General features: G+C 42.2%; 7 protein-coding genes across 8 annotated transcripts; 3 read left to right on the top strand and 4 right to left on the bottom strand.

Moving 5' to 3' along the window:
* Positions 1-4278: 4278 nt before the first annotated feature.
* kiaa2013 (KIAA2013 ortholog) lies at positions 4279-7514 on the bottom strand. Its single transcript, XM_085344686.1, has 2 exons — positions 6212-7514; positions 4279-5706 (listed from the first exon to the last, which is right to left on the bottom strand). The coding sequence occupies exons 1-2, from the start codon at positions 7167-7169 to the stop codon at positions 4847-4849; spliced, it is 1818 nt and encodes a 605-aa protein (XP_085200812.1). The 5' UTR covers positions 7170-7514; the 3' UTR covers positions 4279-4846.
* A 3609-nt stretch (positions 7515-11123) lies between these two features.
* Positions 11124-40550, top strand: plod1a (procollagen-lysine, 2-oxoglutarate 5-dioxygenase 1a). The gene is made up of 19 exons (XM_085345691.1): positions 11124-11475; positions 12472-12563; positions 12837-12970; positions 15084-15247; positions 16737-16849; positions 17749-17812; positions 25305-25402; positions 26557-26658; positions 26796-26927; positions 28957-29078; positions 29251-29355; positions 29511-29636; positions 31228-31363; positions 31457-31570; positions 33076-33141; positions 33410-33514; positions 35214-35360; positions 39353-39478; positions 39815-40550. Exons 1-19 carry the CDS (start codon positions 11385-11387, stop codon positions 39968-39970), a joined length of 2193 nt encoding a protein of 730 aa, XP_085201817.1. The 5' UTR covers positions 11124-11384; the 3' UTR covers positions 39971-40550.
* A 2143-nt stretch (positions 40551-42693) lies between these two features.
* On the bottom strand, positions 42694-56162 carry tpx2 (TPX2 microtubule nucleation factor). The gene is made up of 16 exons (XM_085344834.1): positions 56051-56162; positions 53036-53158; positions 52819-52942; positions 52126-52188; positions 51846-51950; positions 49869-49978; positions 48870-49015; positions 48544-48715; positions 48307-48445; positions 45965-46187; positions 45769-45864; positions 45521-45694; positions 45294-45440; positions 45111-45222; positions 44280-44464; positions 42694-42804 (listed from the first exon to the last, which is right to left on the bottom strand). Exons 1-16 carry the CDS (start codon positions 56160-56162, stop codon positions 42694-42696), a joined length of 2142 nt encoding a protein of 713 aa, XP_085200960.1.
* A 1553-nt stretch (positions 56163-57715) lies between these two features.
* Positions 57716-71057, top strand: LOC146611172 (rho-related GTP-binding protein RhoA-C). Of its 2 annotated transcripts, none has more exons than XM_085344836.1 (5): positions 57716-57775; positions 61733-61888; positions 65383-65503; positions 65597-65727; positions 68182-71057. In XM_085344836.1, the coding sequence occupies exons 2-5, from the start codon at positions 61733-61735 to the stop codon at positions 68353-68355; spliced, it is 582 nt and encodes a 193-aa protein (XP_085200962.1). In that variant the 5' UTR covers positions 57716-57775; the 3' UTR covers positions 68356-71057. The 2 variants fall into 2 exon arrangements, with proteins under 2 accessions (XP_085200962.1, XP_085200961.1); XM_085344835.1 differs by having other exon boundaries at positions 57745-57797.
* Positions 71058-72727: 1670 nt separating this feature from the next.
* On the bottom strand, positions 72728-89322 carry tpk2 (thiamin pyrophosphokinase 2). The gene is made up of 8 exons (XM_085344916.1): positions 89207-89322; positions 88884-89125; positions 80210-80273; positions 79997-80127; positions 79762-79880; positions 73321-73453; positions 73114-73210; positions 72728-73038 (listed from the first exon to the last, which is right to left on the bottom strand). The coding sequence occupies exons 1-8, from the start codon at positions 89274-89276 to the stop codon at positions 72992-72994; spliced, it is 903 nt and encodes a 300-aa protein (XP_085201042.1). The 5' UTR covers positions 89277-89322; the 3' UTR covers positions 72728-72991.
* A 4541-nt stretch (positions 89323-93863) lies between these two features.
* Positions 93864-100967, top strand: gmeb2 (glucocorticoid modulatory element binding protein 2). Its single transcript, XM_085344241.1, has 10 exons — positions 93864-94091; positions 94530-94692; positions 95178-95257; positions 95473-95597; positions 95672-95775; positions 98314-98471; positions 99562-99630; positions 99727-99864; positions 99967-100089; positions 100213-100967. The coding sequence occupies exons 2-10, from the start codon at positions 94550-94552 to the stop codon at positions 100836-100838; spliced, it is 1566 nt and encodes a 521-aa protein (XP_085200367.1). The 5' UTR covers positions 93864-94091; positions 94530-94549; the 3' UTR covers positions 100839-100967.
* Positions 100968-104439: 3472 nt separating this feature from the next.
* pdyn (prodynorphin) lies at positions 104440-105456 on the bottom strand. The gene is made up of 2 exons (XM_085344242.1): positions 105334-105456; positions 104440-105006 (listed from the first exon to the last, which is right to left on the bottom strand). The coding sequence occupies exons 1-2, from the start codon at positions 105454-105456 to the stop codon at positions 104440-104442; spliced, it is 690 nt and encodes a 229-aa protein (XP_085200368.1).
* Positions 105457-110786: the final 5330 nt, after the last annotated feature.

The following is a 110786-nucleotide window of genomic DNA, read 5'->3' as shown; positions in this document are numbered from 1 at the left end:
TTTCTGTGTCCCTACTGTCATTGTCCCGTTGGGAGATGAACCTTTGCACCAGTTGGAGGTCCAGATTGCTCTGGAGCAGGTTATCAACAAGCATGCACTGTACACGTTCATCTTTCCTTTGACCATTACTAGTCTCTCAGTTTCCAGTCTCCCCCCAAAGCCATCCCCACAACATGATGCTGCCACCGCATCACTGTGGGGATGGTACTGACCAGGTGATGAGCCGTGCCTGGTTCATCCAGACATCATGATTGGCATTCAAGCCAAACAGGTGAACCTTTGTTTCATCAGACTAAAGAATTTTATTTCTCATGTAATGCATCATTTACTGAGGAGTGGCTTCGTCTGGCAGCTCTACCATACAGGGCTAATTGTTGCAGTGCTTCAGAAATGGATGTCTTGGAAGATGCTCCTCACTCCACAAAGCAGCACTGAAGCTCTGTTGAAGTGACCATCGGGTTCTTGGTCACCTCACTAACTACAGCCTCTCTACCCTGATTGCTCAGATTTGCCAGGCAGGAAGAGAACTGGAGGCCACTGTGCTCACTGGGACAGACAATTCCTTGTAACTGGACACAAAGGAATATATTCTAGCATCCACAGAACCTTCTTTTGTGGTCTTCCAGATCTTTTGGTGTTAGACCTGTTATGGGCTCCTGACCTGTCTCTTGCCCAGGGACAGTTGGAATAGGCTCCAGATTAAGTTTCACACTTTTTTTTTTCTCGATAAAACTTGACCCTGAAGCTGATATAGGCTGCTTGGAAACCAGCCAAACCAGTTTATTCCTAATGTTGGTCCCGAGCCCAGGTAAATCAGGAGGGTTGCATTGGGAAGTGTAAAACCTTTGCCAAATTAGACATGTAGATAATCCTGGGTTAACAACGCTGCCAAATCGTTGTTCAGTAAATTATGTGCAGTTTGTTCACCTATTAGTTCTGTTTCATTCAGCCGACACTGGGTCCGATGGGTCCCAGATGAAAGAAGAGAGAAAAAATGAACACATTTCAATATTTTCTCACAATAATTCGTGATTTATTCTCCCCAGTGTAAGACAAAAAATCATTTGCTTTAAATTTACACGATCAGAAATCACCCTAGCTTCTTTCTTCATTATAAGGCACACACAACAGAAACTAAAAGCTTCACATCCTCTCGGCTACAACGTGTTCATGAACATACACTCACGTAAGAACCTCAGTTGAAAAATACAAAACATTTTTTGCAACTTGTTAAAAGTAGTAGAAATGTGTACACACATAAACTGAGTTTGCTTTGTTTTTAAAACCCTTTATTTGATACAAGTATTTTTGCAAATTCTGAAATCAATTCTAACCTTCGATTTATTTATTTTATTAAAGTTGTTATAAATAGTCAGTTGCAAATTGTTTTTGAAGTGCTTCAGTAAAGATAGAAAACAGCAGAGCTACAAGTTACTAATGATGTTGTCATGGCCTCTGACACTGAGCTCTGTGCAGACACTAGAATAAACTGTTGGCATTAAAATAGTTGTGCTGGTCTAATCTCATCTGTCTGATACATCATTTATCTGAATGATGATTTTTCCTCATGCACGAGTTCTGCAGGATTGTGTGTTGGGACCAGTACTTTCCATATTCTACATGCTTCCCTTAGAAATTATTATAATGAAAGTTATTATTAAATTATTAGAAACACGTACATTGCACATGATACCTAACAGCTTTTCTGATGAATAAAATGTCTACCATCATCCCCATTTGAACTTAAAAATGTCTGTTCAACACCTTTTCAATAGAATGTCTTCTGTCTCATTACTGACAAACAAAACCTAAAGTGCCAGAATTATTTGAAAAATGCAAGAATCATGTAAACTCAGGTAAACTGACTCAGCTGTAGCTTAAATCTTATCATTTACTTTTAAGAAGCTGGTACCAGAGGTTTGGTCAAACAGCCACAATCTCTGGTCATAAAAACTGAAATATAATATAACTGAAATATATATATATATATATATATATATATATATATATATATATATATATATATATATATATATATATATAATCTTCATTTGAGTTTCCTTGTTGTTAGTCACAGTCACTTTAACCAACACTGACGATTAGTACTAAACTTTTGCTTTCACTTAGTTTTTGGATCACTGGATCATGCTTTGGGTTTATGAGCTCTATTTTCTGGGTTAATAAACTAAATTCCATTTTAACCAGTTAGTTTTACAGGAGCGCTCTGCAGCAGATGACGACTGTGACTTACAGGTCAGCACATCCATGTTAATACCCCCCCCCCCCAAGCTCAAGCAGGACCACATGTGTGTGCATCACACAGCTGCAGCATTCACTCAGTGTCCAAGGAGTCATGGCAGTTATCCTCATGTTTGCTGGTCACCTGGTGAAGTCAGAGGGAAAGGTTAAAACAGCTGGCTACCCCAACCCAACAACTCCACCCAGGAGAAAAACAGACATGCTGAGAGTGACAGGACCCCGACCAAAGCATAGGAACATATCACAGAGCAGCAGGGGAAAAAAAAGAGACAGAGACAAATCCACATATTTCTCATCATTTAATTAAGTGATTTGATATAAAACATCATTAAAACGCAGGGGGAAAGGAACAGCAGAAAGAGACCTGGCAAAGAAAGCACACGGTTCATGCTGATCTGAGAAACGTTTAACCTGCCTCTCTTGCAAATGTCCAATTTTGGTATTTTATGCTTCCAAATTGATGTGTGTTTGTTTGTTGTGCTGAAAACGTGAAGAAACGAGGAAGAAAGAAATGAGCAGACACCATCAGACAGCAAAGAAAGCTCTCCTGAAATACCGATAACACCTGACTGCAGAGCTAACACGTTAGCCTTTCATTTGTCTCCACTTAGGTTTGTCTACAAACCAATAAATAAAATGAGAGAATCTACATATTCCAGATCGATATGATACCGATTTGCAGATTTCACAGTTTAACATTTCCTTTCATTATCGGAGCGGTGCTAACGCTGGCTCGTGTTTTCTGTGACTGCCTGTTATTTGTTGTGTATTGTTAATGAACAGAGCGTTTCTGGGCCGATGGTTTACTCCAAAATGAACTGATGAACTTGTTTCAGTCAAACATTATACTGGGAGCATAAAACTGCTTTTCAAAATGAAAGCACTAACCTGTGGAGTACCTGTCACTGGTTTAAAAATCCTCAATGTTTGACACATATACCCTATAATTACTTTACATGAGCAATGCACTCTGGGTAAATGATGTAAACTGATGGCACTTCAGAGCAGTCTTTATCAACTGCCACTTAACAGGTTACACAAAGTATAAAACATGGCACAGTGTGCTACTTTTGGCTTTGATTTCAAGCTGAAAGGAATCAGGGGAAGTGACACTGGTCTCTTTCTTATTAGAAAGGATTGTGGAAGAAGACAATACCCACAACACTTACTGTGGTGTTCTTGGTACGAATCACCTAAAAGAGCAGACAAATGGCAGATAGAGTCCAAACACCCTTGAATAGTCTGAGAAACATGAAAAATAAGAAATGCTTTCCTGCTGGGTGGTAAACCAATCACAGCCGCAGTTCCTGTTCCTGAAAGCAAACTGGTACTCATCACGACCCTGATCACAGAGGCAGCAATAACTGCAGAGGTTTAGCCAAGTTCAATCAGCTGGTGTATAAAGTATAAGGTGATCATAAAATGATGACCACTCTTCCTCTCAGCAGGGCAGCAGTGGCTGCACTGACATTCTCGCCTTGCTTTAATGTCAGATATGTCTTCCAGCTCAGTTTGAACCATCTGTTGAATTACCCAGACTGCAATGCAACTTAAACAACAATGGCGGCTTGTTATTATTATATCAGGTCTTAATGTTAGTATAACAGGCTGTGCACACATTCAGTCAAGGTGCCTTTTAAATGTGAATTCATGTGGGAGGCTGTTTGATTATTGCTGCTCCACATTTAAAACACATGATGTCCTGTCTAATGGACAACTCTCCAAGAGGACTGTTCAGTGTCATAGAACAATGAAACCATCATTTTCATTTCATTCAGAGATCGTTCATCACTACAGGAATGTGGGTAATAAACATGGCATGTTAAGCCAATTTTTAAAAGAAGGGATTATTTGGAAAAGGAGCTCCGAATTTTTGACATTGAAAAGTTGAGAAAGAATTGAGAAAACTGAGATCACATGGTTTCAATTTCAAACATTAAACCAATTTTACTAAATCCAGGTTTGATCAGCAAAATCACAGCACAGATATCTGTTTGTACATTTATTCATTTTTCCTATTCTTTTTAATTTCCCGACTTTTTGTTACTGTTTAACCTGACAGCAACCATAAAACTCATTATTGTAGGCGATTAAGACACCAGCCTGGATTGATGGGTAAGCTAGCAGGAGAAAAATAATGAAACAGTAGCCCCTTGTGCTCAAAATTTCACCATTGTAATCAACAATGTTTTACATTCCACAACGAACATGAAGTGCAAACAGATGTGCTAAGAGGACTGCAGACTAAATGATTTACTGCAACTCTGTAAGGACGCTACTCTTTGTTGCTACTCTGCTTTTAACTGAGATCTGACTTTGCCTTCAGCCTCTTAGAGTAAACATGTGCAGTGAAAATCTTTATCAAGTCATTCAACATGAAACAAAAACTGTAGAAAGAGCTGGAAAGGAGAGGTGTGTAATGTCATTATGCCAAAACGATCCATGTGAGTTTAGAAAACAGTTCATTGACAGAAAAGGTTAAAGTCAAAACTGAGAACCCATCCCACAGAGAGAGCACTGAGCCAGCAACACACACACACACTCGAGCAGAGAACATCAGGGTTCAGTTCTGCTTCATCTCTGCTGTTTATACCTTGCTCCTGAAGAGAGGCTTAGCTCCGGGTCCACAGTACTCGTTGTATATGAGCTTGAACAGGAAAAGGTGGAAGAGAGTTATGAGCGAGGCCACGCTGAACCAGAAGAGGAAGGGCAGGCCTGGGTACCTGTTGGCCATGTGTTCCTCGTGAGCGAGGATGGCCTTGAGGTGCAGAGTGTGGCGGAGGTCCTGCAGATGCCGCAAGTCTGTGGAGATGTAGAGCAGCGGCGTGATGGGCTGCGTCACCATGACGGGGAAGGTGTGGCCTTTGATCTCTGAGGTTAACTCCACGGGCTCGTTGAGGCAGCCGGCCTCACAGGCATACAGCTTCACCGGCTTTTCCTGCGGCTTTACCGACACGTGGAGAAAAGGCTTTCCGTCCACATCCAACAGCACCGCCAAGTTGATGAGGTCCTGGTTGTAGTGAATGCCTCTCAATGCGTAGCTGTTGTGCAGCACGTCTGGGTCGGTCTGGAACTGAAGATGGTTCTCTGTGAACTGAAGGCCACCAAAGCTGAGCACCATGCCCTGCATGACTCCATGGGCCCCAGCAGCTACCAACACCTTGCAGCCTCTTTTGTGCAAAGTCAGAGTCCACAGCGTGACCAGCTGCAGGATCTGAGCAGTGCTGCTTACTCTCTCAGGCCACAGGTTTTCTGCATGCATGGTAGCGTGGCCGCTGAAGCAGTGGTCAGCGTAGTTGAGACTGGATTCGAGACTGGCGCGCTCCTCGCCATTTAGCCTTTGGTCCAGAAGCGGAGCCGCGGAGGAGGACAAGATGTAGTAGAGGGTGGTGTTCACAGTGCGGCTCGATGGCGTGTGGGAGTCGATGATCTTCCTCATTTCAATACCTGAATGGAAACAAAAAGCAGAGTTATAGCTTCACATGACTCCCTGGGCCCCTTCTGAATAACACAGCAGGTGAAAGTAGCTATTGAAAATACATTTAACTGTACACAGAGAGACACTATTGGCTGACAGGAAGCTTTAATAAATTAAAGACAGGGTCACTCACATCCTATTCCAGTGGTAGCTGCTGATTCAGTTCATTTGTTAGTCTTGCTACTTCTGTGTTATTTTTGGTATTTTTGTAGATTCAACTAAAGAAATGGGAACAAATGTTGTGTTTTTGTGACTGCCAATAAAAAACTACAGACACTAAACTGGGTCTTTATAGGCAGACACAATAGTTACTAACTTAAAAAAAAAAGCTTCACCTTTGGACGACTTGCAAATCACTGCACTGTTTTTATTTAGCTTTAAAGGAGGTTTGCTTACTCTCACGCTTGCATTATGGCTGTACAGTGACACCATCTGTGATCGCTTTTGGTGCAGCCAGCTACTGCTACTCCTCACCTGAAATGAAGAGCTCCCTCCAGGCTTCCTGGTGGTGTTTGACCAGGTCATCCTCACTGGTCCTCAGCAACTCTTCCAGCTCCTTTTTGGCTCCATCTTTGAGGGCGCTGAAGGTCTCCTCCAGCATTGAGGACTCGATGGACTCTGAGGTCCACACCACACTCACAATGTTGTCTACGTGCTCTGACTTAGCCAAAACATGGATCCTGCTGCTTAGCTTTTTGGTGACCACCACGACCAGAACCATCCTATTTTTTTCCACCGGCACCCTGCCAGAGGAGAGGACTACCTCTCTGTCCTCCAGTTTCTCCACACTGGTGGAGAACTTGCTACCGAAAGAGGGATTTCCAGACGATAAGTCCAGGTTAAGCGCCCTATCGGAGGGATTGTTGATATGGATTCGCTGCAGAAATACGTTAGGTCTGCTTCTATGAGCAATAAACTCCTCTCTAATAGTGACACAGTCTCGGGTTGACTGCAGGGTGGCTGGTGAGGCGCAGCGGACTGACAGGACCGATCCCTTCCGGAACCACAGCATGTTAGCCTCAGCCTCGGCCAGCGCCCCATCCAGGCTGACGGTGACTCTGGGAGAGTACTCAGTCTGGTGTACCGGAGCCGAGCCAGGCTGTGAGGATGAGGCTACCCAAAGTTTGTTAGACTCAATATCAATCAGAATATGGCCGTTTCCAGTTACAAAAGGCGTGTCTAGCCGTTCCTGAGGTGTGCTGTATATGCCTTCTCCTCGGTCTACCAGAGACCTCCACCTGTAGATCTCAGTCAAGAGACACTGGCCGGCCGCCCCTCCGGGCATGGCCGAGCCACCGAATAACCTCCATCTTCGCTCGGCTCCCAGGTACCAATAGAAAATGAGGAAGAGCAACAGTCCTATAAGGAGTCTTCTCGCCCAACTGCTTGATAACAAGCCTGGTAGCCCCTTCAGTCGTTGCTGTAGCCACATTTTACGATCAAAACCCGGCTGTGAGTCTGCTAAGGACAGCACCCAGAGGGCTCGGGGTGAACACGCGAGGATGTCTTACATGGAATTTCGCTCGTACTTTCTCCAGGAACGAAAGCTGACAAACAGGATTCAGGCTAAATGAGCTCGTTAGCTAGCACTGTGGACAAAAGCTGCACAAAATGTGCGGACGCTTCTCGCATTGTAAGCTTCTCTCGTATCCTCAGAAGTGAGACTTCAAGATCTCCGTTTGACTTCAACTAGAAAAAAAGCGAATAAATAATTAAAACAATTCTCTCCAGAAACAACTTTGCCATAGGCTGACACTTCTGGTTTGTCAAAAATGTCGTAAAGCAAATCGGCAAAAAAAAAAAAAAAAGATCGGCAAACATAACAACCGGAACTGTCGCAAAAACCAGTAACTTTACGACAAACAGCGCTGGACAGGAAAACCCTGCGGAACTGATCATTCAACATCTCTGGCCAGAGCAAAGTGGAGTTACTGGTGCTTTATGCATGCTGATGTTTGGGTACAACATGAATAACGACAGCTGCAGTCAGGGGAGAGGAGATCAGCGTTTACTTTCCATAACAGCGACTGTCTGTCTGAACTGACAGAGAGAACATGTCAGGTGGTCTCGACTAAGGAACACGAGTCTTCATTTTTATAAATATCATAAAATTATGATATTTCATACCTCAGCAATAATCATTTACCCAAAAAATAAAATGAAAATAGGGGAGATGGACTAGGTTGATGAACAGAATGTTTGAGATAGAAATTAAACTGATGGAATAATTCATATTGGTCTGTTGTCATTTTTAGAAAAAAAAGTTGAATTTTTGGACAAAAATGTCATCTTTTTAGAAACTGTTTTGGTGACCTGTGTGTGTGTGTGTGTGTGTGTGTGTGTGTGTGAGAGAGAGAGAGAGAGAGAGAGAGAGAGAGAGAGACTAAATGTGTTGAACCATAAAAAGAAGGTTATTTTTGATTAAATCGGTGCTTTTGTAACAACAGAGGGCAGTGAAGATGGGGGGAGTTGGAGGCTGTGTGCTTCGTTGGCTTTGATTCGTTTCATTTGTGTTTGTTTAATCCAAACAAAGAAAATCAAAGTCAGACTTACACACACTCTACCTTAGCGTGAGACGGTCGTACCTGAGCAAGGATCCCCAAGTCACACAGCAGCCAGTGTGGGTAAAATGAGGATGTCTCTGACTCACAGTGCGACCCCAAAGCAATTTCAGAAAAGCAGGCTCTCACTTTGCTCTCCTCCAGAGAGTGGAGGAGGCCTGGGTTTAACCTGATCCATGTGAAACAGCTGTTTGTGGGGGGATATCCCACCCCCGCTCAACTCCAGCGACCCCGAGTGACTGGAAGTTATTGCTTGCCTGACTTTCACCAACTGGAAATATCCCCCCGACTGTAACCCCACGGCCACAACCGCGAACTCCTCCCAGACCGTCAATAAAGTCATTACAGTGAGTGTTACTTCAGCCACTGAAACACCAGGGGATAGCTTTGATCTGACCAATGAGCCTAATTTACTGATGAGTGAAGCGCGCAGAGTTTTTGAAATCAACCAAGACAGCTTTGCAGATTCTGACTTTTTAATTAACATTTTATTACTATGCTTTGAAACAATGTCAGATTTCCATATAACATTTATTTGTATGTTGTAATGTTTTTCTTACACCGCGTGTAATTTTTATAGAAACCTTATTCATTGTATGAATGTGTAATCATGTATCTTTGATAAATAAAATATTTCATCTTTTATTTGTTTACTTTGTGGTTATTAAATAAAGATTAGTCACATATCGCATTGATAAACACAGATGGCAGATGGAAAAAGCAAACACAGTGTTGTGCTGCTAAACTTTGAGGTTCTAAGACACCAACGTTCAAATAAGAAAAGATCAAGAGGAGATGAGCAGCCCTGAGTCTGCATGTAAAACATGAAAACTCCAAAGCAGCCAACCCAGGTGGCCTTGCATGGAATGGGAAGGAACAGACTCAACACAGTCGTTATCAGGGAGTTTTTGTTCGGCTCCAGCCTTGAGCCCACAGCTGGCGCCGAAAGGGTAGCCGGATTATGATGGTAACATCTTAGATCTATTTCCAGGGGCGAGAATGTTGTATGTTAGATTTTGTTTTAAATCAGATGATTATGGGGTAAATTGCAGTACTGAAGGCAGAACATACATATAATACTGAGTGCAGAAAGAGATGGTTTCACTTCACAGGTGTGCCTGTCAGGGTTCATTTGTAGCCTTCTTAATGAGGTTGGGACCATCAGTTGTGTTGTGCAGCAGTCAGGTTGGTACACAGCTGACAGCCCTATTTGACAACTGTTAGAATTCATATTATGGCAAGAACCAATCAGCTAAGTAAAGAGAAACAACAGCCCATCGTTACTTTAAGAACTGAAGGTCAGTCAGTCTGGAAAACTTTGATTGTGTCCCCGAGTGCAGTCGCAAGAACCAAACGCTATGATGAAACTGTCTCACATGAGGACCGCCCCAGGAAAGGAAGACCCAGAGTCCCCTCTGCTGCTGAGGACACATTCATCCGAGTCACCAGCCTCAGAAATCACAAGTTAACAGCAGCTCAGATTAGAGCCCAGATACATGCCACACAGAGCTCCAGTAGCAGACACATCTCTACATGTTCAGAGGAGACTGTGTGAATCAGGCCTTTATGGTCAAATAGCTGCTAAGAAACCACGACTAAGGAAAAGCAACAAGCAGCAGAGATTTGTTTGGGCCAAGAAACACGAGGAGTGGACATTAGAGCAGTGGGAATCTGTGCTTTGGTCTGAGGGGTCCAAATCTGAGATGTTTGGTTCCACCCATGACACAGAAAAGATTAACTGATAGTGTCTACATGCATGGAGGAGGAAGTGTGATGGTGTGGGGGTTGCTTTGCGGGGACACTGTTGGAGATTTATTCAAAATTGAAGCCACACTGAACCATCATGGCTACCAGCATCCTGCAGCAACATCCCATCATTGATTTTTCAACAGCACAATGACCCCAAACACACCTCCAGGCTGTGTCACGGCTGTTTGACCAACAAGGAGAGTGATGGAGTGCTGTTGGAAAACCATTTCAGGTGATGACCTCACGAAGCTCATCGAGAGAATGCCAAGAATGTAAAGCAGTAATTAAAACAAAGGGCAGCTATTTCGAACCATCTGAGATCTAAAACATGAAGGAAGGATTAATGAGGGATTAATCTCCATCTCATATGTTTCCTCCGTCAGGTTAGGGATAGGAATTAATAAGGATTTGGCGATTCCGATTCCATTACCAACATCACTTATCAATTCAATTTCCTGTTGATTATCTTAGCACTTCTCACTGGGTTCTCGTTGGCTGCACTTTGAGAGTGGCCACCATTGTTAAACAGCATACCAAAGACATTACATTCATGCAGATGAATTGCATGTTCTGGGTCAAATGTTTGTACATGTTGGAGGTTACTTAAAAACGTCATTAGTACCGATTTTTCTACCTCTAATAACCTCTAGCTGGACTTTAATGAATGCAATAACACGTTTTAACGTCAATTAAATTAACCACTAACTAACAAAGAACTCGTATACCAGTATTCGCAAATATATCGGATGTCAACACCACATTAGATATACCTCTGTCTAAACTCTTCATTTGGGTTCTAATGTTAGGTTTATGATTACTTTGGATAATGTGATTGGCACTGATGTTTAACATTTCCTTTCTTTCTTTTCATGGTCAAGTTATAGTGAGAGCTTTAATTTAACAAACTGAGTTTACCCATAGTCTATGTAAGAAACTTATATACAACCACCGTTTCAGGCTACGTGCAGATACTCATGTCTGCGGAACAGCAGGATCCCCATGTGCACAGTTCTCTCCTGCCCACTGTGGAAGTAGGCGTTTGCTTGCGATTTTAACAAGTGGGCTACTGTGTTATAAAAGAGCCTGGATGGCAAATCTTTACACAGATGCCAAACTGCTGTTTTACTACTGTTATTCTTCTACTGTAACTGCTGTATAGACAAATACACGGTTTGTGTGCACACACTGAGAAACTGCGAGGAGGAGAGAGAAAAGGCAAAGTAGGGAAAAACAAGGCGAGTTAGAGAAGGCTGAGCTGGCAGATCCAACACAGCCGTAGTTGACGTTCGCTAACGGGACCAGTCCGGTTCAAAAACAGGGACGTTAACCTGGCAAAAATGAGATTTTCATCTTTGCTGTTATTTTCAGCTATTGTTGTCTGCGCGCTTTCCGCTCTGGTAAACTCCGAAGTAGAGGGAATTCCTGAAGGTAAGTCTGGAATGCTGGCAGAGATAACGCTGTGTCCGCACCCCACGGTGTTGGTGGTGCAGTTTGTAGCAAATGTGTACCGAGACGAGTTGGGCCAGTTAAGCTCGACACAGGGAGACTTAGTTCATTTGATAACTGGCTGAAAAAAGCTGTGTTGCAACCACGCGTGTCACAGAAATGTGTGAGAAAGAGTTGAAGCCGAACTACAGACAAAACAAGACGATGGCGACAAATTATCTGACTGCATCTTTATGAAAAGCCCGGATCCTTGGATCAGTGTTAGTCTGTTAGAAAAACCGAAATTTCCCCACTTTGTCTCGTAGTGCTTGATGCATGTCGAAAAGTTGTTTTTCAGTTTTCCAAAATAAAAATCACTGTTAATAAAACATGAACGGAGTTTATTAACGTTTCGTCAGCGCTTTCCAATTCAAAGCAAACTGTAGTCGCTCCGGGCTGAGGAGGGCTGCCATGCCGCTGACGTGGACGATGCTCCTCTGAACTGCTGTAATCATTGCCTCTAACACATTCACGTTAGCCTGTGGGAAGCCTATATTATTAATAGTTGCAGGGGATGCGGACTTGATTCTGTGATACACCCACAAAGAATAAAAATCTAAGTTTAGAGACTTTTTTTCAGGCTTAATTCATAGCGACATTAACCCTGAGCAGTTCACTGTTACATCGTAACCATAACCATCTTAAAGCCTTTATCACAGCCTGTGCAAGAAACGTATTTGCTCCTCTGTAGAAATGTAACTACATGTCGACATAATCGCACAAGTATAGCTCTGCATTAAAGCTCTGTGTTTAAGTGCAAATATGCGAGCATCAAAATGCCATCATATTACTAATACAGCGCCTCTTCTTTCTGCTAGGTTATTGTACACTATAGTTCACAGTCATACACGCGTTACATAAATACTCTTTATGGTGGTACTGTAAAGTTTTGTCACGCTTAAGTCATTCTGAATTCCTCTGTCATGCTCTGGTTTCCAGACAAACTTCTAGTTGTGACTGTTGCGACCAAAGAGACTGATGGCTACAGGCGTTTTCTGAGGACAGCGAAACACTTTAACTATACTGTCAAGGTAAGAACTTCTGGGGCAAAGTTTTCGAAAAAGTTTATTTCATGCTCTGTAGACGTGAGGGCTCACAGTCTCTTTAAAACAAGTCCCTGCTGTGTGCTTTAAGGAGTTTTATCCAAACACAAAAATTGGTCCTTTTCAGTGGATTTCAGTCATACTAATATGTGTTGATAATATAAAGCAGAAAATAAGGAAAGACATAACCTTAATGGCTGTATTTTTAAAGGATGATACATTAAAAGCTTTAAACTAAAAGATGAGGTGTATGTTTTTAAGGTTCTGGGCCGAGATCAGAAATGGAAGGAAGGTGACTACATGTCAGCCCCAGGAGGAGGCCAGAAAGTACGACTTCTTAAAGAAGGTCTGAAGGAGATGAAGGATGATGGCCAAATAATCCTTTTTATTGACAGGTAGAGTGTCTATCTGGGTACCTATGCCACTATAATACTGTGTTAGTTATTCAGCCACTGGTTCAATTTCATTTCATGTTACATGAATCTGCCTTGTTCTGCCTTTTGTCAGCACACGAAATATAGTAATGTGTAGTATGTAATTTTACAGCTTGACGACAAATTAAGGAAGAACTGTATTAGTAGGTGAGAAACATACTCTGTTTGGATGCTTTTCAGCACTGTGGTGCTCTGCAGGCTGCAGTTAACATCCAGTCATTCTGTGTGGCATTGTGTGTGTAAACTCTAAGCAGGTTGATTCTGATGTATCAAAACGATAAGAAGAAAAGAGCTCAGTGGCTGTGACATGACGGTTCACTTTGTGTTTCGGTAGGAACAGTGACTAGAAACACATCTGCATTTAGACATATTGGAAGAACATCAGTCCACATGGTTAGAACAACAGCAAACATTTGATGAGCGTGATATTCGGCATTGATACGTAAGGAAAACATAGAAGCACTAAATATTAGTGCATGATGTAATCAGGCTGTAAGTATGAATAGTCAACAGTTAAAGTGATTGATATTGAACAGCTGCACTGCATTTGACTCTCTTTGTAAAGATGAATGCACATTTGTGACTTCATCATTTGAATAGTTGTGTACAACATGAGTATAGAAGTAAAATTAACAGTAACAGTATTTTGTCTAAGTCCGCCATTGTAGAAATCCATTTCACCGAAACAATAACGTGGCGCACGGTGTGATGTCAAAAAAGGCGCACACCTTTGACGCTGCGTTTTCTCCGTTTTCCTCGTTCACACATAAACGCAAAAATGGAGTTTTCGAAAATTTCCACCCTGGCAGTAGTTTTTAAAAATCTCAGTTTTCAGTGATCGAAAACGCCGTTTACATGTGGACGAAAGGTGCACCTTTCGTCCACACGTAAACGGCGTAAACACGTAAAAAAATCACACTTACAATTATTTCTATTGTGCGCTGCAGTAGATGTGTTTTAGCAGACCTGCAGCTCTTTGTGGTTTTACAGAACTGAATTCAGCCAGATGTAAGCAGATGTTTCACGAGATATCTTGGCTGATTGTCTCCCTCTACACTGACAGCACAATGTTTATGCTGGACAGTCTGAAGCTGCTGTGAAGGTGGACTTCAGTGAATGAATCTAAGCATCATCACATAAAGTTCATATTATGTAACTCGACACTGACCATGAACACCACAGCTGCTGTGCACCCGTCCAGTGCAGTGCTTTACCTAGAATCCATTGTATGACTCTAAGCTAACCTGTTTATCCTGCACTAAGGAGCAGATTCAGTAACACAAAGGTCAAAGGCTACACCTCAGTTTGTCTTGCAGGAAGCCTAAAAAATAAGAAAAAAAACAAAAGGTCACGTATACAGAAGCCAGTATCTGATGTAAAAATGAGGACTTACATGTAAACCTAAAATTTCCAGTATATTAAATACCACTGAGCAGTCTTTACCTTTAAATATAACCTCTCTTCTCTTCCACATTTTATACCAAACTAGGCCAACTGACTCAACATGTCCAGGTCAAAATAATGCAAATATCGAGTACAGGTGTATAAGAATTGCCTCGGTATAAATTTAATAGCTACTTATTTAAAATATATTAGCAGTTCTTAACTGTTTCTGCTGTTTCTCTAGTCTTTTAAGGTAGCGTGCTTTGAATTGAGTAACAAGCTCCACTTATAGCAGTTTATTTGCTGTGTTACGATGTTATGAGTCAGTATACTAAATTCATAAGATATTACTGTTTCAGTGTTTATGCATATTTAATTTAAATGACATGTTTTTGAAGCACATTTGATGCACTTTAGCTGTACATGGCAGCTAAAGGAAAAGTCCTGACATTTTGTAAAGTTGTAAAATTCTTTATGGTGAAGCATGTAATTATAGTGAAATCAAGAAAGTGTGTGTTGTTTTTGTTGCAGTTCCTTTTCTGGTAGTAAACATAGTCACAGGCAAATTAACTCTGGCTGGTATCATATAATAACAACGCCTTCATTTGTTTTAACTGTGTCACTGGCTTCACACAGTGCTGAGCTGCACTGTGTACTAACGTTTTCTGTTTTCACTCCCTTAATGACTTAGCTACGATGTGGTTTTTGCCTCGGGTCCCAAAGAGCTGCTCAAGAAGTTCCAGCAGACCAAGCACAGGGTTGTGTTCTCCTCTGAGACCCTCATCTGGCCAGACAGACATCTGGAGGACAAATATCCCCATGTCAGGGAGGGCAACAGGTTCCTGGGCTCAGGGGGTATGTTTATCAGTCTTGTTGTTTCTTGTACTGCTGAGAAAAGTAATATTGCTGTGTAATTTCTGTCTGTTTGTTTTTACATAACATGAAGTATTTATTCTGAGAAAAAACAATATTTTTATGTCATATTTTTTTATTAGAGACACCTGCGTCACAGTGTAGCCATGTGTGGAGGGTCACATAATTTTAGGATGCAGGACACACACACAAAGGATTTTTCAAAAAGGGAGCTCTTTAATAGCTAATCCAAAGTGAATCATTGTTCAAGGGAAAAATCCAAAACACAAGAAATTAGAAAACAACAAAACACAGCAAAGTTACAAAGAACAGTGCATACAATGCCAGAGTGGACAAAGCAACTACAGTTCACACTGTACAGTACTGCTGTATGTAGCCACACTGAGGGCTGATGAAATACTGGAGGCCAGCTCGGCAATGAGATAAATCGAAACATAATAAACACAGGTGAAAACAATCAGGGCAGTCACATAGCAGGGACAGGAGACATCACAGAACAGCCTTCACAGTAAAACAGGCACATTTATAGCATCCTGAATACCAACTCCCACTACCTCTCACTACAGAACAAGGAAACACAAAAAGACCAACGCACAGACACAGAATTGAGACAGTTTCAACAGATTTTCTAATATGTGTTCATATGGGATGGGAATCTATTGGAATTTAGCAATTCCAATTCCATTGTTGATGTCACTTGTCCATTCAGTTCCTAACCAATTATCTTATTGATTCTCTACATAATAGCTCTCTAACCTCGAGTACTAGAAGTTAAACTCAGCAGAAAGCATTTATTAATGAAAATCAACCCAGAGACTGAAGTAGCTCACTAAGATACGTAAACAGATCCAAATCCAAATGCAGTGCAGCACTGCACTTAATGTTGTTTTAGTACTTTATTAATCAGTACTTTCTTAATGTTGTTTCAGCATTTGCATACTTAGTCAACTGGTGCCATGTAAGCAATTATAAAAATGTAAATTATAAAAAATAAAAAATTTTCAGATGGTATTAAATGTTAAGCTGTTGCTGTATCTCTCACATCCAGCAGGAAAACCTGGAAGGTAAATGAACTGGTTCCTATGTAGTGCTTTACTACTCAACCTCAGCACTCAAAGCTCTTTATACAACATGCGTCATTCACCCAATCATAGAAACACTACTCCCCACCTGTGTAAATAAGCAGGTTAAAAGGGTCACTCACCTTCTGGGCTTAAGAAGTACCAGAAAAAAAAATCGTTAAAATGTGAGGCTCACAGGTTGCTGATAGATGAGATAGGGCAGATGGTTTTATAGCAGGTCGTTAGTCAGCACTGCACTGGTGACATAAACCTGGTAGAGCTCATTAGACATGCTCCTCGAAACACACGCCTTAACTTTCCCTCACTGTGTCTACATGAAGGTCATGAACAAATGTATACTTCTAATATATGTGATCATTTCCTGTCTCATTTCTCTTGTCTCCTCACAGGTTTCATTGGCTATCTTCCCAACATCAAAGAGCTCGTTGCTAATTGGACAGGAGACGACGGTGACAGTGATCAGCTGTTTTTCACCAAGGTTTACACTGATCAATCAAAAAGAGTAAGACTTGTTCCACTGCTGTAACTTTATGAAATTCCACTATTTTTTCATGAATGCCTCTACAGCACTGTAATTACATGAAGTGATGTTTATAACATCTCCTGCTAACTGAAATTCAGCACTTTCTGTCCACATGGTTCAAATTACAGGTCTTTTAGCTCATTGGACATTTTCCTGGTTCGTGTTAGGCTTTTAATTTGAAACATGTACCAGAGGCTTTTGATGGTAATGATGAACAATACACAAAACAATAGTGCTGAAAATACATCGTTTTCATATTGAATGCAGCATAATTCAGGGCAGTACAATTCTGATGTTAGCTATCATGTGAAAGCAGGTAAATATACGCTGCTCGGTGTTAAATGTCAACACTTCACCGAGTTCTTTTGATTCCTCAGAGGCATCCGATGGAAGACAACACACTGCTCAGTAGACAATTTAGCACTTTATTTCTCTTTCACATTACTTCTAGAAGGGAGATGCGTCCTGCATGACACATTGCCGTGGATCTCCAAATGGTGGTGTGCCCCTAACGGTTTTATTACAGAAGCTCTCTATCTCTACTCTAAACAACAGTGTCTCAGTAACTTTCCACTAGAGATGGTCCCCTCTTATCTACATTTTCCCAAGCAAGCGTGAGTGAGTCTGCAGCTTTCTACTCCCCAAGGACACATGGTCTCATGCCTTTATTTTCAGGGCTGTGTCCACTTAATACTACACTACATAACTTTATAACACTTATTAATAAAAAAGCATAGCATTATTGAGGCACTGAAAAATTATTTATTCCCAACATCGGCCTGAAGAAGCAGCCACAGTTTGTTTGTTCCTGTAGAAGTTTTCATCTTATTGGATACATGTAACATAATAGATCAAAAGAATATATTTCTATTTTTCAGAAATCTATAAATATCACCCTGGACAACAAATGCAGACTCTTTCAGAACCTTCATGGAGCACTTGGTGAGTGCATTGAATTTTGTTTTCTTTGACCAGCAGGCCAAGGTTGTTGATAACACATGTAACACTGCCCAGCATCTTCTCCTGCTCTTGTTTACCATGCACATTATAACGAAAAATGATAAACAACAGACAATAAATCAGAAAAATCAGAAATCAGAGACACTTTACTTATCCCAAAGGGGCATTTAAGATACAACAGAGCAGCATGACATTGAAGATAAGGACGGGGCATAAACAGGCAATAAAAATGAGAGCATTGGGTTCACGTCGAAGTGATGGAAACAAGTCTGAAAATCACAAAAATGAGGAAAAAGAAAAGAATACAAAATATACTGAGTAGATGGCGAAAAGCAACAACGAAAAGAGCATTGAAGTTAGAAAACAGTAACAGAGTAACAACTTTAACAACCTTTTAAGGAACTTATTGAATTTTAGCATTTTCACTTTGACCTACGGATACATAGATGAGGTGATATTTTTGGATAATAACTTAAAATTCATACACTGATGATGAAGTGGTGATTGTTTTAATACCCCAAAGGTGAAGGGTATAATTATGGTTTGCCAAAGTAATTTTTGTGGCATTACTTCCTTTGCTGAAATGAACAATCATTGGCTACCTTAGCAAGGTGCATAAAAAACAAAACGATGTCAGCAGATGGTGACTAAACTATACACTTCATTTAGATGCTCCATTTATTTCCTCTGTTGACAGGTCTGTAGTCACATTGTAAAGTCTCAAGGGGAGTGCTCCATTTACTTTTATTGCATCACCAAAATGTACAAAGATCATTGTAAGAATGAGAGAGTTAAAGTGTCTTTACAGGAATAACAATCATACTGTTTACAGAACAGTTGTCTAGTTGGTGGCAGGTAGTTTTTTGTGTGTAACTGAACAAGTCTAGTAGGGAACACATGTCACAAGGTTTGGCAGGCAAGGCAATATAAGGAAGTCCCTCTCTGGTATTGTGTGGGATCAATTCAAGTTTATTTATACAGCACCAAATAACAACAACAGTCGCTCTCAAGGCGCTTTATAGTGTAAGGTAGAGGCTACAATAATACATACAGAGAAAAAACCCAATAATAATATGACCCACTATGAGCAAGCACTGGTCCAGCCCTAACTATATGCTTTAGCAAAAAGGAAAGTTTTAAGCCTAATCTTGAAAGTAGAGATAGTGTCTGTCTCCTGAATCCAAACTGGAAGCTGGTTCCACAGAAGAGGGGCCTGAAAACTGAAGGCTCTGCCTCCCATTCTACTTTTGGGGCGATCGTGGCTCAAGAGTTGGGAGTTCGCCTTGTAATCGGAAGGTTGCCGGTTCGAGCCCCGGCTTGGACAGTCTTGGTCGTTGTGTCCTTGGGCAAGACACTTCACCCGTTGCCTACTGGTGGTGGTCAGAGGGCCCGGTGGCGCCAGTGTCCGGCAGCCTCGCCTCTGTCAGTGCTCCCCAGGGTGGCTGTGGCTACAATGTAGCTTGCCATCACCAGTGTGTGAATGTGTGCGTGAATGGGTGGATGACTGGATATGTAAAGCGCTTTGGGGTCCTTAGGGACTAGTAAAGCACTATATAAATACAGGCCATTTACCATTTTAAATACTCTAGGAACAACAAATAAGCCTGGAGTGTGAGAACGAAGTGCTCTAATAGGGTGATATGGCACTACAAGGTCATTAAGATAAGATGGGGCCTGATTATTTAAGACCTTGTATGTGAGGAGCAGGATTTTGAATTCTGGATTTAACAGGAAGCCAATACAGGAGAAATATGCTCTCTCTTTCTAGTCCCTGTCAGGACTCTTGCTGCAGCATTTTGGATTAACTGAAGGCTTTTCAGCAAGTTTTTAGGACTTCCTGATAATAATGAATTACAGTAGTCCAGCCTGGAAGTAATAAATGCATGAACTAGTTTTTCAGCGTCACTCTGAGACAGGATATTTCTAATTTTAGAGATGTTGCGCAAATGGAAGAAAGCAGTCCTACATATTTATTTAATATGTGCATTGAAGGACATGTCCTGGTCAAAAATGACTCCAAGGTTCCTCACAGCGTTACTGGAGGCCAAGGTAATGCCATCCAGAGTAAGAATCTGGTTAGATACCATATTTCTAAGATTTTCCCCAGAGGTATAGTCGTTTTGGGGGGTTGGGCTATTATCAGCAACCATTTTTGCTAATAGCTAAGTGTTAAGGTATGGAGTCCGTTTCTTTCACTGTTTGCAGAAAGCTCAGGTATATGATGTCTATAGCTGGATATCTATATTTTACTTGGTTCAAGCAGATTGTAATGTTGGTCTGGTGAGGAAGGTCCCGCGGGCATTTGGCATGGAGGTTAGCCGGACAAGTCGGAGCCTAGGCACCAGCCCATTACAATGGGAAGGTCTCTCTAAAACACATGAGCGGAGAGCAGCATGCTCGACTGTAATGGCTGCACTCACACTAGGAGACTCTCCAACTACTACAATAATGGGAAGACACCCCATAACGGTGTTATGCCATAATAATGGTTGTTACAAGATGTAGGCCTTGAAAAGCTCTCACTGGAGCTCCAGTGCTCCTATATTGGTCCCCACGTCTACTTCTGTGACTCCAGTTCTTGCATATTTTCATTGTCGAGGAGTGGTTCTTATTGCTTTTTTGCTCAACTGTAGAGGACAATCGGCAGTACCTTCATCGTTTCTTTGTAGATGAGGGTGCATCCCACCATTCTAGGATAAGTATGGTGCCATGGTGAGGACACCTTCTGTTGGTCTTTTGAGGAGTTATCTTGATGAGGTGTCACTATGAGAAGGCTACATAACCTTTATCCAGGTGTGGATAAGTTGAGTAGCACAGGTTAGAGCAGAACAAAAAATGTTATCCATGACACGCAGGTCATCTTTTCTGTATGAAGTATAAAATGACTTGGTTACATTGGTCTGACAGTAACAACGTGTGAGTGTGTTTTTTGATAAAAGTTGACGTCACTGACATCAACATTGCAGTCCATTTTAGGGCTATTTCTGGGCAGTATTTAGCCAGTTTTTATCCTAACTAGTTCTATATTGCAGATGATATGGACACATTGGACAGTGGGGTTTCTGGTCAATTCACAGTTTGGTCATTACCTGCCAGTGAAATTGTACAGGCCATCCTCTCTCTGGCATTTCACAGAGCATCAGAACTGATGCTCTGTGAAATGCCATCTCTGTTGCATCTTTCTGGAACAGCGATAAAGTCGACTTTTCTACAAGGCCACACTTCTGCTAGCTTCAGAAGATATCTACACATATGTGTCACACTTTGACATGTGAATGAATAGACCCCACAGTTACCAGCTGATATTGAGTGTGGGTAAAAATGTTGCCAGTTGATTTGGTAGATTTTTACACCAGGTATCCTCCCTGACACAATCTTTTAGGGATTTATGTTTCCTCATGCACCCAAGCCAGGGATCTTCTGCTTGATACTCAAATACCTTAATCACTACACTATGGAGCCACTTGCCCTGAAAGACAAAAATAGTCCACAGTAATCATATTTCCCTGTATGGCATTTGCTTATTATAAATAACATGACATCCAGACAACAGGGGGTAAGTGTGGGTGAACTGTGGGGCAAACCCATACTTATCCCAGTCTTTTGGTTGCCCACAGTCAACTGTGATAGGGGCCCCGTGAAGTAAAACTACTCCTAAACTATTAAAGGGCAAAACTGCTATGGGCCCTTTTTCTTTGCCACACAGCCAGAGCTGCCCACTGTGGGCTCACCGGGCATGTTTGCTGGGATTATATCTCGGTCTAGTCTAGATTTAAATTGAATTACTGATATAACACCTTTTCTATTTTCATGAGACACAGGATATTGAGGGATCATTGGAAAGTCTGTATTTTTCTTTAATAGTATCTGTACAGGCTCAGCAGATCTGATCAGATGTAGGAAGAGTGGAAACTATTGTGTCATAAAGCTCCTCTGTGAACTGACTCTGATCTAACAGTGTGACAAGTGTGTTGTCCTGGCTGGTTTCAGTAAGTTTGCCGTTCTAAGTATATCATATAACAATGTCTCTGTCACCCTCGGAGGATGGTATGTGTGTGTTCCTCAAGCTAAGGTACTCTCAGGTACTGAGCAGTATCTTAGCTGTTCCTAACACTGTGCTCTCCCATGGCTAGAGACCTTGGATGTTGTAACTGGAATCTGCTGGAGCCACTCTTCCAGTTTCGTGTTTAGAAGCTAAGGGGGGAATTCCAGTGTGGTACTGTGTGGATGAGTTCTTGAAAACACGTTGAAATCTTTAAGGTGTTTATATCATACCTAGAAAATTAAATATCTATGAGGCTTTTAATCATTTCCTCTCATTCATAGTCAGCTGTACCATAAATGCTGTCTCTGTATATATTCTCCACCAAATATTATAAATTCTTATTTATATTGATGAGCCAAAGAGAGGTTTAGAGTAAGTGGGGTTGGTTTACACCCAACTAATATATAGGACAATATATAGATCTCTCCAAAACTAAGACTTTTACAAATTTGTTATAAAAATGCTATTAATATTATATTTGTCAAAGGATACTGATATGAACTTGTCACGGTTTGCGGGGCAAGCCGTGTGGATTTGTAGTAAGGACCCAAAAGGCGGCAGCTCTGGTGCAGGTGAGTGTTTATTTACAGCAGTGGGTACAAACAGCAACGGGGTGTGAACATGAAACCGAAACCTAAACTGGGTAAACTAACAACACAAACCAGGAATGACGGTGCAGGGAGATCCGGGGAAATACACATGAAGAGAGGCAGGGAGACCGAGGGGAAACAACACAGACGAACCAGCGATTACTAAGACAGAAAATACAACTTAAATACACTCAGAACACAGGGAGATTACACACAGGTGAGAGACACAGCTGGGAGAGATTAACATGACGAGACCAGGGAGGCAAACTGAAAACACTCACATAAGACGCAGACCTTCACAATAAAACAGGAACACACGGGGGGGAACAGGGTAAATACCAATTAGAGCACAGAACCAAAATCGCGAAGAGAAAACACAAAACGCTGGGTCAAAAGGACCCAGGATCATGACAGAACTCAAAGCGTTTGCAGCTTCATAGTCCAGCTATATATTTGATTAATTCCATGCTGCTGTAACTTCAGCTCTGAAGACAAACAGCAGACGACCTGACAGGAATGAAAGAAAACACACAGACTAAATGCACACAGGAGGCGATCAGGGCAAGTGGAAACACCCGGGGAAACAGCTGACTAGAATGAACATAATGACGCCACGTAGGAAGTGAAACTAAACACAATGAACATGGGACACCAGACCTCTTCAAAATAAAACAGGGAGCATAATGAGACGCAGACATGACACAAGCTTGGCAACATAGGACATGCAGACATGAAAGACATGACAGACTAAGACACGGATTTACCATGGTGGACTGACGAGGAACGCGAACACCATAAAAACTTACAGAGGATGAAAAAGGGACTGGAGATGAGACATGGATATAACTAAACACGATGACCGGGGGAAAGCACACGTGACAGAAGGAATGGGTCACAGGGGGAAAAACACGTAAACAAGAAGAGGAAACGGGAGACAACACATGAAGGGCGAGGGAGACAGGGGGTGATAAACAAAGAACTAACATGGCGACCTCGTCAAAATACAGGGAGTGCAGAATTATTAGGCAAGTTTTATTATTGAACAACAACCATGTTCTCAATGAACCCAAAAAACTCATTAATATCAAAGCTGAATGTTTTTGGAAGTAGTTTTTAGTTTGTTTTTAGTTTTAGCTATTTTAGGGGGATATCTGTGTGTGCAGGTGACTATTACTGTGCATAATTATTAGGCAACTTAACAAAAAACAAATATATACCCATTTCAATTATTTATTTTTACCAGTGAAACCAATATAACATCTCCACATTCACAAATATACATTTCTGACATTCAAAAACAAAACAAAAACAAATCAGCGACCAATATAGCCACCTTTCTTTGCAAGGACACTCAAAAGCCTGCCATCCATGGATTCTGTCAGTGTTTTGATCTGTTCACCATCAACATTGCGTGCAGCAGCAACCACAGCCTCCCAGACACTGTTCAGAGAGGTGTACTGTTTTCCCTCCTTGTAAATCTCACATTTGATGATGGACCACAGGTTCTCAATGGGGTTCAGATCAGGTGAACAAGGAGGCCATGTCATTAGTTTTTCTTCTTTTATACCCTTTCTTGCCAGCCACGCTGTGGAGTACTTGGACGTGTGTGATGGAGCATTGTCCTGCATGAAAATCATGTTTTTCTTGAAGGATGCAGACTTCTTCCTGTACCACTGCTTGAAGAAGGTGTCTTCCAGAAACTGGCAGTAGGACTGGGAGTTGAGCTTGACTCCATCCTCAACCCGAAAAGGCCCCACAAGCTCATCTTTGATGATACCAGCCCAAACCAGTACTCCACCTCCACCTTGCTGGCGTCTGACTGGAGCTCTCTGCCCTTTACCAATCCAGCCACGGGCCCATCCATCTGGCCCATCAAGACTCACTCTCATTTCATCAGTCCATAAAACCTTAGAAAAATCAGTCTTGAGATATTTCTTGGCCCAGTCTTGGTGTTTCAGCTTGTGTGTCTTGTTCAGTGGTGGTCGTCTTTCAGCCTTTCTTACCTTGGCCATGTCTCTGAGTATTGCACACCTTGTGCTTTTGGGCACTCCAGTGATGTTGCAGCTCTGAAATATGGCCAAACTGGTGGCAAGTGGCATCTTGGCAGCTGCATGCTTGACTTTTCTCAGTTCATGGGCAGTTATTTTGCGCCTTGGTTTTTCCACATGCTTCTTGCGACCCTGTTGACTATTTTGAATGAAACGCTTGATTGTTCGATGATCACGCTTCAGAAGCTTTGCAATTTTGAGACTGCTGCATCCCTCTGCAAGATATCTCACTATTTTTGACTTTTCTGAGCCTGTCAAGTCCTTCTTTTGACCCATTTTGCCAAAGGAAAGGACGTTGCCTAATAATTATGCACACCTGATATAGGGTGTTGATGTCATTAGACCACACCCCTTCTCATTACAGAGATGCACATCACCTAAAATGCTTAATTGGTAGTAGGCTTTCGAGCCTATACAGCTTGGAGTAAGACAACATGCATGAAGAGGATGATGTGGACAAAATACTCATTTACCTAATAATTCTGCACTCCCTGTAGAAGGATCTTTAGATAACTAAATGAGACTAAAACATAAACAATGAATATCAACATACAAGGAAACACAAAACACTGGGTCACATGACCTAGGACCATGACATACTGTCAGCAGTAACAGTATTGTGTATGCTTTGTGGTAGCTAGGTCTTACAGTAGTTAACTTGTTCTTCTGTCTATCTGATCTATTTATCTTCAGTGTTCTCTTGAAACATTTAAAATGTAAATGTGTAGTTTTGATATTTCAAATCTTAAAAACAAGTCTGATAGTTGTTTTACATCTGTTTATGTTTCCAGATGATGTGGTGCTGAAGTTTGAAAATAGTCAAGTACGACTCAGAAATGTGTTGTATGATACTCTGCCTGTCATCGTCCACGGAAACGGACCAACAAAGGTACCAACTTATCTGTTCCATGTTATTAAGCTGTAGTCACATCGCACAGTTTTTAATGGAAACAATAAAACCTGCTCGAAAAGTTTGAGTTTGTATTCTCTCAGCAGTTTTCTCAGCTGAAAACTGAAGGCTCTGCCTCCCATTCTACTTTTAAATACTCTAGGAACAACAAGTAAGCCTGCAGTGTGAGAGCGAAGTACTCTAATATGGTGATATAGCAACAAACTATTTCTCCGGGCTAAATGATGATCTTCTAAATTTGTGACACGCCATTTCCTCTCCAGCTTACGAGTCATCTGCTTTAGGCTACGTGTTTGAGAATTATACCACAGAGTCAGGTACTTCTGATTTGAGACCTTAGTTTTCACCGGAGCTCCAGTATCCAGAGTCGTACGTAGTGAGGAGGTAAAATTATTAACAAGATAATCAACCTCTGTTGGAGTAGCGTTCAGGTAGCTGCTCTGCTCTGTGTTGGTACAGGGCATTGAAGATGATAACAGTGGGTGGATTATATTCTTAAACTTAGTTACAGCACTTTCAGAAAGACATCTACTGTGATAAAGTCTACTCCCCACTGCTGTGTAATCAATTATTGTAAATGTTATCAGGAAATGATCAGACAGGAGAGGGTTTTCAGGAAACACTGTTAAATGTTCAGTTTCTATGCCATATGTTAACACAAGATCTAAAGTGTGATTAATGTGGTGGGTGGGTTCTTTTACATTTTGACAGAAGCCAACTGAGTCTAATAACAGATTAAATGCCATGTTGAGTCTGACATGTTTAGTACCTGCCTATAAGGCCCGGGTGGACGATGAATAACAACAAATAAAACCGTTTTTTTAGTTTGCCTTCTTGGGTGGACTGGGTTAAGTATCAGGCTTTCAAATGAACTGAAACTGTTGGTGTGTTGGTTGATTAATAAGTTGGGTTGGACGATTGTTGCCATCCCCACCTCAGCCTGTGCTTCACTGATTCTGATACATAATATGTATGTAGGGGTCGTTCCAGTAATCTAATGATAATCTACCTATATGTCTGAGATTCTGAAAATCTGTTTCATCTTTTAGTACGACTAAGAGATTACCAGTGTTAGACTATTAGATATGAGATTGATATAAAATGAACTACAAGAGCACACGACTGTTTTCCAGCTCCAGATCAACTACCTGGGAAACTACATCCCCAACACATGGACATTTGAGTCTGGGTGCACAGTGTGTCATGAGGATCTACGGTCACTCACAGCTCTTCAGGTCTGTTTACATTTCCTGACAAACTGTATCCATATTATTTCCCAAAGCTACCTTTGATGCCTGATAAAAATGGCATAAAGCCTCATCCTGGTAGAACATGACACTTATTTTTTGTTTAATGTGTGTGTTTCTAACAGGAAAATGAATACCCTCTGGTAGTGATTGGCATCTTCATTCAGCAGCCCACTCCATTTGTTACAGTGTTCTTCGAACGGCTGCTGAAGCTCCAGCATCCCAAGAACAAGATCAAACTCTTCATTTTTAACAAGGTAACTACATTTTCCTGACACTCAGCAAAAATATGTCTGATGTAGTCTGACACAAATTAGCATCACACCAGAATACCTCACTAAGATGTAAATACACTGGCTAAATGAAATACTGTGGAGTTTATTTCATAAAGCTGCTACTTCTATATATATATGTACACACACACACACACACACACACACACACACACACACACACACACACACACACACACACCAGGTGCTAGTATAAAGTAAAGAAGGATCATTATGTGCTTCACAGCTACTCCAGCAGTCTGTGAATAGAAACTTGCTCTGTGGGACTGTAGTTTTATTATCAGACAAAGCCTTTCAGGTTATTTTACAGAGAAACCCAAAAGTAATGTAACGCGTAGTGTAACAAATTACCTTCTCCTTGGAGTTATTAAGTAATGTACTGTAATGCAGCGGTCCCCAACCTTTTTTGCGCCACGGACCGGTTTATGCCCGACAATATTTTCATAGACCGGCCTTTAAGGTGTCGTGGATAAATACAACAAAATAAAACTAGTACCGGTACCGAAAAAAAAGAACATTTATTCATAACACACGTGACGAAGAAAGGAAAAACCTCAACAAACACCCACAAACATTTGACCGCATAGCGTGCAAGTATGTGCATGAATGTAATGCTGTTGATGTGTTGCTTAGGGACGGTGGTGACTCTCAAAGCAGAGCCAGTGACAGTCGATAAGTGATATCGATAATGGAATCAGAATGGTTACAGTATCTACTCTTATCACAGCTGCATGACCTTCTTACTTTGACGTTTTTGAGGACTTCTCTTCACATGAAGGTTTATAAGGACATTTTCAGTCCTTCTAAAAATTATTAACCTGCTGGATTTAACGTAACTTAGTAGGTAATGAACAGATTGATTTAGGCAATTTTAACAGAAGATGGGTTCATGATTTTCTCTTTGACAAAGTCCATGAAACTAGGAGAATAGTTTGTTAGACTGCTGTGTGTGGAACCCAGCAGTGCGTTTAGCCACAGAGAGTTGGAGGGAATCAAGTACTTGTGATTTGTACACAGTGTCCTCAATGTCCAGGCAGCAGTTATCCTTTGGCGCCTCCCCACCTTTGTCATATGGGTTAACCTTTATGCCCTCCTCAGACATTTCTGTACATTCTTTTCAACTTTTTTTTTGATTTGGCAAACATTTAGGTGGTGTTATAGCCTGTGACATTTTTGCAGGAAATCTTTTGTCACATCTTTGAAATCGAGTGTCTTTTACTCTTACATGTAATGAATACGCTGTTGATGCATTTTCACACTCTTTAGACACCTCAAGCAGTTCTGCAGAGCCTCGCTGGCTTCCTGCTTCCACCTCCTTGCAGACTTGGTGGCAACAGGAAGCAGCAGGAACATACTGAGGTGCTAACTGGACAAGAGTGTGGTCTGATCCACTGAGTGGGAGGAGGTTTATTGTCCCGTGTTTTGCAGTCCACATATTACTGCAAAGTGGGCAGACTGGAGTCCAGAGTGGTGTGATTAAACCAGTGATGGTGATTAAAGCCTCTGCGTGTTTATGCAGTAGGTCAGCAACAGTCGTGTGTATGATGTCAAATGCTGCTGTACCATTGGCTAATGAAGATCATTTGGTCTTCTGCTTTCTGATTGGCTGACCTGCTCCCTCCACCCCCAACCACCATGCTCCTCACCACCGCCTACAAGCTCGAGTTTTACCACACATCACAGTCAAAGTGCAGATTGTGGATTTGTGACTTGAGAGGATGCAGTCAAGCACTTTTATTCAGATTTGTGATTATAAGAAGTAAACAAATAAATAAATATGACAAAAATTAGAATTACAAGTTTGCAGTTCTAGTATATTTGTGAAAACATCAATCTATGCATTTTTTCTGTAACCGTAAATTTAAAACACAAGCGTGTAAAAAACGTACAGGTTTCTACACATTCTCACTTTTTATTCTACATTTTGCAACATATTTATCTTCACAGCAGTCTTCCTGCTCTGCATTTCTTTGTGTTTTCCTTTTCCCTCCAGGAAGCTCATCATCAGCGTCAGGTCCGATCTTTCCTAAAGGATTATGGAAGCCTGTATGAGAATGTCACAGTCATCGAACCTGAAGAAGAGATGGATGGAGCTGCCTCTAGGAACCTAGGCCTGTGAGTACTGTCCAACCAGAATGTGACACATCTTCATTTTAAAATGTTTATCAACTGAGTTGTAGAAGATGATGTGTACTCTTCATTATACAGTATTAAGGTCAATAACAGATTGCTCTTTAAATTCTATTATAATATATGTGCTAATCTATCAGTGTGTTTTCTTCTTCAGCGATCTGTGCCGGAGGGACCAGGACTGTGACTATTTCTTCAGTTTGGACATTGAAGTGGTCTTAAAGAACAAGGATACACTCAAAATTCTGATTGAACAAAACCTGTAAGGAAATGTTTTTATACTGAGTCATTCACTGATGTGCTGGCAGTAGTCACAGTCACATTTAACTTCTTTAGCTCTAGTGTATTTATGTGAGTTGAGTATATGTCTAGATGAAGAAATGTAACACATAGCACTTCTTGAATGGCCTCCTGCAGTCCTATTGTAGCACCGATGATAACTCGAGCTGGTCGGCTGTGGAGCAACTTTTGGGGAGCCCTCAGTGGAGACGGCTACTACGCCAGGTCTGAGGACTATGTGGACATTGTACAAGGACGGAGAGTGTAAGTTGCTTATTTGCTCCCTAAAACCTTTGTCAGCATTTAGAATTTTTTTTGCATTCCTCATTTTTGACCATAAAAGGCTGAGGGGGTGTTGTCGTCACCTGTGGGTGGTACAGATACCCAAATCTGTGCCTGCAATAACTAGTGTGTCTAGGTGTATCTAGGAAAACTCTCAGACAAGTTTGAATCCTGGTGACCTAAAGGTCAAGGTCAGAGGTCAAGTTTCCAGAAAATCCTGTGAATACAATAACTCAAGAAGGAATTGGGATTTTCAAACTGGTGCTATATGTTCATCTTTTAAAAATCGAATGAGTTTGATTCTCAGCAACCTTAGCCCCAATGTTCACAAGTGTGTGTGAGCACAGGAGCTGGATGAGAATTTAAAATAGATCGAGAGTTTAGGAGAGGTGAGAGGCAGACCTGTCTTGATAAAGATAAAGCGATGGTAGAAGTTGTCAAATGGCAGGAACTGCTGTGGCTGTTTGTAAGTACAACCCACCTGGACCTTGGCTAGATCCACCTTCACTTGATCCTTCAGAATAATAAAGCTCTGGGATGAAAGTGTGTCATCATGGAGTTCACGCTCTGTGATAGCGCAGTTCAGCAGGAACCGGAGAACAGCAACAAAAACCTCAAAACATCAATGTCTTTGAGAATAAAGCAGAAATTTCAAGATTGATGTCTAAATGCAATTTTGAGAAAAAAGGTGAAATGTGGAAATATGGAGATGTTGTATCTATAAAATGCTTTGACTGACAGCATCTGACAGCGATTGTGCTCCCTCTGCTCGACCGTAAATTCAGCTTTCTTTGGCTCTCGTCACCTGTCTGGAGATAGGAGGGATGTCTGATCTGCTGATAATTAATAACGGCAACAACATCAAGAATAAATGAGTATGTTCCTGTAGGATTTCTTATGCTAGAACCATTACTTCAGTTCAAGAGTGAGGCTTCAGGTGAGAAGGGAGAGGATGAGATGGGGATGAGGATGGGAGAAGTGGTGGAGAAGGCAGATGAGAAAGATTAGAAAGAAAAAACTAGAAAGACATAATAAAAATATAACTGTAAGATTTTTAAATGGTCAAATATTATTTGAAACAGATACTGGTGAGTTTAAAAATTGAAATAACTTATAACAAATTCTATGTATACGATGAAGGAGAGGTATAAAAAGATTCTCCTTCTGTCCTTGATGATTGACAGCTGAGTGTAAGCAAGGTGGGCAGTGATCATGTTTATGTAAGAAATGTAGGCGTGATTGGACGTGATCGCCACAGGTTATCACGTCCAACATGGTGGACAGCTCTACAGTGATGTGTGCATTAGTGTATCGTGTTCTTTGCCTCATTCCCCTGAGACGCTACGTTCTCTTTTTTTGTTCGTTTCACGTGTCACGTTCAACATACATCACCAACTAACAGTCAGCTTGCATCAGTGATGACATTTTGTTCAACTCGCCACAAAAAAAAGCACAGCAGGCCTGAAAAAAGTGCCTGTAGGGTGGGCTTGTTAAATAATGACCAACAGAAATTTGTAGCAGCTAAGACTTCGTTGGAACATTTGTTGGTCCATCAATTATCTGTTGTTTTTAGGGGCGTCTGGAATGTGCCATATGTGTCCAATGTGTACCTGGTGAAAGGCAGCCTCCTCCGTAGAGAGCTGAAAGACTACGAGCTGTTCAGCTCCTCGGACCCTGACATGGCTTTCTGCCACAACATACGCAACAAGGTCAGTAAGAGAAACAGGAAACTGTTTTTTTTAACCTAAAGAAAAGTTCAAAACTGTCCACAGTAGTGACTGACCTGTTGTTTTTGCTCTCAGGGAATCTTCATGTATGTAACCAACATGCACACATTTGGCCGCATCCTGTCTACAGAAAATTACCAGACCGGTCATCTACACAATGATCTGTGGCAGATCTTTGAAAATCCAGTGGTGAGATGGAAACATTACTAGCTGCTGTAGTGTTTGTGGCAGGCAGAATGGTTATTGCAGTGGCAGAAATGAAGTTGGTGGAATTAAGCTGCTACTGTATGTACGATATAAAAGCTGTTTTAATTTTATAGTGATGTATAAATGTTAGCTACAAAATCAAAACATTCATATAAGTACACAGTATCTCACCACTCAGACACTATGTGTTATATAGGCTCAGTAAAGGATCCCTGTGTTTATATAAAATCAGAATCACAAATATAAAATGAGACAAAATGGAAAAACAAAGCAAAGGAATAAAACAGTGTAACATATGAAGAGTGTTTAAATAATTAATGTAGTTTGTGTGAATGTATAGACAGTGGGTTTTTAGGTTGGGTTTAAAGAAACACCGCTTGCTATTTTTTACTAGGACACCAAATGATGATATATATCTGCGAGAGAACGTCCACAGTTCCTCCTCGAGGAACACTTCATTGATCCCAAAGGGAAACTGCTGTGTTACAGTTACAGTAAATAATAAATAAACAACAAAAATAGTAAAGGTGCCACAGATGCCTGGTAAGGGCCTCTTATACTATGAGATACAAAAATGTAAAAGTAAAAATGAAGTTAGCTACAAACAGTAGACGTAAGACAGACATTGTGCAGGAAACAAGTGCAAACTGGATTCATAAATCATGTGTTCATGAAGGTATAATACAAAATATGTTTGGGATCTTAAGTCTGACAGGTGTGTTGTCTCACTCTGGTTTGTCTCACTCCCATTTCTTCCTGTTCCGTGTTGAAGCTCCACTTGGAACCTTGTTAAGATCCAACCATGCAAAATATGAGTTTTCAAGTGGTCTTAAACTTTTGATCAGGACTGTATCATCTACAGTACACATCCACTTAAATTGTTAAGTATTAAAATGCTTTGCCATGTATACTGTAAAATAAGAGCTATGCTTATTTCCTCCCTCTGTGCGCTTCTTCAGACACAGTGTCTTCAATCATCTTAGCTCCACACACATATTTGGAATATTTCTCAGAAAAATCCTGAAAAGAAAAATGAAATTTAAAAGTAATTATCTACAGAAAACTGTCTGAGAAAGTCTTTTGTAATGTTCACAGTGAAATTCAGTTTGTATTTTTTGTGATGTGATGGTAGATAAGATATATTCACAGATGTGCTGAACCAATCTTCTTTTCTTTTTTTTTACAACATTATACGACTTCAGCACAAATGATCCATGAGAACATTGTAGATGTCGTTATAGGGGATTTCCGTGTTACGAGTGCTGACATCAGCATAAAGTATCAAAGTTTTAGTATACATGTCAACATCAACATTACTGAAACAGTCAGTTTAAACGTTTTTTAACGTTACTGTCTAAGCTAAGCCACCGTCTGATCTTCATATGTAAAAGAAGGCAGTCTAGAAGAATTTCTGCGTCTACGCGAAGGTTTGATGAGGACACGGTGTGATTTGCAATGAGCAAATCTGTATGTTATATTTATTTCAGGACTGGGAGGAGCGCTACATCCATGAGAACTATACCCGCATCATGAAGGACAAGCTGATTGAAAATGTAAGTTTAAACTCGAGCTGAGCTGGAGTCAGATTAACCTACTGAATGAGCTGTTGTGTTTAGAAGAGGCAAAAGCAAATACATTGAACTCCTATCAACTTCCATGTTTCTTATAAATATTGTGGCACAGATAAGAAGTTAGTTCAGTTACATCTGCCATAACCAGAGGAACTAACACCGTCCTCAGTTTGTAGACCTTCCTTTAAGAGGCAGTTCTGTTACAAGCTGTTACTCGGTGCTTAATGCTGTTGTATCTTCTGCCTTCCAGCCTTGCCCAGATGTGTACTGGTTCCCAGTCTTCTCCACTGTTGCTTGTAACCACATGATTGAAGAAATGGAGCACTATGGAAAGTGGTCAGGAGGGGGCAATGCGGTAAGGCATCTTGTTATTAACATTAATCATGTAGTCATGATTATTGATAATAACATGTCAGTCATGTAATAAGACGACATCACTGAGCTCCAGTGTTCCTTATATTCAGTCTTTGTTTGCATTATTTGTCACAAGTTCATGTCATTTGCATCTTCCAGCTACATACCCAACTCTGAAAACGTCGTGTAAAAAAATAAAAAGTGAATGTTGTGATTTTCAAATTTCAGAAACTCATATTTGTATTCAAATAGAACAAAGAAAACATATCAAACGCTTATAAAATGTGCCATTTTAAGAAACATACTAGCTCATATTTAATTTGATGACAGCAACATCTCTCTAAAGGTAAAGACAGCCACTGTGAAGATTCCCTCTTCTTTAACAACAGTGTGTATTTCACTCGCTGAACTCACGTCCTCATTTTAGGTTTTTTAGTAGATAAAGGCTTAATCAAGAATTGAGCTGCTGTTTGGTGAAGGCCTCGATGGGGCCTGGCGGCGGCGCCCGGGCCTGGCAGATCCCCGTGTACTAATGAGAAGTGAAAGAATTAAAAAGGGGAGGGACGGCTTGTAGACCTGGGGGGTAAGACCTGGAAGGGGCGTGTTTGGAGGTGTGGCCCTGCTGCTGAAATTGAGATCATTTATCTCCAATTAAAACTGAGAGTAGTTTTCATTTATGCTGAACAACATCCTGGGAGAGGAGTGTTGTTCCATTCTCGTCTGATATAGGATTCTAGCTCCTCCACAGCTCTGGGTCTTCATCATCATATTGCTTCAAATGTTTTCATTTGAGGAAAAGTTAGGCCTGAAGTTCAGCACGTGAACTCTACCAAGCTGAGGTATTCTAACAGATGCAGTATGCAGTTTAGAATAGTCTCGTTTTGATCCGAGCATATGTCATTGTAAAGCAATAACAGCAAGCAAGCTGCAGCTTCCATCGACACCGATGCACCTCAGTACCATCAGAGACGCAGGCTTTTGAAACGAGTGCGGATAAAAAGCCAAACGGTCTCTTTTCACTTCAGACCAGAGCAGCATCCATGTTTTCTTCTGCAGTCTATTTTAAAGCTGCTTGGCCCAGAGAGAGACCTGAACCTGCATCTGTGGACAGCACAGCAAACTGTGTTTGCACTGATTTTCACACAGATTTATCCAGATTCTCTGAATCCTTTGATGATATTCTGTACTGATAACAAATCACAATAACAGTCGCCTTATATTGTACTCGCACTTTATATTGTACAGTAGATCGTACAATAATAACGAGATCAGTTTTGTTGAAGGACATTATTCTGAAGTTGTTTCACAATTTATAGATGCAATTTTTTGCAGACAGGTAAACCTCTCTCTGCTCGTCTTTATTTGATGTCACTGACCTGTTACTTATTAACCAAGTTCATTCAAATTGTTCCAACAGCTCCAGTTTCTTTTTAGTACTACTTACTTTTTCAGCCTGTTGCTGTCATCAAATCCGAAAAAGGCCATAAGTGTCTTTTTTATAAAGTCAGTTTCCCAGTTCATACATTTAATGTTTTCTATATTCTGTTGTGAATAAAATGTGGTTTTAAAATATGGAGATTTACAAATAACTGTATTTGTTTTTATTCACACCGTACAGGCTCCCAACCTTTCTGGAATCTGGTCCTGAATACCTCCTGTACTTTAACTATATACCTGATAGAAGTTTCTTGTTTTTCCAGGATAACCGAATCACTGGTGGCTATGAGAATGTCCCCACCATCGACATCCATATGATTCAAATCAACTTTGAAAAAGAATGGCAGAAATTCTTAGTGGAGTATGTGGTACCAATCACAGAAAAAATGTTCCCTGGATACTACACCAAGGTAAGACCATCACTACACACACTTGTGAAATGTTTCAGAGAAAATTCAAGAATCTCCTTCCATGTGAGATCTGTGAAGGATGTTCTCAGCTTTACTGAAGAAGCACACTGTGAACACATTCTCAGCTCATTTACGTCACCTGCTCTTGACATTTTGGTGTCACATGCACTGATTCATTTTTTTAAATCTTTAGTACACACATATACCTGAGTGTTTGTAGAAACAGGAAGAAATTTCAAGCAATGGCACATGAATACTTCTTTAAGACACTCCAGCTAGGCCGGCCACATCCCACAGCTTACATATAAAACAGCTGACAGACATGAAACCTGTGATCATTTGGTGTGCATGTGTGTACTTTGTGTGGTACCGTGAGTGTGCAGTTCAGTGTGTGGTGACAGTGTGTGTCCGTTTACCTTTGTGGTGAGAACCTTTCTCAGTAGCCTGGCAGGATTTCTGTTACGACCTTTCTGTGTCTCACGTGTCAGCCGGCGTGTGAGAGTTCCCCAGCCTATATATATATATATATATATATATATATATATATATATATATATATATATATATATATATATATATATATATATATATATATATATATATATATATATATATATATATATATATATATATATGAAGGCAACATTGCAGACATAGAGGACAGTTACAAGTACCTGGGGATCCCGCAGGCAAATGGGAACCATGAAGAGGCCGCTAGAAAGGCTGCAACCACCAAGTACCTGCAGAGGGTCAGGCAAGTCCTGAGGAGTCAGCTGAATGGTAAGAACAAGATCCGGGCCATCAACACGTACGCCCTGCCCGTGATCAGGTACCCTGCTGGGGTAATAGGCTGGCCAAAGGAGGAGATAGAAGCCACTGACATAAAGACAAGAAAGCTCCTGACCATGCATGGAGGGTTTCACCCCAAGTCCAGCACCCTGAGGCTGTACGCTAAGCGGAACGAAGGGGGCCGGGGACTGGTGAGTGTCAGCACCACAGTCCAGGATGAGACAAGGAACATCCAAGAATACATTGGGAAGATGGCCCCAACTGACCGAGTGCTCAGTGAATACCTCAGGCAGCAGAAACCCAAGAAAGAGGAGGGAGACGAGGAACCATCATGGAAGGACAGGCCCCTGCACGGTATGTACCACCGGCAGATAGAGGAGGTGGCTGATATCCAGAAATCCTACCAGTGGCTGGACAAAGCTGGACTGAAAGACAGCACAGAGGCACTAATCATGGCAGCACAAGAACAAGCTCTGAGTACAAGATCCATAGAGGCTGGGGTCTATCACACCAGGCAAGACCCCAGGTGCAGGCTGTGTAAAGATGCCCCAGAGACAATCCAGCACATAACAGCAGGGTGCAAGATGCTAGCAGGCAAGGCATACATGGAACGCCATAACCAAGTGGCCGGCATAGTGTACAGGAACATCTGTGCCGAGTATAACCTAGAAGTCCCGAGGTCAAAATGGGAGATGCCCCCAAGGGTGGTGGAGAATGACCGAGCTAAGATCCTGTGGGACTTCCAGATACAGACGGACAAAATGGTGGTGGCTAACCAACCGGACATAGTGGTGGTAGACAAACAGAAGAAGACGGCCGTAGTGATCGATGTAGCGGTTCCGAATGACAGCAATATCAGGAAGAAGGAACACGAGAAGCTGGAGAAATACCAAGGGCTCAGAGAAGAGCTCGAGAGGATGTGGAGGGTGAAGGTAACGGTGGTCCCCGTGGTAATCGGAGCACTAGGTGCGGTGACTCCCAAGCTAGGCGAGTGGCTCCAGCAGATCCCGGGAACAACATCGGAGATCTCTGTCCAGAAGAGCGCAGTCCTGGGAACAGCTAAGATACTGCGCAGGACCCTCAAGCTCCCAGGCCTCTGGTAGAGGACCCGAGCTTGAAGGATAAACCGCCCGCAGGGGCGTGCTGGGTGTTTATATATATATATATGTATATATATATATGTATATATATATATATATATATATATATATATATATATATATATATATATATATATATATATATATAAATAAAGCATTTGTAAAAATATAAAACCATAATATACATAATGCACAATTACTTAAAAGAAATCAGTAAATTTTGTTTTGAACTTCAAAGATTTTAAGTTCAATTTTATTTAATCATTTACCATATAGATTAAATAAAATTGGAGACAAAATCCCACCCTGTCTAACACCATTGCTGACACCAAAGGGGGCAGAAATACTGCTTCCCCATTTAACCTGCATGTTCTGATGAGCGTACCAGTAAGAGAGAATCCTCACGATGTATTGAGGAACTCCCCGTCTCTTCAATTTATCAAAAAGTTTTCTGTGGTTCACTCGATCAAAAGCCTTAGAGGCATCAATGAAACACATGAAGACAGATGAATTTTTAGCCCTGTACAAACTGACTACTTCCTTGAGTGCATATATGCACATGTCAGTGCCGTGCTTTGAAGCCAAACTGATTATCCAGAGAAGAGATGAACACACTAACTCTGTCAAACAAGATTCTTTCTAACACCTTAGATAAAATACTGGCTAGTGCAATCGGCCTGTAATTATCCAAGCAGCTCACTTTTGCAGCTTTGTCTTTCATAACTGGTACCAGTAAAATACACAGCATTGAGTCTGGTAATATGCCATGAATCATAAACCCAGTGAAACAGAGTGCTAGAAGAGGAGCTAGCCTTACACTAGCATGTTTTAAATGTTCTGCAGTGATGTGATCCAAACCAGAAGCTTTATTATTAGATAACCTATGAATGGCTTCATATACTTCATATGTCCTTACACTTATTGTGTCATTACTCATGTCAAAATTGTCCTCATATGGTTCACTTTTTATACAGTTAAACAACGCACTGTAATGCTGTCTCCATAATGCTGCAATGTTATCTGCCCCAGAAACACCTTCAACAGTTGATGGTAGAGATGGTTTAGTTATTAAGAGCTTTCACCTCTTTCCAAAAATCTGCCGTATTATTACACAGCATTTTCCTGGCCAAAGAATCTGCTCTTAGCATTTGCTCATTTTTAGTTATAAAGCGAACAGCGTACTTATATCTGGCATTCGCACATTTTTTCTGTTCCAATTCTGGGCCTTGTTTAGGTCTTCCAGCCATGGCCCAACATTTATAAGCTATGCGAGCTTCATCATGGTACATCATGGTACGGCCTAGCCGGAGTGTCTTAAAAAAGGGCCACGACAGATGTAACTGCATCTCTTCTGAGATGTTTGAAAGTACTGTGTAATGATCAGGTGATGACCAATGATTTTGATATCTGGTTATTTAACTGGTAGAACAACTGGAGGACAAAATCAGCCGTTAAATGTTATGAACTTGTTGAGTAAAACAGGATAACAGTCGACCTCTCATTGTTTCTGTGCTGCTATCTGTGCTGGGGCGATTGTGGCTCAAGAGTTGGGAGTTCGCCTTGTAATTGGAAGGTTGCCGGTTCGAGCCCCGGCTTGGACAGTCTCAGTCGTTGTGTCCTTGGGCAAGACACTTCACCCGTTGCCTACTGGTGGTGGTCAGAGGGCCCGGTGGTGCCAGTGTTCGGCAGCCTCGCCTCTGTCAGTGCGCCCCAGGGTGGCTGTGGCTACAATGTAGCTGCCATCACCAGTGTGTGAATGTGTGTGTGAATGGGTGGATGACTGGATATGTAAAGCGCTTTGGGGTCCTTAGGGACTAGTAAAGCGCTATATAAATACAGGCCATTTACCATCCTGTGTGTGTATTACTGACCAGCATGTCTTATCATCAGCGTGTTACACTCCAGTCAATTTAGTGTAGTGGGACAGAAACCTGACCCCTCTCATGCCACATCATGACAGCTACACATTCTGTTCCATCTCTGGAGGTGAATGCTGGACCAAGAACCAGGATTCTGCTTTTATTCAATAAACTGGAGTGTATCTGTGTACAGGGGGCTACAGGCAAACGTTTGCATGATTCTTTTCCCTCTGTGTGTTTGCAGGCTCACTTCGAATTAGCCTTTGTAGTTAGATATAAGCCAGATGAGCAACCCTCCTTAAGGCCGCACCATGATGCCTCCACATTCACTGTAAACATTGCACTCAACCAAGTAGACCTTGATTACCAGGTGAGTGTCAAGCGCTCCATTTCCACCTACGTTTCAGTTAACATGTATTTTGGTTTTATTCGCACAGAGACCAAATCATTACAAATTCATTCTTTTGATCACAGAATGAAATAAACCCATTCTTCATGCAAACATTAAAAGACAAACAGCTGGTTTACCAGCAGCCCAAATCTGAATGTTGATTGTCCTCTTCAGTTTGTGGCAGTGAGGCATAGAAAAAAAGGCTTTTGTATCATTTCTGTTAATGAAGAGCTCAGGAAATTGTTGAAGGGTTGTTAATGATCATAAAACTGCCACAGCCATCAGCTGTTGATATGTACTGTTTCTTGGCTGCAGGGTGGTGGATGCAGGTTCCTCCGCTATGACTGCTCCATTCAGGCTCCTCGTAAAGGCTGGGCCCTTCTGCACCCGGGCCGTCTCACCCACTACCACGAAGGTCTGCCCACCACCGCCGGTGTCCGCTACATCGCAGTGTCCTTTGTGGATCCCTGAGCTCACAAAGATGGCTGAACTTGACCAAGCGGGACACATTGACCACATGGTCCAGCATCATTCTCTGCATTATCCGATTTAAAGCAGAATTGTTTTTGTTTTCATCAACTCATTTCCTTTATTCTGATATGGCTTCTGTCACACTCACACGGTGATTAACTATTAGCTGCATTAGACAAACTTTTCTGTAGTGAAACATGAAAAACACAATTTTATCACCACTTAAGATGAGAACTTTTATTTAAAGTGATCTTTTGCCCATGAGTATTTTTCAGCAGCAGTCTGCAGGTGTTACCCATCATATGCTCATTTGTATTCAGGCCAGTAACCATCAAAGGTGTAATTTGAATAATTGTTGACTGGCTCACTGAGGTTTGAAAGGCCTAAGTTATCTATTTGTTCATAGGTTTTGTCATAATTAAGCATTTCTGTAAGGTGCACCACTTCTTGTCAGGTTTTTGAACAGCTTCAAAGGGATATTTAAGAAACCAATAGGTGATGTCATAGCTCACACACTTCTTATGTGAAAGGAGGAAGTGAGGTTGTGGATAAGCGTGCACATAAAGACGTCACAAACACACAGGAGATGACTTTTTTTTTTTTTTTTTTTAAATACATTTTATAATACCGTATGTTCATTTTGACTTTAGAATACTTGCAGTGCTGAAATCACCAAGAGCTCACAGAATGGCAGCATCTGTTGCTGGAGAAGCTGTGTCATTCAGCATTCATGGTGCTGGATCGATGGACAGCTGGATGTTTAATTGGTTTATTTTGCATTTCTTTGATCTCAGTTCTGTTTTTTTAAAGAGGTAACGCTGCAAAAACCAACGTGGGTCAGGCATAGGAAGCCTGTAAATGCTTGGACCCATTAGTTTTATTGGGCCATCCAGATGGCAGCTTGTGTAGTAACACAAGTCATGTTTTCAGCTGAACTTCATTGCAGGCAGCTTACCTTTGATTTGTAAAAATAAGTTTTGCTTGATTTTACGTCAGCAAATATATCTTTACTGTAGCTAAAGCAGCTTTATTCAGACACTCCAAAGCCTGTTTTGTACTGTATTAGATAAAAGCCACACTGAGAAGTTTCATATTGGAATTAGGGCTGCCACGATTAGTCGACTAGTCACGATTATGTCGACTATTAAAATCGTCGACGACTAATTTAATAGTCGACGCATCGTTTGAAGCTTTGTAAGATCACAAAGGACGCAGGAATGAGTAGTAGGATTTAAGGGTGTAATAACGGACTGAAACAGAAGATGGCAGCACTGCATGTACAAGGATGCCAGCTGCCGTTAAACCCCGAAGAAGAAGAAGCTGTGTCCCAGAATTCATAGCGCAGCTGTCAACAATGGCGGCAGCTAGTTAGTTTTAACTTTACTCTTATTATTCTTTCTGGGTCACAAAATAAACGTTTAACATATTTTCAGGCGAGAATGTAGCTGTGTAAACCTCAAATATCTGCTCAGTTTATCAAGACACCACATATTTTCAAAGGCTCTCCGACGTTTTCGGAGGCGTCTGTTACCCACTAGCTCGTTAGCTAGGCGGGGGCAAGGCTAACTAGAGCCGTGAGAACACCGGACTCCCGGCAAATCGTTTTCAAACCCACCGCCGTCTTTCGCTACTCAGGTTAAACATGATATATAAGTCACTTAGATAACTTAAAATGTTATTGTTTGGCTTTCTTTAGTATTTTATTTGTTCCTGAGTAAATCGGTTTGGCTAAGATTAAAGTTATAGTTTTTGCACAGCTAAATAAACTTCAAGCAGACAGCTGATCATCAGAAGTTTGAGACGCTGGATAATATACTCCGGTGTCCTGTTATATTTTAGAAAGCAAGGAGTTTATTAAACTTCACCGAAACAATCTGCAAATTTCATTAAAAATTAATAAACTACCATCTTGTCTTTATTTTTAGTTAGCACAAACACTTCAAGCTGTAAGCTAATGATAGTTATATAAGACCAGATGCTGCTGGTGCAATAAGCTGTATGCTGTATGTCCAATGGATGATGATCTGATTAGTCGACTAATCGCAAAAATAATCGGTGACTAGTCGACTATCAAAATAATCGTTTGTGGCAGCCCTAATTGGAATCACAGCTCACTTTTATTCTTGAAACGGATGTTCATGAGCTTAAATTTATAGGACAGTGAGGTTCAGTCTCACTGAACGGTCTGACTCAAAACCATCAAGTTGTGTGTATAAACATATTTAAGAATAATGATGATTAAAAGTCTCAGCAGTGCTCAGTGAGAGGGCTCGTCTTATGAAACAGCGCCTCTGGTTTGGTGGTTCAGCTGAGAGCACCATCAGGAAACCAGCCAACCAGGAGAAGTCTGATGCCAAGTGTTAAAATTTAGATATTAAACTTTGTAATAATTCTTCCCCATGGACGCACAAGTTATTTTATTTGTATAGCACTCCAGTTCCTGGCCAATCACAAAAAGAGCTCTTTAGCAAATAAACTGGCAACTTTGTGCTGATGTCAAACAATCTGACAGAACAAACTCAGCAGTTAACAGGCCAATAACTATTGGTGGGTGTAGATGAAGTTTTATTCTGTAATTTAAAACAGTCACATTAATAAGTGTACATCAAGCAGTTAAAATACAAAGCTAAAAATGGAAAAAAAGAAAAATGTAAAAGCAATGTAAAAACAAAATTTCAGGTCAGAGATTTCTGTGGTAATGTTACATTTCACAACAAAAGTGGTCACAAGCGGAAGCGATCAGAGAAGTTTGGAGACTCCGGGACTGTAAGAGGAACTTCGCTCTTCTTCACAGCTACAGGTTTGTAGTGTCTGATGGGCTGAGCTTTGTGCACCTGCAAAGTGTGACATACACTGTGTCAGACCACAGACAGGCTGTAAAGTACTGATAGCACAATAACATACAAGTATACAGTATCATTACACGGAGCCCTGTAATGACTGTGCAGCGTTTCACACGACCAGCTCAAACTGTCTGTCACACAGGTCATCCTACTGGGACGTGGCACGGCCTTATGGTTGATATTTGATATGAAGCACCTTGTGGCAACTGTTGTGATTTGGTGCTGTGTTAATAAAATGACATTGAGTATGTATGTACACATACATACACACACACGTGTGTGTGTGTGTGTGTGTGTGTGTATATATATATATACACATACATATACACACACATATACATATATATCTATCTATCTATCTATCTATATATATATATATAAACACCCAGCACGCCCCTGCGGGCGGTTTATCCTTCAAGCTCGGGTCCTCTACCAGAGGCCTGGGAGCTTGAGGGTCCTGCGCAGTATCTTAGCTGTTCCCAGGACTGCGCTCTTCTGGACAGAGATCTCCGATGTTATTCCCGGGATCTGCTGGAGCCACTCGCCTAGCTTGGGAGTCACCGCACCTAGTGCTCCGATTACCACGGGGACCACCGTTACCTTCACCCTCCACATCCTCTCGAGCTCTTCTCTGAGCCCTTGGTATTTCTCCAGCTTCTCGTGTTCCTTCTTCCTGATATTGCTGTCATTCGGAACCGCTACATCGATCACTACGGCCGTCTTCTTCTGTTTGTCTACCACCACTATGTCCGGTTGGTTAGCCACCACCATTTTGTCCGTCTGTCAATATATATCTCTCATATATATATCTCTTATATTTATTTTTATTTTTATTTTTTTATATATATATATATATATATATATATATATATATATATATATATATATATATATATATATATATATATATATATATATATATATATATATTTATTTATTTATTTATTTATTTATTTATTTATATATATATATATATATATATATATATATATATATATATATATATCTCTATCTATCTATCTATCTATCTATCTATATATATACACACACATATACACACACACACACACATATATATATCTCAGTGCTCTGTCCAAGTCAGAGGGTTAGCTGAAGAACACTGGAATGTGCAAATGTTACCAAAGACTTCCTCTGATAGTTTCCCAGTAAAGGTTTTAATGGTGACCACAGGAGCAGCGCTGCTGTTTTGGACGGTCGTTTTCTTTCACTTAACCTGAGCTCAGCGTCTCAGTAGCAGCTCCGCCTCTTTGCAGTGTATAAACAGACTGTAGCTGCACCTTAAACTGTGCCAGCGTCGTCATCATCATCACTGCTGCTGTTGTGTTAACAGTCTTTGTTCAAAACTGGGGGCTGTGTGAGCTGCCAAACGTGCATTTTTCTATCCATCTGTAGCTCTAGATCTACACACACCAGCACCAGGCGCTGCTGATACTTTCTGCAGTTACCTGCTCTTGTCGCAGCCGGGCAACCTCCTCCTTCTGTCTCTGCTCTTCTTCTCGTCTCTGCTCTGCCTCCATGTGCGCCCGCAGAACCTCCTTCTCACTGGTCACTCGCTCGTACTCCTGCCACTCTCGGGCACGCCGCTCTGTTGCCAGTTCAAAGGCCTCTACAACTATGGAAGAATTATTGCCTTCAGAGTGCAGTGACAGATGACAGTGAAGACAGAGGACACAGTGAGTGACACAACCTTGAAGAGTGGTTCAGCCTCAGCAAAGCTGAAGCACTCTTCAAGACACATGCAATTTTCAGACAGTATTCAACACCAGCGCTGCACCTGCCCATTACTTTTATCATCCATTAGTCATTCTCAGATCAATCAGACAATAGTGAGATATTTATCAAGAGCCAGTAAATGTGGCTCCAGTGTTTGATAATCAAACTCAAAACTGCTTTTCTGATAATTGCACTGAATACTCGCAGCAACAACAAAGCGCAGACATGTGGCTGCAGCTGTATCGCAGCGTTCTACATGTCAGCTGAAGCAAACACCTCTGTGCCTAGGTGGAGTCTCCAGGTAATCTGATTTGCTAAGAGCAATATAACGCTCATATTTGTCATTGACATTCCTCAGAGAGAGAAATTATAAAGCATAAACTGCTTTATAGTTTGTCAGACTGTCATTTGAACATTTTGGCAAATGTGGCATTCAGCTGAGGAAAGGAGATGTGACAACAGAACAACAGACAATCTCTATACAGCTGCAACCTCCCATCATGCATCACAGCAATGATAATAAACACAAAGGATCTGTTTTAGTCTAAACTGAGCGTCCTTACCCACTGCAGGCCGGGCCTCTTTCTTGGGCCTGAAAGGCTCCTTGTGAATGACGGTGTTGGGCCGAGCTTTAAATACTGCTGCTTCCTCTTGATGTTTCTGTTCTTCTTTCACCTGTGAGGTACAGATGTTGTGAGTGTTATTCAAATAAAAAAATGAAAATAAAGTGAAAAATCCCATCATACCATCTGCTCCCAGCGACTGTTCTTCACAGTTCCCCGTTCATCCAGAAGCAGCCTAAAAGGCTCAGGCTTGGTAGGCTCCAGCTTCTTCTTCTCTGGCAGGACCACACTGTCAAAGTCAGGCAGCGGCTGGGCCTTAAACTGTGGTATCTGGAAAATATTCAGGCGACAGAGTCACTCAGTAACTCTGTACTGTGAAACTCTCGACGACAGACTGAAAGTCAGACTACCTCTTCGTTTCGCTTTTCCTCCAACTTTTTCTCTCTCAAGGCTTTTCTTTCACGCTCCCTCTGCTCAAAGGAGAAAGGACAGACCTCCACATGGTGGTTCTCAGGTAGCCGGGGCTGAAAGGGCAGGCCGAAGTGAGGCACTGGGGGGGCCTTAACTGGTGACGGCTGCTTGACCTGACAAAGACAGTTTTATGGGTATAGCTGCAGTAGATGGTGCACAGAGCCATAGCAAAGACACACGTCCTTACCTCCTCGACCTTGCGATCTAGTCGAACTCTCTTCTTGAGGGCAAAGGCAGGAGACTCGGGAACAGTCGGATTTGCAACTTTCTTTTCTGGCAGTCCCTGTTGATGAGAGGATTCTTAAAACAGTATTCCCACACAGTAAAATCTGCCTTTCTGCAATGAAAAAACAACTTTGAAACTCATCAGTGTTTAAACTCACCACAACTCCTTCCAGAACCTTTTTGGGCAGAGGCTTGGCTTTAAAGTTCTGGGGCTTTTCGTCATCCTCCTGGGGCTTCTTTGTGGCCTGCCTCTCCTGGAGCCTTTTTTCAATCTCCAGCTCGAAGCCTTCGGGTACGGTGGGCTCCTTCACTGCTGGCTTTTTTAGGTCCTCTGCACTCTCCAGTATCTTCCTGTTCAGCTCCAGCGCCTTGATTTTAAAGCTGCGTTTAAAAGCCAACATTAGTCAATGGTCACTAGATCAAAATGTAACGCTGTCACAGTGAAGTGACCCAAACGTAGTGTAACCCTGGTTAACATAGCTAACAAATAAAAGCCTGTTAGTAAAAACAGTCATAAGAAATATATTACAGGTGATAAATAGTCAATAAATAGATCATAATGGTTAGAAAATTCATTAAAAACATCAGCAATGATATAATTCATGGTATAGGATTTCATTTGTGTTTAAAAACATGTTAAAATGGTACAGAACTTGCTAATTCATGGTGTTTTATGTTAATTCAGGTAAAATGGCTAAAATATGTGTTGAGACTCTTATTGTGAAAGGGCACGCTGCAGCGTGACTCCTGTGATTAGCCACACCCAATCGGGTTGTTCCTTCTTTTTGATGCTCGAGAGGGAGAAATGCAGACAGTCCTTGCAGAGCTGCTGCTTAAATGAGTGAAAAAATAGTAAAAATAAGCCAAAAATCTACTTAAAGCCATTTTTGTACTCTGGAGAATGTATTTTTGTTTTTCCGACCTGTCCTTGCCTTGGTGACGTTGTGAACATAACCGAACGGGACTTGGCCATTAAGGTTTGGATCGGGAAATGCTGAGCTAGAATCGGAGTTTGATCCGCTGAGCGAGAAACAAGATGGCGAGCCACCCACGGACCCATTGAACTGTACCGAGCAGGAAAAAGGAAAACGCCCCCTGCTGGACGTTGAGCTCTTTCGCTGATAAAACTGGTAGGATTAATCCATACACCTCTGCAAAAGAACAGCGGACTTTTCAAAGCACTGGATAATCATTCGGAGCAATTCCAGGATTAATAGTTAAAGGACACAAAGAAAACTTTCTTTTGTTTGTTTAAGGGATTTATTCAGCCTTTTGCTGAATTGTTTTCAGTTTTACATTTATTTATTTATTTTTGTAATTTATTTTGGTCAACCTTACATTTTAATGCTGTAATGGTGTTAATGGAAGTGTAAATAATTTTGTTGGGTTAAAACAAAATAAGAACTGGTTGAGAATTTAAAGGTGAACCTAGACCAAGATTAAATTAAATCTTGGGCCTAAAGAACTGAACTTGATTTAAAATAACACAGTGTTAATGCAAATAGATCAAAGGATAAACTTGAACTTAGAACTTGAAATAAATAAAACAATAACCTAGGTTGAGAATAACATCCTTCTAAAGCCAAATAAAAGGTTTTGAGATAAATAGGATGAACTAACAGAACATACTGAACTAAGAAGGGGAAAGAAAACATCTTGTTTTCCTTAAATGTGTGATGTTGAATGTTTTATGTAATGTGTCTATAACTGTCTATTCTCTGTCTTCACAAAATAATAAGCCGGCAATTTAAACGTATTTACTGGTCTGTGGTCTTTATTACATGCTACGCTCATTACTGCTCTAGTAGTCGAACCTAACTGGTCCTAGTATACTGTAACGACTCCAGAAGTGTTACAGTAGCTTCTGCCACAAACTACAACTGTAGCGGCAAAAACACGTCACATCAATCAAGACATTTCAGCATTTTGGCCTCTGTAACTGTTGAAGCTGCAGCCATGCACATACTGATCCATGATTCCTAAATAATCAGCTGTATTTTGTATAATAACAGTCCTTAAAGAAACCCTGCAATGCCACATTTTCCATGTGTTAGCAAAAGGAGGAGGTTTACAATGGCTCATCTGAAACATCTTAGTGCATTTATTATTTCTATGCTATTGTAAGTCATTATTGTCAGGCTGTCCTAAACACTGCATGAAAAACCTTCAGTTGATGCCAAATATACTGCACCAAAAGTACTGACAGGGACTAGAAAGTAAGAGAGCACACACTGGCTTCTCTTTAGTGGCTCCAGATTCTGATTTAAAATCCTTCCCCTCAAACACAAGTTTGGATTCAGGAGGCAGACGCTCTCTACTTTTAAGATTAGGCTTCAAACTTTCCTTTTTGCTTATAGTTAGCACTGGATCAGGTCACCCGAACACTTTAAATACAACGTTTTTTGCAAAACACCAGAAATCTGTTGTGAAACCACGTTTCCCAACACAAAGTGACGGCACATTACAAGAACCTCCAACCAGAAAAGGCCAAGCTTCTCACTTTGCAAGTTTTTCCGCCTCCTCAGCCTCCAGCTCAGCAGAGCACTTAACAGTAGGCGGCCGGCTCCTCTGACGAGTCATCAGGTATGGGGAGTGGGGCTGAGTGAGCTTCAGGTGGTTCCCCTTTGCTGTGGCGGGTCCTGTTGAAACAGGATGCAGATACAATGAAAACCTGCAATAATGTTTTTTTTTTAACCCTTATCTGAAGAGTGTCACAGAGAGTCAGCATGCACCACACCTCTCTCTTGACTTCTACGACTGTGCATATGGTAGCGGGTGGGGGTTCGCTTCTGGAACTGCTCGATCTGCTGGGCCATGGGCACATAAGCGCTCGCCTCTTCCGCCTTTCTCTTGTTGCCTGTTGACAGGTTGAAAGGTTTGGGCACTGTGGCACCTTTCCGAGCCTTTGCCTGAAAACAAGTATAATCAGTTTTTTTTTTCCCCCATCTCACCTTAGCTTAAATATGCAGATGTTTCATCAAGTTTCTTTTAGCTGCTGTTAACAAAGATGAACTTTATAGTGGGCTGCAATGAACTGGCAATAAAGCAAGTTGTGTCACTTACTGGGGAGGACGGTTTGCGAAGCTGACTGACAAAGTCCACTTCCTTCTCTGTGTTGCATGAAGTGGAGGACTTAACACGGGTATCTGTACTGAAGTGGAAGTCTTTGGGCACAGTTGTAGACAGGAACGTCTTCTTTGGTGGTGGATCTGAAATGACAGTGGTTTGGTTTGGTTTTTTTAAACCAAACAAGTAAAGTGAACACTTTTAACCCCCAGAACTCTAAACTCATCAGAACTGCTAACAGGAGTCATTTTGACCTGCAACAACAGTAATGGCAAAGACAGCGCTTCTGGGTCATCTCAGATCCTTTAAAAATGCACATGAGAATAAACCAATAAACAAAGGGTACAACACATAAAACTGACACCTAAACAATTTACTTGAATAAGAACATTATGAAAAGTGAAAAATGTGGTAGTACATGTGCTGAAATAGAGGTGTGAAAACACTTAAACAGACCGATCAACTCATTGCCTGCATTGTAAACTTAACCACAGAGCAGGTTACAAAAATGTAAGAAACATTTAATTTCTATAAAAAGTAAAACAGTCAAGTTTCATCCGTTTCCTTCACATCGTCTTTGCTGATTGGACCTGAAGCACCACCCACACTGCAGCTCAGTTCTGACACATCTGCTTCACCATCTGATTGACTGCTCTCTCCACACACTTGACTGCTCAGTTCACCCAGCATGCCTAGCAACACTTTCATTTTACTTTAGTCTCTATAGGTCACAATGACATCTTTGACAGTTCAGAGTATGAGTGGTCGTACTATTTCTCCCCTCTTAAAAAACAAATTCACCAAAAAAAACAAACAAACAAATTTTAGGAATATTTCTGGAAACACAGGCTGATGAAAAAAAAAAGAAGGGGGTTTTATTTTTCACAGCTCGTTTTGTTTACGGTAAATGCCAAAGGGTCAAACGTACCCGTTGGCAGTTCTAGAGTTAGAGTGTTACTACTGGCTGTAGCACCACAGTCTGAAACATGTACTCACTCCCAGCTAGAGCAGCCTTGTAGCTGGCCTCATTCTTCTTCCGGTGAAGAGCAACTTCCTTCTGAAGGTTCCTGATGCGCTCCAGCTCCAGCTCCTCAGAGGTGCTCGGCCTGCGGGTCACAGATTTTTGTAGACTTTAATCTTTAGTAAAGGTACATCTGTACCCCCGTCTCTCATTTAGAGGCTCAACATGTCAACGTTCTCTTCATGACCCTACTACTTAAAAAAAAAAAAAAGAAAAGAAAAAAAAAAAAGGCGACTGGCTCAAGCTCAAGGACTCATTTACACCAAATCCCAGACACTACACCTGCTACCATCATCCACCTTCCCACATGTTTGGGTGGGGTACTGTCTTAAAGAAGGATTCCTACAATGTGAGTACTGGAGGTCAGCCCAGTACTCAGAACAAACCTGAACAAGAGAAATTCAAGCACTTCATACACTGCAACCATTGATCATCGTAATTATTAAGCATCCTATCCTGTCAATTAATCACATAATCAGACAAATTATTTTTACTTATGAGCAATAATCAAAAGAGAAAAAAGGGTTTAAAATGAACTGCTCATTGGTTTCCATTTTACAAATGTCAGTCAAAGAACAGTCAAAGGTCAAAATCAAATAAGGTATACATAAAATCTCTACTCTGACACAAAATAAATGTCTGTGGCATTTGGCTGTTTCGGAAGAGGGAATGTTTTAGAAGTGACTTGGCAGCAGCAGACGGATGCAGAGCGACACAGGGCGAGCTTTCTGATGTGAGGGGTTTGTGACATTTAGTGTAGTCATCTGTTTTTTGTTGTTGTTTTTTTTTTTCAAAACAATGAGGCGACTCCTGAATGTCACAGATTGCTAAGAACCAACCAAAGGCAGGAAGAACTATATAAACACCTGTTTTTGTGAGGCCTGATGTGGCTGTATCGCCTGATACCTGTCCATGAGGAGGAGAACTCTGCAGCGGTTACCTGTGCCTCAACAACAGCCGCACACAGGAGTGACTGATACTGCAGCAGTAAGCAAAACGACCGGGCTGGAGAGTTCAAACAGCTGGAGACCAACCAACTCTCTAACCCCACTCCACACGCCAAATCACACAAATCCCCGTTTCTCCACAATAACTCAGGCTGTCAGTAGCAGCTCATTTACACTGTGGGAATGATTTACCTGACAATGGAAAAATACTTATGACACGACACTAATGTGACAAATGCAAATTTTCTGGCCATACACTGTAACAAAACACAAGATTAATGTATGGTGGGTCTTTTAGCCATTATGTAGCGCTTACCTTTGCTTTAACAATGAACAATTTGTTGTTCCCCTCCGACACGGCGCCATTATTTACCCAGCCAGATCCAAAATGCATGTATCTGTCCCTGCTTTCAAAGCTTTAATCCTGGCAGCAGTGTAAGGTGAGGGGTGCTCTACAAGCTACATGGTGGTGACCAAACTGGTGAGACTCTCACAGAGACATCACTACTTTCAGGGATTCAAATAAAGCTGCACAGTATGATCACAGGCCCCCGAAAAAGTTTCCCTCCATGGACAGATGATCCAAGCAGTCCGTCTAATATTTACAGTCATGAATAATGTTTTACCCACGAGGGTAGTGAGTCGGGTCATGTGACTGAAAACTGAACACACTTCTCACAAGTCCAGATTCTCTGTTTATAACCACTTTAAGACTAACAAATATCTGATTTTCATCCTTTTCTCTAGTTTTATACTCTCCAGCCTTCCTTCTGTTACCAGTATCAGCTCACCCTCCGTCCTGCTTACAAACTTGGAACCTGCCGTTTATTTTTAGCCGTCTTAAAACCGCTCGCTCTACCATGAAGTAAATACATATGAGCCAGTTTTACTTTATCATTCTACACAAATGCTGAACATTTCCAGCCGAGAGCATTTTAACATTAATTTCAAGTTCTTTCTCATTGTACATTCAAGGATAGATAAAGGTGTAAGGCACAGTCTTACTCTGTGAGTGTGGAGGTGGAAGCTGCTGCGTGGGTCTGATGTTCTCTCTTTGAATTTAGCCGCTCACTCCTGCGGGGACCAAACCCAGAAAGCAGCTGCTCACTCCTGGATTTTTGGGCAACAGGACATCTACATTAAACTGCTGTAACTGAAAACTCTAAGAAAAAAGCTGAAGGTGAAGAGATGGTTTCTTAGCTTTCTAACTGGTAGAAAGTGTGCATGTGCTGGACTCTCAGCTTTTTCAGGTTTAGAATGATGACAGGATACTTCTAATACTCACTCTTTGCATTTCTTTGATGGTGGTGCAGCTGGACCGCTGGTCATGTCTTTACGCTTTGAAACTCTAAAATAAATTAGAACAGAAGCAGTTCTCAAACTTGAACCGATTACACACAGATGCTGTTCTATAACCATCGTGTTTTTACGCAGGGGCTGGATCAGACAGCGAAGCTGCAGTGTTTAAGGTTTGGACTCTGCATGGTACAAAGAGTACTGCACACCCACTTAGAGGAGTTGCCAATACATACATGCAATGCCACACATTTATTAAGTATTTATTAATGTATTTACACTTGTCTCTTCCACAATGTCAGTCTTACTTTTACTGTTTTGAACCAGCTTCATTTTCACCTTCTTTCCTTCCTGCACTCGGCACCAGTGGCACTTTTATTGTGACGACTATTTTTACTTTTTATCGTTCTGCTGTAACAAAACACTTTTCTTTGTGGGATCAATAAATTATCTGTCCATATTTATCATGTAGGGTTTGTGTAGAACCTATTTAATACAAATGATATACAACAGGAAACTGTCAATGAATGACTGGATGCCAGAATTTCATGAGTGCCGTCTCGTGTACAGCCCCTTTGGCAAAACCCAACAAGTCTTCTACTGAGTGCATCATGTGGGAAAGAAACCTTTTGTGTGAAAGTTTCACATGGTTACACAAAAGTAACAACTACATCAACTGTACCTGCGTGGCTGTGCAGGGACTTTAATAACAGGCCTTTGCTTTGAACGGACATCGTTCTGTGTGCGACGTTCAGCACCCCAGGACGTCACAATGTTTGCAGGTGGAGATGCCGATATGCTGGGACCTGGAACATAAAAACAATTACAGATAGTCACACATTAACCAAGTTACAAGGACAGAAAATAATGACTAAAGATGCACGGGGGTGTTGACTAACCAGAGTCACCGTCAGTGTTTGTTTGAGACAACATCACATGCTCAGGCTCATCACTTGTCAGATGCAGCTGGTCCGGTCTCGAAGGTGTGATAAGATGATCACTTTCTCCCACAGCGTGCATTTCTGCCCACGAGAGATTCGATGGTCAAAACTTTTCAATTCTGGTCACTAGTACACTACAGATTCGATTGTAAAACCCCACTTTTTTAGTTAGAAATCCCACCTGAGGGGCCATTCCAGTTTAGGAGAAAAAGAAAACATTAACCTAATAAAGTCTGACTTTAAATGGAACGCTCAGTCAAATCCTCAGGACTGACGATCAAATAGAGCAAGCCTATTCAAATGGTGGCAAACAGGCTACATGCAGCCCAGAAGCAACCTCTGAGTGTCCCTGCCTGTGGTCCTGGCAGAATTTTTTTTTTTTTTCTTACAGCATAGTGTAGACTGTGAATGCAACACTCCTAGTAGGCTAGCAACATTCAACCCACAATGCAGCGTGATGTTGTAAACATTAAGCTATCATGGCACCAGTTCCCCAATGTTAAGAAAGTAGCAGTCGTCATCCTCATCCTCTGTTTGGGTCAACGTACACATGTGAATCAAGCTTTTCACACATGAACTCAATAAAAAGCAGCTCTCGTTGTTCACTGACTGACACTTCACCACTGCCTTTGGATTACACTGACATCTTACGAGCCAAAAGTTGCCGCTCTTGTTCAGAAAAAAGTCACGTCTCCCATTAATAATGTAAGAGGTAACTGTAGCCTACATATCAACATAATGTGGGATGTCTAACAAGCCATGCCTAATTACAGGTGTTGATTTAAAACAAACCTGTATTCCCTCAGTGTGCAGCAGTAAATGTTGTATTCATATGTGTTACTGCTATGGTTTGTGCATTTGATAGGATTGATTGTTCTTTTTTTAAATTCTGTTAAATGCTCTTTAAGATGTGTCTGAGTCACCAAAATATTTATTTTATTTTGAAAGGGAATTATCAAAACGTCTGTTGTTTTTTTTTATAAATTCAAATGTGAAGAAAAAGTATTGCTACTACTGCAGACGCTATTCAGTTATAGCTCATTTAATGTTTTTTTTATGGACCTTTAGGTGTGCATTTGTGAGCGGTCACCAGATTTAAAAGGAACAAAGTGAATAAACATTACTTGTTTTTCCAATACATTTGTGTTGGTTTGAAATTTATCATGATCTGCTGCTACTGGCTGCAAAAATATCTCTACAAAAAAATAAATAATAATAATAATCTAGCCCAAATAACTTTTTAGTTGAATAGCCGTGAAATAGAGGATCAAACTCCATTAAACAAAAAGACACTATAGTAGTTTGTTGACTTCGAGTGCTGCTGATCTGACCCAAGCTAAAAACGACTCTTCCTCCCTCATATTTTAAATATCACAGTCAGGACGTGCTGGTTAGCTCAGTGAGAGACCAGCAAACCATTGGCCACATGGCCAGAGTGCAGCGACGCATGCTTGAGCTGCAGCCCTTTGCTGCATGTCTTCACCCCTACTCTCTACTTTCTTGCTCATCTATCCAATAGAGGCATAAATGCACAAAAAAAGTTTTTAGAAAACAATTAAAAAACACCGCAGTCAGGACTAACACGTGGTAATATTCCCTAGTCCTCTGGATTACAATGGAGACCCTACTCTGCAGAAGAATGCCAGAGTTACCAATCTCACAGTTAGTTGTGACAGTTTGTTGAACATGCTTCCTGGAATAGGGCCCTGTTGATGTCTTTGTTTTGGTTTTGCAACCATTATGAGGCAACAAACCACAATGCATTGCCATTCCAAGAACAATCACTGGTGTGTGTTTATATACATCATCGGGAATTCAATGGGGATGTGGCAAACAGCACCTAGAGGCCAACTTCAAGCCTGTAGCACAAATTACCATCAACTGTGGGATTTACCAATGAGATGCCCTGTCCCCACTGCTGTTCTTCACAGGCCTGAACCCCCTCAGCCCGACCATTAACAAGACTCGCTAGGGATACAGACTACAGAATGGAGCCACCTTCGCTTCATGGAGGACACGAAGCTGTATTCAAGGAGTGAACGTGGCATTGATTCACTGATCTATACAACAAGGATCTACAGTAGTGACACAGCTATATAATCCAGATTGCAGATGTGTCGTTGGACGGTAATAAAGAGAGGGGGGGTAGTCAGAATCGAGTGGGTTGCACTACCAGAAGGCAACATTGCAGATATCAAGGAAAGTTAAAAGTACTTGGGAATCCCACAGGTAAATGAACGCCACAGTCACCAAATACCCAACATGACAAATCTGAATTTTAAAAAAACTGGACTAAATTTCAATAAAACTCATTTTCAATGTAAAAGATACACACAGGCTACAAAACAGATCTTTTTTATATATATATAATACAACACTCTTAAAATAAATATGCAGGGACACTGAAGCTCTTGTAAATATGAAATTAAATAGTAAAATGGTAAAATGAGGAACTGACTGGTTAATATACAGCGCTTTTCTGCTCTGAGCATTCTATAAAACCGCCTCATTCAACCATTCACACAAGCAACAAATATCAAACATTAGTACCCCAATGGATGCATCAGAGAGCAACCCGGGGTTTGCATCTTGCCCAAGGATATTAGGCAAACAGACTGGAACAGCCCAGCATCAGAGCACCAACTTTCTAACTAAAGATGACCTGCTCTACCTCCTCAGCTTAAACTCTCTCTCTACATTCAAAACACTTGGAGATGACAATATGACCTGCGAGTGGACACTTTGGTTAAAACTGTTAGCCAACATCCTAAGATAAAGGATACTGGAAAATGGTAGGAATGACGTACGCAAGTTTTTGTGAAACAAGTCACCAAAAAGCCTTCTTCAAAAAGTGATCGCTGCCTGTTAGATCCGCTTTTGTAGCCCTCCATAACAACACCCACTTGCTGTATGCCCAGCAGGGTATCCTTTAAAATGCATATTGTTGGATAAAGATGTGCAGAGGACACTTACCAAACCACTTGTCGTCGGTTTCAGCATTCACTAGTTCTTTGAAGTCAACGACGTGGGACGGGGCATCAAACTCGTAGCGCTCCAAAGTATCCCCGGACTCGTTCTCGGCCATGTTTTCAGGTTATTTCTTCGACAACTCACTAAACAGGGAACTACGAAGATTGCAAACTTCAAATTATCAATCTTTCAGCCAAAAAACAGTTTTATTTGCAACAACCAAACTGAGGTGACTTGCACCCACATAAACCACGGCTAGGTTGCATTCTATCGTTATGGCTTCATGGGAGACTATTGGCCGTGTTAGCCAAGACAACAGACCAAACTGGCTGGAAAAGGTCAAAAGCATTTACTTCTCGTCTCCTACGAGAATTTATCCCACAGTAATGTCACGTTAGCTTTGCAATTGCGGTTCCGAGTCGCTTTTTCTTCATAGAAACAGAATATAAACGGTAACATTGCTGATAAGGAAACAACTGCCGAGCTAGCGTTACATACGTCTTCACGAGAAGGTACTATTAACATAAACCCAACTATAAACTCACTCCATTATACACATAACAATATGCAACACTATATATTTTTAGTGAGCTAAAAAACTACATCTGAAAATATGGCAGCAATAAATAATGTAAATGACTGCAAAAACTCACCGTCTTTGCTCACTGCGACTAAAAGGGAAAACAAACAAGCCGCGCAGCGCTCAACGGAAGCGTTTAAATTTGCCACTGTTTTGAACCAGCCAATGACAAACGTTGTATTCACCAACTTGTCACTTATTGGCTTATGCAATGTAAAAACGTATTACGTAACCACGTAATCACAAAACTTAAAATCTGCGTGATTTTGTACAGTGATGTGTGTAATTTTGAATACGCCGGCTCCAGTCCACATAATACTGAATACACGTTGTTATTTTTTAGAAATACACACCCACAAGTTGTTAAATTCAGTGTCACAAACTGAATCATCCAAAAGTAGAAATGTTTAATGTGTGACTTTCTTTTCGTTCTCTTAAAGATCGTTAAATAGGCAGCCACTTTTTCTTCCTCCAAACTTTTATGTCTTATAAACAGTGTAAATGGGTACATTCATCAGCTAAGGAAAAAAAAAATGCAAAAAAATGATGGAACAAAAAATAAATAAATAAAAAATCAGCAAACGTTGCAGTTACACATCATGATGTCAGTGTATGATAGCACATACAGATAAACGCACACAACTAAATTATAAAGTAATGAAATGCACGACTGATTTTGTTCCTGCCTATGTGTTAACCCTGCGACAGACTGGCGACCTGTCCAGTGTGTACCCTGCCTCTTTAACTTGTGTGGGTATTATACAGGGTAATACATCTGCAACACGAGCTATCAGCGGTGACCCTTCGGTATATTGAATCAATAACATAGAACTTCAGAAATGATGAAGGGGATACTGTGGGTGTCAGCTAACCTTGTTTCATATAATTTAATAGATAAATGCTTTATATACCAACTGCGCTCTAAACACGAACATCCCTGGGAGGCTGTACTCAGGGGCACAACCTTCAGCCTCTCGGTTAGGGCTAAACAATGACTTTTCATAATATATTATTTTGGTTGGCTAAGTTGCCGTTCACTCATGACTTCAACGTATCCTATTGGCTGAAAGTATGTGGTTTGGCCGGGACAATCCTCGTAGCGCTTTCGGGGGCGGGACTGTTAGTTCTGACAGGAAAACTAAAGAAAGGCGAGTATCTCGCAGGAAAAAGGTAAAACTCTGATTGCTCAGAATCTCCCTTTGCTTTTTAAAATTCTTAGCGTTGAAACTGGTATCAAGTAATATGCTTCCTTCTCTAAAGTGTGTGTGTTTAGGTCGACAAGAGGCCAGCTATCATGAAGAAGTAAGCAAAGTTAGCAAGCTAATGATTAGCTTCCGTAGACGAAAGGGAAACTGCAGCTAGGTAGAAGTTAGCCGACACTCTGGTGACCTAAAGAGGTCAACGGGCTACTTCAGAACTGAGGAAACATTAGCGTGCCAAGTTTTATGTAACTTCATTTCACCAGCGTTGAGCTGAGTTACAAGTGCCCCTCCATCGGAGGCACGTATCATTAAGGAAGTGAAGTTCTAAATCAGCATAATATTACAAAATCCCCAGATAACCGAGGCTTAAACTCTCAGCAGTGTATAACGGTAAACTATCTTGTTGTGAAGTAGTTAATGGTTCTTATAGGTATTTACAGAAAAGACTAGTCGTTTATAGTATAACTGTAAAGTTAGTTAGGAGATCGATGTACTCAAAATATGTCTGCCTTTACTGAACTGCGTTTGAGCGGACGTCTGAACCTTCAGGAAATAGTGATGTCACAGAAATACATCCTGAAATTACTGCTTTGGATAAAGAAGAGTCACAGCGCTTGAATGGGTTTATCGACACAATTTAAAAGCCAAATTGTGGCATTTGTGAGCCAACATATTTATATTGGGTGCCATATTTAGTCAAAAGGACAGAAATTTGGTCTTAACTATCATAACTGTACTTTATTGTGTAGTGATGTGTTCAGTGTTATTGCCACACACACACACACACACACACACACACACACACACACACCAAAAATACTATAAGAAGTTTCATTTTTGACATGGTTGTCATATGTAATAAAAAGATGTCCACTAATGCTTTTAGCAAAATTCATAATTATTTATGTAAGAGATTAGTTCAGTAGATTCATTTTTCTAAAAAGGCAGCTTGGTCCAAAATAACTTGGAAAGTTGAAAAATAAAATTTAGTTTTTAATAATTTCAATTATCAAGGAAAAAAAAAAAACCCAAACTCCCTGGCCCTGTGGGGGGAAAGTTATTGGCCCCCTTGAGTTGAATTCAGTTTCACTCACCACAGGGCCTGATTACTGTCAGGCCAGTTTAATCAAGAAATTGCTTAAATACAACCTGTGTCACAACGTGAAGTAGGCTAAAAGATCTCAAAAAGTAACAAACCATGCCAAAGTCTAAAGAAACTCAAAAAGAGTTGAGAAACAAAGTAACTGACATCTGTCTGGAAATGTTTACAAAGCCATTTTTAAGGTTTTGGGACTCCAGGGCACCACAGTGAGAGCCATTATCCACAAATAAAGAACACTTGGAACAGTGGTGAACTTCCCAAAATTGACAATGGGCGATATATTTGCACATGCACAGACTTTTTGATGGGCAGAGCAATGTAATCATGGACTGATTTGCATGTTTTAAAATACAGAAGAAGGCCAAACATGGACAAACTAATTTCCCCCCAAAATTAGGGCTGTCAGCCCTAATGCGGTCATCACGATTAATGCGATTAAAATTTTGAATGCGCTCAACCCATCTGGAGCGCAGAATGAACAAACTTTGGACTAACTGCTGAAATGCGTTGATAGAGACATTTCAGGGATTTTAATTCAGTCTGCGCTCCAGATGAGTTAATTGTTCATCGCGTTGGTCGTGATGATGGCACGTTAACGCTGACAGCACTAAAAAAAAAATATAAAGTCGCCAATTTGGGATTTCTTTGGCTTTAAACCAGATGACAGAGGTAAACCTAAGGATGTAACCAAAGCGGTGTGCCGCTTGTGCAGACGTATAGTGCTCAAACACGGCTAACTTACATGAGCATGTACGTGTCCACCATCCGGCTGAGTATGCTAGGCTATCACCAGCTTCTGCAGCTCCATCAACAAGCATCTGGGCGCACTCTGAGGAAGGGGCATTTGCTCACAGATGAATGAGGGTGCTGTTAAAGCAGCGCTATTATTTTTCTTTCTGTTGACTGCTTCTATTAGCTCCATCATTATTAGCAAACTTACTCATAGGCAAATGAATCAATCAGTCAATAAATAAATACTTTTTTTTTTTTTTTACGGATCTTGGAAGCTAGCTGACCAAAATGAGTAACATCCAAGCCATCAATACATATCGCCAACTATTCATCTAATGCCCATCTCCACTAGTAAGGTAGCCGCAGTAGAAGATATGTCACTGATAACAAGAACTCCTCACAGTACTTGCAGGTCTTCACCTGAAGTCAAGCTCTTCGAGCCTCTGCAAGCAATGGAAACAGGCAAGGTGAGGATTAGTAAGTGTCAGAACTGCAATCCTTGATGAAACAACGCATTCGAAATACATCAGGAAGATGACCTCCTGAGTTTAGCTGCTCCAAGAATGCCTAAGACAGCTGAAGATGGAGAGTGATGAGGAAGAGGAAGTATGGATGACTGAGCCCCTGCGGATGAAGGAAGGATGAAGGAAGTGGATGACATCAAGAAATCCTACCAGTTCCTAGAAGAGGCCGGCCTACAGGACAGCACAGAGGCTGTGATCATGGCACATGCCTCTATGGATCTAAGCACCAGATCCATAAAGGCGGCTGTCACAGCTGACAGGACCCAAGTTACAGACTGTGCAAAGGGACCCTGGAAACTGTGAAACACATAGTACCAGGATAAAACCTGGTGAGTGTTGTTCCTGGAATCCAGCACATTCCAGGAACAACATCTGAGACCTCTTTCCAGGAGAAGAGCGCAGTCCTAGGAACAGCTAAGATACAGAACGCATAATAGCAGGATGTCAAGTTGGGACTCAATATGCCTCCTGTCTGGAAAAACTAGTCACATGCATTGTTCAGGTGTGAGTTGGGCCCATTCTTCAACACAAACATTCTTCAAATTCTGTGGTGGTCCTTGGCTCTTGGACGACACTTCTGATAAGTCTTTTCCTGCAGGGAACCATCCGATCCACAAAGGATTGGATGTTTCCCAACATCTGGGAAGAATTTTATGTCAGTAGCGCCTTTACAAATATATTCCCTTTGAAAACTGGTGACATGTTCAATACTTATTTTACCTGCTGTATTTAAAAACTAGTCCACCTACCTAGATACAGCAAGCTTCTTTATTTTATTTTTTTAACAAACCTGTGTTGTGCCTAATTTAGGGAAAATATGATTCAGCACCACTTTCCTCCTTGGGACCCTTAAAGGATGTTTTGGAATATAATTCTCAAACTTGGATAAACTTTTCTTCCATGTTTTCATTCATTGTGTGGTTGAACTTCATGCAGCTGTACACTTTTTTTTTCTTTTTTTTTGGTGTTACAAACATACATCACAACGCACGGTTTTCAAAGCTCAACTGTTGAGGATTGACCATGACATGTGTGAGTGCTCACACTCTGCAGGAAACCGTTATTTTGCGGCACAAGCAATAGAAAAGAATGTGTTTCAGATCCCTGCATTCCATTTTCAGGCAAAGCAGTGGCTCTCTGATACAGTTGTGTCTGGTTTAGTTACAGAGGGATATTAATAATGTCCTCATCAGGCACTCTACCTGCAAAGACAGGAAATAACCACAACTGACAAAAGCTAGAACTGTTTTGCCTAACGTTCAAAATAAGCTGTGATGAAACATTACAGTTGAAGTTATTTTGTGATTGTTGAGAAATGTGCAAACATTTTAGGGACCTTGCTTCAGCTCTGTCCAAGCACACATTATTTTCTTCTTAGTTTTACGTAGTATTTTCTCACCTTTTCAGATTTCTTATTTCCCTGATTTTGTGTTTTCACAAGAGCTCAAACCACTCTCCCTAACAAGTTTGTCTTTGGCAATAAACCTTTGTGTTAATTTAAATCTCTAGCTTGGCTGATGGATTCTGTACTTTGACTTTTTTCAGATGGCGGCAATCAGAAAGAAACTGGTGATAGTCGGTGATGGAGCCTGTGGCAAGACTTGCCTCCTCATAGTGTTCAGCAAGGATCAGTTCCCTGAGGTCTATGTGCCTACAGTGTTTGAAAACTACGTGGCAGATATTGAGGTGGATGGTAAACAGGTAAGCTGTTCATTCTAACAATAAATGTCAGATTGTTTTATATTTATTGTAGCACAGTAGCATAGCAGTGTGTGTGCTATGTGTGAGGCTAAGAGTTTTAAGACGGGACATATCTAAAGTACTTTAACACTAGCCAATTTCATAAATAGCACATTATATTGTAACTATTGATTGATGTATGTATGTTAATATTGAAGCTGAAACTAGCTTTAATTATTTTCTCTATCTTGGATAGCTTTATGAATGTTAATATAGATATAGCTGATAGAGTTGTGATATTCATTACTGCAAAATTTGCTTTTAACTTTTTGGTCAGCCACCTGCACAAAATGCAGCCACACGGATGATTTCTGTGGTTAATAAGTTCAGAGTTGACTTTAAGTACACCTTGAGTAAAGCTTAACAATAAATAATTTTAACATGGCAGTCTACCACTAATAGATAGTATTAGTCACATGCATTGCTCAGGTGTGATTTTGGTCCATTCTTCCACACAAACAGTCTTCAAGTCCTGAACGTTACATAGGCCCCTTCTATGAACTCTGACCTTTAGTTCTTTCCAAAGATTTTCAGTTGGGTTCAGGTCAGGTGACTGGCTGGACCATTTCAACAGCTTTATTTTCTTTCTTTGAAACCAGTTGACAGGTTCGTTGACAGTGTTGTCTTGCTGAAATATCCACCTTCATCCTGGTAGAAGGCAGCAGATTTAATCAAGAACGTCTCGCTTCATTTTTCTATTCATCTTTCCTTCAATGACATGAAGCGTGTCAGTGCCGTATGCTGAAAAACATCCCCACACCATGATGTTCCAACCTCCAATTTTCAGTGTTGGTATGGTGTTTGTGAGGCGATATGTTGTGACCTCCCAGCATGGTGTGTAGACCAAGTTTGGTATCATCTGACCAGACTAACTTTCCCAGTATTTCACAGGCTTGTTTAAATGTTGTTCAGCAAACTTTCTGTAGCTCCATAAGTGCTCCTTGGCTCTTTGACAACTCTTCTGATAATTCTTTTCACTCTTCTGTCTGAAGTCTTGTGGGGAGCATCTGGTCGTGGCTCGTTGATGGTAAAATGATGTTCTTTTCACCTCCAGATCATGGCCCCAACAGTACTTACTGGATCCTTCAGTAGTTTAGAAATTCTCCTGTAACCCATTCCATCAGTATGGTTGCAAAGGTCTAAAAGAGCTTATTTTACATTATATACATTATTTATGGACATCAGTGGTTTGACTTGTTTGTATGTGTGGATTGGATGGTTACCAACATCTGGTAGGAATTTCTGTCAATAACAACTTTAGAAATATATTTACTTAGAAAATTGGTGACATGTTCAATACTTATTTTACCTGCTGTATGCAAAGTGTTAAGGCCAGTCAAACTTCGATACAAGAGCAATGAATTTAGTTCAGCATAGAGCTGGGCGATATGAGATTTTTTCATATCACGATATGTTTTTTTCATTTCAGGCGATAACGATATCTATCACGATATAAGCCAAATAACTATATTTGTAAGATTTAAATGTGCCATTGCTCACAAGTAAAATGTGAAATAATCAGCAGCTTGTTTTTAAATATTTATTTCCCATAATAAGTTCAACAGGGTAGATGTACTTAAGGAACATGAGACTTTTTCAGATAAATAAAGGCAAATATTGCAAACTACACAAAAGGCAGCCGCTAAAGCGTTTAAGTTTCAAAATAGAACAAACGAAACAGACTAAATTGTCAATTCCACTTAGAAACAAAATATTAATTCTAAAAATAAATCTTAGTTTGTTTTACAGAAGAACAGACAAAACTGACTAACTTTTGTCAATATCAAATAAACTGAGAACTAAAAGGAAATTCTCAAACTCTCCTTGTTGTATAGCTTAGCTTTTCAAACAGTTTTAACAGTTACTTTAGTCTGACAAAAGCCGAATGACGAATTAGCGCTTCCAGTCAGAGACTGAGGCTACGTCCACACGTACACGGGTATTTTTGAAAACGGAGATTTTCCGTTTTCGTTTTAAAAAATAATCCCGTCCACACATAAAGGCAGAAATGAAGGAAAACGCTGCTATGAACATGCCAAAGCAGCAGGTGGCGCTAGATTCCTAACCGTGCAGAAATGTTGGCCAATCAGAAGTCTAGAAGCCTCGGTGGGAAAAAGTAAACAAAGCTGGGGCATAGAAGCAGAACCGAGTCGTATGTGTGGAGGGACAGTAACTGTGTGTATATGTAAGCATTTAAACACTGCAGAGAGTAGAATTAACAGTAACAGTATTGTAGAAATTCATTTCACCGAAACAATAACGTGGCGCACAGTGTGACGCATGCACCAGTTTATTGTATTTCCAGACTTGCTTTCGGCACAATTTACAGTGCACGCTACTCTGTTTTTTGTCAGACTTGAAATAGCCGAAATACCTTCAAACTACGGAACTTCTATGGCTCTTCCGTTCGACAATCTCTCCGGCATTGGAACCATCATCTGTTTTCTCTTCGGTCACGCTCGGTTGATTTTTCTAGTCGGCACACTCATTTCCTCCATTATGCGCTGGCTCCATTACCCGCTGGCTGCTTCCCAAACAAACACACGTGCGGCTTGGCACTTGTGCTATACGTAACGAGTCACGCGACGTGACGCTGCGGCCCTGATTGGTTCGGCTCTGCGCTACCTAATTTGGATTGGCTGACCTTTTTTTTTAAATTTTTTTAAGAGGACAAGAGCGGCGAAGTCTATCGCGATAGCTTAATTTCTCTATCGAGTAAAAGTTATATCGCGATACATATCGTTATCGTTCTATCGCCTAGCTCTAGTTCAGCATAATGAGGCACATCACAAACTAACCACCTCCTATTACCAGTTTTAAATCTCTGTTTATATCTAACTGTACATACTCGTGTACATACCCTTTCAAACTGAATTTCTGTAATACTGCATCTCACCTGCAGTATCTGTGCAGCTCACGCTTTGGATTGACTGATCAAGCAAAACATGATCTGGAGCCGGGTCATAATTTTACAGCTTAGCAAGAAAACAAACAAAAATGAATCCATTTCCCTCCCAGTTGTAAAACTGGAGCGAGGTCTGTCCATCCAAACTATCTATGAATGCAAAATCAAAACAATTATCAATGCATTACTCGGTATAGAAATTACTTGTAGATCACATTAATCTTGAGAGAATGTCTCAAACAAGGATCTTGGGGGCAGATGTCACCAAGAGGTTGGTGGGTTGTGCTGCTCTTTTCTTCTCTACTGTCGCCCCCTTAAGTTTGTCTGCACCTTCATCAGTCGAGTGCTCATGCCCTCGATTTTAGGACTCTGTGTAAGCTAGAACACTAATCAATGATTTACACCTCATGCACTTACATACATGCCTGAATGGCTTCCATCCACCTGTCTTCATAGCATGCTGTTACATGATAAAAATGGGCCTGTGTTTGAGGACCCTAAGCAGGATTGGTGTGTGTAGTAGGAATTAACTATAGTCCCTCCCCTGCAGGTGGAGCTGGCCTTGTGGGACACAGCAGGTCAGGAGGACTATGACCGACTGCGGCCTCTGTCATATCCAGACACAGATGTCATCCTCATGTGCTTTTCCATTGACAGCCCTGACAGTTTAGGTGAGTCTGTTTCTGTTGGTTTCATTAAAAAAAATGAAAAAACTCTTTTATATCTGCTGCATGTTTACCTTGTCCACATTGTACCTGATGCAGAGAATATTCCGGAGAAGTGGACTCCAGAAGTGAAGCACTTCTGTCCCAATGTGCCCATTATTCTTGTGGGAAACAAGAAAGACCTGCGAAATGATGAGCACACACGCCGAGAGTTGGCTAAAATGAAACAGGTCAGTGACGGCATGCACTCATACAGTTTCATATTAATCCCACCACACAAACACTACACTAACATAACTAATGACAAAAATGTCCATAACTTTTGTGTGTCAGCCTTTAGTCTACTACAGTTTCCACTAACATTCATTAGGTTTTTTTATAGGGCTACAGCCACTGATAATGAAGACAAATATATTTACTAACTTTTGTTTTGATATAAAGTGTGATATAAGTGAAAAGTTTGGACACAGTTTCTCATTCAATGGTTTTTCTTTATTTTCATGACTGTTTACATTGTAGATTCTCACTGAAGGCATCAAAACTATGAATGAACACATAAGTGTGAAATAACTGAAAACATATTTGATATTTTAGATTCTTCCTAACAGCCCCTTTGCTTTGATTCCTGCTTTGCACACTCTTGGCGTTCTCTCCATGAGCTTCATGAGGTCGTCTCCTGAAATGGTTTCCAACAGTCTTGAAGGAGTTCCCAGAGATGATGAGCAGGTGACTGTGGAGGCCAGGCCTCCATCACTCTCTTGGTCAAACAGCCGTGACACAGCCTGGAGGTGTGTTTGGGGTCACTGTGCTGTTGAAAAATCAATGATGGGATGGCATGTTGCTGCAGGATGCTGTGGTAGCCTTGCTGGTTCAGTGTGTCGTTAGTTTTGAATAAATCTCCAATAGTGTCACCAGCAAAGCCCCCTGACACAATCACGTCTCCTCCTCCATGCTTCACAGTGCATGCATGTAGAGACCATTGTTCACCATTTCTGCGTCACGGGTGGAACCAAACATCTCAAATTCTGACTCATCAGACCAAAGCACAGATGTCCACTGGTCTAATGTCCATTCCTTGTGTTTCTTGGCCCAAACAAATCTCTTCTGCTTGTTGCTTTTCCTTAGTCGTGGTTTCTTAGCAGCTGTTTGACCATAAAGGCCTGATTCACACAGTCTCCTCTGAACATGTAGAGAGATGTCTGTTACTGGAGCTCTGTGTGGCATGTATCTGGGCTCTAATCTGAGCTGCTGTTAACTTGTGATTTCTGAGGCTGGTGACTCGGATGAATGTGTCCTCAGCAGCAGAGGACTGGGGCGTCCTCATGTGAGACAGTTTCATCATAGCGTTTGGTTCTTGCGACTGCACTCGGGGACACAATCAAAGTTTTCCAGACTGACTGACCTTCAGTTCTTAAAGTAACGATGGGCTGTTGTTTCTCTTTACTTAGCTGATTGGTTCTTGCCATAATATGAATTCTAACAGTTGTCAAATAGGGCTGTCAGCTGTGTACCAACCTGACTGCTGCACAACACAACTGATGGTCCCAACCTCATTAAGAAGGCAACAAATGAACCCTGACAGGCACACCTGTGAAGTGAAACCATGTCAGGTGACAACATCATGAAGCTCACTGAGAGAAGGCCAAGGGTTTGCAGCGCTGTCAACAAAGCAAAAAAATCATATTTTGCATGGTTGGATCTTAACAAGGTTCCAAGTAGAGCTTCAATATGCAACATGAAGAAATGGGAGTGAGACAAAACAATTATTTTTGAAAACAACATTTAAACTGAAACAGGCTGTTTTACAGCTGAACAAAAGTTTAGGTCCACACCTCAAAAAAAAACCTGTAAACCCCCCAAAACAGAAATCAAAGGTCCAAACATGAACTCGGTCATGAGCAGCTCCACCGTGTTGATCACATCAGAAATTACTTCCGGCATGCTTGATGATTTGCTGGTAAAGTTAAGACAGGCTTCTGCATATACCATACTGTGGACAGGTGTGCTTTATACATTTAAATGGTAAATGGTAAATGGCCTGTATTTGTATAGCGCTTTTCTAGTCCCTAAGGACCCCAAAGCGCTTTACACAACCTGTCATCCACCCATTCACACACACATTCACACACTGGTGATGGCAAGCTACAATGTAGCCACAGCCACCCTGGGGCGCACTGACAGAGGCGAGGCTGCCGGACACTGGCGCCACCGGGCCCTCTGACCACCACCAGTAGGCAACGGGTGACGTGTCTTGCCCAAGGACACAACGACCAAGACTGTCCAAGCCGGGGCTCGAACCGGCAACCTTCCGATTACAAGGCGAACTCCCAACTCTTGAGCCACGATCGCCCCATTACAGTAAAGAGTTCAGATGGGGAGTGTCTGGAATTGATTGATTGTAATCTGTGGGCTAAATGTGCTCACAGCCAATCTGTGGGAGGGATCAAAGACTTATTTCACTCAATGACAAACAAATCAAGATTACTTTTATGTTTTTGTTTCTGGACCTTCGGTTACTCTTACTGATCTCCATTAAAATTAATCTACCATGAACATTAGAGTGTGTTCATTTCTTCTAAGTGAGCAAACGTATAAATCCCACAGAGGGTCGAATAATGATTTCACTTCTTCTTTTTCATTGGATTGAGCTGGTTTTCCTTCATGGTTTTGTTCTTCCCAAACAGGAACCTGTGAAGTCAGAGGAGGCGAGAGAAATGGCCAACCGGATCAATGCCTTTGGTTACTTGGAGTGCTCAGCCAAGACGAAGGATGGTGTGAGGGAGGTGTTTGAGATGGCCACCAGGGCGGCGCTACAGGCCAAGAAACGAGGCAGAAAGAGTGGCTGCCTTCTGCTATAGAGTGTCAAGTTACACAGGTTAGGGAGGACAGGAGGAAAGGATCCTTGCCAACAAAATCATTCCTCCTGTTTCTACGTTGTCACCATGCTGTGCAGAATTGAATGGGTCCTTTTCAGGAATAAGGGAGAAAATCAAACTAGGTCAAAAGGGGAGTGTAAGCATTCATGTCCAAGGTTTAATCTGCCTTTAATCTGTAATCATATCTTTGGATTCATCAAACCTAAAATCAAGAGAACATGGAAAGAAGGAACCATCTCTCTTAAAGAGGTGCGTTGGGATTTCCAGACCTATGAAGTGGTCTCCGTTATTCTAAATTGCAGCCTGATGGTCTGTACACGAGCCCATCTTTAGAACTGATCCATCCCAGGTGTTCAGTACATTCACAGCTGTGTACCATATGAACAAGTTTCTGGAGGACTTGGCTTGTGGCGTTTCTTTCAGTTAACATCCTATTAGTCTGTACTTTTGTCATTTCCTTTATTTCTCTGCAATGACCATCCAACTCTATACAGACCTGATTTCCTCCTTTATGATGATGAAGTAACCTGTCGCTGCAGGTTCACATTCAAAATCCACACTACCGCTCAAAAGTACAAGTTGCCAAATGTCAAATTAAATAATTCAATAAAAATCACACTTTTATTCTTTATTATTGATATTAAAAAGTTAGAAATAATGATTTTTGCAAAAATAATTGAGTCTTTCCAGCATTCTACCATCAGTTTGCTGACATTTTAGTTCATTCTTCCAGAAGCTCCCAGTTTAATGTGGGTGAGAGTGGACTGAGATCCAATGACTGTGCTGGGTTCTCAGCTGCTTCTGTATAGTTTAGTCATTCTATGGCTCACTTTGCTGTTGCAGTCAGTCAGCATCCACAGGATCCGATGTTGTCCTGAATTTCCCAGAATTTCCCACTTCACCCCAAAGACCTCCAAAACTTTTACAAAGTGCCACTTGACAGGTGGCAGGCACACCTCCACGATCCTTCAGTCTTTGTCTCAGAAATATTCTTTTTGACCCAAATACCTCTGTTAGGTTTATCTGTTCATAAAACTTTCTCCCTGACTTCCTCTGTCCAACATCTGTTCTTTTTTCCCCACGTTATTTCTAAAGCACTTTAAAAACAACATAACAGCTGACCAAAGTGCTGTACAGAAAATAAGAGAACAAAAGAATAAATCAGTAAAAGTACATACAAAGGGTAAGAAGACGACAACTCTCACTGGGTTAAAAGCCAGGTGTGTGAGTTAAAAGTTGTGTTTTTAAACGGGTTTTAAAAACAGTGAGGGATGGAGCCTGCCTGACCTCCAGAGGCAGCTCATCCCACATTTTGGGAGCCAAAGCTGCAGAAGCTGGGTCTCCTTTGGATTTATAAAAGCACCTGGTTAGCTGATGTAAGAGCATGTGACGGCATGTAAGGGTGAAGCAGCTCAGGGGCAAAACCATTAAGAGAATTAAAAACAAAATAATTTTAAAATGGATTCAAAACCTTTACCCATCTATTCATTTTATAAGGTGGTCTCTTTTTTCCCCACTGTTTTTAAGCAGGCATTCCTGATCTGCTTCTCAGCTCTTGTTGTTTAGTGTTTAACAGGTGTTGTTCTCAGACAGCAGACTCCTGTATTTGGCCTGCTGCTCAGTTGGGCTGTTCTATAAAGGGAATAATATTGTGTACAATGTTCTGGGCAGCTTCCTGCATGCAATAGCGTTCACTTTCATAGCACATTATTGTTGAACACACAAAGGATGATGTTTCAGTTACTCAGCTAGCTAAAAGTTTAAAAATGTAATGAATTAACATTCTAACATGATAAACTTGAATTAGTAACAACATGCCATTGGAACACTGTGTGCTAAAAATCGGCCTTTCTACTCCAATACAGGTATTCCAATAAAATTACAGTAATGCATGATTACATTAGTTGTGTATGATGTAGTCATAGACTGTGGTTCATTTCTGACTTTTTGTTTTTCAAAATAAAAGTCTGCGCTTCTCTTTCAAAACAAGGACTTTGTGTGATGCCAAACCTTGTGTGTAAGATTAAATTACCAGTGTTTTGTACAACTTTTCAAAATTTGATTGCTCGATTTTGTTTTTCAAGTCATTAAACTGATGTGGACTGTCTAACACTGTATGTAGTTGGCTATAGAAGCGCTAACAAAGGCAAATGATCCTGAACAGAGTTTTTGTTAACTGTCAGATATTAAAGAGGCCTCGGTGTACCTCTGACACAGAGGAGTGGATGTTTATAGAAGAAAGGATTGTGTTCGAGTCGAGCAGTTCCAGTTTTAATGCCACACCTCCATGTTTCTGATCCGGTCTTGTTCACCTGCTGTCTTGAAGAGTTAATATAATGTACAATTTCTACAACACTAATTCCATCAGTGCTACAGTTAGACTGTAACTAGAAGGCTTTTAAGACTGGACACACTTGGTAAAGAACAGTGTTTCTCTTCTAATATCTTTGTGTTGTACTGATGGAATTAGGGCTCTGGAAATTTACATTATGCTACTTTAAAGCATGTTGTGAGGCTAATATGTAACTCATTATTTAAGTACAAGTTTGAACATTTATAGTGTACCTATATGTTTTGTTTTTCTTTCCTGCTCTGCATTCCATTGTATGCTATTTTAACTATGGGATATTCCATCAGCTTACTTTTGTATTATTTGCACATAGCTTCAAATGTCTGTGTCATATAAAAACACACAATGTCCAAATTCTGAAATGCAAAATGCAAGGATCTTCTATAGGATTGGTTATTTGTAAGCAAAATATTCTTTTATATCCAGTAGTCTTTTGTAAAGTTTTCTAAAGGAAATACATTTGAGAATGACCAAATCTGCTGTGTGTGTCACTTCTCATGTGTTTTGTCCTCTTACCCACTTAAGAGTGTCCAAGTCTTGGCTCAAGATGGTGAGCATGATGGTCTGTGTAGATGTCCATGTGTCTGCAAACGTATAACAGGAACATATTCCCCATCGATGCTATAACCTCATCAATAGCCAAGTTTAATCCCAACTCCATACTGCAAACATTCAACTGTTATAATATTCAAGTATTCCAGATAAGCAATGAGTCTAGTTTTGCCTCACAAAGGAAAAATAACATAAAAACCACAGTGTAATTACTGGCCAACACTTGGCAGACTTGTGATGTAAGTGTGTGTGAGCCCCACATTTAAGGGCTTTAGATGCAGAGAGATGCAGAGAGGCTGGAGAAGGTTATGAAAGCCATTCTAAAAACCTGACAGTTTAGCAGTTCAGCGGATAAAATGACTGTTGCTGTTTTTTCAAAAACAATGCACTGCACATCAAACCTCATCCCAACAATGACATATGGTGGAGGAAGCATGTTTTGGGATCGACGCCTGATCTCTTCATCCTCAAATATATTCCATTGTGGACACAGACAACTGGAGACCCCGAGGAGTCATTACTTTAAAGTCTGACACTAGTGGGCATGCAAGTGGAAGTACATCTGAGGCTTTACAGTCATTAAAGGAACAATAAATTGAATCAATGAGTCTGATTATTTGCACTGGATCTAGCGAGCGATTCACAAGTTGAATCTTAGGACAGTTTGATGAAATAAGATAAATTACCCAAAGCATGGATGTAAATTAATATCAGAATTATTCAAAAAAAAATCAGGGAGGCCTGTGCTTAACCCACATGAGGTGGTGTAGCATGATGCGATGATATTTTATAATCAAGATATTCCATAACTGTTGATGAACTGAAACACCTCGCAGAAGGACTGGTCCAAAGTTGTTCTTCGTTACTGTGCAAGTGTCACGAGCAACTGTAGAAAAACCTGTGATGAAGACTGGTCCAGTGAACACTCGTTAAGATTTTACAACAGAAAGCACCAATAAATAAAGATGAACTCGCAAGTTCCACTTTATTGCTGTGAGGAATCTCAAAACATTCTTCTTTTGGAGTGTTATATGTGTATATTGTCGTATATATCACTGTGTAAACAGTTTTTCAGCTGTACCAAACACAGCTCCACGCTCTGTCAGGTTTATGTGACCAGTGCTGGATCCCACAAACCACCCGCCTACACAGCAAATATCCATGTGTGCTTTACTCTAATGAGGTTGCTTATCTTCTCTTTGAGCTCTACATTCTCAAAAGAATAACATAACATATTTTTCTTCTCTACATTTTTATCCTATAGACTTGCAGTATATAAGGAGATGACTAGATTTGAATCAAGTATGATTACTGCATTTAATGGGTGGAAGTGCAGAAACTGAAATTGCACTTTGAACTTAAAAGGTCGTACTATGACTATAGATAATATAGAGCATATTTACTCTGAGGTCTGCATGACACCTGCAAACCACTCATGTGGTTCAGCCATCCTCTGAACCACTCACCTGCAGTTATCAGGCTGAACCCACTGAACAAAACTGCATGAAAAACACCTGTGAAATATAATAACTCACTATATTTAATATTAACATGTTGTACAATAAAGTGTATGACTTTTCTTTAGTGTTTCTGAAGAAACACTAAAGAAAAGTTCACATTTTTATGATGTTTCTTGCAACTGTAAATGTGAACAACAATGTTGGCACCACATGACATATGGTGCCTCAGGCACAGTGAGTAATCTTCATCTTCGTTCTATAATATCTGGTGGAGTCCTGTCACAAAGTCCTGATAGTACGGCTCTGAAATGATAACAAAAAGAGAACTAAGGCAGTGAGCTGGTTTTTTGACTGGACATTTTGCAAACACCCACAAACCTGTGTCAGGGTCAATGTACGAGTGTCTTATGAGAAAGTCCAAGACTACCATGGCAGAGTTGGGTTTGAAGTCATCAGTGACCAGCAGTTCCTTCACCTGAAACAAGATGCTATATTTTATATCTTTGTGTCATCTATATCTCAACCCATGCAGTACTGGCTCCTAGAAGCTGAATTCCCAAATTATAGTATGAGAAAAACACTAACCTTATCTATGGGGAGGAGGTAAAACTCCTGCACCTCTCCATCCCCTATTATGGGCTTAAACTCCAAAGGAAGTTCCAAATCAAAGACAAACTGGCTTTCTGGAAACACACCCTCTTCATCCTCATATGTGTAGCTTGAAAATAAAATAAAACAAAGGCAGCTAAATTGTCTCTTTGAAAATCCAATTATGTAACTAACTGTTTCATAAAGCAATGATTCTCCAGAACAGGAGGTTCTTCCAGAGGTGTCACTGTGAGGCTGTGATCCAGCCACACCAAAGCTGCAGTATATCAACACCAGTACCGGTGCCCTTCTACCATTCTGACTACTAAAACGCATGTTTTCTTATACCCAGTATTTAATTCATTTTTATCACACTATTCCAATTAATGCAAAAACAGTGTTCACAGACTTGTGTTTGTTCTGCCTGTTATAGCAACACGATCGAGCTGCAGCTGCTGAGAGGTTCTAAGCAGCTGCGCAGGCTTTGAAGTGACAGATCTGTAGATCACAATCAAACAATCAACAATCAAAAATACAATGTAGAAATGTAAAAAGATATTGCAAATAAAAATAGTTCTGGTTTTATAGACAGAAGCTGTTTGATGGTTTTCTGTGGTACATCACAGCGGAATGAGCCTTTTCCACAGTGACTCCTGTTACTGTCCAGCAACAAATATACTGATAAAAATAACAAATTCAACTTCCACATTTTGTATACATACATATATGTATGTATGTATGTATGTATATATATATATATATATATATATATATATATATATATATATATATATATATATATATATTAGGGGTGCAACGATACACAAAATTCACGGTTCGGTTCGGTTCGGTACTTTGGTGTCACGGTTCGATATTTTTTCGATACAAAAAAAATGTTCATGCCTTTTTAATTTGTCATTTATTAAAATTATAAATATATATTTTAACTCAAAAGTACAGTTTTTAAATTTAACCCTAACCCTTGTGCGTGTTTTTTATTTTGACAGCGAATGCACACCTGCGGACCACTTATGTGCAGCCCTGGTTATTTAGCTCGTCATATTGCAGCCACAGAAATTCTTTTGTCCATGAAACCATAAAGCTGCACTTTCTTTTTGCCTTATAGTCTGATTTGTCATAACTTCTCCGTTTTGTGGTAAGCTTTTCTTTGGCTGTCACTTCTTCACCCTGACCTGTCTTATTTGGCTCAGCAGAACTAAAATATATATCCTGCTGCTTTTACACACGCACTCACATAAGCTCAGCGATTCTCTGCGCGATCAACCTCTCACATGTTTAAGCTTGCTGCGGGAGATTTCACTTGTCATGTTTGCATAGTAAGCTAACGATTAATAAGACGATGTCAGAGGAATTGGTGCACAAATTATCATCACTCACAGATCAGTGCTGTCGCTCTCTATACACAGTTCGCACGATTGCAAAGTGAAAGCAAAAAAACAAGCGCATATTGAAACGCGATTTCAATATGTCACATATTGACAGTGGCTCACCGATGCCAATGACATAAATACCCAGCTACATTTCTGAAAGAATGCAAAAGCATTGACATATATTTTTCCTTCCTACAATAGCCCGACGGGCAGGGAAGAGATAGATTTTGGTAGCCCGACTGAAAAAATTGCTAGCCCCAGGACGTCGGGCTAGCGATATTGCGAGCCCTGTATCTGATTGAGGAATCACTCATCTTTGGAAAAGAGAGTTTATTACAGAGAAATGTCTCTTTCCAAAATAAAAGCTATACTATCCGCTTCTTCTGGGCTATATTCTCAGCAGCATAAGGAGAATCATGTGCTAACAGCTGTCTAAATGACTCGGCTAAAGTTAGTAGCATGCTTGTTGTTTTTGTCTTTGCACTAGGATGATGTCGGCGTAAATGTGCAGTCATATTCGTTGTGTTCCCACTAGTGCTTTCAGGTTAATCTCGTTGAAATGACCTTAACGCCACAACACGGCAAATCTCCGTTAACGAGCTACCGCCGATCGCCCCGTGCATGGGGCTAGACGGCCAACACGTTAACGAGCTAACTGCGCTAACACACTAGTTCCCACCCATGTAATTGAGTATTGCATGGCACATCCAACATACTGTTTTACTTTAGTCCATGACTCGCTTACCTTCAGGGTCATACGTCACATGAAAACCAAAATAATTCCAAACGCCAGATCTGAATGAGGGTCAATTTGCCTGTTGCAAGGAGAGCTTAACTTCTGTCTTGCTAGCTTGCCCTGCGCTCTTCCTTCTGACTATGCTGTCTGTGTTGAGCGCTCAGTGGATCTGCGCTCGACAGTGCAGCCTAGGCGGGGTAGTCGAACGCAGATTCACTGAGCGCTCAACACAGACAGCATCGTCAGAAGGAAAGTTGATAAAATAAATTACAAATGTTATATTGTTCGATACATATGCGTACCGAACCGAAAGCACTGTATCGAACGGTTCAATATCGATACGAATATCGTTGCACCCCTAATATATATAGGAGCAGAGGATCGCAAGTTCGATCCCCGCCTGGGGCGTCTGTATCCAGTAAGGGTCCTAAGGCTAGACCCCATATGCTAAGTGAGCCTACTGCAGACATGAGCGAGACACATAAATATGAAGGCATGCCGGCTCGGTCGTCGCCTGGATCAACGAGGTCCGCGTCAGGTGTTGAGGAAACAGGGCACCCTGACGAGAAGCGGGCTACTAGAGACGAAAACAGGGCGTTGTTGGAATGCTACTACGCAAGTAACCCTGGCGGAATTGGTTACATGAATAGGATGAGGGACCTATGGATTCTTCGATACCCAACATCCACAATGACGGCGAAACAACTAGTAGCTCAGTGTTCCAACATTCGAAAGAAGGGACTACTCTCACAGCTAGAGATTGACGAGGTACAACATAAATGCTACGGCAAGGGGGAGCCAGGACGCCAGGTCAGGGGGGAGATTGGGTACAAAGCCCCAAGTGCGATAGGAGAAGGATCGTTGAGTGCGAGAGGAACTGACCTGAAAGATAGGATCATGGCCAAGCTTGAAACCTGGATCCCCCGTAGCCGGTTACCAAGATTACGTGAAGTACCCTCAGAAGGTCTGCTAGATGATGTTAATGCAGCACTACGGATGATACCTACAGCCACGCTTACCGACACTAACAAGCTGATCTACAATACGGCAGCAGTGATCAGTGAGATGCTTGGCTACAAGTTGAACAGCCACAAGGGGCAGTACCCTCCATGGAGAAGGAGGCTAGAGGGCAAGATCAAATTAGCACGGAGGGAGGTTAGCCAACTAACAGAATTGCAGAAAGGTGCGACAAAGAAGGTGCATAAAAAAAGTACAGCAAGCTGTCCATACCTGAGGCCTTGGAAACTGCCAAGCAAAGATTCACAGCCTTGGCCAGCTGCTTGAGGAGGTACACAAGAGATAGAAGGCAGGAGAATAAACCAGCTGTTCTCCACAGAACCAGCAAAGGTGTACTCTCAGTGGCAAGGGAACAATAAGAGAACAGCACCACCAAGGCTGGAGACGGAGCAATACTGGAAGAGCATATGGGAGAAGGACACAACCCATAACAGCAATGCTCAGTGGCTAGTGGATCTGAGGGCAGACCATAGCAACCTCCCTGAACAGGGTCCAGTAACCATCACGGTGGCAGACATCCAAGCAAGGGTCTCTAGTATGAAGAGTTGGACAGCACCAGGCCCCGACATGGTTCACGCCTACTGGCTGAAGAAGCTGACTGCCCTCCACGAGCATCTGGCAGCACATATGAACCAGCTGCTAGTTGACGAGAGACACCCGGAATGGCTAACCAAAGGTCGGACGGTCCTGATCCTCAAGGACCCCAAGAAGGGATGGGTCCCATCCAACTACCGACCAATAACCTGCCTCAGTACTACATGGAAGCTCCTGTCAAGCATCATATCGGCTAAGATGAACAGGCACATGGGTCAATACATGAGCGGGGCACAGAAAGGGATTGGCAAGAATACCAGAGGCGCAAAACACCAGCTACTGGTAGACAGAACAGTCAGCCGAGACTGCAAGACCAGGGTCACCAACCTGTGCACTGCCTGGTTGGTTACAAGAAGGCCTATGACTCAATGCCCCACAGCTGGATACTGGAATGCCTAGAATTGTACAAGATCAATGGGACCCTGAGAGCCTTCATCAGGAACTCAATGGGGATGTGGCGTACAACACTAGAGGCCAACTCCAAGCCCATAGCACAAGTCACCATCAAGTGCGGGATCTACCAAGGAGATGCTCTGTCCCCACTGCTGTTCTGCATAGGCCTGAACCCCCCTCAGTGAGATCATTAACAAGACTGGCTACGGATACCGACTATGGAACGGAGCAGTTGTCAGCCACCTCCTGTACATGGATGACATCAAGCTGTACGCCAAGAGTGAACGAGACGTTGATTCACTGATCCACACGACCAGGATATACAGCAATGACATCGGGATGTCATTCGGGCTGGAGAAGTGTAGTCGGATGATAACAAAGAGAGGGAAGGTAGTCAGAACTGAGGGGATCGAACTACTAGAAGGCAACATTGCAGACATAGAGGTAGGGATGGGTATCGTTTAGGTTTTATCCGATACCGGTGCCAAATCGGTACTTTTGAAACGGTGCCGGTGCTTAAACGGTGCTCGAACCGGTGCTCGAACCGGTGCTTAAAGAATGGAGAACACAAACTTTGTCCAAAAACCTCTCATGTTCAGCTGGGTTTTTTTGTAAAAAGATAACAATGTGTGCCTTTTCTGCAGCTATGTGGCATATATGGCATCACTCTTGGCTGGAAGCAGTGCTTAATCAATGGAAAAAACACAAACTTTGTCCAAAAACCTCTCATGTTTAACTGTTTCCCACTTTTTCTTTGGTCATTTTAGCCTTTTTGGCCAGGGTGAAGGGAGTATCTGCCATCAAACAAGAAGACAGCCGCATGTAGCTATGATGATGTTTGCTAGTTCACCTCACATGCATTAATGTAATAACGTGGTTAGCCTACTCAACGTAAATTACACACAAACAACATGAAGCTACTCACGCAGAGAAGAACGGCTGCTGCTGCATCATCATCCGTCATCATTTCTGCTACACTGGCAGGGCTAGGGGCCAGGACTCTATTCTTCGGGTTTTTGGGGGATGTTGCTCTGGGTCCGATAACTGGCAACCCACCCGACGTGCACGGTGTGAGGTCTCGCAGCAAGCTATCAAATACGGCGCATTTCTGGGCTTTTTAAAAAAAACGCTATGCGTCGCCAGGTGTTTCATCGGATTTGAGGTGTTACCTCCTTTGCACAGTATCACAGTATCAGCTTAAAGCACTTGTTGCAGGCTGCTGAGTTTGCTTATTTTGCTGTGAAGTACAGCCAGACTTTTGACCGCTTCGCCTTGGACATTTTTAATCTGTAGCTCTGCTCTAACAGAACGTACGTACCCAGCCCCGCCTACTATCCTCGGAAACGTAAAATGATTGGCTAGAAGTGTATCACAGCTCAGGAAAAAAAAGCACCGAAATAAAGCACCGAAATGTGCGCTGCTTTTCGGTCTGGTTACTACCGTTTATGTCAGAACCGGTGCCACCGGTACCCATCCCTGTGTAAAGATGCCCCTGAGATAATCCAGCACATAACAGCAGGGTGCAAGATGCTAGCAGGCAGGGCATACATGGAATGCCATAACCAAGTGGCCAGCATAGTATACAGAAACATCTGTGCCGAGTATGGCCTGGAAGTTCAGAGGTCAAAATGGGAGACGCCCCCAAGGGTGGTGGAGAATGACCGAGCTAAGATCCTGTGGGACTTCCAGATACAGACGGACAAAATGGTGGTGGCTAACCACCACAAAACATAGTGGTGGTAGACAAACAGAAGAAGACGGCCGTAGTGATCGATGTAGCGGTTCTGAATGACAGCAACATCAGAAAGAAGAAACACGAGAAACTTGAGAAATACCAAGGGCTCAGAGAAGAGCTCGAGAGGATGTGGAAGGTGAAGGTAACGGTGGTCCCTGTGGTAATCGGAGCACTAGGTGCGGTGACTCCCAAGCTAGGTGAGTGGCTCCACCAGATCCCGGGAACAACATCGGAGATCTCTGTCCAGAAGAGCGCAGTCCTGGGAACAGCTAAGATACTGTGCAGGACCATCAAGCTCCCAGGCCTCTGGTAGAGGACCCGAGCTTGAAGGATAAACCGCCCGCAGAGGGTGAGCTAGGTGTTTTTATATATATATATATATATATCTCCACAGCCCCATCCCCCTTATTATGTGGGGATCTGGAGGCTCTGTTTTTGCCTTTTGATCTGTTACTGTGTAATCACTGTTAGTTGGAGTCTTTTCGGGAGATATGTCAGTAAGAAAACAAAGTGTAGACTACCCTTAGCGTTGTTCTTTAACCCCCTTCTTCTTAGCAGTGTATCAAGCTCACCTTACTGTTGCAACTGGACGAGCCTTCTTAGCTATGGCTGCTGGAACACAGGCTTCCTCCTGACACTCTTTGACCAGAGTGTGTTTGATGCCAACACCAGCAGCCAGCCCACCTGCTGCCTTTGAGGATACAAGCAATACGCTGAAGAAACTGAAGTGGAATAGCTTGACATGAGATGCTGCACCAATGCTTTCATCACACTGTCTCGTATGTCAGTGTTTCAGTCTATTCTTACCATGTTATCCAGGAGCCCAGGGTACGTCTGCTTGGTGTGGGAGCGCCGTGCCAACCACATACAAACCTCCTGACTGTCACTGACAGTGTAGCCATTGATATGAACTCCATACCGCTTCACCCCAAAGAGACCTGCAGTGTAGCAGCATGGTCTGCTCATACAGCTCAAACACAGGTATAATATAAAAGCCTGAGACGGTGCTCCAAAACCTACTTGTAGCTGCTCTTTCCATCCACATCAAAGGGCAGTCTGAAAATCTGGGCATTACACTGTATTTCTGAAAGAACAGATGTTTTAGTGTTATAAGTGAGAACATGTAAGTTGATTTAACCTTGAACATTTTTTCACACCTTCCACCTATATTTAAGACAGTGAAACTATCTTGCTTTGCCCTTTTCATTCCACCTGCTTATAACCATTCAGAGAAGTAAACAACTGAACCCAAAGCCAAAATGTAATGCAATGCAATTTGGTTAGCATGGTGGTTAGGACTCTTGCCACACAGCAAGAAGCTGCTGGGCTTGACTCCACCATCTGGCGGGGCTTTTCTTTATGAAGTTTGCATGTTCTCCTTGTGTCTGCATGGGTTCTCTCCAGGTTCTCCGGCTTCTTCCACCAGTCAAAGTCATGCAGTTAGTGGGATTATTTAAATAGATACATTTACATAATCCCATAATCCCACACAACATCCAGCCCTTTATGGGCTGGATGTTGTGTGGGATTGTGTAATTGTGTAATTGTGTAATTTTCTTCTCCTACAGTCAGATCAAACTGATGCTTTTCTACTTGGTCTTAAATCCTCATAAGCAGGGTTTTTAATCAAATACTGCTAAGGCATTACCTTTGCCTTCATTAACACTGTGCTAAATCTTGGAGCTAATTTGACCAGCACATGTCCTTTAACATGCACTTTAATAAAATATGTGGGAGTGCTTTTTTTTTATTTGCAAGATATTGCAAAAAATTAGAAACATCATTTCTCAGAGTGATGTTGAAAAGCGTGTTCATGTTTATTAATTCTAGGCTGGACTATTATACTTTATTATTATCTGAGCAATCTAATCACTATATGCATGTGTATATATATATATATATATATATATATATTAGGGGTGCAACGATATTCGTATCGATATTGAACCGTTCGATACAGTGCTTTCGGTTCGGTACGCATATGTATCGAACAATACAACATTTGTAATTTATTTTATCAATTTTCCTTCTGACGATGCTGTCTGTGTTGAGCGCTCAGTGAATCTGTGTTTGACTACTCCGCCTAGGCTGCACTGTCCAGCGCAGATCCACTGAGCGTTCAACACAGACAGCATAGTCAGAAGGAAGAGCGCAGGGCAAGCTAGCGAGACAGAAGTTAAGCTCTCCTTGCAACAGGCAAATTGAACCTCATTCAGATCTGGCGTTTGGAATTATTTTGGTTTTCATGTGACATATGACCCTGAAGGTAAGCGAGTCATGGACTAAAGTAAAACAGTATGTTGGATGTGCCATGCAATGCTCAATTACATTGGTGTGAACTAGTGTGTTAGCGCAGTTAGCTCGTTAACGTGTTGGCCGTCTAGCCCCATGCACGGAGCGATGGGTGGTAGCTCGTTAACGGAGATTTGCCGTGTTGTGGCGTTAAGGTCATTTCAACGAGATTAACCTGAAAGCACTAGTGGGAACACAACGAATATGACTGCACATTTACGCCGACATCATCCTAGTGCAAAGACAAGTGGAAGCAGACAACAAAAAGCAAGCATGCTACTAACTTTAGCCGAGTCATTTAGACAGCTGTTAGCACATGATTCTCCTTATGCTGCTGAGAATATAGCCCAGAAGAAGCGGATAGTATAGCTTTTATTTTGGAAAGAGCCATTTCTCTGTAATAAACTCTCTTTTCCAAAGATGAGTGATTCCTCAATCAGATACAGGGCTCGCAATATCGCTAGCCCGACGTCCCGGGGCTAGCGATTTTTTCAGTCGGGCTACCAAAATCTATCTCTTCCCTGCCCGTCGGGCTATTGTAGGAAAAATATATGTCAATGCTTTTGCATTCTTTCAGAAATGTAGCTGGGTAATTATGTCATTGGCATCGGTGAGCCACTGTCAATATGTGACATATTGAAGTCGCGTTTGAATTTGCGCTTGTTTTTTTGCTTTCACTTTGCAATCGTGCGAACTGTGTATAGAGAGCGACAGCACTGATCTGTGAGTGATGATAATTTGTGCACCAATTCCTCTGACATCGTCTTATTAATCGTTAGCTTACTATGCAAACATGACAAGTGAAATCTCCCGCAGCAAGCTTAAACATGTGAGAGGTTGATCGCGCAGAGAATCGCTGAGCTTATGTGAGTGCGTGTGTAAAAGCATTTCAGTTCTGCTGAGCCAAATAAGACAGGTCAGGGTGAAGAAGTGACAGCCAAAGAAAAGCTTACCACAAAACGGAGAAGTTATGACAAATCAGACTATAAGGCAAAAAGAAAGTGCAGCTTTATGGTTTCATGGACAAAAGAATTTCTGTGGCTGCAATATGATGAGCTAAATAACCAGGGCTGCACATAAGTGGTCCGCAGGTGCGCATTCGCTGTCAAAATAAAAAACACGCACAAGGGTTAGGGTTAAATTTAAAAACTGTACTTTTGAGTTAAAATATATATTTATAATTTTAATAAATGACAAATTAAAAAGGCATGAACATTTTTTTGTATCGAAAAAATATCGAACCGTGACACCAAAGTATCGAACCGAACCGAACCGTGAATTTTGTGTATCGTTGCACCCCTAATATATATATATATATATACATATATATATATATATACATATATATATATACATATATATATACACATATATATATATTCACACTAGAGCCCAACTTCAAGCCAATATCACAAGTTAACATCAAGTGCGGGATCTACTGCTGTTCTGCATAGGCCTGAACCCCCTCAGTGACACCGTTAACAAGACTGGCTACAGATACTGGCTACAGAATGGAGCTGTTGCCACCTCCTCTACATGGATGAAATTAAGCTGTATGCCAAGAGTGAACGTGACATTGATTCATTGATCCACACCACCAGGATCTATCTACAGGAACGACATCGGAATGTTGTTAAGACTGGAGAAATGTAGTCTGATGATAACAATGGAAGGTAGCCAGAACTGACAGGATTGAACTACTAGAAGGCAACATTGCAGACATAGAGGACAGCTACAGGTATCTGGGGATCCCACAGGTAAATGGGAACCATGAAGAGGCCGCTAGGAAAGCTGCAACCACTGAGTACCTGCAGAGGGTCAGGCAAGTCCTGAGGAGTCAACTGAATGGTAAGAAAAAGATCCAGGCTATCAACACCCCGTGATCAGGCACCCTGCTCGGTTAATAAGCTGGCCAAAGGAGCCACTGACATCAAGACCAGGAAACTTCTGACCATGCATGGAGGGTTTCACCCCAAGTCCAGCACCCTGGGGCTGTATGTTAAGCGTAGGGAAGGAGGCCGGGGACTAGTGAGTGTCCACAGTCCAGGATGAGGCAACGAACATCCATGAATACATCAGGAAGAAGGGGGCCATCTTCCTGACTGCGTGCTCAGTGAATACCTCAGGCAGCAGAAACCCAAGAAAGTAAAGGAAGAGGAGAAACCATCATGGAAGGACAGGCCCCTGCACGGTATGTACCACTGGCAGATAGCGGAGGTGGCTGATATCCAGAAATCCTACCAGTGGCTGAAAAAGCTGGACTAGAAGACAGCACAGAGGCACTAATGAGGACTTCCAGGTTATACTCGGCACAGATGTTCCTGTATACTATGCCAGCCACTTGGTTATGGTGCTCCATGCCGGCTAGCATCTTGCACCCTGCTGTTATGTGCTGGATTGTCTCAGGGGCATCTTTACACAACCTGCATCTGGAGTCTTGCCTGGTGTGGTAGACCCCAGCCTCTATGTGCTCAGAGCTTGTTCCTGTGCTGCCATGATTAGTGCATCTGTGCTGCCATGATTAGTGCATCTGTGCTGTCTTTCAGTCCGGCTTTGTCCAGCCACTGGTAGGATTTCTGGATGTTAGCCACTTCCTCTATCTGCCTGTGGTACATACCGTGCAGAGGCCTGTCCCTCCATAATGGTGCCTCCTCTTTCTCTGCATTCTTGGGTTTCTGCTGCCTGAGGTATTCATTGAGCAAGTGAATGAAGGCTCTTAGGATCCTGTTGACCTTTTATAGTTCTAGGCATTCCAAGATCCAGGTGTGCGGCATCGAGCCACAGGCCTTCTTGTAATCAATCCAGACAGTGCATAAGTTGGTCAGCCTGGTCTTGCAGTCTCAGGCAACTGCTCTGTCTACCAATAGCTCGCGTTTGGCTCCTCCTCTTGCCAATCCCTTTCTGTGCCCCGCTATCGAGCTATGTGTCTGTTCGTCTTAGCTGCTATGATGCTTGACAGGAGTTTCCATGTGGTACTGAGGCAGGTTATTGGCCGGTAGATGGATGGAACCGGTTCCTTCTGGGGGTTAACCATTCTGGGTGTCTCTCATCCACTAGCAGCTGGTTCATTTGTGCTGTCCAACTCTTCATACTGGAGACCTTTTCTTGGATGTCTGCCACTGTAATGGTTACTGGTCTCTGTTCAGGGAGGTTGCTGGGGTTTGCTCTTAGATCCACTAGCCACTGAGCATTGCCGTCATGTGTTGTGTCCTTCTCCCATATGCTCTTCCAGTATTGCTCAGTCTCTGTATACCTTGGATGGTTCTGCCTTCTATCTTTCTGGTGTACCTCTTAAAGCGGCTGGCCAAGGCTGTCAGTCTTTCCTTGGTAGTTTCCAAGGCCTCAGGTAGAGACAGCGTGCTGTACTTCTTAGGCACCTTCTTCATCGCACCATTTTGCAGCTCCTATAGTTGGCTAACTTTCCTCCGTGCTTCCTTGATCTTGGCCTTTAGCCTCCTTTTCCATGGACTGTACTGCTCCTTGTGGCTGTTCTACTTGTAGCCAAGCACCTCATTGATCACTGCTGCCATGATGTAGATCAGCTGGTTAGTTGCAGATGGTTGCAGTAGGTATGGTCCATAGTGCTGCATTCACATCACCTAGTAGATCCTCAAAGGGTATTTTACGTAGTCTTGGTAATCGGCTACAGAGAGTCCAGGTTTCAAGCTTTGCAATGTTCCTGTTTTTCAGGTCAGTTCTCAATCTCAGGTGGGCTGTTCCCCCCTTGCCGTTGCATGTGTGTGTGTGTATATAAAAAATAAAAATAAAAAAAATACTATTTTGCTATATCATATAGTACTCTGAAACTGAAGTGCATGATCCTGCTGTATAACCCATACAGCATGATAATGTTCTAATACACTTGCAAGTCATGACAAATGGTTTGCACTGCAGTTCTCATTGCCAAGGGTAGCACAACCAGTTCTTAGGTTTAGAGGACAAATGAACCTCTTTTCCACTAGTACCTACTCATCTTGAGTCAACTCAACTAGACTCAACTTGGATTAGGTTGTTTTCCAATATAACTGAATACCATACCAATATGTTCACACTGTGGGAGTTAGCTAGCTGGGAAAACCTCTTACCAGCTCACATCAAGAACATTTGTGTGGTAGCTATTACATCCTTGGAGACACAGCTTGTCCCTTGCAAAGCTTGTTCTTGAAACCATTTCATGACACTGGACATTTAAAAAAGAAAATCATTTGAGCATGGCTGGTTATTGATAATGCTTTCAGCAGACTGAAGGGAAGGTGCCGTTGCCTTCCTAGTCATGTCCCCACAAACGTACTCCTGTTTAATGTCACTATGAATTTTGACAATAAAGTTGTGTTCTGTCTCCATCTTTGTTTCTAAGTTTTATTTTTCCTGGTGACCAAGATTCAGTGATACAAATTAAATGTTAAAAGATACATTTAACTTGTTTGTGTTATGTTAAATCCTATTAAACACTAACAGAGTTATAGGAAATGCCGACACCAGTATGACACAGTTTCTTGATATACTGTTGCAATAACTAAAATGTGCAATATCTTCTGCATTGGCGCATCCAATAATATAGTGTTTTTTGTGATGACTTTACCTGGCGAAGAAGATTATTTCTTTTGGTTACTTTTTATTACAAATAAGCTGTCATTGCACCAAAATTTCACTGATAATTGTTTGGTTCATACTTTTTTCCTACTGGTGTTGTAACAGACAACCCCCCCCCCCCCCCAAAAAAAAAAAAACAAAACAAAAAAAACTCACATACACAATGGTCACTGAATTCTTTATTATAGTCAGCAGCAAAATCCAAACGATTTACAATGTGCAAAATGAAGGCTGAAAAGTTAAACTATATACATTTATTGCATTCATGATGTAAAAATACTGGTGACTGCCAGTGCTACCCCTCAGCCTCCTACTAGCCACACCTATGGTATTAATTTCAAAATCCTACATTTTTGAGTTATTGCTTTCACAAGATTTTCAGAAAACTTGACCTCTGACCTTTCAAGTCAAGGTCACAGATTTAAACCTGTCCCCGATTTTTAGTAGTTGCACCTATGGTTTCAATTTAAATGTCCTACGTGACTTCCTTCTTGAGTTATCACATTTACAAAATTAGGAGTCCATGCTGCACGCTCGCCAACAGGGTGACGACGATACCACATCAGCCTTTCATAGCTGAGGGGTAAAAATGTCACTCATGCTGGCAACTCATTGCCTGTACAAGCTCACCCAGCACAAAGAGGAATGCCTGGATGAAGGTAGCACTCTGTAATCTCCTTCCTCTGGAAGATGGCTTCTTGCTCCATTGCCTTACATCTCTCACTGAGAAGCAAATCGATTGTGCTGTTCATGGTGGGCCAGATTTAGGACACTGAGCATGCATCTCTTCAAGTACACTTGTCAGGTCCGGTTTGGTGTGGGTCCTCTTCCTCTTGCGAAAGGCAGAAATGGGAGATGGTTAATGAAAGCCAGTTTAACAATAATATTGTGGAAATGCACTTGGAGCTAAAAATATTTTGTTCTTGGAAGTGACTACTTGGAGTTAGAGTTGATAGTTAACCATCTAGGTTATTGTCTGCATATAGGAGACAATGGTATTACCTTTAAAATATTCTTGTGAGTTCAAAGTGAGGATAATTAGCATAAAAGACGCATTAACCCATAAAGAACTCACCATCCTCATTATGGTTTCCAACAATGCTGTAGCCGAGTCAAGCCCAATCTTCCTCCTGTTGCTTGCCGGTCAGTGCCTGCAGATGCAGTCCATTTGATTGAACCATTTCCAATCGAACCACTCTGACTGTGGTGGTCCTTGATGGTCCTGCAATCGCTTTTATATTTGATAGGTTTTTGTTGAGATTGCTCTTGTACGTCCTCTGGTATCCCTGAGCAGCCATCAGCTCACAGATCTCCTGGTACACATTCTCATTTCAGGTTGTTCTGCCTGGTTCCTGCTATCATCAGTCACCAAGACCAAATAAATATGCATATCATGATTGGTCTAAGGTATTGGTTTTTGCGTAGACACTTCCCCAATTACAAAAATGGCAGGTTTGATTTTTGTGAAGGACTTGCTTTTATGTGACATTGAGTCAGTGGTTCCCAAACTTTTTTTTTCACTAGGCTCCTTTGTTTTACAAGAAAATCTTCGCACAGCCTCCTAAACTGCAGCCTATTTGTTGAATCAGAGGTTAGATCAATGAACTGTTCCTCCTTGGATGTGCTGAAGTCAGCAGGGGCTGTTCATCATATTTTCTTGTCTTTGGCTTGGAACGAAGTTAGTTTGGCGATGCTTCATCTTCTGCTTTGCATTTGCGTGGGAGCCCCCCCACAGCACTGAGTGATGTCACTGACTGGCAATCGGTGGAATGCAGTCTACCAATGTCACATTTTTGGATCGACTCTGCTCACTTGGAATCCCAACAGATAGTAAAAAAGTACCTGGAATAAGGAACTACTACCCAATGGAAAACCCAAAAAACCGAGTCGAGCCAAGTGGAGCCAAGTAGGTACTAGTGGAACAGAAATATGACTCTTTCCCCCCCCCACACACACACACACACACACTTTCACTTAGGCCTAGGCACATAAAAACTAATGCTAAGAAAGGTGGCAAAAACGTTTTCAAAGCAGTGTTTATTGTAGGGCATAGGCCTAGAAATCAAAACACACTTTATAGCTGGAATTGGAGTCACAAAATTTTAAAAAAATTCACTTTCATGTTGGATTTAGAAAACAGGACAAATTGTATCACAAAACAGAGGACAGTGTAATCCACCCACAACGCCAAAGGTTTGTAGGAACCCTTCAGTTCCTACAAACACTACTTCCTCTACATTTGCGCGTACTTGAGTCTCAGATGTTGCAGTGAGGACACACTTGCAAACAATGTTCCCTCTAAGCTGCGCGCGTGCGCAATTGTGCACTGCTGGCGCGGTCTCTGCACACAAAAAATCTGCGTTGCGCACAAAAAAAAATTACAATTGAAACTTAACAATTCTGTTTTGCAGTGTTAGTCAGTAAGTGACTGGCTGCGCCCGTGTAAGTGGGCTAAAGCAGTTAATTAAAAGTAGTCTAACATAAATGTAAATGCTGTAATTTGCTTATTTTAATAAACCATATAATTTGGATGGATTCGATGCTGGCGTGACCACAGTAGACATGTCTGCTGTTGCTCACAGTGGTCCAAGGGACCGCTCAGGGAGTTTGTGTGTTCGCTCAGACACATGAAAAATTAGAGGGAACGTTGCTTGCAAAGTTGAAAGGTTTTTAGTAAATTCTGACTTTGGCACAGGGCTGGGGGTCAGGCTTGGTTTTACAACTCGTGATACAGTTGGCCACGGGTAAAGAGTATGTAATGCTTCCAGTGAAAAACCACACAAAGACACGTTTGACTTGCGCGCCTCACCTCATCTCTCCATCCTTTAAGGCAGGTTAAAGAGGGCTCCTGTCTGAGAGCTTGCAGTACATGACTCACAGCCTCGGATCTCTTTTCGTACGAGTCCAGGCCGTGGCAGAGGGTCACTGCACCCTGGTGTGGCGGACTGAACACGTCTGGATAGCGTGCTAAAAGCGAAGCTACGTGAGGAGGTATCCAGCCGACCTGGGCTCCTTCAATCTCAAAACGAAAGCAGCTTGAACGACACGAACCTGTGGAGAGAAATATAGACGTGGTTACTTATCAAACTGCCTTCATCCGTTTCATCCTTTCTCTTACTGTCACCCGCATACCTGGTAAATAAAAGTTATTCATTTTACGGAGGAGCTGGAGTATGTTTTCTGCCCAAGAACAACTAGCCATTTTAAATGTCTTTAAATAACTGCACACACAACTCAGCTGCTAGCACTGTAGCCACTCTACTGCGCATGCCCACGATACAGCCGCTGTTGTGAGATTTCTCCCTGAGATCTGCTTGTCAGGCAGCACTTCCACTGACCCGCTGGGTAACGGGAAAAATGACGGCAACAAAAAGGTCACTGAAGTAAAGATTCTTATTTTATTTTATTTTTTTGCCCATTCACATCTCATCTCCATCATTTTATCATGAGGTCTCCCCCCCCACTAGTGCTATGCGATGATATTGCAAATTTTGGTAGTGATCCGATACAGGGCCTGCATATCAATACTGATACTGTAACTTATAAAGGCAGCTTATTTCGAGGAGAGCAGCCATGATCTTCATACATTTGCAAATTTGCAAACACATTATAATGACTACTAAGTCACTGTTATTTCCACTAACCTCCCCGTTCATATTCGCACTGCCGAGTCTATCCAGTCTTTTAAATTACGTCTTAAAACTTATTTTTTTACTTTGGCTTTTGATTCTGTCTAGTTGGCTGTTTTAGCTTGTTGCGTTGTTACCTATTGTTTGTTGTCCTCTTCTATTGTTTGTTTTAACTGTCTCATGTTTTTATTGACTGTGAAGCACTATGGTCAACACTGTTGTTTTTAATATGTGCTATATAAATAAATTTTGATTTGATTTCAGAATCAGAATCAGAATACTTTATTGATCCCTGGGGGAAATTATTTTTTGTTACAGTGCTCCATTTTAAACCAACATTAAGACAAGACAGACAATACACTAACTAAGAATAGTACAATATACATACATACATACATACATAAGTCACTCATAAATAAATAGTTGGAAAAGAAACATGTGTAGTTGTAGCAGCAAACAGTGTGTTAAGTGGATGCGTTGTACAGGGAGATGGCCACAGGCAGGAATGATTTCCTGTGTCGTTCAGTGGTGCTTTTCGGTACACTGCAAAAACTCAAAATCTTACCAAGTATATTTGTCTTATTTCTAGTCAAAATTATCTCATTACACTTAAAATAAGACACAATCAGCTACAGGGCAACATTTCAGTAAGCTAAAGGAACTTGTTTCAAGACAGTGAATCTTGAAACTAGAGAAAAACTAGAGATTTTTCACTTGTTCCACTGGCAGATTTTTTCACTTAATACAAGATATTTTAGCTTAAAATAAGTGAAAAAATCTGCCAGTGGAACAAGTGAAAAATCTCTAGTTTTTCTCTAGTTTCAAGATTCACTGTCTTGAAACAAGTTCCTTTAGCTTACTGAAATGTTGCCCTGTAGCTGATTGTGTCTTATTTTAAGTGTAATGAGATAATTTTGACTAGAAATAAGACAAATATACTTGGTAAGATTTTGAGTTCTCAGTCTCTCACTGAACGTGCTCCTGTGACTGACCAGCATGTCATGGAGTGGGTGGGAGGTGTTATCCAACATTGTCTTTATCTTGGACAGCATCCGCCTCTCCGACACCACCTTGAGGGAGTCCAGCTCCATCCCCACAACATTGCTGGCCTTACGGATTAGTTTATTAAGTCTGTTGGCATCTGCGACCCTCAGCCTGCTCCCCCAGCATGCAACAGCATAGAGGATCGCACTGGCCACAACAGACTCATAGAAAATCCTCAGCATTTTCTGGCAGATGTTGAAGGACCTCAGTCGCCTCAAAAAATAGAGACGACTCTGGCCCTTCCTGTAAAGTGCTGTGGTGTTTTTAGCCCAGTCCAGTTTATTGTCAATGTGTACTCCAAGGTATTTATAGTCCTCCACAATGTCAACACTGACCCCCTGAATTGAAACAGGGGTCAAGTGTTTCCTGGTCTTCCTGAAGTCCACGATCAGTTCCTTGGTCTTTGCCACGTTGAGCTGCAGATGATTCTGCTCACACCACGTGACAAAGGAGTCGACCACAGCCCGGTACTCTGTCTCATCATCCCTGCTGATGCATCCAACCACCGCAGAGTCATCAGAAAACTTCTGAAGATGGCATGTCTCTGTGCAGTGGCTGAAGTCTGTGGTGTAGAGGGTGAAGAGGAAGGGGGAGAGGACAGTCCCCTGTGGTGCCCCTGTGTTGCTGATCACCTTGTCAGACACACACTGTGGGAGATGTACATATTGTGGTCTTCCTGTCAGGTAATCAACAATCCAGGACACCAGAGAAGCATCCACCTGCATCGCTGCTAACTTATCACCCAGGAGGGTCGGCCTGATGGTGTTGAAAGCACTGGAAAAGTCAAAAAACATGACCCTCACAGTGCTCGCCGGCTGGTCCAGATGGGTGTAGACACGATTGAGCAGGTAGATGATGGCGTCCTCAGTTCCGAGACGAGGCTGATAAGCGAACTGAAGGGGATCCAGGTGTGGTCTTACTATGGGTCGCAGCTGGTCCAGGATGAGCCTTTCCAGGGTCTTCATGATGTGGGAGGTCAATGCCACGGGCCTGTAATCCTGGGGGCCACGTGGCGTCTTTGGTACAGGGACGAGGCATGATGTCTTCCACATCACCGGGACCCTCTGCAGACTCAGCATAAACAGTTTATGAAAGACTCCACACAGCTGGGGGGCACAGGTCTTGAGGACAAGGGGACTCACTCCGTCTGGTCCAGCAGACTTGCCTGAGTGAAGTCTCCTCATTTGCATCTCAACCTGGTATTGAGTGAAGGTGATGGGTGGGGGAGGGGTGTCAGGAATCTCACAGGAGGCAACATGTGAAGAGAGAGGCTGGCACAGTGGTGTGGCTCTGGATTCCAGGCTGACTACAGGTGAGGTTGTGGGGGTAGGAGCAGACACTGTGGTGTCGAATCTATTGAAAAACAGATTCAACTCATTGGCTCTATTCTCACCTCCCTCAGTTCCCCTGCTGTTGGTTGGCCTGAATCCAGTGATGGTCTTCATGCCCCTCCACACCTCTCTCATGCTGTTCTGCTGGAGTTTTCACTCCAGCTTCCTCCTGTAATTGTCCTTAGCCTCTCTGATCTTGTCCTTTAGTAACACCTGGATCTTCCTCACCTCCTCTTTGTTGCCCCCTCTGAAAGATTATTAAGATTTGATTTCCACAATAATTAATTAACACAATAAACACACCTTTTAACCTTTAGTGTATTTTAAAACTTTTTTAAAAACTATTAACCTGGATTTTTAATGTGTCTGCCCTCAAAATACTTGGGGGCAGTTTCTCCTCTTTAAATGTGCTCTGTACATAAAATAGACTTGACAGTCAACACAATATATTTATATATTCCTTATGTGGTGAGAGCAGGAAGGTAGTTCCTGGAGGATGATGGAATTGATACCATCTAATAGAAAACCTCTGGGACTTTATTTTTGGTCTATCCAACACCACCAGGTTACACCTCAGACTGTTTTGGAGCTCAGTGATTTCCTGGTCCATATGTGGGAGGAGACTCCAGGACTCCATTGGTTGTCTCAATAGGACCATGCCCTGATGTTGTTAGACATGCTTACAAACCTCGTTGTTTGCCTATTGTTGTTTGTTATCAACATTATCCTAGCCTAATGATAATAAGCCCCAAATCTGCTAAGTCTTTGGTGATTGATGCACTTGCATGTTTTCAGGAACAAATTAATTTCATTTATGTTTGCTGATAACACCCATAAATGTCTTGTTTAATCTCTTACTTTAGAAAATTCTGAAACTTCTGTGCTGCTATGGCTGCTAGTGTGTGCTGCCAATGTCTATTGCAAGGCTCTGTGATCTGGCTTTGTTGCAAAAATAAATAAATACATTTTAGAAAAGTAATAATCCTTTTGTTCTCATGCTTATAGCATTTAACTGTTTCCTTCTTATTATTAGCAAGAACAATTAGCTGTACAAAAACTTATAGAAACTTAGTAAATATAGAAACATGTAAAAAGTCTTGATAGCTTTCTTATTTTTTAATTGTAATGCTCCTAAGAGAGAACCTTGGGAATGGAGCAATCACTGAACAGAAAATACAACACACACGCGCGCACACACGCACGCATAGGATAGGACTGCAAAGGAAGCCACAAAGAGTCTTTCAGCTGATCTCGCCAAACAGACTCTGTTAGGACAAGGATGAAGGGCATAACAAGACAAGGAATATAGGAAAGGTGGTGAGAGCACTGAAAGGAAGATATGAAGGGACAGTGCTTTTACAAAATTCAAAGGAAAACAGAGAAACGAGAAGCACAAGAAAGAACAGCAGAGAGGAGACAGTCATATCTGGACTTAGACTTGGACACACTGGTTTAAACAGAAAAATACCACACAGGAAAATGTGTCTGCAGTGGAGAACCATAGAACATGTTTTATTGCAATGCTGAAAATATGAGGGTATGCATAGACAACTGATCCAAAAACTGAAATGAAACTGGACCTTATTGATTTATTTATAAAGAACTGAAGACGTGAAAACTATCAGGCTATATTTCATTTTTAAGACAGCCTAATTTGTTAGGTAGCTTCTGTTTTTTGTATTTTGTGGCATTTCAGCCTCCACACCAATGGAGGGCAGTAATGTACCATCTGGGAGCGCCAACCACCAAGAAAAATAACAAAGGAAGAAGAACTATACAGAAAACTATTCATGCTAGCTGGGTACGAGCAGGAAATCTTAATTGTATTTGTTTTCAAATTTAGGCTTCAAAAATAGAGCGACAGTTTTCTGTATGAAGACGAAAGGAGACGGATATCATCAGCTTTATATTTTGACAGTAATTTACTGGAATAGGTTCAGATTTACTAGATAGCATCCTTTCTGTCGGGACGACACCAACACACCGTTTTCAACATTACGTCCCAAGGCCAAGGTAAGCTTATTCAGCTCCCTCTATAATACTCTAATCTGCGGGAGCGTCGTTACATCCTGTTCGATCAGGCCAAGAAAGCAAACACGTTCAGTTCATTTCAATATGTTAGTTAGTTTGTTGCAAACAAATTCAAACCCCAACAATTTAATTCCGTCACAAAATAGTGATGTCTCCTGTAGTTTTTCCAGTGTAGACAAAGTACACAGTAGATGCTGTCAGTGTTTACTACAGCTAGCAGCCATTTAGCCCCGTATACAGTTACGGACGCTCTGCAGTCATTCCCAGTATTACTGGAATAATTCTGCACATTCCCACCCTTCTCTGAACTATGGTGTGTTTTTGCTATAGTCAGGAGATCATTTATTCTAATTACTAAATCTTTTACAACATTATACAATCAGTAACATCTGTCCACCCCCTGCTGTCACCTGTCTGTAGGTGAGCTCCTCCGAGTCTTCATGGCTTCATCAGAGGTAAACATGCAGGAAATGAATGAGGTTGTGATCGTCACCTTACCGGAGTCGGGGAGCGAGGACCTCCCCTCTGTGGCAGAGGAGGATAAAGCAGTGCTGGTCACTGCAGAGTTGACCCCTCAGACCGGGTAACACATACTCACTGCACACATGGCCTTGTGGTCAAAATGTAAAATAAATGGGAAGGGGCAAATTTACTGAAAGATATAAGATGAGTAATAGTGAGATAGAAATGCAAAACTGCTATAAAGAGACAAACAGGTCCAAAGATGAGCAAGATGTCGACAAAAACACAAAATAAAAATATGCAAAAGTGCACGCTACAAAGAAATGCAACAAACACAGAAATGTAAAATCACTGAACATGTACAAAAATGGAAAATAAATAAAATAAAATGACTGTCATACAAAGTGAGAGAGATACAACATTAAAAATAAACTCAAACAACTGTAATAGGATGCAGAATAGCTACATAAAGAACAGAAATACTGTAGGTGGACTGCCAACTCCACTTACTTGACAGTCATATATATACAAAATAACATATTGTACATGAAATCACATACAGCAGATGTACTGATATGCAGAAGTTTGCTGTTTTTTCCCCCTCAGGGAGAATGTCCTCACAGTAGCACCAATGGAAGCAGAGGCCATCAGAGCAGATTCACTGGCAAAGGAAGACGCAGTCATTGGTAATTTGAACTGAACTTTTCTTTATTAGCTTCAGCTGGATTAATTTTTCTTGTTTTCCACTTTGTTTGCATAATTTTCTGTAAAGAATAAACTGCCGTGCCATTTTTCACTCTTCTGAATTTTTCAGAAGTAAATAAAAGAACGTGTAAGTGATGGTTTACTTTACAGTTTACTATGTGTCCTTATGAAGATGTTTGCATCTCTGTCTTTGCAGTGAAATTAAGTGAAGAGGTGGATGTGGAAGCTGACGTGTTCTACCCAATCACATGCGGAGACGTCAAAGCCACTCTGATCTGGAAGAAATTCGTCTGCCCTGGGATAAATGTGAAATGTGTCCAGGTACACAGTCGTTTTTAAAGCACTTAGCTTGTCCTAAATCTACACTGACTTGTTTTTCTTTCCTCTCTGATCAGTTCAATGAGCAGCTCATCAGCCCAAAGGAGTTTGTGTGTTTAGCAGGGAAATCCACTCTGAAAGACTGGAAGAGAGCTATCCGACTCAATGGCACCATGCTCAGGTCTGGACTTGTTATTAATAGACAGTAACTGTAGTGGATACAAACCCCACTGTGCAGTATATTTTTCAACACAATGTAATTTGAGAGAATCCAGTATTTAACCTTTTCAGAGTGCTTGTGTGCAGGACTTCTTATAGCTGCCTTCATCAGACTTGATCGTGTTACATTGTGTGTTAGTTTGCGATCTCAAATCAGCCCTTTGTACTGTCGTCACCTCGCTGGGCGGGCGGGTGCCGTGGACACCTAAGTTTGTGAATGCAGTAATTGGAGAAAGAGGCAACGTAGGAGCTTCAAATTGACAGCATAGGTGATTTCACTAAAAATCGTGCACAGGTTTGAATCTCAACACACCCACTGGTCGGACATGTTGACGCTTACATATGAAAGATCTAGCCAGGATCTGGCCTGATGGCTCGATTTTCCCCCGATATTTAAAATCTTTCACACAAGTTAGCCATCATATGATTCCTTCCAGCGTGGGCTGTAATATGATGAGTCTGTCTCAGGTGTAATATGAGAGTATTTAGGTAAAATGAATGGTGCCTGAAATCATGTGGCATCACTGAGCGGCTTAAACTTCCTCTCACTCTCATAACTGGGTTCAACCCATACAAAGGCTAAGTCTCTTTACTCCACCTTTAACATCATCATGTCTTCTGCAAAACTTTGACTTTAATAATAATAATAAAAATAATAATAACAATAGACTTTATTTGAGGGCGCCTTTAAAAAGCCAAGGTCACCTTACAAAGAACAACATTAATAAAAGGAGCAATAGTCATTAAATACATAAAGAAAGTTAAAATTGCAAAACAGAACTTGATAAAAGATAAAAATCAGCACTAACGCGAATGAGCCAGTTTGAACAGATGTGTTTGGAGCTGTGACTTAAATACAGGAAGAGAGTTTATATTTCTAATGGCTGGAGGCTCTGCTCCTCGGAGTGTTGAGACGTGAGGACGGAACAGTAAGATGAATAGCAGATGAGGATCTGAGAGGGCGAGAAACAGTGATGATATGGAGCAGGTCACACAAATAGGAAGGAGCAGATTTATGGATACACTTGTACGTGAGAAGTAAGATTTTAAAGTTTATCCTTCTATGGGCAACCAGTGAAGCTGCTGAAGAACTCGGGTAATATGAGCTCTGGACGGAGTACGAGTTAGAAGTTGGAGTTTATGAAGGGACCTTTTAGGGAGACCAAATAGGAGGGAATTGCAGTAATCAGTACGGGACGTAATAAGACTATGGACAAGGATGGCAGCAGCATGGGTAGGAGGGAAGGGGCGGAGTCGGTTATTATTACGTAAGTGGAAGTATGCAGACAGGGTTATGTAACTAATGTGAGGCTGGAATGAAAGAGTATTATCAAGTATGACACCCAAACTCTTAACCTGAGGGGAGGGAACGGTGGGAGAACGTTCAATGTTAATGGAAAAACTGTGGGATTTGGTTAAGATAGAGGCCGTGCCAATGAGTAAAACTTCAGTTTTATTACTGTTAAGTTTAAGAAAATTGGAGGAGAACCAGGATCTAATCTCGATAAGACAGTTTGAGAGGGAGGTAAGTGGGACGGATGAATTGGGTTTAGAAGAAATGTAGAGCTGGGTGTCATCGACATAACAGGGAAAATGTATATTATATTTTCAGAATATATGTCCAAGAGGGAGCATGTAAATAATGAATAAAAGAGGCCCTAATACTGAACCCTGGGGCACACCAGCAGAAACAGGATAGAGACTTGAAGAGCGTGATTTCAATTGGATAAACTGAGTGCGGTCTGAGAGATACGAGGCTATCCAAGCAAGGGGTGGGGGGTGTATGTGGGGATATTGTGAGAAATGGTATCAAACGCTGTCAAGAAGAATGAGGATATATAGGAGACCAGAATCAGCTGCCATCAGAAGGTCATTGGTAATCCAGAAGACAGGCTTTAACTAACACAGTGGGAAGAGGGTCAAGGTGACAGGTGAAGGATGTAGATTTTTTTAATAAGATTAGATACATCAGTTATGGAGGGAAGAGTAAAGCTTGAAAATAACTGTGAGGAAGACAGTGGGGGAAACAGGAAGTCTACTTCAGAGTCAGAAGCTCCTGCAGAGTTAAGTTGACGGTAGATATCTGAGAATTTACGAGTGAAAAAAGAGACAAGCCGGCTTGTTGTTCCCGACAGCAACCAGTAGAGGGCCTGGTGGTCTCACAGTCTTGGGTGCAATGCATTAAAAAAGAACTTTTTCATTCAAACTAGTAATTTAAAGTGCTTAAATGTACTTTTTTTGTGTGTGTATATTTTCTTCCCTCCCCTGTTTGCATTTAATTTATTCATAAACTTGTAGAGAATCCCACGCTCTCTGGTTATTTATTTATTTATTTATTGTCTATACTTAAACTCTCCCCTAGATATTTTTTTTGGCCTTTGGTTTGCATTGTAACTTATTTTCAACATGTTTTGCGTCACGATGGCACTCTTCTGTCAGACATGATAGACAGTTACAGCAAATTGTGCCTAACAGCCTTTCATCATATTTAATTTCACAGGAAGATCATGGACTCTGGTGAACTGGACTTCTATCACCACACAAAGGTCTGCTCCAACACCTGCCGCAGTACTAAAATAGACCTGGTGGGAACTAAAGTGTCCATCAGCACTGATTCGTCAGACGATGTGATTCCCGCCACGCCTTCATCAGCTGATTGTAAGTCCTTTTACAAAATGATTTGGTGCAAATCAAATACACTACATAAAAAATAATGACTGTGATGAAGCAAAAATAAACACTTTAAACAGTAAAAATTAACAGATTCTATACAATGTAGCTGCCATCGCCAGTGCGTGAATGGGTGGATGACTGGATATGTAAAGCGCTTTGGGGTCCTTAGGGACTAGTAAAGCGCTATATAAATACAGGCCATTTACCATTTATACACTATACTGAAAACAAAAATAACTTTGCAGAGTCTTGGAGTGTGTTACATCTCCATGTGCAGGTTTGCAAACATGATGAGGTCAGAATCATGAAGATTAATCAGTAATCTTTTGCATTAGCCTCACTTAATGTAATCCTGCCAACACAGATTTTAGGTTCAGACTTGATTGTGTTACATTGTGTGTTAGTTTGCGATCTCAAATCAGCCCTTTGTACTGTCGTCACCTCGCTGGGCGGGCGGGTGCCGTGGACACCTAAGTTTGTGAATGCAGTAATTGGAAAACGAGGCGACGTAGGAGCTTCAAATTGACGGCATAGGTGATTTCACTAAAAATCGTGCACAGGTTTGAATCCCAACACACCCACTGGTCGGACATGTTGACGCTTACATATGAAAGATCTAGCCAGGATCTGGCCTGATGGCTCGATTTTCCCTCGATATTTAAAATCTTTCACACAAGTTAGCCATCATATGATTCCTTCCAGCGTGGGCTGTAATATGATGAGTCTGTCTCAGGTGTAATATGAGAGTATTTAGCTCGATGCTTTGGCCCCATGTACGAGTGTGAGCACAGTTTTAAGAGCTTTTTAAAACCTTCATCCAGCAGTATAGTCACAGGCAAACAGAAAACCTGACTTGTTATTTCCAAGCTAGTTTTAGTGAAGACTGGGAAAACATGTTACCTGTGAAAAATCCCATTTGGCAGTAATTCAGTCACAGTGTGAGTGACTTTGCATCCAGGAGTACGTCATTGTTATAAATAAATATAAAGTGAAGCCACGCGCAGCACAGATGAGTGGAGCTTCTGAACCAGCACCACAGTCTGCACTGCAACCACGTGTGCCGTCTCTGTTGTAGTGAATGGAGCTGCAGCATCATTTCCAGAGGTGATGGAGGAAGCTTCAGGCTGGGTCACAGCCATCGGAGGTGATCAACAACCTACATACACACAGACACCATCAAGTGGAGTCACCTGACTCAGAGAGGTAATCATGTTACTGATGTGTGTGTTTGTGTGCACAGAGGACTCCATCGCGTTCTGGCGTGCGGTGAAGGAGGCAGGGCTGCTGGAAGAGGTGGTAGAGGACTTCCAGAATGAGCTGCAGGAGGTGCTGAAGGGGCTGCAGGAGAGAGTGTGTGACCCACCGCTGCAGGTCAAAGGTTAGAAACACACACAGGTGTGGGTCGGTTAGTCACCTGCCACAGACGACTAATAAAAATACTGATCGTGAAATGACGCAGCGTGACTGCTCTGTTTCTCAGATGCTGTTTTACTCAACAACATAGTGCAGAACTTTGGAATGCTGGACCTTGTGAAAAAGGTTCTGGCAAGTCACAAGAGCCAGATGGACCGTTACAGAGAGCAGTACACTCGCAGCTTAGCCGGTCAGTGCAGAATCCTAAGTGGTCTTCCTTGTGCTTGTGATTTGTGTAACTTTGTAGAAATGACTGCATTCTGCATGAAGGAGTAACAGCAATCTTGTGGTACTTCACCGTCTCCCCCTGTAGCCCTGGAGCAGCAGTGTGACGAGCACAGGAAGCGAGCCAAGGAGCTGAAGAGCAAATCACAGCACCTCAACAACGTCCTGATGACCCTCACGCCGGTGCCTGCACCTCCCGGGCCCAAGCGTCCCCGGCTGACGCGTGCTGTCTCCGGTCCTGCCGCAGTCAATGCTGCACCCACCCAGATCACCCTGCCTCTTAGCCAGCTGACCAGCCTCCCACTGGGGAAGGTGCTGACTGTGGCAGGAGCCCAGCCCAGCACCAATGTTGGCGCGTACACCCTCCTGACCTCCTCGCTCTGTGGGTCAGAGCTTTCAGCTGATGGCTCTAACTTGACAGTTTTGTCCACTGCTGCCGGTCAGGAAGGGGCAGCTGGGGCCAGCAGCCAAGCAGCCTCCGGGGCCTTCGTTAAGTTGGTGGGACCTCAGTTCCAGCTGGTGACGCTGCAGGGTCTGGCCACCACACAGGGCGCCGCTGTCCAACAGCAGGTTGGCACCATCAGTGTTGTCGACGCCTTGGCAGCCACCACTGCCGACGATTCCGAGGAGGCAAACCAGCTAGATGATGATGATAAAGGTCAGCCAGAGCAGGTTAAAGAGGAAGACGGGGACCAGCAGGACCAGCAGCAGTGAAATACAGCCTGGCTGTTTGCTCCCTCGTCTGGCTTCTGATTGGCTTCAGTTTGGAGTGGACTGAAGGTGGAGGTGAAGGCCTATGAACCCTTTTCCACACCATTTCATGCATTTCAAGACATCCATAGATCTCCATTAGAAACTGAACAGGTGTTGTGACTGTATATTTCATCCGTAATAAAATATGTATCACGTCTGTCTGTTTATTCCACACAGGAAGATTGTTTAGTTTGATAATAAATGCTTGTTTTTTTTAAAGAAAAGTTCAGGACTTGAGGATTTTTGTAAAACGTATTTTTATAAAAAAGAGTGAAGGGATTTTTGAATTGTCCCGACCTTGGACGACTGTTTGCTGTGATGTTACTGGCTTCATAGATTCCAAATTCACTTGGATTATAAAACACTGTTAATGTACTGGGTCTTATATCGTTCTTTTCTATTCTACTTGAACACTCAAAGCACTTTGTACAACATGCTTTATGCTTTTCTGTCTAACATTCATCCTCTGACACATGCATCCGATAGCATGTTGGGATTTAGCTCCACCAACCTTCCAGTAGATGACCTGCTCCACCTCCTGTTCTTGGGATGCTTTGACCACTGGGTGTGGTCAGGAGAACACTTTAAAATGGGGGTAAAAAAACATTTGTGAAGCTTAACCAGTACATGACTTATGCTGGCTGGAGTATGTATCATGAACTCAGCATTAACATGTAAATTACAAAAACTTTGTGTTATTTATACTTCACATTGAAGAAAGCAAATGTACAGGTATTTAATTGATCGTTACTCTTGTTGCGTTAAAGTTTTGTGACCCTACTTTGCATTAAAAGCTTTATTCTCCCCCAGAACATGAAGTTTATGAGTAAATCCTTCAGCTTTATAAGCAAAGCAGCAGATTGCAGCAGTCATTCCAAACTTAGACACGAGCCCCAGTCATCGGATGGTTGGTGGAAGAACTCTTAACTAGAAGAGATCTGCAGCAGGTTCTTTAGTTTTTGCATTTGCACACTTACATATTTCAAGTCATAGAACAAATGTTAATATTAGAAAATAGTCTTCTGTTATGAGAAAAAAGTAATTGCACTGTAAACCCAAGAACTGGTTGTGTTACCCTTGACAGAGCAATCAACTGATGACTGGCACTGAGTCATTCACATTACTGTGGAGCAACATTGGTCTGTTTTTCTTTGCAGAATTGTTCTAATTCATCCACACTGAAGGGTTTCTTTCATGAATCACTTGTTTAAGGTCATGCAATTTATTCACTTTCCCTCTGGGGTTAATAAAGTTTCTCTGATTCTGATGCAAGTTTGAGTTTTGAATAAAGAAGTGTAAAACTTTTGGGGGTTTTTTGGCATTCAGAGGTGGACGTGCTGCATAACACAAATGTGCTCGAGCTCCAGGGTACAAACTGATGGCTGGACTTTTTCTGATCAAGAGCAGAATTCACTGTTATCAGTTACAGAAAGTCATCCAGGTGCTGAAGCAGCAAAGTGACTCCAGACTATCACACTACCAGTACCATGTTTGACCGGTTAGTATAATATAATGGGACTCAAACCTTCTCATCAGTGCACAGGATATTTTCCCTAAAGTCTTGGATCATCAGGATGCTCTTTGGCCAACCGTGATTGTCATCGTGGAACTCTCCAGTCTCTTTCGTTCTGTTGGATCATGAACTCTGACCTCCGCTGGGCCAAGTGATACCTGCAGTTCTTTAGATGTTGTTCTGGCTTGTTTTATAACCTCTCAGATGATTCGTCTATGCACTAAGAGTAATTTTGGTAGAACAGCCACTCCTGGGAAGTTTCACCACTGTTCCAAGTTTTCTCCATCTGTGAGATTGGTGAACCACAAATGAATCTCACTAAAGTTTGCTGGAGCTCCAAATCCTTAGAAATGGCTTTGTGATGCTTTCCAGGATGGCATATGTCAATTACTTTGTCCATCCAATCACCTATCAGAGTCACACGAGGGCTAAAACCTTTCCCAGCTACCACAGGATGAGAAGCAGGTTATCTTTGTCTAGTCTTTGTTTGATCATTTGTCTGCGTATCTTTTTACATGGGCAGCAGGTGGCCCGGTGGGTCGCACTGTTGCCTCACAGTAAAAAGATCCTGAGTGTGACTCCACCTTTCTCCCCCTGTTCTCTCCGGGCACTCTGGCTTCCTCCCACAGTCCAAAGACATGCAGTCAGTGGGGTTCGGTTAGTTCCTCTCAGGAAAAAAGTTTTTGAACCTCTTGATCAGCTGGGCCCTTTTTCTGTGGATTTTTCCTGTACCTTTGTGGGTTTCCTACAGGCACTCCTGGCTTCATCCCACAGCTGTTTAGTTCAACTTGTCATTGTAAATTAGCCATGTACATGAGAATTATACAGTGAAGGAGATATGCTAAAGCTGGTAGTGTAAATTGTTCAGTAAGAATAGAAAAATGCCAAACGAGTCTATTTCTTTGCTTAGGCTGCTGCCCCCGCGACCCGGCCCCGGACAAAGCGGATGAGGATGGATGGATGGAGTCTATTTCTATTTTTTTCTTCTGCTGTTTTTCTTTATAATAAGAAAAGGAATTTAAAAAATCTGCATATTCTCCTGTGGTGCTAATTCATACACATTCATTCATCGTGAATGACGCCTTTATTATTAAAGTGCTTTAATTCCTGTTCTGGGGGGAGACTTCTGACGCTTGCCCACACCGTGGCGCAACAGCATCCTGTTTTAATGACTTCACAGATTCATCAGTTTTCTGTCTCAGGATCAAATTCTTGGCATCTGCGGTGCTGTTATATTCATCCTGTAAAACTGTTTATCTATATTTTGGAAAACTTGGGAAAATGTGTAACAACAACAACAACAACAACAATAACCTAATATAATAATAAATATTCAGGTTGTGTAAAATTTAGTTGGCATTTAGATTCTGTAAAGTGTCAAAGTTAAAATGACATGCATGATACAGCAACCGATCAGAAACGTTCAATTTATGGAATATGAAGCGTACCATTGCCTCGACCTGATTGCTCCTAGATGTCCTATCCTGACCATACAAATGAAATGTTCTCCACAATGGTTTTATTCCAAATCACTTTAAGCTTTGAGCTGGCCTTGATTTTTGGTGTCGTTAGAAGTAAACAGAATTATTTTCATTGTTTGTTAATATTAATTATATATATTGTTTTTAAAATTAACGTAAGTATCTATTATGTCAAGTATTGTTTTGAATAATAAAACGGGAACATTGACACAAACCCTACATCGTTTTACTGGGAAATTCAAAATTGGGACAACAACAAGCAGCCTGAGAGTGCAAACAGCGGCCGCAACAAGAGAAACAACAACGTAAAATTGTTAAATCGCTCTCAAAGCGAACACCGCGCCATATCGTCCTGTGTGCAAAAAATCAAATACATTTAAAAAGAGGGTGATTTTATTTATGATTTTATTAAACAAGCATTTATTGAAGGAAAGGCGATGATGCAAATTACACAAATGTTACACAGAAGGCAGCCGAATCTAGGCGAGCTCAGCAGGCATATGATACTTCAATTATGGCATTTCAAGTAAACCTGTGCAAGTTCCTTTGAGTTCTCCTACGACTGTGTCTATAGGGTCAGCTCGTCATAGGAGAAATAGGGCTCCTCTACTGAGCGCATAGAGATTTTGAAGTGACGGCGCAGAAACCCTCCGTACCGCTTGTCCCACTTCAGGTTGTTCAACTTTGGTCGGACTCTCCTCATGAAGCCTCCGTAGCGCTTCTGCAGCTCCTCGGGCTCCTGGTCCTCCTGCTCCACGGAGCTACTTCTCTTTGACTTTGGGCCGAATTTCCGTAAAAAGCCGCCGTAACGTTTAACATAACCACGGAGGATGTGATCCTCTGGAGTGTCGTCTGCCTGCTCCGCTGTATCTGCGTCTCTATCTTCCAGCTTCTTCAAAAAAAGCTCATATTTTTTGGGCAGCGAGGCACCTTTCAGGATGTAATTGTCGCGCCACGGAGAGGCGAATATTTTGTTCTTGTTCTTGTCGATCCTCTTGATGAAGCCGCCGTAGCGTTTGACCAGATCTGCCTGCTGGCTCTCCTCCTCCTCCGCAGCCTCATCTTGGCTGAAGTCGGCCAACCGCGGAGCCTGGCTGCAGCTCTCCAGCTGGCCCTCACAATCGGCGCTGCACGACTGCAAGACACAGACAAGATCGGGAAACCAGGGGACATCAGCAGGGCGCACTATACCTGAACGCACGTTACATTTCCCACTTGTGAGTTTTGTTTGTGGTAAAGCTCGGCGGCTGCGCCTTACTTCCCAGTCGAACGAGAAATTTCAAAACTATATATACACACAGGCTACTGCATATTCCAAGATTTTATTAATGGTTTTGCCTGATTTTTAACCCCAAGATTTAGACGATTACAGTTAGAATAACACACTGAAGAATTTTCTATCAGTTTGGATCAGCAACAAGATTATGAAGTCATCTTAAATTTCCCTTTTGAACTTTCTTACCAGGCTGCTGTAAGCTTCATCGGCGCTAAGAATTTGCTGCGCGCATTTCTGACACTGTGAAGAACAGTCTGTGTGGATGCAGGGCGGCAAGCTCAGCATCAGCACCAGGACATACCACTCCATTCTTCAAAAACATCCAGACACACACACACACACACACACACACACACACACACACACACACACACACACACACACACACACACACACACACACACACACACACACACACACACACCAGTCGGTGAGGGGAGAGAAACACCACATCAAATGTTTCACCAGACTGGAATTAAAGAAATTACTGAAACTGAGAATCACGTTAGCGGAGAGCGCACGTAAGTTTTTTTTTATGTTCCTTCGTCTACTTGTTATCATTACCAATAAAAGGGAAATAAAATGTTCTCTAGTTTAAAGTTTGAGAGAAAGAAAAAGTGTAAAAACCAGACTCGGTACCTCAGGAATCGGACCGATACTTCCAGCCTTGTTAAGAGTCGCAGAGGCACATCTACCACGAAACTGCTCGCTGTCCGCCCTCCGACACCCGTTTCTCTAGCGCGTCTTGGCGTCTATCTTTTTATCACTAGAGATTTGGCTGTGTCATCAGAACAGCTTCTATAATCGGACCAATAGGAGGGAAATATACTGCGTAAATAAACGCACTGCCTCCCCGCTTCAGGAGTTTTAACAACGCCCACACAGAGACAGGAGTAGCAGCGCGGTTCATCCCATCAGCACATCGTTATTGTCATCATTCCATCTCTGAAGTGACCAAACCCCTGGCTGTAAATCATACTGACATCAATAAGAAAATGATTTTTCTTTTTCAGTGGAACACCATATACCTGAACTGAACAGGAAATGGATCCAAAAGTGACCATTGTGCGTCAAAACAGAGCTTTTCACTCAGCGGCAAATCTTCTGGGGTTCAAGGCACATAAGGCCCCTCCAGGTTCACCGCCATTGTCTTATGTAAATAATCAGACACCACCACCGTCAAAACAACGCCCTATTAACATTTTACGCTGCTCAAAAAAAATTAAAGGAACAATTTAATTAAAAAATCATGCTGGGTATCTAGACTCATATGGACTGGGCACAAAAAGATGCCACATTGTTGGATGGATCTGAGGGGCTGAATTCAAAGACACCCTGAAAATCAAAGTGAAAAAAGGATATGGTGTGGTGGACCACTAGAGGGCTCCACTCACACCCAGTATATCCGGTTGTTCAGTGATGACACGACGAATCCTACTTCCGGGCCTAAAGTAGTCTGCGTTTAATATGGCTTTTGTGTTGTTAACATGTTTAATGTTATGTATTTTCTTCTATTTAATCTCAAAAAGCTCCTAAAACAGTCAGTGATCACTGTTGACCTCCCTCGGCTTTTATTACCGCTAATCATTTATTTAAGCTCAGTTTTTAAAACCTTACGATGTAACTACAGCCCATGCCGCAGTATATGAATGACTAACCTCATATTGTGGATGGATTATCTCAGTTGTTCTCCTGGCTGAAGTTTGGTCCTTTTACAGCATCCTGCCATGCGATTACATTTGTTCCTGACCAACGAGAACACTCACGTTAACTTTTATCGAGTGGAAAAAAAAGTTAGCTTGTTTATATTATTCTAACATAGCTGTGTCGCTAGCGGTCACGTAGCACATCATTATATACCAGCTAGCCCAACTTCAGTAACCCTACAAACGTCACTGCTTTTTAGTTTTCTGTTTTCATTTATGTAGTTTTCTGTCTTCATTTATGCTGGAAGTGATAACAGAGCTGTACGTTTTAATTTGTTTCCAAAACCCCGCAGTCAGGACATGCTATATTGTATTTAGATAAAAGCTAGCGAGCTAACTCCCTGGTAACTTCTAACTCCGTTAAATGTCATAAATTCCGTTTTCATGGATGCCTGGATGTTAAACTCAATTGTTACACCTGGTAGAGCAGAACGCTGATCATTTTATTAAAGATGAAAGATTTTAGACAGTTTTTCAACTCTCAGTAATGCCATAGTGATCGTTTGATATATGGACCAGCAGCGGAGTTTAGGTCCAGACACGGCTAGTGACGCCAGACTGAACAACCGGATATGAAGTGTGTTCCTGTGTTTTGTGGCGCGATATGCGCAGTTGATGTTGGAGACGAATAAAGAAGGAGTGAGAACTGAGAGCTCTGTGTCGTTGATGCTTACCTCCACATTGTTGACCCCTGACTCGAGCATGCAACGGGCCGCAGATAACGCAGACTCCGCTATGGATGCATCAGCGGCCGCCGGACCTCCGCCTCCTGTTGCAGCTACGTTCGCTGTGGCGATGAAACTGCCGGACTTTTGGCTCCATGACCCCCCGTCATGGTTTGTACACGTGGAGGCTCAGTTCGCCCTTCGCGGCATCTCGGCTGACGACACGAAGTATCACCATGTGGTGGCCTCGCTCGACCCGCTGGCCACCCGTCGCGTGATGGCGCTCCTCCGGGACCCACCCGCCCAAGGGAAATACGCCGCCCTCAAAGAGCTGCTTCTTCGGCGCTATGCCCTCTCCGACGCTGAACGAGCCGAAAAGCTCCTCAACCTGTCAGGCTTGGGTGGCGGTACCGCGCTCGAGCTCATGGAGAACATGCTATCGTTGCTCGGGCCAGATGACGGTGGTTTCCTCTTCGCCCACCTCTTCCTCCGCCAACTACCGGCTGCCGTGAGAGCTGTCGTCGCAAACTCTCTGCTTCTGCCTGCGAAGGATTATCGCTCCCTGGCTGAAGAAGCAGATCGCATTCTTCTGGCTAGCCGCACTTTCGACGTTCACGCCCTGGATACGGACTCGCCGGCGGCACCTTCCACGCCTCCACCTGCCTCCCCCGGAGCATCCGCCCCCTTGTTGACTGCAGGGATTGCTACACGCCGGCACCGCAGAAAGAGCATCTGTTTCTACCATCAGCGTTTTGGCGACAGAGCGCGTCGCTGCCTGCCGCCTTGCGCTTTCACGGCCCAGGGAAACGGACCCGCCAGCACGCCATAGCAGCCGCGACCGCTGGCAATACAGAAAGGCTGCTCTTCATAGAGCTTGTTCGAGTTTTTGCGCATGCTGTTTGGCCTGAAAGGTGCCGCCCAGACCTTTCAGCGGCTGATGGACTCCGTTTTGCGTGGGCTGCCGTTCGTTTTTGTTTATCTGGACGATATATTGGTGGCCAGCTGCTCAGCGAGCCAGCACGAGTCCCATCTGCGCCAGGTTTTCCAGCGTTTGGCAGCGCATGGCCTGATCATCAACCCTTCCAAGTGCCAGTTTGGGTTGCCTGTTCTGGATTTCCTCGGGCACCGCATTTCCGCTGAAGGTGTGGTTCCGTTGCCCGACAGAGTCCAGGCCGTTTCGGCTTTTCCGCCGAAAAGCGCCGACTTGCTGAACGCAAGTCCCACGTCGGTTAAAGCGTTGCAGGAGTTCTTGGGGATGATAAATTTTTACAACTGCTTTCTCCCCAGAGCTGCCCACCTGCTACAGCCACTCTATGCTGCCTTAAAAGGTAAAACAGCCAAAGATCCGGTTGACTGGCTGCCGGAACGCGTCCGTGCATTTTCCGCAGCCAAGTCTGCGCTGGCTGACGCCGCCCTGCTGGCCCACCCGCTTCCGTCGGCGGAGATCGCGTTGACCACCGATGCGTCTGACGTGGTAGTGGGTGGGGTGTTGGAACAGCGGGTTTCAGGTCTCTGGCAACCGCTCGCCTTTTTCAGTCGTACGCTCCGGGATGCTGAACGCAAGTACAGTGTTTTTGACAGGGAGTTGCTGGCCCTGCACCTCGCGACGCGACATTTTCGTTTTTTCCTCGAGGGTCGCAACTTTACTGCGTACGTTGACCACAAACCTTTGACATTTGCGATGTCCAAGGTCTCTGACCCATGGAGCGCACATCAGCAGCGCCAGTTGGCGGCCATTTCAGAGTTTACCACAGACATTCAGCATGTGGCTGGTAAGTCCAATCACGTCGCTGACTGTCTCTCACGTGTGTTGGTTTCTCCGGTGTATGTCGGCATCGACTACGCTGCCATGGCCGCCGAGCAACGTGCTGACCCGGACGTCCTTGCCCTTCAGTCAACAAAAACGGGCCTCGTGCTGGAGAACACCCCGGTGTGGGACGGCGGTCCGCATCTTCTTTGCGACGTTTCCACCGGCCGCCCCCGCCCGGTGGTTCCCCTTTCGTGGCGTCGTCATGTTTTTGACTCAATCCATGCCCTCTCTCATCCCGGCGTCCGGGCCTCGGTCAAGCTGGTCAGCGCCAGGTTTGTTTGGCCGGGCCTTCACAAGACGGTGAAAGAATGGGCGGCGGTTTGTATCCCATGCCAACGCTCGAAAATCCACCGGCACACACAGGCACCCCTCGAACCTTTCCGTGTCCCGGGTAGGCGTTTCGATCACGTTCATGTGGACCTGGTTGGTCCCTTGCCGCAGTCACAGGGTTTCACGCACCTTTTGACTGTGGTGGACCGCACAACCAGGTGGCTGGAGGCGGTACCCCTGGCTTTGCTGGGATTGCGTAGCGCGGTTAAAGAAGACCTCGGGGTTTCCCCGGCTGAACTGGTCCTCGGCCAGCCTCTCCGGGTCCCCGGGGAATTCTTACCTGAGAGCCCTCCCCCATGTTTCGATACCTCTTTGTTGCCTTTTCGCCCCCCAAGAGACTCATTTCCTGTTCCTGGTCCTGTGCACCACTGCCTGCCTGACACTTTTGTTCCGAGTTCGTTGGACTCTGCTCGTTTTGTTTTCGTCAGGCACGATGCCCATAGGACTCCGCTGCGTCCACCATATGATGGGCCATGCAGGGTTCTTAAACCAGGCAACAAACATTTCATTTTGGACTTTGGCGGTCGGCAGGAAGTTGTCTCTGTTGACAGACTTAAGCCTGCACATGTTATGCAAGAGGATCAGGTGGTCCCGGCCCAGGCCCCTCGCCGCGGCCGCCCACCTGCCACCGGGCTGATGGATTCTGTTTTTTCCCCCAGGAGCGACCCAAAATCAACGGAGTCCGAGTCGTCTGCAGCTTTTTCTGACCGCCAGTGTCAGCCTCGCTCCCAGGCTGGGTTGCCCCCTGTCAGTTCCCCACCCCCCCAGTTCAGCCGTTCCGGCCGTTGGCTTAAGCCCTGGGTCCTGGACTAGTTCTGCTGGGTGTTCGGGGGGGGGGGGGGGGGGGGGGGGGGCATGTGTGGTGGACCACTAGAGGGCTCCACTCACACCCAGTGTATAGGAAGTGTGTTCCTGTGTTTTGTGGCGCGATATGCGCAGTTGATGTTGGAGACGAATAAAGAAGGAGTGAGAACTGAGAGCTCTGTGTCGTTGATGCTTACCTCCACAATGGCATGCTAGTTCAGTTTGCCAAAAAAATAAATAAAATGACTGCGGGTACTCAGAAGGGTCCTTAATAGTTTTTATGGCCCCCATGTTCTGGCGGATGGTATCCTGGGGGATCACTGA

The sequence above is a fragment of the Diplotaxodon limnothrissa genome, linkage group LG20 (genome assembly GCF_057381915.1).
Source record: "Diplotaxodon limnothrissa isolate DT_005_m linkage group LG20, D_limnothrissa_male_GT1.1, whole genome shotgun sequence".
NCBI classification, from domain to species: Eukaryota; Metazoa; Chordata; class Actinopteri; order Cichliformes; family Cichlidae; genus Diplotaxodon; species Diplotaxodon limnothrissa.
This window is presented reverse-complemented; position numbering and strand designations above follow the sequence as displayed.

Bases quoted from the DNA above. Each gene is read 5' to 3' on its own strand.
- LOC146611172 (XM_085344836.1), top strand. From the start codon at position 61,733: ATGGCGGCAATCAGAAAGAAACTGGTGATAGTCGGTGATGGAGCCTGT. The intron at 61,889-65,382 runs GTAAGCTGTTCA...CCTCCCCTGCAG, and splicing joins TTGAGGTGGATGGTAAACAG to GTGGAGCTGGCCTTGTGGGA. The intron at 65,728-68,181 runs GTCAGTGACGGC...CTTCCCAAACAG, and splicing joins AGTTGGCTAAAATGAAACAG to GAACCTGTGAAGTCAGAGGA.
- tpk2 (XM_085344916.1), bottom strand. From the start codon at position 89,276: ATGGCTAGTTGTTCTTGGGCAGAAAACATACTCCAGCTCCTCCGTAAA. The intron at 80,128-80,209 runs GTAGGTTTTGGA...GCTACACTGCAG, and splicing joins GATGGAAAGAGCAGCTACAA to GTCTCTTTGGGGTGAAGCGG. The intron at 73,454-79,761 runs GTGAGCTTGATA...TTTATTTTCAAG, and splicing joins CGTCCAGTTGCAACAGTAAG to CTACACATATGAGGATGAAG.
- tpx2 (XM_085344834.1), bottom strand. From the start codon at position 56,162: ATGGCCGAGAACGAGTCCGGGGATACTTTGGAGCGCTACGAGTTTGAT. The intron at 52,943-53,035 runs GTTAGTCAACAC...TTTATGTTCCAG, and splicing joins AAACACTGACGGTGACTCTG to GTCCCAGCATATCGGCATCT. The intron at 45,223-45,293 runs GTATGATGGGAT...TGTACCTCACAG, and splicing joins ACAGTCGCTGGGAGCAGATG to GTGAAAGAAGAACAGAAACA.
- pdyn (XM_085344242.1), bottom strand. From the start codon at position 105,456: ATGGAGTGGTATGTCCTGGTGCTGATGCTGAGCTTGCCGCCCTGCATC. The intron at 105,007-105,333 runs GTAAGAAAGTTC...TGTGTCTTGCAG, and splicing joins ATGAAGCTTACAGCAGCCTG to TCGTGCAGCGCCGATTGTGA.
- plod1a (XM_085345691.1), top strand. From the start codon at position 11,385: ATGAGATTTTCATCTTTGCTGTTATTTTCAGCTATTGTTGTCTGCGCG. The intron at 33,142-33,409 runs GTAAGTTTAAAC...TCTGCCTTCCAG, and splicing joins AGGACAAGCTGATTGAAAAT to CCTTGCCCAGATGTGTACTG. The intron at 33,515-35,213 runs GTAAGGCATCTT...TTGTTTTTCCAG, and splicing joins GGTCAGGAGGGGGCAATGCG to GATAACCGAATCACTGGTGG.
- gmeb2 (XM_085344241.1), top strand. From the start codon at position 94,550: ATGGCTTCATCAGAGGTAAACATGCAGGAAATGAATGAGGTTGTGATC. The intron at 94,693-95,177 runs GTAACACATACT...TTTCCCCCTCAG, and splicing joins GAGTTGACCCCTCAGACCGG to GGAGAATGTCCTCACAGTAG. The intron at 99,631-99,726 runs GTGATCAACAAC...TTGTGTGCACAG, and splicing joins CTGGGTCACAGCCATCGGAG to AGGACTCCATCGCGTTCTGG.
- kiaa2013 (XM_085344686.1), bottom strand. From the start codon at position 7,169: ATGTGGCTACAGCAACGACTGAAGGGGCTACCAGGCTTGTTATCAAGC. The intron at 5,707-6,211 runs GTGAGGAGTAGC...GTTTCCATTCAG, and splicing joins GAGGGAGCTCTTCATTTCAG to GTATTGAAATGAGGAAGATC.